The sequence below is a fragment of the Vidua chalybeata genome, chromosome 4, assembly GCF_026979565.1.
Source record: "Vidua chalybeata isolate OUT-0048 chromosome 4, bVidCha1 merged haplotype, whole genome shotgun sequence".
Lineage (NCBI taxonomy): Eukaryota > Metazoa > Chordata > Aves > Passeriformes > Viduidae > Vidua > Vidua chalybeata.
The window spans coordinates 49050003-49188270 of NC_071533.1; the positions used below are offsets into that span (position 1 = coordinate 49050003).

Here is a 138268-nt window from a genome sequence, read left to right on the forward strand (position 1 = left end):
TGACTTATGTGAAACAAATGCTGGCTGTAGCCCTTGGGGTCCGTATTCTTACCTCCGGCCAAATTACCTTTAAAACCACACAGGAAAACTCTGAAATTCAATTAATGAGTACTTACTACCAAAAAATAAATTGCTAGGTCCTGTTTGGGTACTGGAAAAAATATCAAATCTTCCAGAAGTGCAGCTTTTTATGAAAAGTTGAAATGGTTTGAGAGCTTGGGGCACCAGCTGAGCAGCTCTGCTCCATAAAAGCAGTGGAGGGAGCAGCAGCCCAGAATGTGCTGGTCTGGGTTGACTTTCCTGTGACACCATATATCCTGCAAGTAAAAACACAAAATATGTGTACCTAACTGAAAATGTGTCTGTTTTGTTTGCCTCTGATACAGAAGCAGAAATCACTTTGCACTTTACACAGTCCAAATGTCTTTCTTTTTCCTGTTTTCTCATTTACAGGAGTTGGTGTTCTTCTGCTTCTCAGAAAGTGGAAGGTTGGAGGGTGTTGTAGGATAAAGGTTAAGAAATAATAAACCATTACAGTTACAATTGAGTTATTTCCTTTATTCCACATTACCAACTCTCTGAGGTTCTGAGGGCTGGTCTCAGTAACAACAGAAAACACAAGGACATCAATCCCTGTTGTTATTTTTCACATTTCATATAAACTAAACCAAAATAAAGAGAATTAAGATAAAAAATGTTTGGAATGTCTGTATAATACAGGAAATGTTTATGCAATGTAAGAATAAAATGCATTTTCTGGCAGTATGAACACTGGTGCTCTTTTTTCTGGCCTGTCAGGAGAAGGACAAAGAGAAAGTGTATGGACAATGACATTTTTAGAGCTCCAGGCCCTGGAATCATTTTGAAAATAATATATTTTATTTTATTTTCAAGATAGTTGTCTATCCTTGTGGTATTAGACAACTCTTAACATACTTTGTTTAGGGGAAAAACAACAGTCTGAGTAATTATTTTAGAAGAGGTGACATAGATAAGATACTTCAGTGCCTATTTTCCCCACCTTTCTTTGACTCCTAAGCACCTCCCTAGAATTTATACTTTTCTTCACTAGTAGCAACAAGAACTCTGTTTTAAGCCACATGTCCAAGATCAGAGAGGTGTGCACTCATCTCTGTTCAAGTTGTTTAGCTTTACACAAATGTCAAGAATGTTTACTTTTGTTACTATAGTTACAAGAAAGAAACTCATAGTGCTGGTTGTTTATCTTGTTTATTCTCATTATCCTGGGCTTGATAGCATGACATCAAGATTATCTGGGTATATTTGCAGATCAGAGGACTCTTACCAGTACCTGTGTAGAATTAGATGTCAGGCTGCACTTTCTCATAATGAAAATGCCCAGTTGTATCTTCTGGGACTCTTTTGACTGCCATCCTTTTTTTGGGCCAACTATTTATCAACTGCAGTCACATGGATTTACTCAAATATGGGAGGCAGACTAGAGTGTACAGCAGGAGTAGTTTAGAGTGTGCAGCAGGAGTAATTCAGGAATTACTCTGATGAAAAGTGCTTGGACTGTGACTTTGGATGTCCTCCAGAAATTTTCCTAGATTCCTAGAAATTTTAGAGGGACACTGTGAACTTCAGCTGCATCAGTCTTACAGAATAAAGAATAGATTTCTCATATATGCCTGTATTCTCCAGAAATATGGTGTGGCATTTACCAAACACACACCTCTAAGCACAAAGTATAAGTTTATAGTTCCCATTTCTAAGTGTAAACATGCTTGAGATTTTGCTTTTGACAAGTACCATTGATGGATTTACACTTGTGAAGATTGGAACTGGATTCCTGCAAGGTGCAAGTCTGATTTTATTGCATATAAGAATACAAATGTATTTCCAAAAATCATATAATCAAAGCCCTAACTCTGAAAAAATTGCAGACTATATTTTCACCCTTTAAGCTGAAGTTATATTTTTGAAAAATTCCTTGTTGTTTTATTTCATCACTCTTCTAAATATGGCAGCCCAGGTTCAGACTCAAAAGGGAACCTGGGATCCCAGCTGATTTCTTTCTATTCACATATTCATCCCAGCTGTAAAGGTCTGTTGGTTAAATCAGGCCTTCAAAATTACTCCTCTATAATTCTTTGTCTTACAATTCGGCCTTTCCCAATCATCTTTGTAACTCAACTGCCCTCCAAGGATTCACAGAGGAGTGACTGACTGGCATTGAGACTAGATAAATTATTCTGTTGATGGTGCCTAGGAAGTAATAAAATTCACTTGAGTCCCTCAGATCTGGAAAGCCAATGAAGTCAAAAGAAGGAAATAGCAATAAAATCTGTGTTTTGTCAAAAAGTCAGTGAGTGTGTGACTGTGAATACCTACAAGGGGTAGTCTCTAGAAAAAGAGGTTACCATTTCTGCAGACACCTTTGACACAGACAAAACCTAGAAATAATGGATGATATCTCCATTACCTAGGACTGTACCTCATTCATTTTATTTGTGACCAGAAGAATATTTATATAGCAGTTTCCAGCCAGGGAGCAGTTTGCAGGCAGGGAGCTCAAGAAGCTTCAAAATCTACAATTAGTCTCACCTCTGAGTTTGGGCAGTGCTATCTCTATTGCACAGATGGAGCAACATTAACACGGGGAAGCTGTTTATCAAATGAGCAAAACCAGCCTGTAGAGAAGGTAAAGCATAAGCCCCCAAATGCCTGCCCCCTGTTCCTGCACTTTGTCCATTTTTCTGTCAAAGAGCCTTAATGAGCTTTATATATGTATAGAAATATCAATGCATAATAATCTGCCTTAGCATTCCGAGGGAGGGCTAAAAAATGTAAGAATAAGACATAAATCATTGATTAAAATGTCAGAAGTGATAAGAATAAAAGATTGCTTCTGCCTTTGCTGAATTACATATGCAAATTTGCATACACTACAAAATGAACATCTCTAAATGAATGAATTAGAATCTCATGTAGAAATGACTGAACCACATTTGCATACAACATTTATTAGGAGGAGATGTTCTTATTTTTGGAATAAACAGTGAGAACAAATCCCTGGAATCTGCTGAAGCAGTCTGTGCCTGCAGCTTGTCAGAGCACAACGTCTGCCCTGGCAGTGTCTGAAAACAAATATGAACTGTGCACTGAAAAACCATAACTAGAAGAATCAGGAAAACATTAATGCATCCCAAACATTTACAGGAGTTTTTCACATTGTTTGTAGTCCAAAAAAATGAAAAACACTGAGCTTTTCTTGATATTATTTTATTTTCAGTCAACCAGATTAGTACTTTGGCAGATTTGACTTCACCATTAGGACCGGAGCATCCGTATTTATTTGAAACAAACTTTATGTTCTACTAGCTAAAAGACAGGCAACTTTTCAGTAAGATCAACCCAAAGGTATTGATGCAATTAAAAAGTATTGGAATTGGAAAGTATGGCATACCCTAGCTATATCTCCAAGACCCCAAATTATCTGGCATAGAGAATAATGAAATAAAAATCTTTTCTGAAGTCTATGTTCTTATTCGATGTATGAATTCAAAACATTGTAGTTTTCACAAAATTTCATGAAGTGCTGAATCTTCTTTGAGGCCTTATTTCACCCAGAGCTTCTTTTATTTGAAGTAAAGGTGAGCACACTCAGCATCTGCATTTTCAGCCACCATAAAAACTATTCCAAGTATAGGAAATGCCTTTCAGTTAGTTATGATTAAAGCACCAGGGGAGAGAGGAGAACAGGAGGAAATCCATCCCGACTCCCACCCACAGGCATCCCACAAGAGGCTCAGACCACCTCTTCTTCCTTTGTTGCTAGTTACTTCTTAAAATGAAGAACTTATGGAAAAACACGTGAGCTCCTTTTCCCTGGGCACCACATTTGCATCAGTGACCCTACAACTATTTCAAATGTATTCATGTCGTGGTTTCACCCCGGCCGGCAGCTCAGCCCCACGCAGCCTCTCACTCACTCTGTTTGGTGGGATAAGGGAAGTCGGAAGGGTAAAACCTCCGCACTAACCACTGTGAAGAAAATTCACCGTACCCCAGCCAAAACCAGCACAATTTATCAAAGCAATGGAATGTAATGAAGGGGGGGGAAGGCAAACCGCCTTTTGTATACGCGCTGCTGCTTTTTTCTGGAAGGTCTGTAGCGTGAGTTAATGCCTTTCATCGGCACCGGGAGTTGTGTAACTCGCCCGCGGAAGCTCCGCCGGGCCCCGCGGGTCGCAGCCGGCGCCGGGCGGGAGCGGCGGCGCCGCCGGAGCGCCCCGAAAGGCGGCCGGGAGCGCCCTCTGGAGGCGCTGCCGGAGCGTGCGGGCCCCCCCGGCTCGGGCAGCCCGGCCTGGCGGCGCTGCGGCCGGTGCCGCGTCCGAAACCGCGTCCTGCTCGTCGTCACACCTCGGCTTGTGCCGGCGTGTCCCCCGGGGCAGCATCCCCTGGCAGATGCGCACCTGCTCACTCGCTGCCTGCGCAGTCGGGTGCGCTGTCTCAGGACACCCCCAGCAATCCACAGGTTGAGGTTGACGTGCCCGAGGCACAGGATGCCATCCAGAGGGACCTGGACAAGCTCAACAAGTGAGCGTATGGGAACCTCAGGAGGTTCCACAAAGCCAAATGCAAGGCCCCTCACTTGGGTCGGGACAACCCCCACTATCGACACGGACTGGGGGATGGATGGCTGGAGAGCAGCCCTGCCCAGAGCGACTTGGGAATGCTGGTGGGTGAGAGGCTGGACGTGACCTGGCAATGAGCTGTTTGGCATGGAGAAAAGAAGGCTTCAGGAAGATCTTACTGCAGCCTTTCAAGGGACTTAAAGGGGGCTTACAAGAAAGGTGGGGACAAACTTTTTTGCAGGGTCTACTGCAATAGGACAAGGGGCAATTGCTATGGAAGCTATAGAAGGAGGATTTAAAAGAAACCTGGGTTCTGCTGGCCAAAGACATTTTCCTGTGACATTCCCAGTTCTCAGAGACATAAAACAACACAGTACCTTGGTACAAATAAATCTTGGACAGCTGGCTACATTATCAGTAACACTATGTACCAGATACCTCTTGAGGAAAACTGTGTGAAAAGGAAGGTGATGGTATTGTGGCCCTTTGTAACATTCCTATTTCTCTGTCACTCTGAAGTGTAGGTCACAGGACATCATTCTGTGTAAAGTAGGGTCTCAAAACATGCCCAAAAATCAGAACAACTGTCTGTCTACACATCCTGACAGATTCGTCAGTGTTTCTTCCAAAGGTGTGAAAACATATCCTCCTCCCACACATAGCAACCTTTCCCTTCTTGGCAATTCTAGCTCACTTTTAGCATGTCAGTCCCTCTAAGCCCATAACTGTAATTTGGAAGGACTAATTTTTTTTTTTTTTTTATTAGACCAAAGCACAAGTTTGAGCAACGAACATGGCATTTCTTTTCATCTCTTTAGCACTTCAGTGCTTTCAGTGGCGTGGTCATTACCTGGACCCCTCTGAACAAGGCACAGAGCAAGCAGAGAGCAATAGGGTGGCTCCTACTCTGGCTCATTGACCTTCCAGGGAGACAATTTTAAAATAATTAAAGTTCAGACACCTTGGGGGATTCACTTGTAAACAAGTGCATTTGATTTTATTTAAGAGGATATCTTCTAGGTTTGATCTTAGCCGTGTCACAAACACATCTACTGGAATTTCTAAATTGTTTCTTTAAGGCAAGGAGAAGCCTGAGGAAATTGTCTTGATTCTTTGTAGTGACCATATTTTACATTTTACTTTATGCTAATTGAACACCTAAAGAGTCCATCCTTCTCATCATAAAAAGAAAGGCTTCCTAGAAGAGACAAATAAAATAAAAATTTCTCCACTGAGGGGAGTCTCCCTCAACTTACAAATCCAAAAACAAGAAGAATAAAAAAACATATCCAAGAAAATTATCTTTTAAAGATAATCATATTCTTGAAAACACAATATGCATTGCTCTGCATATATTTTGGGGGAAAAACAATATGTGCTAAATGTATTTTCTCCATCTTTGGATACAATCTTTTATTGTTGGAGACGTGCCAATCATTTGACATTCCCTGCTCCATAATGGACTGAACATGTCCCCAGAGTCATTCCTCTCAAGTTATATCCTGGATGGATTTATCCCTTAGTGTCCTTTCATCAGGTTTCACCAGACAGCTGCTAACAGGAGGCCAGAAGGAAATATTGGCAAATGTGTCAAAAAGTGGTCATAGCTGTTTGACCATTCTGAGTCTGAATATAATAAGTATTGATTTTTTTCCTCTTTCTTTTGTATTTGGTACCATTAGTTTAGCATTTTGTTACCATATAATTATTAGGGAAAAAAACAGAATCAATATAAATACAGCCTTTCAGTTCTTAATTTTCTGAGTTATCTACACTCATTTTCACTTGGATTTGGATGCATTTTTTTTTAAAAAAATGCTCTATTATAATTTAAAAAATTAAAAATTAAAAAAATCCAATCCTATTATTCCAGAAATTTCTTTTAAGTTCAGTAGGGGGGGTACTAAGCATTTACAGTGAAAATCAGACTTGTGTTTCAGGAGCTTCCTTCCCAGTCTGGAATAACAAACTGCTGCTTATTCTATGGATTTGTACAAGATAGATCCAAACTGATGGGATTCTAACCCAGCAGTCATCCAGGAAGTGCTTAAAAAACAATTATCTCACAGCAGAAAGATCTTTCTTTAGAAATCTATGTAGAAATAAGTGAAAATTTTATGCAGTTTCTGTTGTCATGCTTGTCTCTGTCCAAATCACAAATTAAATAAATCCCAGTACCAGGTACTGTGTTACCAATGTCAGGTAGAAGCACAGAAAAGTACTTGGAACAAGAAAAGATCACTCTCTCTCAGAGAGAGATTATGGAAGACCCTATGAACTCAAGTCACAAACTTTTTCACATTGCTTTATTTAATTTTACACTTGCCTTGGAACACTGATGATCAAAAAGAAGCTTTGAGGTCTTGGTTTTCCCAAACCGATCCAAATCTGTCATTTTTACAATATATGGCCTTAAACACCACAAGTCTCCTAAAATCCAAAGACACCCAGCCAGTATCCAGCTGGCCTAGTGCAATGTCATTCTTGGGGGAGCTCTGATGAACCTCCAGTTAGGCACAGATTAGCCCTCTCTGTAAGAACAATGAACCACCAAAGCGTGGTCACTCTTCTCCCTGCAACCCAAAGATCTCTGAACCTGCCTGAAGCACACCACCAGAATGAGCAGGTCAGTTCAGGCAGTAGTGGGTGTCCTGTAGCACAGTCAGAAGCAGAGTAGCTCATACCCAGCTCATACCCTCACTCTTGCTGGGCTGCTGCTGCGGGTTTAAGCTGAATGGGGCTCTTGGCCCAGACCTCCCATTCTCATGTTGCCCTCTGGAGAGTATTGCCACAGAGTATTGCTCAATAGCAAGCCCTCTGACTGCATTTCATGCTCTGGGGGGCATGAAACTCACAATGAGAAACAATGGTCTCTGCTTTATCTTTTCAAGGAACTGGTGTAAATTCTTAGCAGAAGGAAAGACTCTGATATGGAAGTAATAACCAACAGCCCTGAATGGATGAGCTGGTGATCTGGCAGGAGGGGGCATCACTTTTTGAGTGACCATTAAATGTCATTTGGAATCATCCTGTTGGTCAATACATCTCCCCTGAATATTCAGGGTGGTTTTAATATTCATTTTAGTGTCTGCATTTTCAACATCTGCAACAAACCTACCCAGCCTAACAAGTAATTACAAGAGTTTCCCAAAGCCCTGAAAACCTTGCCCCTCTGTCAGCAACAGCTGTTCCATTAGTTTAATAGTCTGCATAGTGCCCTCAAGATCCTCAAATTGCTGCTTTATATTTCTGCCTTGGCAACATTGAAGTATTTTGAGGGCCTTTTTTTCACCAAAGCACTCTACTCCTTCTAAAGAGAAATATATGAAAACAGGAAACTCTCTTGTATGGTTGCAAGCAAATGGTACCAATGGTCCATGAGATGTGAAACTTTCCCAGGAAATTTCCCCCTCCTGTGTACTTCTGGAGGCGTGTATTACAATGTTGTCAGCATAAATTAATGAAAGCACTGTAACATCTGAGCATTATATAAAAGAAGGGCGGTAGTTTTCAAAAGCAATTGCTTTTCAGAGTGAAACAGTAGGAGTGTACAGGCCATTTTAAAAATACTTTCTGGGTTTGTGTTACCCATTATTGTTAAATATTCCCAGTCCCAGAAAGAGTTTGTTTTATCTTTATTATTCTTTTTCCATTTCCTTTGAAATTATAAAAGTGCATTAAAACCCCTTAAAGAGAGAATTCAAAACAAATACAGAGTGTGCTTAAAGCATTCGGTCAGAATATGTTTCAACTAGAAAAATTCCCCAACTCAATACTTAAATGTCTTCCAGGAAGATTTTCTATAACATTTTGCTTCAGTTAGTAAAACATTTTCAAAAATTATAACATCTGTTGCAACATATTTTATCTAGATTAACTTGATTTCATTCTCAAGTTATTTAGTTCAGAAATTTTAAATCAAAAATAAAATTGTAAATGTAATTCTTGTCAATCAGAATATTCAGTTATCTTTCTCCAAAGGATTTTTTTTTCTGTGCCTTCCACAGAATGGAACTGCCACTAGAATTTCCCACAGAAACAGGACTCTGCACAGCTCTAATTAAAACGGCAGTCCTACTGTCAGCTCTATGGGAATTTGCTGCCCCAAGCTCCTTAGTATCACCTCTCTGCTCCCTTCAGTAGCAATATTAATGAAGATGTGGTGTCTCCAAGATTGATAGATTTGAATTTAGGGCAGCAGTTTATCAGAAAATTTCCAGGTTTCAGAGCTTCAGGACACAGTTTGCTCCAAGGTTGGCCCAGCCCTCCACACAGAGACACGTGAAAGTAGATACCTTTGGATGCCAGCTCAGCTGAGTCCATCAGCTCAGCCAGGCAGAGCCCGTGAGCAAATGCAGGAGGGCTCTGGAGTCCATTCCAGCTGAGTCAATGTGGATGGAGATGAGGAAGCATTTAGACCAGACCTCAGGAAGCCTGTGAGAAGGGTGCCCTGCATCTTCTTTGGATTGAGATCCACAAGCTCTTTCCTAAAACAGAATACTGAAAATAAGGCTTTCCATGTAATCAAATTTGCTGTGGGTCCATTCACCTCTCTCCAGTTTCTCTCCACATGAGTGCTGTGAAGTGGAATCTGCCTTTCTAAAGTGCTCCAAGTACAAGTGCTCGGAGAGCTGGGATCAGTGGCATGGCCAAAGGCAGAGCAAGGTAGCCAGCCCTTGGGTCCTCTCCAGCCTCTGTCACCAAGTGGAGGTCCTCCCTCTGTGAGATTGATATCACCCCTGCAAGACACTAAGCCAGGAGGAAGGGAGTCAAGGAAACGAACAATTTTTAGATACTAACAGGTCGTTCTAACAAAACAATGTTAACAATCGAGCAAGCTGACAAGAGAAGTGCCAGGCCTAAGCAGGAGCCCCCCTCGGCACTTGCTCAGGGGAGGTTAGCAGCATTGCTGCTCTCCTGCAAGGAAGTGCCAACATGTTTTGCTCACCAGGTTACGACAAGGATCACCAGTTCTGCCCACTGGTGATCCCCTTGATGAGCTGCCTTGACATACTTACAGCTTCACAGCTCACCTATGCATAAAAACCACTCTGTTTTAAGTCATTGTGGTTAAATCCGTGGATTTCTCTATTAATACGTTAATTAAAAGCTGGCCTAGGTTTATATTGTCACTCTTCAAAAATAAGGCTCTGTAGTTGCCTTAGGAATATACTGTATAGAAAGAAACAATGACAAAGGGCTGAGAATAAACAGAAACATATTCTACCACAGTACAATGGTACCAACCCATGATATAAACAAATTTGGAAGACTATTCAGTTCAAGTCTTAGTAAGGACATGAGTGGAAAGGTAATATGATAAAACCATCTTCATTTACAGGCAATCATCATAAGAGTTACCTGCATGATGACCCAAAACTTCATTGATGTATATTGATAATATACATCATGCAATAAATCATTGTTCTGACATTCTCATATTGTCACATAATTAATCTCTCTATTTCTTGTAAGTGCAAATCCTGCAAGAACTGGGGAATTACTGCTATTCCATTTTGGCAGTCATAACCTTCAGTTGCTCAGGCCTTTGGCATTGCACACTTCAGTGTTCACCCTCACATATCCAATCTGTGTGAGCAGCTTCATGACTTCCCTTCTCCATTTTAAAAGCCTTCTTAATTGCCATCTAAGCTCATTTACAACCAAGAGGTCCATATCTACGAAAGAAAGTCTAATTAAATTGTGCTATTTAATACCAGAGGATGTTACAAAGGCCAAGTAAAAATGAGCTCAGAAGAGATCAGATACATTCATGGACAGTGGTGCTACTGCTGCCTACTAAACATGGGTTCAGAGGCAGCCACTAGCTTAGAAAATCCTTCAGTATCTAAAAGGAAGGCTCGTGCTATATGTGCACTGTGTTCCTTGGGCTTCCACTTCTGGTACTTTCAGAGAACAAATACTGGACCAAATGCAGGTGCTTTCTTCCCAGCCTGGTGTCTCTGATATCATTCATTTCCAGAGCAGGATGGACACACTTGTTCATGAGCCACCAGAGAAGAAGGGTTCCTACTCCTTCAGCTGAAGGGAGACATGGTTCAAGTTTGGAATAGAGTTGCCTTAGCAGTGCCCACTCTCAAAGCCCACAAGGCTGCACAGAACTAGTCCTCAACATATTTCTCTGCTTTGCTTCTCTACTCAGGGAAGGCAGAGTGTGTGGCAGAAGCAGGAATTGCAAAACACAGATCAGTGGAAGAAAATCCAACCAAGATACACATACAGACATCCACAGTCTTCAGCTGCTAATCACTGTATGACCAATGCAGACTAGATCCCTAATTTACAGACTCCTGTGTAGATGATTGCAGATAACTGGTTTCAAGAAAGGAATACAGATCCAGAAACATGCAGGATCAGGGCCTAGAGGGGTTCCTGCCTCAGGACCAAGATCCTCATCTTGGTGACATCTTGTCCCACTTCACCTGCTTGGAAAAAGTCCTACAGTGCAACCCAGTCCCCAGCACACAGGAGAGCCAGCCCAGACTTTTTTTAATAGCCACCTATTTGCATTTTGACATCATTAATTACCTTGACATCATCAATCTACAAAAATATCCTATCTTCTCAGGAATGTGTCAATCTGTGACCATTTCACCTTCAACATTTTCTACACTGGCAAAAGCTATATATTTTAGGCTTAAAATCTTGGTATATCATAAGCTCAGCCTTCCTATACAGAAAGTATGTCACCCTATTTTGATCTCAAGTATCTCTAGCTGCAGCCCTAAACCCTACTTATAATAATGAATAATAATAATCAATATATACTGTATACTTTCTTTCATATTTTCATGTATAAATTGCCCATATCCCTTAAGAATTGGTGTGGGAAAATACATTCTGTAGCATTCTTCATAACAAAATAGTTACAGCCTATGCTACATACTAGAAATTCAGCGAGACACAGCAAGAAATCAATAAAAACACAAATTGCTCCATCAATACGTACATTCATTTATACTCTTCAAGGTTATCTTTGCTATGCCAGCACAGAGACACATTTTCTCCATATATAGCCTTGCATATTAAACCAGGCAAGAGAGAAGGGAACGGAAACAAAAGCTATCAGCACAAATCTAATCTAGCTAGCATGCACATTCACAGACTTTAGAGTTGGTTTTCCTCTCTGCTTGGGAAACAGTCTGTAATCTGGGCACACCAGCTGACACTGACTGTCCATTCCCTGTAAAATTATCTTCTCCCAAGGCAGATATGTTTAGTCATAGAAAATAACCTCAAATTCATCTTATGTACATATCACTCTATCCACTGGTGTAACATTTATGAACAGGACTTTTTTTGCATCAGTGAAAGATGAATGTGTTATGACCCATGAACTGATGGGTTAAATTCTGGTTGGTGGTCATCCATGTCAGAGGAGCACAAAGAGAACCCACATAAATGTCTCTCGGGCACTTCACGTACAGGGACTTGAGCTGGAACCCACTGCTCCAGGAAGACCACTCAATGCTTACATTTTTACTCACATTCCCATTTATGGATTATGATGGTGCTATTTTCAAGGAAGAACTAGGTCTGTTATGCAGAAAAACACATCCTGCAAACATTGGAGTTTAGGGACAGAAGAGACTGTGTTCCTAGCAAGAAAATGGAAAAATAGTAGGAAAGATGTGAGGTAAGATCTGTCAGAGGTCTCTATTTAATAGAGTCAAAACAAGCATAGCAGTGACAGGTAAAGGTTTCTTTGCATGAGGTCTCTGATGCAGACTAGCTGCACTGGGAGATGTCTTTCTTCCTGTAGCAGTCAGTCATTGTGGAAAACAGCAGTTCAAGAGACCACCCTGGTGAATACATGCACTGCTATTTTGGCACGTTATTAATATTGCGCACCATAACACATTGCTTAGTTGCAGAATTCTAATTGCACCATTTATTATTTGTACTAATCAATCAAAGCCTGACTCGCTATGCCTGTGTCATTGGTATTTTCCCATTCTGTCCAGTTCTGATGCAGTCTCTTGCCTCTTATTTCTATTCTGTTTACTATTAAAAACAAAAGTTCTGCAAGGTTAAGCTGAACATGCACTTCCCACTAGGAACTGATCATTACATTGCTTATGGTTGAGAGCCATTATTTTTATAGGCAAATCTTCATGGTGTTCCCAAGAAGAGAAAGTGAGCCTTGAAAAAGCACAGAAAGAGTTGCTTCCTTCATGCCACCTTCCTGATGCTGAGTGTGTGGGCAACAGTTACACTCTTTACTCTTATCCACCGCTAGTGAGAACATCAGGGTATAGATGTGAATTAATTTGATGTGTTCTGGGCATCTCAAATCTTAATGTAGGATCAGCCATGTGTTTCTGCAGAGTGTGTCATGGATTAGTTCTTTTGTTTCTGATCAGATTTCCATGCCTAGAACTTAAATGTCTGATCCAACTAGTTTTCTGAAAACCTGTTCGATTTTTAACTAATATGGATTTTTCTTTTTTCATCAGATAGTATTCTCAGATGAAACCTTTTTAAAAGGCCATAACAGCACCAATTCAAGAAAGTAAGATGGAAGTCTGTATTTTTGGAAAGCATTTTGCTGCTCTGGAGACAACTGTGAATGCATCTCTTTGCTCATGCAACACTTAACATGACTCCATTCCTCTGCATGTGAGGTGTGTTTTTATTACCTCTTACTTCAAACACAGGCACAGGAAAATCTTTCTCTGGTCTTTCCCTGATGAAACCTCAGTGAATCTTACAGGTAGTAGCAGAAGTCCATGCCAAAGAACCCAAACATCCAGACACTATGGGAGTTGCATAGCAGCACAACCTTAAAACTGCAGAAACTTTGTGTGTTGGAGAAGTTAAACAGAAGAGTTAGCAAGCTTATTTGTTTCCCTCTCTGGAGGCAGCTGCAAGCAAGCTTCCTAAGTTTTCCCCTACGTGTGGTGTGCCAGCAATACACATGTTATGATTTTTGCCCAGTCCATGTTCAATATGGAAATGACAGTCTTGCAATTTTTGTAATCATCTCACCATCTATCTCTGGATTTCAGCATTTAGGCAAACAGGGGCACTGCAATGCCCCATGATTAGCTCTCATTGTGAAACTTCTTCCACAACCAAAATGATAAAAGTGATCAATCACCTTAACAATAGTTAATAGCTCTTTTCCAAGGCCATAATAATCCCATGCTACAGTCTGTCTATAGCAAGCTATTACCCTATGAGCCCAGCCTTGTGCCTGAAACAGCACTGTTCTCTCTCATCTAACCCCCTGAAAGGACACCATATATCATGGTTCTACAGGCTTCTTTCCACCTTCCTCCATCCCTGCAAGGTAACTCCTGCTTGTCTTTGACTCTCAGTCAGCATCATAAAATCTCAGTTAGCTCCCTGGGAGGCTCTCATAGGAAGTCTCCAGTCCCTGAAGCCACTTCTTGCTGTCCGGCTGTTTTTTACCTCACTATAACTCATGTCAGTACCAGACCATTTCTTTTCACACACATCCTTTTCCTTAGAAAACCAGAAAAATATTGTGAATTTTTAAGCACATTAGCACTTGGCATTTGAATGCTAAAAAAAAGAGCAGGAAAATGACCTAGTATCATAAAAATTGTGATCCCTCTGGCCCCCATGCCTGACCTGAAGGCCTGCAGTGGGGGTTACACTGTAGCATCTCTCTGAAAGGTGGTGCAAGGATGCAGTGACTCTACCTTTTCCAGTTCAGCTACTGCCTCTCTCCAGAAGTAATCAATTACCAAAGATGTCACAACTTTGGGGTCATTCTACTGAAATGTCTCTGCCTCTCTAGTTTGTCTCAAAGCCATTTTTTCTAATTTCTAATTAAACTAAGTTGAGTATATTGAATGTTAAAGGACTTTTCATTTTTATAGGTTATGAGATAAAATTTTCTGAGAAAGTCAAGACAAAATTTGTGAGACTGATGGAATATGAACACATGACAAGTTTTCATGCCAAAGCAAAGTCAGCTGGGCATCACACAGGAGGGATCATAGAATCATAGAAAAGTTTGGGTTGGAAAGAACCTCTAAAGGTCATCTAGTTCAATGCCTTCTCCAATGGATGCTCATCACCATTTGTGTTTCAGGAAAAAATCATCTTCCTTATGCTGGACTCAAAAAGCAGCAGGATCTTCAGCATCCTGTAACTGAGAGCTCGTTATTGCTATCTGCATATGCACTGCCTGATACTCGCTGCTGGTTTTCACACCAGTCTGTCATTTCATTCATAAAGCCAGGCAGGACACTTGTGATGCTGATTTAGGGGCAGGGTGAGTTTTCAGTTAATATTACTCAATCATTTTCTGCACATTTATCAGTAAGAGCTAGTGCAGCCCATCACCAATGCTGAAAGGGTAAACACACAAATGGAAGAATGAATTCCTACTGAGATAAGACTTCTCTATAATCTTTTTTGTCCTGAGACAAGCCAAGAGCACCATGGAGTTGGGCGAGGTCTGTAACCCAGACTGCAGCATGACTCCAGTCCTCTTAACAATTTTGTGGTTGCCTCTGGACTTGCTCCAACTTTTCCATGTCCTTCTTATGTTGATGACACCAGAACTGTAGCCAGTACTCCAGGTGGGGTCTCATAGAGCAGAGCAGAGGGGTAGAATCACCTCCTTTAACCTGCTGGCCACACTGCTTTTGGTGCAGCTCAGGATCCATAGGTTTTCTGACACTGCTGGCTCATGTTGAATTTTTCAACAACCATCACCCCCAAACCCTTCCCCACAGGGCTGCTCTCATTCTTACACTTTTTTATAAAACCACTATTTTATCCCTCAATAAGAAATGCCACGTGAGACAATGGGCCTTGAATGATTGCCCTGGGACTAATTCTTTTTTTTCCCCATGATGATTTTAAACATATCTGAGGTAATATGGGATTTAGCCTGAGCAGATCTTATTTAATCAGACTTCTCAACAATGTCATTCATAATGATGACAGTCCAGTGGGAACTTGCAGCATCCTGAATTAAATCAAGTAGAATATAAATATAACCAAGGTATTCTCAAAGTAAATACAACTAACCAGTTTAAAAATGGCAACTGGCTTTTGCTTTTTTAATTGGGGTGACATTTTGCAAGGCCATTTCTGGGTGAGTTTCATATCCTTTCATTCTCTTTGGCTTTTCTTATTTGTATAATGTTACCAAGGCGTATATGAAATACATTTCAAAGTACAGATATCAGCTCATTTACAGCTAATTATAATAGGCAAGTGGTGCAGTAAATGGAACACCCGATTTTCTCCCCTCTTTTTTTTCCTTTTGGTTGAAGCTTTTGTGATGTTCTCCAGGTGACTCCCATGCATAATGTAACACTAGCAATGCTGTTTGCATAATAAGCTATTTTCTACCACAGAAGCAGAAACATTTTATCACTACAGAGAAGGCTTGGATTATGAATACATTTTCATATAAGTTGATTTATGTGAAAATTACCAATAAATGCATTCTAGCCATAAGTAAAATGTTTGTTCCTACCTTAAGGAGTAGTATTATTTGAAACTTACAGGGAGGGGGAATGCACATCCCACCAAGGGAAACTACTTTATTAGTGTGATTCAAATGTCAAAGCTTGCAGTCACCTTCTGAGGTATGGTGCCCCCTGAGCTTCCTCCAGCGAAGTCAAATGAGAGTGGAAAATGCTCAGCACTAGATAGAAGTGCTGCATCTCACTACACTGAGTTCCCAGCTCTATGGCCTTTAATGCAGTATAAACACTAAACCAAACCTGGCTTTAACCCATTGGCACCTTCTGCAGTTTTCACAGCAGTTTTTTGTTGCCCTCTTGTTTCAAAGGCAGCCACATTTTCATATTTATTAGCCTTTTTTCAAACATTTTTATTTAAATTGGAGCAACACTGTCATTAAGACCAGCTCTGGAGCCTTGCCTCCCTTCCAGTGCTCTGGGAACAGAACTGTGAAGGCTCAGCCCGGCCCAGCAAAGGCACCAGCACCTCCATGTGCTCACATAGACCCTCAGCACTCTCACACCCACGCTGCAGCAAGTGGAGCAGTGGCCTTACAAAAGCCCCCATATGGCCCTACACCCATTTCAAGATCAGCCCAGGACCACTGTTCACGTGTTTGGTCACAGATGAAATCTGACCTAGATGCATATAAAGTACCAGTCTCAAAACTGACACCCTTGAGACTGAGCTGGTGCCCTTTGAAGGCAGCAGAATAGAGGGCTTTGGATGTGGCCATTTGCATTGGAGGGTATCCCAGAACCAATTAATTGCCATTGCAAGTGCGTTTTTGATGAGCTGGGGTAAAGAGGCATTCCACAGGGAGTGCTGGACTTGCTCCTACTCAGTGAGGAGCTGTTCCTGCAAAGTACAGTCTGGGAGCAAACCCTGGTCCTCCTGACCTTGTGGAGACCTCAGCATAGCTGTCTGGCACAGCAAGGTTATGTGTCAGCAGAGCAGATCAAGCCTCTACCTTTGAAATAATGAGTAAACCTACACCTCAATTTTTCAAAGCTATACACTGCTCAGATCTTCTGCTACTGTAAATCAAGGTGGTTTTATTGACACCAGAGGAGTTCTGCTGGGTTACATGAGCTGAATGCCTGACCCAAGGCTGGCAATCAAGATTATATCTGCTTAATGGATAACTCACATAAGAAAACTTTTCATACAGTATGTCAATTGTTTTCAACTCTACAAAATTAAAAGGCTAACCCTGTAGTTGGAGGGGGGTTGACTACTGCAAATGAACAACATATAACATTTTTTTGCCTGAAACACTACTCTGTAGTTATAAACATTGCTTAATGTCATAATTTCCCTGTAGATTTTGTAAACTTCTGCAAAGCCTCTCTTTGTAGAAATCCATTGATTTCACCTGCATTATATCAAATAGGTTGGTGTGAATTTTCTTCCAAATACATACTTATTTTTCTAAATGCCTTCCAGTTTTACTAATTAACTTCTCTCCCTTTCCCCTGCAGATTTGCCTGTGAGAAAAAGCGCTGTTCAGCAAACAGCCTTGAGCACTACACACCATTCTTCAGTTCAGCAGCTGAGAAAATGCTGTGACTCTTTAGCAGCTACCACTGAACCTCGGTGGGAAACTGGGCCCTCCACAGCAGGCTCAGCTGTGCTCAGGCTCACATTGCTTGTGGTCCAGCCCTTGTTGATGACAGGATACACAGTGCATTGTCTTTGTTCGAGATCTGACAACGCTTCTGCCCTGAGTTGCCTCCAGGCAATATCTTGCATCATTCGTTCCCACACTCTGCTGCTGAGAAGTGTCTGTACCTACCTCTGCTTCTCATTTACATTTGCTATTAGGGTCACCTTATAGAGCATAGCTCACTGTATTTCTCACCAGAGAGAAGAATATTTTGTATAAAAAGGCAAATTAAACCCTTCTAAAAGGGATATTCCCTGGGCACACACAGATTTCCTATATGACCCAGGCAGCATTCCTGTGCCCTGAAGTCTGCTCCACACCATTAGCCCAGAGGCACGAGTCAGCCAGCTCCTGAAACTTGTGACCTGTGTTGTTTACAACCCCTCTCAGATGAGCATTGCAAGCTGCGCATTTTGGCTCAGGATACCTTTTTATAGGTACCAGAAATCCTTGCAAGCCTCTTCTGCATGATGTCCTCTTTGTGCTGTGCCTGCCCTGTAGCCTGCTTGGTAGCCCTCCCCTCACATCAAGGAGACTGGCTAATAGCTGTCGAGATGCCTTCACAAAGTTTCTTTCCCTGTGAGGTTCCTGTCTGTTCTCTGTGCCCTGACCCTTGCTGGTGCTGTGGCACTGGTGCTGGCACTGGTGCTGTGGCAGCTCCACTGGCCCCAGCTTGGGTCACTGAGCCAAAATCTCTGACATAATGAAGGAGAGGCCCAGGTTACTCTGCTGTGGACATGCCAGGCTCTCCTAAGCAGAAGGTATCACAAAGAAATCCTTATCACTGAATCTGGGGATCCCAGCATGAGGAGTCTGGTTCAGCTTCCCTTGTCCTGCTCCTGTGCATAACAAAACTGATGCTAATTCACAAAGTAGCACTGATGCCTTTTTCATATTTTCAATTTTAAAACATTATAAACTGTATCTATTTTACTACCATTAAGTACATTGGTTTCTCTTAAGATAGTAACTAGTGTAACTGCTAGAGCATGGATTCAAGATATTAAACTAATTCATGCTCAGATGAGATGGTGTGGAGAGTAAAGGTGGAAAGCAAGCTACAGAATAGGGGTATTAGATCACGCATTCTTAGTTACACATTTAGTATATCTATAACAGCTCACTTTTCCATTTGAAGCCCTACTAAGTGAAGACTATTTAAATGTACTGCTGTAGTAATAAAGAAAAGGTCAACTCAATGTCTGTCTTGGCCATGAATCAATCATTCCCATACTTTCTAATTATCATGATTGCTTGATTGAATGAAGCATGGGACACTGATCATCTATATATTCCTTGGTTATATCTGCTCTCGGCTTTTTTTTTTTTTTTCTTGAGACAAGAGAGAATTTTTTCATGTAGTGACTACTTTTCAAAAAAGATTGCCAACTTCTTGCTCTGATAACCATCTCCTTTGCTGCCTTATCTCCCACCATTTTCTGTAGCTGTTTTGCAGGCTGTTCCCTATAAAATGTTGAAGTGTCTTTAATCATCTCAGGTAGCAATTTTGTGTTGGTTTTTTTCTCTCCTTTTCAGCAATCTGGGATTCCCAGCATTAGTCTTTGTCTCTCTCTCTTTTTCTCTGTCTCTGTCCCTTTTCTGGTTATGAACTGCAGTTTTTTGTTTTTAGAGAGAACTTAATGCAATGCAGTAAAACACAAACACAGGAACAAATTATACACATGAAAAGATCCATTTTTTTTATAGTGATAATTCTCTTTTACTCCTGGGTGTCACATATCCATGAGGGACCCCAGAACTTCACCAAGAGCAGCCAGATATCTTGTTACCAAGACACTCAGGACTGCAGAGCACATCTCCATCCCCAGGTGACAGGGAGGGCCTTATGGAAAGAGTGTGGCAGGGGACAGGCAGCAAGTCACATGCAGCCTGCAGAGATCTACCCCAGGGATTGAAAATACATGTGACTAATGGCATATAGAAAGGGACAATTGTGCTGCTCCCATGTGAGCTCTGGGAGATAGTTTGGTCTCAGTTCAGCTGCACAGGGTAACAGGAGACCTGCAAGGATGTAAGCCTCATCTTAATTTTTCTGTACTGAATGCACTGGGAGTTTGAGAGAATGTTTGAAGAATGCAAAAGGGGATCCTTTGGAAGCATTTTTCACCCCTTTGATTATCTCTACAGCTTGACTGAATGAGTCATACAACCCAGCTCCTTCAGATATCCATTAATGCCAGGCAAACAAAGCGTATTCAACACATCACTGTCTTACTGCGAGGTTTGTTTTCTTCCTGTTCATAAATAGTTTGAGAACAAATGTGTTCATTGTTTGAAATCTTTGGCCAGTAATTTGTGCAACTTACACAGAGCCTATGATTTTCCCAAGTAGCTTATGGTGAGCCCTGTCTTCCTTCAAAGCTGCATCAGCAGGCAGGCAGCCTCCACAAGCTTTCATTGACAGGCACCAGCAACCTCTCCAAACCTCTGCACAACTTGGCCCTTGCTAGAACCAGTGTGCACTGGTGGTGTGATGCTTAGGTGCTCCAGCCACATCCCAAAAGCCTGGATCAGACTGAACCTCTCCATTATGATACAAAAATGGAACGGGAATATGGCTGGGCAAGTGTTCTCCTATTTTCCCTGATGTGAATGCTGCTACCAAGAGACAACTCGAACCCTTAACATCCCCATTCTTTACACACTGACACCCCCAAATCAGGGCAATTTCCCCAGCAGCTCTGGGGCAGTAGGCTGAAGCTGGTGGAACCTAAGCCACTGCATTCCCCAGTGCAGCACCAGGATCCCCAAAGCTGGGTTGGGCCAGCTGGCACCTTTCCAAAACAGATACCCCCATTGGTTCCTGAAAGAGGTCAGCTGAGGTTGCTGGGGGGTCAAACTCATTTCTCCTCCACTTGTCCATACTTCAATGGCAGAAACCACTCACAACTGATGCCCGAGCAGCTCCTGCTGCCCAGCATATCCTAAGTCTTGGTGCTTGCCTGCTCTGCACATTAACCACACAGCAGATCTACATATCTTTGCCCTGAAGATCTGGAGAGCCTGGTAGTATGATTTTCTTTCTTTTCTTCCTTTTCTTGGGAGCATTTTGTAGAAGCCAGCTGATTTTATACATTGGAAAGCCACACTTGCAGTACCTTGGTGGATGCCACCCCTGGCAAATGGTGCACTCTACTAGAAATAAACAGTACAGTCAGGCTAGCACAGGTTAAGGGAGATTACTGTTGTATGACTGTCTTATTTCCTAGTCTTCCAAAGACAACCCAGCAGTGATAAATGAAACACTACCCCTAATGGAAAATTACTAGCTGTACAATTACAAACTTTAGATTCAGTAATTGTACATTCAGGCAATATTTGCATGACAAATAAGAAAAACCCCTGACAGAAGAATCTTTCATGTACTTGTCTGGTTTTATCACTCAGCTCACAGTTTTATCTTGCATTTAATCATATTGCCCTTCATGTGCCATCCAGTAGCCAAAGTACTAAAATATCCTTAATCTCTCTGTATCTCATTACAATGTGAGACAATGGTTTTGGAAAACTTTCTGTTAAGTATGATATATCTCAGCTGCATAAAGTATATGCTCAAAATTCATACAGTACATGGAATAGCACTAAAAATTCTAGGGCTATCTTAAAAGCAGAAGAACTGGATAAAATGATGCAGAAAATACAGAGTGATGGGTAGGTAAAGTGTTATTAATAGATCATAAAGACAAATGAAAAATATCAACTGTAATTTCATTTAATAAAGAACACGGAGAAATACATATCAGTAGGTCTGATGCATAAGACTTGCATTGAAGGTTGTATCCTTCCATCCTCAGAGGAGGGCTCCATGACATCTGTTTAGGACAAGTCAATTGAAGAGAAATCACTTTGTTTGGTTTTTGATACCTAAGTCTGTAGTCAGTATGACATAACATATTTTCAGGCCAGAAGAACATGATACAATATGCCAACAATATTTATAAATATTGTTATTTACTCCATTAAATCCTTATCAGCTTTAGATCATAGATATTCAGCACTGCATAACACTGGGTCCTTAATTGCACATGATTGTTGTCACACCTTGGTGTTAAAATTACTCATCATCCACCTGCATTTATAAGTGGAAATCCCTTTAAAGAAAAGTAAGTGTGAATAACATTGTTATTGTTGTTGTTGCTGTTGTTATTATGCTTATTATTACTGCTATTATTTTAGCCTCATCTTGATGGGGTTTTACATTCTGAAGAGTATCAAGTGGCATTGTGGAAGTCGAAGTCTCTAGAATGACTGAATTTGGGATGCTGTATTATACAGCAAATAGCTGGCAATTTATTAGTTACACATTCCATTTAATACACCAGTTTCTGTGTATTTTAAGATCTCTGTTTTTAAGTCTCTCTAAGACCCCTGTTGTTTCAATTACTTATCACTGTGGCCTGAGGTATCATTACTGTGCTGAGGATAATAAACAACAACTCCTATTTCTGCTGCTGGAGCTGTGACTAACTTAGCATGATCAAGAAGCAGCAAAGGATGGAGAAGAAAGTGCCATATGGCAGGTGGTTGATCCTAAATCATATTCTGCTCTGCCAGCTTTATTATGTGGTCTGGGGCAAGCATCTAAACCTTACTTTTTGGAAGAGCTGAGCACCATATGAGCCCTCAACATTTATTGACTACATGAGATCAGATAGTGGTTTTGAAATCATATATCTTCTGCTGTTTCTTCGCTGTAGTAGAACTGAGGTCTTTTGTTAGGAATGGCAGCAGTCTATTTAACACAGCAAATTTAGAAATGCAACATTGAAGGACTAAGCATCAGAGCCATTGCATTGCATTGCAGCATGGAGCTGGATGTCAGTGCATGTTCTGATGGGGATCTCAGACTTAGGGTCTGAGATGTTTGTCTTCTCACATGAAGCCACAATGCTTTACTCAGTGTCAGTTTTGACAACTCTCCCACAACCCTAATGCTCCCTTTAAAGTTTGGGTACAGTTTCTTCTGGTTCTTCCTGTGAATGTCTTATTAATATTCTCTCCATAGCATATTTTTATACTCTCTTACCCATTAGCAACATTTGACCAATTTAGGTCGTGTAACCTCTGCTAACTTGTTGTAACCAGATTCATGTTGTTGCTTTAAAAAGTCTTAGTTTACAAGAATTTTGTCAGCCCTGAAGAATGTTGTAGTTCAGAGTTATCTGTGTCTGTGCATCATCTAACTTATGTCAGTTTTAATGGCAAAGAATTATGTCACCTTTTATTTGCTTATAATGCCTCAGAAGTTACATATTAAGAGCTTTTTCCTTCATGGAAGAGTAGAAAAAAGACTGCCTAAACTTAAAGTTCATACTTCAGAATCCTGCTGTTACCATTCTTGCAATCATGTCTTTCAGCTGATTTATTCCCATTAAATCTAATGTTACAGAAAAAAAACTGCTTTGCAAACAATTAATGGCTTCTATGAGTCTGACAAAAATGAATCCATAAGGTTTTGCCTCTATAAATGTCTTATTTTTCTCCCTCAGATCTTGCTTCTTTCAAAAGAAGCAGTGTCTGGTTGCTTTTTCCTCTAGATGGGAGACTGTGAGGTCTCAGGCATTTGAACTTCTTTTTCAGGGATTTTTTGGACAGGCTAACTTGCAGACTTGTTGACCTAAAAGTGGATTTACCATCCAAAAATAAAAACCTGACACTTCAATAAGAAGGTTCAAAACACATCTCCAATGCTCTTCTATCTGTTCCTAAGTATGGCCAAGGTTTCATCATATTGCCTGCACCCCATCTTCCACCAGCAACTCTGAAAAGAAGTTGCCTTGCCCCATCAGACTGCTGGCTCAGGTGTGTAGACTTTTCAGAGTCCTGGGAAAGATTCCCTCTGCAGGTGCCTTTAAACTTGCTCCACCCATGGATTTGCTATCATAGCAACTCTTCTAGCCCAAATGTGCTCTATTCCTTTGATATTGTCATCTGCAAGGCAGGTGCAAAATCCTGCCCATGGCAAGGCACAAGTGTAATGAGGACAGGCACTGGAGATGCATCTTGGAAAACAGATCTGCTTGCAACCATGTAACCCCTTCAGGAGAGCTGTCCTCCACAAATCTGGCCCTGGATGGAATATCAGCCAGCAGAGATGAATTTTTAATACCTCCAGGATTATTTTGGAAAGAAATTCTCTTTACAAGATGGGAAGAGTCCACAGAGAACTCACACAGGTCCCCATGGATGGACTGTGAGCAGAGCAAGGCTGCCACGCTCTCCAGAGACAGTAGCTGCTGGTAGCTGGGTCTCGGTTCACCGAGATAAAAAGATTGATGGCTTCTTCTCTATCCATTAGTGGAATGGTCAGTCCCCAGTTTGGAAGAAAAAAAGAGAAATATCATAGAAAATTAAACAGAGAGACAAGAGTCGTTTACAATCTCTGCATTAAAGATGTGCAATGGGATGAAGAGATATCTTCCCCAGTGCTGAGGGTGTTGTGCAGTGATTTGTTGCAGTGCAGAGTGTTTATACAATGCTTGTGTTTTATACCCCCACACATAAATGGCAAAACAACCCCCTCCCCAAATAAGTAATGACCTTTTTTCAGAATACAGGTAAGTAAGGGGACAGCTGTATATGGCCAGCACTTTAGTTTATGTCCTTACAATGAGATTGTAATTCCTCACACTTACTTTTCCCCTCTCTGCTTGAAAATCCTGTTGTATGAGTCACGGTCGCATGGCAGATGTAAACATTAAGCTTGGTTTTCCCCACATACAGAAAGCTCCTCCCACAATAAAAATTGAACAGCTTTTTTTATTTTGCCTCACCCAGATATAATCTTGAGGTGTTACATATAGATGTTCATTACAGAAAGTTACAGACATTTTACAAAATACAAAATGGAGAATTCAGGTCTTTTGAAGTGAAAATTGGCACTGTTTTTATGTCGCTTTATCTGCAAAGGCATGGAGAGCCTTAGACTTCAGAGGGTGTAAAAATCATCACTCACATATTTGGTAAAGTATAATTAATTTCCTAAAAATAACATTTGTATATGCTAAATCTTCTAATTGTAGATTGTTTGGTGTTAATTATACATAATACCTTGCTATCTGTCAAGATTTTGTTAAAATCTAATTCCCAGAACTAATATTTCATGATCTTCAATTACGCAAAATACTGACTTCCAGACCCAATGAAGAGTGAAATAACAGAACTTAAACCTTCAGTGGAGCAACACTCTCATTTCAGGCCTGTCAGGGAGTAAAGGAAGGACTGTTCTGCACTTTGGGGAAAGAAAGGACCATTTCTTTTGCAACACAGTGAGTTTTTAGCAACAATTGTTTAAAGAACCTCATTAGCATAAGAAAAAGGCTCTTGGTAAAAATGAATTAGCAGTCACAGTGCAGGTGAAGGAGGCAGAAAATATATGCAAGGCAAATGGAATAGATTGTGAATATGGTCAATCACATGGCTGTCATCTCCACCTGATTTCTGTCTGACACACACTTCCATGCCATAGGAAAACGGCCCCATTTCAGTTTTGTGCTTCAACACAGCCTGTACCTGGAGAGCGTGTTAGCTCCTGTGTCCCTTTGGGCATCTCTGCTCCACAGCTCCCAGGCTTGCTCACTATCACTGGCTGGCCAAGGGCACTCCATCCCAGCCAGCAGTGGACTGTAACAATTTCACAATCAGTACCTGTCGCTAGAGCCATGGAGAGAAGACTCTGAGGTGCAGATATGTATGCCTCAAACTGCTGACAAACATCGTGGAGGATTCAGCTGTCTGCTCAATTCTTAAAACAGCCAGCTCTAAGGCAAGATCCTGCTTGAGTTTGGAGCAGTGAATAAGTGTTCAAGGAGTGTTATAAGAACAATCCTGCAAAAATTTTAGGCTGGGTTATTGGTGTGCACGGAAGCATCTCCAGTAAAGAGTAGTTCTGAGGATGGGGTTCGCAGCTGGTAAACAGTCCAAGGAGGCACACTCACCTCTCCTTTCCTTGTGGCAGGGATCCCAAAGGTTGGGTAATACTGTCATCATTGTCCTCATTATTTTGTATGGAAACACTGGTAACTGCAATGCTTTGAAAGCATGGTTAGCAGTGGTTGTTTGGAGAAAGAGCAGAAGAAAAATTAAATGAGCCCTTCACAGGTAGATCCTCCCAGACCCCGGTCACCAGCAATTAATGACTTCTTGGCATGGGCAGTGTAACTCTAGCTCACATGTACACGGTCAGCAACAGCCCTATGGTTTGTACATTTCTCTGATGTCTTTTGGATGCATTATATTTTGGATCTTCTCAGAGTCTATGGTGCCGAGTCCATGTGTATGGCATGTAAAATAAGCATGTTTTAAAGTCGCTAGCTGAATGAATGTTCCCCAGCTTTTACAGTTGAAGGAGTACTGAATCATCATTCTTCATTCACCTTTCCTACACCACTCATTCTTTTATAACCTCTTGTTATAACTCTTTCCAGGTATCCCTTCTCCAGACTGACAAGTCCACATTTATTTGAAGTTTTTTTTATATGAAGGTGAAGCTGAAGCCTCCCTAATGCACCTCACACTTTGCAAAATGAAAAAAAAAGTAGATATTATACTGTATAATCTGAGAAATAATATTTGATCATGTAATTAGACTGTATCATAGGCAAATGCTCTAGGGAACAGAGTTAATGTTGCATGTACAACCTTAATTTTATTTCCTGACTTTTAAATGCCGAACTAGGCAACTTTAACATTTTCTTAATGCAATTTTTGTATGGAATATTATATAGGCTATTACATATGCATGCATCTTGAAATCTGGAATGCATTAGGCTGTAGCACACAGACTGTGGCACACATATCTGTGTACTAGATGTCAGCACTAGTCTTGACTGGCACCAGCTCAAAATTACAGAGATTGTTTCAAAGTGGGGGTCTCAATGTTTTTGAGTGTCACTGCCCTGTTGTTTATTTGGTATTTCTGTAATTCTTACACTGGAGTGTTACAGAGAATTAGCTTGAGAAGTCTTTTTTTTTAATGGATTGGTGATACTTTTTACAACCTCCTTTTTACAAAGCTAGCCTTATTTGAATATTTAGGTTTCAGCAGCTTAAGAGAAAAAGTATGTCCTCAGAAGCTTTAATAATTATGAAAATGTCAGAGAATACTATAAAAATATAAAATAATTTTCCAAACAGAATGACACCATGGCTTTACTTCCTGATCTCTGCAGACCTCCCTGGGTATGAAGACAGTACAATCGAAAGCTAAGAATTTCCTCTTTCAAGTGGTAAGTGTAAGAAGTCCTTTTCTAGCTACAAAGGGCTATAAGATGACTGACTTCAAGGCTGACTTGTAAAGGATTAGACACTGTCCTTTCTCCATCTTGTTCCACACTGTAATGTCAGGGTATCTCTGAAGCTATATGGCAATTTTAAAGGTTAGAAGAAATCCTTTACAAAGACAGAGTACTAAAAAAACTGCAGGGTAGACACTTGGATAAGCCAGAAATAGGCATGATTGATGTAGCTCATCTAAATAATTCAATATTTAATCATCAAATAAAAAATAAAACATACCATACATGTATTGTCATGAATCTGTGACATGAAAGTGTACCATTGTAAATATGCTTTTATTTCCCTGGTCAAAGACACCCAATACATGTCAGGATTACAAAAGTTTAATATCATATGACAAGAGCAAGATATCTACTGTCTTTGGAGGTTACTCTTGAAGAATGTCACCATGGACTGGATGGAATATACCACTAATAAATCACAGCAATGTTCTTCCAATAGACTAAGTGATTTTTGAAAAGGGCAAAAAAAAAAAATCAAATAACATATTCAGCTAACAGGATTTGATCAGCCGATCATCTAGTGAATATTAAAAGAGCTGATCTGATGAATAAATTATTCAGTGGAAGAAGACAAAATTAACAAATTATGTATTTGCTGAACAACAGCTAAAGCATTCGGCATATATATAATTAAATATTTATTCATACATATTTATAAATAGTTCTTACACTTTTTTTTTTTTGTTTCATCCAGGTGAATAAAAACTCTCAACTCTTTTTTCCTTTCTTCTGAAGAAAGTGGAAAGAGACTGTGTTCAGAAAGCTTGATCTCAGGTCAGCATCTCATTGAAGCCAGCTTCATTTGCATTTTTAATCTATGTAAGTGAACATGTGAAATCTTAAATGTGTGTCAGGTTTTAATATTTAGTTTCCCAGTTTTCTTGAGGCAAGTGTATATGTCTGCAAGTCTGCAATTGTAAAGAAAGAAAGGCTATGTCTGTGCTCATGCTTTGGTTAGAGGTACTGGGGCATTGGATTTTCTTTCAAACCTGGACAGGTGCCTTTTTGATACTTAGGTTTTCCAGGAGCCACATACGTGCTTTCATACATATATATGGTTAGAAAACAACAATTTCTTTGGAAATCATGGTCTACTCCATCATTAATAGAGTTGACAAGAGAGGATTTTTTCCCAGCAAAAGAAAATTACAGTAACCATAGTATTAAAAAAGTACATTGATTGCAGAAGCACAAAGACAAAAAAAGAGACAAAAACCCACCAGCTTTTTCTTTTTCTTAACAAGCTAAATTCTACATAAGTGAAATGGCTGTTTGTAGAGGGAAAAAAAAGAAATGCTTCCTTTTAGAGACATTCTTCTACCAGCTTGGAAGATTTTAATAAATTTTTAAACATTATTCCAAATTAAAATAATGTAAATTATCTAAATTCTGAAATCATCTAGTCTACCTAAGGATGGCAGAACCAGCATCAAACCCAGTAGATACTTTCAAGGAGAGTGGTCAATATAAGGCTTCCTCAATTTTAAATTAGGATTCAGAGAAAGAGCATTAGTTAAAGTTAACTCTCACCTCTCTGTTGGTATAAATGGGTAATTTCTTCTGTTGTAGGCCACAAACTTACTGTCACATAGCAAAGAAACAAGAATATAATAATGAGGATGCACAGGATATAAAGAGATTCTCATGACAGAGTAATCACAAAAGTAAAGCTGATGGATGCTCAGGGTATTCTCATTTTCTGTGACAACCACACACATCTCATCAATTTTTTTCCCCTAGATCCTTTACATTTAAACAAGTAAAAGCATACATTTTCATAGAATGTTACTTATTTGAAGTGCTGTTCTGAAATCACCTCTGGATGACTTTTGGTAGAGACTCATCTGTGTCTGGAAAGCCAGAGGTGGGTGATGATCAGAAGAACTCCAGCCTCTGCAAATACAGCATCTCTGCATTTACCCTTAAGCAAACGTGGTTTCACTTATTTTTTTTTCCTAAGCAAATGTAGCTTGCTGTGGACACATTCCCATGCATAAAGACTTGCATGGTTATGGAATTCCTTCTCGCATGAAACTGCAGCAGTCTCCTGACCCTACTTCCAGAAAATTTTGCCTGTATGTGCTGTTGCCTTTTTTTCCCCATTTCTGTTAATGTGGAATTCAATTCAGTTTATGTTTCAAAGTTTTTGGAAACTCACAACTGAGCCATTTTGTGGTGTACCAGTCAGTGTGCAATTGAGGTCTCAGGAAACTCCAGGTTTTGCCCATCACTTTCTTCTTTTCTGGACTTCGAAGAAATTATTTTGCCCCCAGCTTTTTAGGACCTCCCACAGGATTACTAGTGCTGCTTCTACATGATTACTAATGTAGAGGAAGTCCTTCCTGTTCCATGAAGTGGTTGAACTCTCCATTTAAGGATGCAGAGAAGATGTTGTCATCATTTCATGTAAGTTTTAGGAGTAGTGATGAAGGGAAATGCAGGGAAGAATTTGTACCCTTCTGTTCCTAGGCTCTCTTTAAAGCTGAAAAGACATCTAATATGGGCTGAAGCCTTATTTCAGCAAAGAATCATGTGTCATTCCCACGCCTCCATCACTGTTGGTATCTTCAGGCCCATGTTTTTTGTTGGATTAAGCTGAGTTGACTCTCTGCTTAGTAGACACCAGAAGGCTGATCATTTGTATCCTGTTACGCTTAAACTACAGTCAGGTGCCCCAACTTGATCAGTTTAAGGAAGATTTTGCTTCCAGCTGTTTTCCTCTGTCCATCCCATCTGTGTTTTCATTGTAACTGATGTGCACAGCTTGCTTGACAAAATTTGACCGCATTTTTGAACAGCCACCAAGCTGTGTGAGTGCTGGCCCCAAGTGTAACACTTGAGTGCAAAATATCAGTGAAGTCTCTGCTTGGGGAAATCAGTGTATTCTACTTTAATTGAGTTCTATCTCAGTGTGACTTCTGACCTGCAAGGACCACCTTTTTGCAAGCCTGGGCAACAGAGATTGGAAAGTACATGAAGGGCAGGAACCAACAGGACCGGTGAGGGCCGCCGGGTTTAATCAAGAAGCTGGGTCCCAGCCTGTGGAACACCTCTAGGTGCACATCCAGCAGACCTCTCAAGATGCTGGTCTCAAAATGCCAAGTGTGCAAAATGAGGACTAAGCATTGCAAAGAGCAGCTATGCAATATAGAGCAACTCTACATTATACAGTGATGGCCAAGACCAAGAGAAAGCACTGGCAAGCTTGAGCAAGGGAAAGAGCTAATGCTCCAGAGAGGTGAAGCTATTCTAAAATGCTCCAACACAGACAGTGAAGATTTTTTAGGGCAGATGGAAGTTTGGACTCTGTTATGTCATTCATTTTATTCATTATGTATTTCTAAAAAATGCTCAGCAACAAGTATCCTATACTGTTTCTCCCTGCTTGAAATTGCTTTATGTAAGCTATCTTTAATTAAAACAAGCTTTTTCATGTGCCCACAATTGATTCCTTAAAATATTAATAATTTTCCCTACATTGGGTATCAGAGCCATTACTTTTTCCTGTGTATCCTTTAACTATATTTAAATAATTCATTTATCCATTTTCCAGCCCTCGGGGAGATTTGGGGTTTCTTTTACACCATGTGATCCCATTTAAAACAGAGGCTATTTCCTCCTCCTAAAGTTATAGGATATTTTCTATCTTTCCGTGTTTACTAGGCATAAGAAACCAGTTAGCAACCATTTTATTAAGACACAAATGTAGCATGGAAATATGTGTCTGCCTGTGTATAAATGCCCTTTCCACTGCTCATCAATCTTTTACTAATTAGAAAGACAAAAATATTTTAAAACCAATTAATGTCACTGAGAAACATTCCAGTAATTCTGAAAATACAATGTAACCATGATAGATACATTTCAATTATTTCGAAGCATGTTCGCAGAGCACTGAGTAAGCATAAGGGAAAAGAAGGGGCTAAAAGCTGTACTGCTTGGCTGATGAATCTCTGACATGGGATGTGGATTAAGGTTTAAGTGAGACCAGCAGTTCACATTCTCCCTCAAAAAGCTCCTGAGTCACCTGATTAAAGTGCAACCTTGACAAATATGCACAGCGTTGTCTCTCACAGTTGGAATCACCAAAGAGGCTAAAAACAGCACCGTGCACTGCATAATCTCTAACCTCAGGGGACAACAAAAACAGAGAATTGCTGTGTCAATCTCATTTCCTTGTTAGGCTCATTATCATAAATGCGGGCCTTTGGTTTTGAATGCTACACTTCAATAAGATTTACCTATCAACAGCTGCCGAAATATTGAATTCCACAGTCATCTTTTCCTTTTGATGCTTTCCCTTTTGTTTCTTTATCCATAAACATGAGCACTGAGCTAAGCTTAAATTAACTAGCCAGGGTTAAATGTTTAGGGCAGCAAATTATGGCTAGCCTGCCTGCAGAGTGGTTTAGATTACAGAGGAGAGTTGCCAATCTCAGCTCTCATCATACACTCCAAATGTGCAGAGCAATATTGGCAGTTCATGGCCAAAACCTGCTTGCTTTAGCTATCACAGGCACACTGCTCCCATGAATAAGTGGAGCAAGATTTAGCCCCTGCTCGGAAGATAGGGATGAATCACACTTTTATTCTTTGAGCACCTCACAGTACCTTCAACACAGACATGTTCAGTGATTGATGGCCTGTGTCTAGATTGGGTATTTTTCTATATACTGACAAATATTCTCTTTGCTATGATTTCTAGGAGCGGAGGAGTGTATACTGCAGCAATGTTGGGTTTCTTATTTTTCATTGTGCCTGTTGTCTTTGTTTTGATTAGGTTTTTTACTGAGGGTCAGTTACTTCCCATCATTTTTCCACTTAGAATGCTCTGCAATAATCCTGTTACAGATCTCCAGCCCTTAGTGTGAGTGAAACAGTGAAAACTTGAATCAGTAAACAGGTAGGGAAAGACACAACCTTCTCTTCAGGGTCAAATCCCAAGTCATGGCACAGTCTAAGGGAAATGAAGGTGTTTGGCTTTCTGAAAATGAGCTGCTGGTATCAGCTAAGGCTTTTTTAAGTCGATCAAGGTAAATGTTATGTGTTAACTGTTTTCTGTGGCAAGCACATTTCTGTGGCACACACAGTTTTCATCCAGTGTGCAACCAATCTGGGTCTGTAATTCAGAGTTAAATGTTTGGTTAATAATAATTTCATGACTACATGCTGAGACCACAGGGGAGCAGTAGGCTGTGCCACCAGGAGCAGCCATGGAAAAGGGCAGCCCAAAACCGCTCACAGCAGATACAGCAGCATCTTCCCGTACTTGGAGACCATCATGTCACCAGCCTGTTTTCTTTGCCAGTCTAGGGCCACACTCCTCCACTCCAAAGACACATAGTCCTCCTGCAAGAGTGGCTGCATACCTGTACAGAGCTCAGGAGCAAAATGGGGTTTCCTTAAAAAAGGGCATTCCACAAAGGAAAAGATGGGACCACTAGGGTTAAACACTTTTATATCACAGGACTGACCTGCAGGAACTCATCAGATTAGGCACAAAACACAATCTTTTGGCCACAACACCAGAGTCCCTCATCTGAAACTCAGGGGAAAACAGAAAAGGAAAAGTGTGGAGACATCAACAGATCTTTTAGGTATATGTACCCAAAAGAATCGCTGAGAGCAAACTAGGGGAAAAGCCAAGCTTTCCTAAAAGCAACTGAAGTGATATTTTGGTGGTGATGGGCACCATCAAAAACCTCAGCAGAAAGAAATTCAGTGCATATTCTATTTTCCTCACAGATGAGGTCCCCACATTATTTCAGTGGCTTTGAGCCCCATTAACTCCAAAGCTGCTTCTCTCTTCCTGTCCATGGAGAGCCAGCATCTGCCCAATGATCTGCCCGGACCCAGTAGAGAGGACAGCTTGGAGGACATGACCTGTCACCTCTGGTTTTCTCTGTCTCTGTGAGGTTCATTTTAGGCAAGGATTGTTTCTTCCCCAAGGAGCTCACGGGTAGGCATCTACACCAAAGAGTAGTGAACTCTATGAATGTAGTTGACACCTGAGAAAGTAATTTTAGGCTGTTTATTTGAATCTATCTTTTAGGACCCTAATACTAACCTTATACAATTTTAGTACTGACCTCCAATAGCTGCTGTGGTCGAGGCTAGTCAGATGAGACAAGGTAGAGGACATATTTAATTTCTGAGTGGGAACAGTTTCTCTCACACATATTTCCAGCCTTTATTTTGCATTACAGTACCATTTTCTTTTTTTTTTTTTTTTTAAAGCACAAGTGATCAGACTCAGGCAGGAAACAAAGAGACTAATGATTGATTTTGCTTAGGTAAAGCAGCGATTTCTATCACACTAGCCTTTACTTGATGCTTTTGGCTGCTACAAGGAATCGATTTACTCTACTTGTCATAAAAATCAAAACCAAAACCAGCCCAGCTCCTGGTACACTCTGCATAAAAAGAATGCATGGCTTGCAGAACTTAAGTCCACTTTTCTGTAGTAGGTGGGCAGGAGTTAATTACCACCAGCAGAGAAGGGTTGCATTTCATTACCAGTGAGCCTGACTCTGACTAAATAAAAAAAGCTGAAATGGGAGAGTGATGACCACAATAAGTGGCCAAAGCTCCACGTGCTGAGAGGAATGATTTCCCACTGCCAACACTTAATACGGCTAAGGTGTTGTGCAATTTTACTTCCACAAGCCAGAGGGTTTATTGTAATCCTGATAAATAGTAAGAGAAGCAGGCAAGAAGTGGGACAGAAGAAGGGAAATGGTAATGCAAAATATAAAATTGCTTAGCAGAAAAGAATGGAGAGAACAAGCGAGCAGTTTGTTATAGTTTATTTTTCTTCAACATATAATTTGGTTTCAGCTGACTCCCATCTCACCCAGATCTCCACCATTTCTCAGAAACGTCATTCGATGGCATCTCATTCTCCTCCTGTCTTTCACCATCGCTTCATTCTTTCTTAACTGTCCCTGAAAGGGCCCGGGCAGGCGACAGGGGAAAAGTGAGCCGGGGACGCAGGACCAGCCTGCGCCCCACGCGTCCGCCGCATTTAAGCAGTTTGCAAAAAGCTGGCGAGGGGCGTTGCAAATAATGTTAAATGTGATTAATCTCCCGGATTCCTGGAAATCTGACATGCATGAGTTACAGCGAAACCTCTTTTATTTCGCCATGAAATGCTTTTGCATAATGAGAAAGAAAATGTCCTCTGTGCCCTAATCAACTCTGACAAGTCCTGGACTCCCAAATACTTTTATTTATGGCATTATTTATTTCACCCCTAATAACCGGGGAGGCGAGCCCGCGGCTCGCTCCGTGCGGAGAGAGGGGAGGGAGAGAGGGAGGGATGGCCAGCGGGGCTCCGCGCCCGGCCGAGGGGACACAAAGTTTTCGCGGCGGCCGTCGCTCGGCGGGGCGGGCCGGTCTCGTAAGCCCGCGGCCCGCCTCGGGCCGGGCGGAGGCGGGGGTGCCCCGGAGCCGCTCGTCCCCCGCCCGGCAGCTCACCTGCCCCCGCGGGGGGTGCCGGGGGCGGCGGCGGCCCCGCCAGCGCCCGCCTCCCCGCCCCGCTGCCATTAGCAGAGATTACCCTAAACACTTGCCGGTCGCCGCCCGTCTCCCTCCAGGCATTGGCGCGGCCGCCTGTCAATCAGGCCGGCGCCCCGCCGCGCCGGGGCTCCGCCGTGCCACAGAGACGAGCCGCGGCGGCGGCAGACACAGCCCCGGAGCGGGGCCGCGCCGCGCCGCGCCGGGGGAGGCGGCCGAGGATGGAGGAGGAGATGCAGCCGGCGGAGGAGGGGCCCAGCACCCCCAAAATCTACAAGCAGCGGGGTCCCTACAGCGTCCTGAAGACCTTCCCCGGCAAGCGGGCGACGCTGGCCAAGCGCTATGAGAGACCCACCATGGTGGAGGTGCCCCGCGGGCGCGGAGCGGGGCAGCCCTTCCCGCACGCCGCCGAGCCGCTGCCCTACGCGCCGCACGGCCCCTTCCCCAACGGGCCCGCCCGCCCCGGCGCTGCCCCCGGCGCTGCCCAGGGCCACCCCCGCCCGCCGCCGCCGGCCCCGAGCTCCTCGGGCCGCTACGGCCCCTGCCCGGCGGTGGCGGGGGGCGGCGGCGCGGAGCTGAGCGCAGGTACCCGCAACTCCTCTCTCTCCTCCGCGCAACTTCGCGGGGCACTTTGCAGCAGGCGGGAGCGGGATGGGGGCTGCGGGCTCCGCCGCCGATGCGCGCACCCCTCTCCCGGGCGGCTGGCGAAGGGCGCGACGCCCGCGGGGTGCCCCCGCTCGGGGCCGGCGGCGCCCCGGGGCTGGACGCGGGCGGGGACGGGGCGGGCGGCTGGGTCCGTCCAGAGGTCGGGCGTCACTGAAGTTCCCGCGGCGGGCGGGGCCGCTGTCCGGCCGGCGTCGCCCCGGGGCGGTGGGCAGGGGGTCGCGGCGGCGGGGGCTGTGCGGGCAGCCGCGCAAGACTTGGCGGAGCAGGCGCCGCCGGCCGGTGCGCACCTGCGGGAGGGAGGGAGCCGCTGCCGGCGGGGGCGGACGGGGGGAGCTCCGGGCCGGCCGCTCCGCTCCGCTCAGCGCCGCTCCGCTCCGCCGGGGAGGGCGGCAGGCTGGGGCCGGCTACCGGAGGAGCTGCTGGTGATGGAGAGGCTGCTGATAGAGAGGTGGTGATTTTAACAGAAAGAAAATAGATCGGCTGCTTGCCTGCACCGTTTTCATAAGATGCAGTGACAAACAGGAGATGAAATTATTTTTTATTTTTTTTTCTTTAAAGGTGTAAGATACCGAGATGCTGAACGCATATCTTTCCTCTAGTGATGGCTTGGAGTTAAAAAAACACGTAGATCTTGATATGCAACCTAAATTTGGCATCAGGAAATGGGAAATTGCATCTTTAAGCAGAGTACAATCAAAAATGAATTACAATAAATCCTATATAATTGCATAGGTCATTCTCTTTAATGAGATTTTATTAACCTGACTGTCAAGCTTTTGAGTCAGGCAGATATTTTATCTTCTTCAACTGATAAAAGTGTCAGCTATAAACCACCATATAAATATTCATAAATCTACACATCTGTGGCAGCCTATCAGCATCATTCTTTTGGACATTAAAAGCATTCTAATTACTTTCTGTCTAGCAGAGCTGAAATGCTGCCTGTTATAGTATGTGCTTGGCAGGCATGATTGCTTTTGTTTGCCATCACAAATAGCAGCATCCTATTTTATATACTGATGGTCCAGAATATATTCAGGGTTTGACTGAACAGGATGAATATTATGAAGCACCATCTGGTTTTGATAACATCGGGTATATTAACTCATCTGTTAATTTTTGACACATCATTGATTTATTTATTTAGAAAAATTGGATCCTGTTTTGGTATGTTGCTGTTTGCCTTTGTAACAAATGTGATGACATTTCCTTACTAAACAGGAGATACACTAGTTAATAGGATATATGGCTATGTTTTAATGCCTGTTTTTGCTTAGAGGTAGCCTTGTACTGGATGAATTCAGCATGTCTTGTTCCAAATAATTCAAGTACTTTACCAAAAAAGTTTAACACTTGAATAGATTAGCCAGAGAATTCACATCTCTGGGGCGTAGTTCTGTGATCCGTGGCAGAAGGTCGTCCTTCTTCATGAAATTTTTTCTTATATGAAATGCCCAAATGGTATTTAAGTATTCTTTGTGGCCCACAATCAAAACACTGATGATAAATGTGACACCTACATTTCTTTACAGAAGCAGATTATGCCCTGGAAAACATTTGGCTGTCTGGTAGATGATATATGAGGCCATATTCACAGCAAAGCCCTCTGGGCTTCGATGAGCAGAAGTTTGGACTTTCTTTTTTCCTGGGTACATTGTACTAACCAGGCACCAGAGCAGGCTTCAGAGCTTGTCTTTGATTTAGTTCTATGCTAAAGAGAGTGAAGGAATTGCCATTCATGTACCAAAGTTCTTTGAGGTCCCTGTCCCTTCAACTGCACATTCAGGCTTTACTTCAGTTTCCTGTATGGGTCGCAACTTACCCTTTGCTCAGGTTTAAGTGCCAAGAGAAACGCAACAGGAGAAATCAAACCAGAAACTTGCTACAGTGTGTACAAGTAGTATTTTGCACAAGTTGTTACCAGAGGTGGCCCACAAAGTTGGAAAGGGGACTGGAGCACCTCCCTATGAAGACCGGCTGAGAAAGTGGGGGCTGTTCAGCCTGAATAAGAGAAGGCTGCATGGAGACCTCATAGCAACCTTCCAATATCTTAGAGGGCCCACAAGGAAGCTGTGGAGTGACTCTTCAAAAGGAACTGAAGCAACAGGACAAGGAGTAATGGGTTCAAACTGAAAGATGGGAAATTTAGGTTAGATATGTGGAAAAAATTTTTACTGTGAGGCTGATGAGGCACTGGATCAGGTTGCCTAGAGAAGCTGTGGATGCCCCATTCCTGGCAGTGTTTAAAGCAAGGTTGGATGGCTCTTTGAGTAACCTGGTCTAGTGGAAGATCTCTCTGCCCAGCAAGGGGTGTGGAACTAGATTAACTTTAAGGTCCCTTCCAAGCCAAAACATTCTGTGATTCTATAAAGCAATAGGCAAGGTTTAGATCTCCTGGGTATTTTAATCCCAGAGGTAGGGATGCTTTGCTGAGCTATGTGCCCATCCTTCCTGCTTGGTGATGGAGTAACACATGCAGCTTGTTCCTGGGAGCTGTAGCACCGCTAAGATGAGCAGGAAGCTAGTTGGGACCCCAGTGCTGTATGTATGTGAAGAAGTCCCATTGTCCAGGGGTTTGAAATGCTCTTAACTAACATGTGAGCCAATTTAATAGCACAGGCTGCCTCTGGGGAAGCAGAGTTGGGGTTTTGCCCCTGGAAAGTGAGAGCATTTGCATGTTCCCCATGCACAGTTGCCCTATACTTTGGCCAGCACCTGTGGGGTCTCTGGGCTCCCCACAGCAGCAAGGGGAACAGGCTCAGAACACCTCTTAGCCAGAGGTTAATCTCAAGTGGTGGGTGTTGTGGGGAGGGACAGATCATCCCCTTAGTAGGTGTCCAGCTGCACGTGCATTCTCCACAAGGCAGTCACCATCCATGATGTGTACACTTTTCCCACTTAGTTTATCCTCAGGACTTGGCAGGTGCTTACTTGAATAAAGGGGTGGAGTGCTGTAGAGCAGTTTTGTAGGGATACCCACTTCCTAAGTTCAGTTTCAGAGATACCTCTCTTTTTGCTGATACCTTTTCATTTGTGCAGGCAACAGTGAGCAAATAGCTAGTAAAATACCACTCCTGGGATGCCTAACTCTGTGCCAGCAACTTAAACACTTCATGCAGTTGATTTTTAAACTTCAGGCATGACATTTCTGGCCCCTTGGGATTCACAGCTCCAAGTTTGCTTTTGAAAGTGGGCACCTCAAACACAGTCACGACTAAAGATGCTTCCATATTTTTGCAGCTTTTTCTAATGGTTAGAACTCTTCCCAAGAGTTCTTCCAGCATAATTGCAGGAAGAGGGGCTAGGGAAAGGAAGAAAAACAGGAATTCTCCACCCAGTGCCATGGTGAGGAAAAAAATTTAGCTCAAGATCCCATCACGCAGGGAAAGATCCTGCATGAGAAATGTCATCTTACATTGAGGAATGTGAAGCTGCACTGCAACACAATCCTTCTCTCTCCTCTAGAAGTTACTCTGACTGCTGTTGCTGCCGTGAGCCACATGGATGGATTCATTCAAAGCACCAGCAGATACACATTTTCTTCTGCAAAATATCAATTCTTTATTAATCTCTCCAGAATATTTTCCTGGCATGAAAACTATCTGTCTTTGGTAGTATGTGCATTGAACAGTACCATAATCCACTAAAGAAAGTCCTTTTCTGTAGAAAAGCATGATGTAGACTTTACAGTGAAGCTTAAAATTTAGGGTGGGCTTTCATGGAAAGCAGAGGAAGAAAAGCAGGACTGGTAACACCTGATAGCAGTGCCAAAAACATGGCATATTTAAAGTTACTAGTTAGTTAATAAAGCTCTGTTATGCCCAGACAGAAAAACAGTTTGTTCCCTGAACAGCAAAGATGAAGATCAGTGTTTTGACCTTACCTTAGAAATTGTGAGCCCTCATCTGGAAGCAGATCTCTCAGATAAGTACTGAAATGGCCAGACACTTGTAGTCTTAATCCACTGGACTGTCTCGATGATCTTCATTCAAAATGCCCAAGAAAACATTGCATAGTCATAGGAGGTGTCAAATGCTCTCAATTTTGTGACCTAAGCACAGATGGTCATATCTAAAAATATAATGACCAAGTCTCTATTCTTGGATACAGGCCAGTTTGAGGGGTACCAGGTTGCTGCCCCAGGATCTCAATTAATAAAAATATTGTAATAAACAGATCAAGAAATACAAATAATCAGGTGAGAGGGCTGAGTCACTGCAAGGTGAAGAGAGATGATTGAAATTGCTAAGGAACATGAACGTCACAATCTCGCTGAAAATTAAATACCAATGAATACATTCCCTGCAGGGGAGAATGTATGGTATTCAGACCCATTAAATACTTATAAAGATGACCTTTTAAACCAGCTGCCCAAGAATACAAAGGGCAATTTGGAAAAGCCACAACCTGAATCCAGAGCCACTGAGACCCAACACAATGTTTATTAATAAAGCTGTCTGATCTAAGTATTGCAAAGATCCGTAGGTGTGGGAAAAGCTGAAGTTATACCTGCCAAATTTTCCAGGCATCTTTTCTGATGCATTAGTTAGTGTAAGTTATCAGACTGAGTTTCAGACATTTGCTCTGACTAAATTCTGTTTTCAGACTGGCAGTTAAATAGCTAAGAACCTCCCCTAGTCCCAGTGTCAGTGAGAAAAAGATGTGAAGATGAATGCTGTATCTTAGCTGATTTGCCATGTGATAGTATCTTCTGGTTGCTTGCAGTCTCAAACAATCTAGTTAGGAATACTTATGCTTTTAGCAATTTAATCCTGTTCTCTTAGCACTTTATGGGTCTTATCCAGCAAGTCCACCTCCAGGCATATGTCTAGTTAAAGTCAATAGAAGTTCTGTACGACTAAAGACTCTGGGGTCTGAGACATTAGAATTACATGGTTGGTGAGCAAGGTAATAAGGAAAGGAATATCACAATAAGACTTTAATAAACTGCTTACACTGTTTTAGTCCAGTGCAGTGATTTCACTAGAATCCTACTTTCATAGAAAATACATACATTATATTAAATCAATTAAGAATCATAGATTGGTGTTTATTCAGTAGTAATCACATAAAAACAACTTTTTGTCATTTCTTAAGTGATTAGACATTGCACAGTGCTTGCATTTCTAATTATAGACAGTCTGCAAAAGCTGAAATCCCAATTTCTACAACATATGCTAAATGGGCAACATTTTTTTTAATCCATCATAAGAAATAACTGCAGTTATCATTCTCATTTAGGGTTGTTCAGACAGTGGGTGTGTGCACCACTACTGGTGTAGAAGTCTCTTCAAAGCAGAACCTACTTCAGCACAAAGACAGATATTTCCAGAATATGTGCTGAGAGCATCCCTCACTATTGCTGTCCAGCAGTACCCAGAAAAAAAGCATTTGTGCATCTCTGGGTTAGCCTTTCAAATGAGCCCTGCTTTGTCATGGCTCATTTTTATGTCTTTGAGTAGAGGTTGAAGTTAAAAAAAAACCAGTAATTGCTGTTATTGTGTCTTTGTAATAGATCTGATACTGAAGATTAAATCAATAATGTAATTCCTGTATAAAATTTCAGTTACATTTTAAACCATTATCACAGTGAACATACCTAATGCATTAAATTTTAAAACAAAACTAATAATTAATTAAATCTTTACTGATGTTAATGTGTATTTTGGTATTCTTCAAAACTAGTAATTTGAAGTCAGGTTACTTTTTGCTGTTCTTAGAATAAATATTGGAGTAACATCTCTTATAAGAGTCTAATCCCTTTTCAGTTGTTTCATTCATATCTTGTCCCCTTGCAACAAGAATATGCAAAGAATACATAACTCTTTTGTGAACAGAGACAATAATGATTAAAATACAAACAGTATAGATGATTTCAGGTCTGGAATCAGATTATAGGATTAAAATGAATGAAAAAACCATTCTCTAGTAAGATTGCAAAGTTACAGTCAATATCATCCTGTAATAATTTTAAAGGGGAAATGTGGAAAGAAGTAAGACAAAGAAAGCACATTTTGGGGTTGCTAGTGATGCTTGAATTTCCTAGTTTCCTTTTGGTTTATCAGGTCTCAGCTGGAAAGCTGCCATGTCACCATGATTCTGTCCTTTTAATTCATATTACATCTCCTGTGTTGTTTTGCAGTTGCATTAATTTTAAGGGTTAAAGACAGCTGGCCTTAGGTTAGTGTAGAAAAAGAGAAGTTGAGGCAGTGGGTAATGGACCTGGCACCTCACTGGCTCCCACTTGGTGCCTGTGCATTTCTGCCCTTTGGAGTTCGTAGTGTGGACAGAGGGTATTGCAGAATGCTTTGGATCAAAGACATGTTGTAGAAATCTGCCCTTGTTAGTCTGAACCTGTCTCCAGGAGTGTGACATGGCTCATAAACACAGGAGGCTGGTGGCAAGGATGCTTGCAGTGGTCTTAGGGCCACTCCAGTCCTTCCCATGGAGCCCCTGGGCAATCCCTGCATGGCCCCAGGCAGCCTCATAACCCAGCACTGTGCTTGGGCTTGCTCTGCCCACCTCAGGTTCCTGTTTTTTCAGTTAAGTCCTCAGCAGATCACATCAGGGTTTTGTGCTGGGGAGGTCTCCTCTGGCTGCATTCGAGACTGAAAGTATTTGTATGCTGCTTCAGCCCTGCCCTCTTTGCAGAGATCCGGAGGATGGTACAAATGCAAATTACTGTTGTTTCAAATAGTCTTCAGGTCAGCTGTACTGACCTCAGTGTAAAGTAGATTTTCCACTAGACAGTGGTGGATCTTAAAGAAGTGCTGTGAAAAGTGCCATCCCTTAAAGGCCTGAATTCTGAACATTTCTGTTCTTTATGTATTATGAGTGTGATGAGGCTACTGATGAAGTTACGGTAAATGAAGGTCTGGGGTGCTTAGTCTCATGTATCTGTAGCAGGTTGCCTTTTCAAAAGTAAATGCATTTGTCACTTTCTAAAAGTCAAGCCTGCCTGAGAAGTGCTCTCCAAAATTGGCAGTGCTTTAACCTACCAGTCTTTTTTTTTTCTTTTGCAGAATGTTAGTTACATCTGTTTAGATACCTAGAAGAACTTAGCTTAGGTAAAAAAAAATTTAAAAGGCACTGTTTTTACTGGGGAGCCTAACAGGTCATGTCATAAATATCTTGGTCATTTTCTGTCTAGGTCCAGGAAGTATTATAGCAGCTTCAGCTACACATGTAGACATTGCAGAAATGAGCTATCCTACTCTGTAGGTTTGCTTGTAGCTGCTATTGCTCCCTGAGACATGACACCTCCTGTCATGAGAGGCAAAGCTGACTAGGTGCAGCACGGCATCCCTACCCTACTTCCAGAGCTGAGCTACTGTCTCCAAAAACTGCTGCACAATCCTATGTAGAGTTTCCTGATTGTATGCAGAGCATCTTGAAGAACTCCACTCTCCACTGTGCCATACTGGCCTGCCCGCAAACCTGTAGGATGCCTTTGCTTGATTTAAGAAGAGGGGTTTGTGCTTATCACTCTGAGTAGTTCCTGGACATATCTGGAACCTAGAGCAAAAGGAACAGAAGCAAAGTCCATAGAATTGAGAGTCAGTTGTGTGGAGTGTCCTGTGCCCAATGTCAAACAAGTGCATCAAAGACAAAAAGGAGAAGTAACAAGGAGAAGCCTTGTTGGAGAGGAACTGGGCATAGGACAAAGGTATGGTGCAAAGTCCTACAAATATATACAGATAATGCCCTCCAGCAGCTTGAAATAGGCTTTCAGGGCACTACTTACGTGAACTTGTAGCAAATTGGATGCAATTTGTATTTTCTTGCCCATTTTCCTGACTTAATCCCTCTGAAAGAAGATGTCAGTAAGCAGTGTCTATCATCACAATGCATTTCTGATTAACAGCAAGGGCACAAGGGCACTCTCAAAATAGAAACAGAGTCAGGAATGTTTTAAATCACAGTGTTGCAGAAGTATTAAAGCAGAAGCCACAATTTTAATATGTTCAGGAATAAAATGCATGCTACTGTAAACAGTTGTGTACATTCATCGAGCTGCTACTGCCTGGCATAACCTCTTGCTTTAGGTTTCTGTGATTCATCTTTTCTTTTGTTGCAGAGAGTCGAATGATTCTGGATGCCTTTGCTCAACAATGCAGCCGGGTTCTAAGTCTCTTAAATTGTGGTGGAAAACTGCTGGACAACAATCACTCTCAGTCCATGATTTCTTGTATAAAGCAGGAAAACCCAAATTATAGTGAAAGACAAGAGCAATGTCAGCTCGGGAAAATGGTCCATAGTCAGACATCAGACATTTTAGACATAGAGATGCAGTATATGCAAAAGAAACAACAAACCTCAGCCTTTCTGAGAGTTTTTACTGATTCCCTTCAGAACTATTTGCTTTCTGGGAGCTTCCCTTCTCAGAACACCTCATCAATAAATGATTTTAGCCATTTGGCAGATGTGGATCCACTTTCAGCCTCTCCAGTACACACTTTAGGTGGATGGACATCTCCAGCAACATCGGAATCTCATGGTCATCCATCATCTTCTACACTTCCAGAGGAGGAAGAGGAGGAAGAGGAAGAAGGTTACTGCCCTCGCTGTCAAGAGCTAGAGCAGGAGGTAATTTCATTGCAACAAGAAAACGAAGAGCTTCGTAGAAAGTTGGAGAGCATTCCAGGTAAATAAGCTCCTGCCATGTAATGTTACCATTCACTGATAAAAATAATGTGGGTAATATTTCAAGTTCTAGTAATTTTTAAAGGTCGCAGTCATATTAATCAAACACTAGAATTTGTCTCCAGCCAAAATTCCTATAGCTGTACCCAGTGGAAAATTACCTGCTGATACTTATCTCTATAAATATTGAGTCCTACACTAATAAGGGGTGTTCATGTGGGGATGTACTTGTAATCCCAAATTCCAAATATCAGTACTGGTTTGTCAAAGTAATTTCAAACATTCATTACTTTCATAACTCTTTAATTGTCTTGTTCTTTAATTGACATTGTAACTTATAAGCCAAATTCCCTTTTGGGGTTCCTTTTTTTGGTTACTGTTCAAAGTTACATCCATAGTTTTACCTGAAATAATTTTCACTTTTACTTTGAACAGTTTCTCTTAAATTGCTGCTGGCTTAGTGAGAAACATTACTATGTCTCCTCCCATTCATCTTCAAATAAATCTGGAAAAAAAAAAAAAAAAAAAAAAAAACACACACACACAAAAAACCCCAAAAACCTAACAACTTTTCCGGTTCAGCAATACCTAGAAGCCACTGGGAGAAAGAAATCAAATAGAAACCCCTTCTCTGAAAAGGGGTTCTCTTGCTTCTCTTGCTCTTTAAACCTAGGACCTCTCACTATTCAGGTGAGCCAAGATACTTGAAGAGTGGTATGGGATAAGGACCAAGTGTCTTGGACCTGTATTTTCTAAACTTTCAACACAGGCAAAAATACACCTCAAATAATAATACTAAAAGCAAATTGGAGTTTAGCAAAGAAAGAAGCATACAACATGCTTTTGACATATATAAACACTAGGGAACTGTATCTTTTTTACCTGATTTGAGGTGCTTAGGGTAGATCCATGAAAAGTTCATTGAACTGATCTCTGAATGGCAGAAAAGCATGTCTAGTACAGCATGAGCTGCAAAGATGCTAACTATGCAGAAAGGAAGAAGGCAGTAACCAACTACTGCCCCAAAGTGTAGAGGCAATTACAAAATCTGAGCAAAATGCAAGCAGTAGTCTTCATAATTCTTCTCCCCAGGTATCAGTGATGTACTATGCATTATTTATATCACATCATGTTTTTCTTTTGTGCATTGGTCCATAGGGATACTGGCAAATCCCATAAGCAGCATTGTTCAGTGCAAAGAAAACCCAAAATTTAGAGTAACTCCCTCACCTCTCCCAAAAACATAGAATTACCATAACTCGTGCCCTCTCACTGGTTTCAGCAGTGATTAGTACATCATCTGGTACTGCATGACAAAGGCAATTGTGTGGACTTCAACTCCTGTGGAGTCCTACCTTCAGGTGTGTAAGACCAGAAGTGATCCTGTAGGGTCTGTAAGCTGACTGACAGCTTTCATTCAGTCCCCTGTACTGAACACCATCTTTTTTTTTTTTTGACTTCCACTAATGCATAACTTGTATTTGACTCAAGTAGTATCTCAGAAAGCCTCCAGTCTCTGGTAAGCACTGGCTGTATCTCTTACCTGACACTTGGTTCCAGTGCTTAACAGGTGAAAATATGTGCCTTGTTCCCTGCCTGACTACCTGAAATCAGCTTTTAGCCATTGACTTTTATGCTTTGCTGCACTAAATGAAGTGCTCTATGGGTCTTGGTACTTCTTCTGATTGAAGGTACTTACAGACTGAAAGCTGACTTAATTTCCATTTTAAATAAACAAAGCAAACAGTACTGCTTGAAACTCCTCAAATTACTTGAATTCTTCTTTGCAGTATTTTTCTCCCCTTCTGCTAATTTCTTTAAAATCTGGGCACTGGAAATGCTTGCAATATGTTCCTATGAGCCTGATCAAAGGTGAATAGACTCTTCACTTGCACCCATGGTTTCCCTGGTGGGTTGTGCAGCTGAGCTTCTCATTCTGTGCACATTTCTTCCTAAAAGTACACACTTAGTATTTGTCTGTGTTCATGTACTAAGTGTTCCAGATTGCTCTGACTGTCCCACTTGCCCACTATTTGCTGATTTGTCAATTTCCGTATCATTCAGAATTTTTCAAATTGTTTTTAAATTAACTTTGTGATACTGGCTAGGAATGTTGAATAGTTTTGAAGATATTGTTAGTCCTTGTTGGGCCTTTCTAGAAACATGTCTATTAATGATGATTCCTGCAATGGGAAATATTCGAGATGTCAATACCAGGTTCCTAATATATATATGGTTTGATCTGCTGGTGTTGAGTGTTGCTGCTTTTGCAATCAGCTAACTCATGGTAGTAGGTAACATGCCCTTCAGGAGTCTAGGTATCTTATATTGTTCAGCCCAGCTTTTCAGGCAAATCTATGTGCTTATCAAAGAATGACAATCAGGTTAGTCTGGCAAGATCTACTTTCCATAAGACCATTTTGGCTGGAATTAATTATATTCATATTCTTTAGTTCTTTGTCATTTGAATCTCGTTGTGATTGCCTATATTTTGCTGGGATTAATGCTGGGTTAAGCAGCAAGTATTTACCTGGGTCATCACACTTACCCTTCATCTCCATTTAAAAGTGATAAACGTGCATAATCATAGTCATTTTACACCCCCCAGGAGTCGTGAAACTCCTTGTTAACAGTGTATCAAAGGAAGCAGACAAACATAAAAGATGGAGGTAGGACTTCATCTGCCAACATAAAATCATCATCAGATACATCTGCTGCTTTCTGGTGACATATCCAAATAGATCTGAAGTGACCCATGTGTTTGCAGAAGTGTTGAGAGCCACAGAAGGTCCCTCAGATTTTGCCACATGGTAGAACAGAGATCCTCAGGCAGTCACACAGCCACCACTGAGCAAAGTTAATCAAAAATCAACTAAAGGCAATGTCTAATTATTTTTGTCTCTAGTGTTCATTTTGCTCCTGTGAGCTTCTACTACCAAAAAAGCTGGCAGAAATTTTTCTGTGACGTGAGATGCCCAGCTCTGTATGTAAACAGGAGCTTGCACTCCTGTGCCTTTGTTTTTTTTTTTTTTTTTTTTTTTTTGCCCATCAAGATGTTGCATGCCTCAGGAGGGAAACAGAAAGCTCTCTGCAGAGTGTCAGTGTTGTCTGCCACCATCTATCACATCAAAGTCATCTCAGAGCACAAACTTTCTTCCCTGCATGTTCATCTACCTCATGCAGGCCATTGGCTGGACCAGGGAAGGCAGTGAGCGTGGTGGAGAGGCAACCAAGGCAGCAGCTAGATGAGTGTGAAGGTTGCCATACTGTCTCCATCGAGCCACTGAAAGGGCAGGATTTTTTATACATACTGGTTTCTCTTCCCATCCTTGGGGGAGCTAGTCCAGAGCTGCTGGATGAGGCTGGCAGGGGACCCTGTGGGGCGATGGCAGTGTGCACCATGCCCTCCCCACAGTCGCTGAGGCTCCCACTAGCAACTCTGCCAGCAGAATATAAAAACACCAACCCCTCCCTTCTGCTGTATAATATGAATCATTTTATCCTTCCCCTGAAATACTTTGCATTTCTTTTTTTTTTACTTTCCATATGCAAAAGCCCTTTTAAAATCCATGAGAGTTTGTGATCTAAAAATAGTTGCCGCTATACATCTCTGCCTGAAGCTTTGCAAAGCAAGGCTCACAAAGAGGCTTCCACAAAAAAGAGTGTTTTCTCTGCAGATGTAAAGGCAATGACATTTTCTTCTTTTTTTAACAACTGTTACAGAAGACATATCCTCCTGTAGCTTTTGGACACAGAAAGTAAGATTTTTCAGTTTTCAGGACTCTGCCCTGTTGCTGTAGAGCCCTTCAGTTCTGTAGGATCTTTTTGCCTGTAGCCTAGCATCACTCTTTGGCAGATCAACACTGGAGAGAAATTATTACATGGATAAAATATCCCATATATTTTAGATGCTGAATGGGTAGATTTTTTTTTTCTCAGAAAAACCCCATTTGATTTGACTGAAACAATACTTAAATTTGTGTGAAAACTTAATTGTTCCAGCTGTAGAATAAATGAAGAAAAAATCGTATTTCAGTGCTTGGGGTTTAAAGCAGTGCAACTTCTTTCAACTTGTCCAGTTTTCCCAATATCTTTTTTTTTTAGGGCAAAATATTAACCAAGCATTTTCAGTTTTCAATTCAACTGAATGGAAGAGAAGTATTTTCATTCGGTGTGTTATCGTGTCTTCTTCTGAAAAATAATTGAAGTTTAGGTAATTCCTGGAAGGAGTTTGGCAAACTCATCATTGGCTCTTTAATGTTTTGAGATCATTAAGAACAAAACAAAGTAATCCATCCACATGAGAAGAAAAGTGTCTCCTAGTTTCTTTCCTCTGTATAGAAATTACTGTGGCTGTGATACTTTCCTAGTAGTGAATCTAAAGACATATTTGTGGATCTGCATACAAGACATGGATTTTAACCATGAGGATAATAAACAGTTCTTCATTATTATCAGCATGATTTTCTCACACTTATTTATCTGAAAGGGAGAAATTTCCAGGTGATTAAAGCAAAGGTCTATAATCATGAGTTAGGTGCTCTCAGCTTTGCCGCGTGGTTTTGGATAAACCAGTCTGAAAGTAGTGAACAGGTATAATTTAGTAAATATATGAAGCAGTATGTGACAAATACAATGATTATTCTTACTTTGTTAGGCCAGCAGCAAAAAATACTCCAGCAAATAGCAGAGGGATGGGGAAGGAAAGGAAAACCCCCTCAAATGTTGAGTCCTGGTCACCTATAGAGCCTGCATTCATGGTGGCTGGAAGTAGCCAAAGCAAAGTGGGATTTGCAGGTAGAGTTAATATCAATGTAGTTGAAAAAGTCAGACAAGTTTTCCAGGAGGTTTTGTATGCCCAAGGCTTGACTCTTCTTCCTGACTACAGGATAATATAATAAAAGATATTACTTTTCCCTACAAATCCTGTCTCCTTTATACTTTCAGAGCCTCATGTTTCCAAAGAGCCTACCACAGCCACACTACAGATAAAGCAGCCATCAAGGGTTATGATGAACAATTTTTCATGTCCTTTTTTTTTGGTACTTTTTCTTGATGTTCAGATTTAACCACTTCTTTGGTTTCCCTTGATGTTCTGGATGTTTTGGTCTGATCTGTGGCCTTGTTCTGCTCTTAAGCTTCAAAGTGTGAAGTTACTGTGAGAACAGAGAGCCTCGAACACGATCACCCAGTGTTTGGCACAAGAACCCCTTTGAATTTGTAGCACGGCTTTGCTTGCTGCTGGGGGTGACAGCTTACTTTGCTAAACCAACCTGAGTACAAAAACTTATTGAAACATGTAATTGCAGCAGACCAGGGCTTGCTTTATCTGTGTTCTCTGCGTTTCTGGATACAAGCCCACAAGAATTCGGGAGATCAGGTTTCTCAGCCAACTTGGGAAACCGGAGCTGATGGGAGTTTTGTGGGGAGCTGCAGTTCAGCCTGTCAAGGATGAACTCCCAGGTCTCAACTTTGGTTTGGCCTTTGCAAGCAAACCTTTGGTTTTTAGTGACATAAACTGCTGTGCCTTCTCACAGGGGACTTCATGGTTTCCCTGTTAGTTACCAGCAGTAGAAATGTGTAGTAGAGGGGTTTACAGAGGATGTCCCTTCCAAAGGGAAGACTTCACTGCTGAACGGGACCACAAGAAGAGGCTCCTTCTAATGGGTAGAAGGAAAGTGAGAGAGCACAGACAAAAATAAAAGCCACAGGAGCATGTGGCAGCATCACTTAAATGAGGTGCACAGCTGCCTTTTTTTATCTCTTTTAATCTGTTGTTTATGCAGAGGTGTACGTCCCAGGGGCATATGGGAGGGGAACATTATTTTTTCTGGAAGAAATCTATCGCAAAATAAAATTAAAAGTACAATGGCTTTTCAGATGCAGATTTATAGAAATTAAATTATTTGCCTGGAAAACACAGCTGAGAGGGATTTTTAAAGTAATGGGATATTTGCTTGAATTTTTCTCCCTTCCCTGTTTTCGGCTGGCATGTAGGTCAGTTTAGGAAATCTTTAACACCCTCCTCCTACACATTGTGTCAATTCTTTTGATTTCTGCTCTATGCTTTCACTACAAATGGGTGCTGGTTTTATTTTACCATCCAGTCACAAATATCCAAATTTGCAGGCTCTTGAGCACTGAAATCAGTTCCTCCCCCATCTCTCCTTGCCCCTTGCTGTTTTTCCAGCTCATCACACCCCAAACAACTTGCCTTCGTGGACCATCCACGCAGCTTTTGCTGGCTTTCAGCTGACTATTGAAATAAATGACCATATGAGCTAAAATAATCCAAGCCATGCACACTTGTCCAAATCTCAGGCAGCAAAGGCATCTCCATTAATGTTATAAGAAATTCACACAGCCCTGTGGTCCGTCAGCATGTTCCCTATAATTTGTTACATCTTTTTGACAGTCAAGCATCAATTTAGAAATGCCCTGCAATGAACTCGGAGAGAAGCATCGCTCAAGATCAAGTGAAGGAGGACACAGTGCAGTGCTGAGCCAGTCTTAGCTAACAGCTGCTGGCCTGAGCAGGGTGGATGTAGATGTATGTACACTCTTCCCAATGCTCCTCCCCTCTGGTGAGTCAGAGGTAAATGGTGTTGAGTACTAAGGGATTCATCTTCTGCAGAGCACCAAGAGGAATACTAGCCAGTGTCAAATACAAAATCTTATTAATGACAGAATAACCAGATTTCTTACTGTCTATTTATGGGGCTGAGACCACTGCAGAGACATACAGCCAAACTGGGAGTGAGCCATCCCTTCTCACTGGGACTGTCTGATGCTGCAGGAGAGGTTGGAGATGCACTTTATTTACCTTGGAGATGTGCTGTATTTACAGCAAGCCCAAGCATCTCTTCACAGTGCTGTGCTTTGGCAGTATAAACAGCCCTGGAATGTTTTACACTGGAGGCTGCATTTTTGGGAGGATAAATGAGAGTTCTCATTTTGACAGATACCAGTGTGACTGTGTCCTGGTAACATTTATAATGAGCAAAAACCCAGCTCAAACCAATAATAGGGATGTTCTTGGCTCTTCATAAAAGTTTGGAAACAATTATTAGAGGCAAAGGTTTAAAAAGAAAAAAAAATAGAGTGGGTAATAATTGGGAAACATTAAAAACATGTCACTTAAGGCCCCAAAAGACTTATCTCGGAGGAAAAGTATACTGTTGGTTACAAAACCAACCAGTTTGGAGGGAAAGTAAAGGAAGAGTTAGAAACATAACAAATAGATTAGAGGGGAAGTTTATGTGATGCGTAAAAAGCAGTTGTATCAGTGGTAAATTAATGATTAAAATCAAATGTGGAGCATTGTCTAGAGAAGGCTTTCTTTCCCTGGCAAAATAAAGGAAAAATATGACATCCTAACAACAGTGTTGGACCATTATCAGACAGAAATAGATTTTATCAATAATATGGAACTGTTCATTGAGTATTTCTGTTCTGGTACTTGTGAAGGGTAGCATGATGCAGTCACACCAATATAATGATGATGGTAAGCAGGTAGAAATATTTTCCATTTCCATTGTAACTCTGGGTGTTATCATTCATTCATCAGCAGCTTCATGTGGGACTGCAGCCTCAGCTGCCTGTCCCAGCTGCCTCTCAGTGCTGGGACACTGAAGAGCAGTAGCTTTTTGGGCACCACAGCTTTTCCTCCCTAAGTGCACATCGACTTATTACCAAAGGCACAAGGCAGCTGCTACCAAAGCGTCATGTTTTCAAAACCATGAGGTTTGGACGACTTATTTCAGGAGCTAAACCTAACATGAAAAAGACAATTCTGACCATAATTTTTCTTTATGCTTTGTAATATTTTGGATGCTTGAGAAGACTGAAAGATGGAAATAGTATCTGATTTTTTTTTTTTAAAGGATGTGAGATGTCCTGGATGATGGTGGTTGCGTTGGCCTGATATTGAGCCGAGACAAACTAATTGCACAGCTGAAGCCAGCTTCAATTAATAGAGTGCTAAACCAGAATAATGGCATTAGTACCAGGCTGCATCTTGCCAAATTATGGTTTCGATGAGACGAAAAGTTTGGTTGATGAGTATTGCAGGATATTCAGGGTGTTACGTAACATTAAATTACAAAACAGGATTTAAAAATACAAATAGATTTGTGTTCAGGAAATTTGGGAAAACTGCCATGATGCAGTTGAATTTCTGGAGAGATGTTTTTTGTGAAACTGTTCACGGCCCATGTTTTTAATACTTTAATCCATGAGGGAAAGCATACAGTCATTGCCTACAGCTTGCAAGAGACGCAGAGGTAGCTGTGAGAGAGGAAGATTCAAGGTGACAGACCTGGCCAATCTCTGTGTATTGGGGCACAGAGAACATGGCTCTGCTTGGTTTCAGCCCCTGGGAAATGCACTGAGAAAGACGCTGAGTGCTTTCAGGGCACTGAGAAAGGCTTTTTGAAGTCACAGTGACTTTCTGCCTGGGTATCGATCCACAGCATGGCCAAAAGACCGGCGGCCATCAGGTGTACAGACATGTAAGTAGGTGTAGGGACTCCACTTTTAGCGGGAGCCCAGCACCTCTGGAAGGTCAGTGTTGGGCTTAGGAAAGAGAAGAGGGAGAAATTATTTTACCACTAAGTATGTAACAAGTAACAGGCATTTTCCATTTCTTTTCCAAAAAATTTTGTGAACCCCAGTTTGAAGGAAAACAAAATGTGGACGTGAAATAAGGTTTATGTTCCTGTGGGTAGAAGCTGCATCACTGGGAGATGACTGAGTTCTGTGGTGTTTTACCCACTGATGCTGTCTGTGGCAAGGAGAATTTAGTCCAGGGAGTCGCTGTGCTGTGTGGCAGCTCAGGCTGAGAGATCATAGCCTGAATTTTGTCATTGGCACAGTGCATGACCACCACAGTCACTGTTCAACTGTTCATTAGAAATTAGGATTCTCTGCAGAGAAAGCTGTGACAAGCTGTGCTGAATAAGCACTTGTTACAACATACAGATACCTGGAATAACAACAAAGTCTTAAACTTGGATAATAACAGCAAACACCTGCCACCTCCTACACGTGTCCTGGGTAACATCTTAGCCAGACCAGCGTTCCCTGACACACCAGGTTCCCTGTAGGCTCTCCTGCTACTTTGCCATCTCCAGTGTCCATTCTGAGATGCACTTTCAGAAAGTAAAGGCTGTGCAAACTTCTTCCCTAATGGGCAGGAAAATTACTGCCTCCCCACAGGCTTTCTACTAAATCATAACAAGTGTTATCTCAATGTTGGTATCTCTCCCACTATTTACAGTAAGAACAAATCCCTGTTGGTGATGTCCTGATAGTGGATACCTGCATAAACATGCAGAGTATCAGCCCATGGGGCTATGATCTTGTTAACCCTGTAGAGACCCCATCACAATAAACAAAATAAATAAACTGGTAGACTTAAATGATCATTCATCTTCCCAGCTGGGACCCCCAGGCCCTTACAAAGTTACATTTCCTGAAGGGTTTGGAGGAAACAGTTCTCAGCAAAGAGAATATCTGCAGAGCCATAAGAGGGACACAGCAGCAAAACCAAGCTTTGACTCTCCACCTTGTGCTGCCCTCTTTGTGGTTTCTTCTAGGCTTCAGTTAATAGGGCAGCCCAAGAAGTCTGGATTTGCAAGTAGCACCTGGTGTTTGAAAGGCTGAGGTTATTTGTATCAACAGCAAACTGTGCTGTGTCATGGCTTTAAAGTCAGAAGTGATCAGCATCCTCCAATCACTACAATGATTAAAAAAAAAACATACAATGCTCAAAACATTGTTGCTTTTATGAGGGTAGAAGTTTTTATAAGCTTTGGCCAGCTTTTAATACTTTCATGTTTCTTAGTGGTAATGAGAAGGCATTTTATCAACAGCATAGAGTTCAAGTAGAGCTGCACTTCATCTGCTGGGGACACAACAGGTTAAGTAATTTCCTGTTGTCTTCTCGATTAAGCCCCATCCCCTTGGAAGAACATAGGTAAACACATCCTTGGATAGCCTGCAGTGAGATTACTTACTGTGTGAAAAAACAGAAGCAGGAGTAAATACACTGATGGGTTGTCTTTACAGAGAAGTCAGTGTGGGGTGCAGTAACGTAGAAATTTATTCATCATATCAGGCACTTCACATGACTTCTGTATGCAGACTGCTGGATGTAACTCCTCTTATCCCATAGTAAAGGGTCTGTCTTGCACAGAGTAATTTTGTTCTGCACGCTGTCTGCCTAGACAGGGGCATAGTAAGCTGTGTGGTGTGAATGCCAAGGAAATAGGGCAAAATACCCATAAATCCTACCTTCAGACATTCTGAGATATTTCAGTGCTTGCTTTCAGATTGCCAGCTTAAGATAAAGCCCAAAACACCACATTTTTTTCAGGGGTAAAGAAATAATAAAATGCCAAGAAATAGTAATTGAAAAAAAGGAATGTAAATATTTCTTCTAGGTTCTTAGCTGAAGCTACGATTAAATCTGAATACTTTACAAAAACAACCCTTTCAAAATGTGAAAGTCATAAGGTACCTTAAAAACTGTGCTTATTTAGTCTTGCACAAGTCAGTTGTAATGTTGGATTAATATCTGTTTAATTCTCCTATGGTGTTTCAGGCTCAGGAGAAAAGAGCTGTATTTCAAAAATACTCCAGAGTTAATCAGGGATGTGGCAGCATCTGCTTAAGAGAGACCCATAATTGAATCATCCCTAATTAACCTATCACCTCAACAGAAGGGAATAGGATGTTGGTACCACTACTGAAATGGATAAGAGTGATGGGAATGGAAAGGGGGGAGGATGAGGGCAAAGAGAGATAAAGCAATTTGCCTAACACCTAGTTTTATAATAAATTTGGGAGGAGGGAGGGAGTAGAAATTGGCGTATACGAGTCATTGAATCTCTTTAGTATATTTAATCAGACTGTAGTTTCAAAAACATTTAAGCATATTTACATGTTAATCAATGCATTATTTAGGTCCAATAAATGTTTCCTCCTTTGTATGATTTGGGATTTTTACAGTATTTACAGATTTTTTTTTTCTTACTATCATTACTGCTGATCTAATTTGTCTTTGTAGTAATTATAATTTCAAACTTGGGAAAAAAAAACCCTTTGAAAACTAGAGGGCAGAAAAATAACAGTAATTTTATCTATAGTAAGAGATCTCAGTATAGGCAATACAATACTTGTACATTTATTAAATGAAATATCTTCACAAATCAAAATGAGAAGTATTTCCTATTTGAAATAAATCTCGCAGACATAGAAAAGAGATACTAAGGAACACTGCTTGATTTAATATTGTTGCTCTGTTTTATGCTTTATAGCTAATATACAGTAATTGCAATTTGTTTCATGCAGTGCCCTGCCAGACGGTTTTAGATTATTTGAAGACCGTACTTCAGCATCACAACCAGCTTATGGTACCACAGCCAGCAGACCATCCAACCGAGGTAGTGTACAGTGAAAACAAGCTACATCTCTTTCTGCTTCATTACAAACATATAGGCAAATAAATCAGTAGGCATTTAGTAGTAAAAACAGGTTAAAAACTGTCATTCTTAAATACAGTAATCCCCTAAATGGAGGAAACATTGCATTAGTATAATCTAGAGTTACTTTACTGAGCAGTACCTAACTCCTTCCATCAGCACCAGGTGTGCTTGCCTTGCCTTGGGTAGTTTTTTTCTCCTCTTTCTTCAGAAACACCATATTTGTGGGTAGAATTTAGGCTAGGACTATCTGGTGACAGCTTTAGCTGCGTGACTGAGAGTGGCTGCACGTGGCATGCAGCAGTTCAGGGTGTATACCACTTTGCTCCTCCATTCAGTTGTATCCTGTGCAAATTGATATATACACATTTATATTTATCACTAGCTGTTATCATTCAAGTATATTCCAAGGATTCCTTTTCCTTTTTTTAATGCTCTTTTGCTTAACTAAAATTTTCAAGTACTGTAAAAACGGAGGCTGTTCTGTAATGTCTCGCAAGGAATAGCTTGTCACAGTGCGACAGAACTTTTTATTCAATTGAACACACAGATATTAATCTTTTATTCATAAATTTCATCATATACAAATACAAGCAGAAATACATTTGTATTTTTGATTCTTCCTTCAGAGTCTGCTTATTTCATTTCTGGGAAGTTTTATGTTAGTTTTAGTTTAATGACTGCTGGACACACCAAACCACATCATATATTTACCGAGAATGTTCTGCCCAGAAGTGCTTTACTCTCTGAGGAAGCAATGAAAGTGTATCTGCAGCAGGAATCCAGTAATTGTTTAAGAGAGTAGCATAACATTATATCATGCCTTGGAGAAGAATGAGGAAAAATATCCTACATTTCAGGGTAAACAAGAGAGAAGTGTTATAAAATTGAGGCTGAGGAGTTACGCAAAATTTATTACCCTCTCCTCAGTTAATAGCAATGTGAGCTCTCATGAAATCTAGATGTTGGGCCTTTCTGCACCCTATTTTCATCTATGCTATATATACAGACACAGAATAGCTTCTAGGATAGCTTGCTGCTTAGCAAAGCCACCCATGAGCATCTGTCCTTAATGCACATGAGCAAGCCTGGAGCCTAACCCTGTGCCATTATGGGCTTGCATTGCATAAGCCAGGTCTGTCAGGGCTTAAAAGCAAGGCAGTAGCTACAGTTACCTGCAGCTTATACTTTGCAGTGGTAACAGTAAGAATGGTCATTGCTTCGGTAAAGGGTTTTTTTAATAGGAAAAAAATAGGTTTCAGAAATCAAAGGTAGGAAAATAACTTACTTTATATAAAAGGGATGTGAAGCTAGCTGCTGAAAAAAAATTAAGTACCAGCATGAGGATCACATGGTCCTTTGTACTGATGTATGGAACAAACCAAGGGAGTGCTCATGCCAGCTTCCCCTGGGACAGAGTGGTTGCAACTACTTCAACATAAGAGTATATTACCTCCAAAGAGCTTTCCATGCTGCCCCTCTGCTCTTCTTCCTTCCCCAGCTCCTTCACAGTGTTGGAAGAGGACAAGGAGCTGGACTGGATGGATTGTAATGTTCTTCCATGGCAGAGCTCTTCAGACTTATTACTGGCTTCCCAGGGGATCATGTACTGGGCAAAACCTAAAGCAGCTGCCTGTGTCATGAATGGAGGGCAGGAATTCACCCTGACCTGCTTGCATTGACCTGAGGAGATAATGAAGTGCAAAGAGAAAGCCCCAAATTTAACAGGAGTATACTATAGGTGAAGGGTGTTTCTCTTAGGGGTTACAAGCTTGAATTTATAACTACAGGGGAGTGAGTGAAGTGTTGAGGTGTTTGGGGGGAGAGGCCCTTCAGACAGACAAAGCCCATCTCTTCCCTCACGTATTGGCTTCCTTTGCAGCGTTTTGGGTTTGTCTGTAGCTGCTTTTGCCAGCAGCTTCTAGCAAGGCAAACAAGTAGACAGCCACACAGGCTGAGCTCCCAGTGATGCTAACCCCACTGGGAGGTGGTGTTATCTAGATCATACAGATTATCTAATTATAATCTCAGCACACTCTTCACTAATTTCATATATTTATCAATCTTGCATATATTTATCAAACTTGCAAAAAAATTAAAAGCAAATACCTGAGGAAAAACTTCAAAGGTGCTCTCAAGCTGTCTCCCAAGATGCTATAATAAATATGTGAAAGAAGGCAAGGGTAGTCCTTAAAATAGTTTTCAGATATCAAAGGCCTGGAAGTGAGAACTTTGCAGCAGCTGCCCACAAGTGTGGCATGTGGCTGAGCACCTCACTGAGCATCAGACTTGGGTTTCTCTAGGTCACTGCAAGCTCCTGGCGAACCTGAGGGCTACACAAAGAGTTCACTAATTGCACTTCCAGATTTATGTGGTTTGGTAAAGAGTTGCAGCTGTAAAAGTGAATGAGTCTCTAGCAGGGTGTGGTTTGGGTTTTTATTGTGTACTTCAATTACTTCAAGCATATTAACAGTACCATCTTACATTAATTGGGTAATCCTGAACTATAGTGTTTTATGGGCAACAAGAATTAAATACAATTTAGGTACAATTGACTTAAGAGGGCTTATAAATGTGTGTGGATTTCAGGAATCCCCGTAATTAGTCCCACAGCATTCATTTAATGTTGGAATATTGAAGCACACAAATTAAGAAAGGTTAAAAGCAAAATTTCTTTCCAGCTGACACAGTGGCATTTCTTTAAAGCTATAATTTGATTTAATACAGCATTCATTAATAATAATGAAGCTTTTAGTTTTCATCATTGCTTTACTTATTTTCTTTACATTTTTCACAGTAACATAATTGCTGTCAAGTTTCAGGTGTGTTCTACAGAAGTAATAAATTTATTATAAAAATAGACCAAAAGAGTCACCTCTGAAGTAAACTATTAGCTGTGATGAAGTGATCCATTTGATCACGGTCTTCAAAGACCCTTTTTATGCATTCTATCAAAATGAGAAAAAACATTACACTTAAATAGTATGCCCAGTTGCTGATTCTTAACTCTTCTTAACCTGCTTGTGAACGTGGAAATTATCAATAGCTACATCTCTCAAAATGTATTCATTGTACCTCACCCAATCTGAGTTCTAGAAAATGGAAATGTAATTTTAGAAGTACTCATTCTCTGTAAGAGTAATTACATGTTCACTTTGGGTTGTGTTTCACTGTCAGTGTCGTGGATAGTTAAAAACTTATCTTTTATTGCAACTGACATCTTCACTTATTTGCCTTGTAAAATAAGCAACAGAAATATTTCATTTTTCAGGGGAGTAAGCAGTTGCTGAACAACTACCCTGTCTACATCACTAGTAAACAGTGGGATGAGGCTGTAAATTCCTCCAAGAAAGATGGACGACGGCTCCTTCGCTATCTCATCAGATTTGTTTTCACAACCGATGAGCTTAAGTACTCATGCGGCCTTGGAAAAAGGAAAAGGTCAGTGCAGTCAGGAGAGACAGGTCCTGAAAGACGTCCTCTGGATCCAGTTAAAGTAACATGTCTCAGAGGTACTGCATCTTTTCGCTCAGTGTCCACCATATGTGATCTCATTTCACCACATTGGCTCTGGCTCAGTAGAAGCATTTTTGGCTGACAGTTGCAGAACTAGAAGGGGTTTCACAGGCAGGTGACAAGCACCCAGAAACCCTCCACTTTCTTTTCATACATACATACATATATGTATGTATGTATAATATGTGTGTTTTGGGTGTTTTTGATGGGAAAAAACAAGGCCTCTTATTTAAGAGAGGACCCAAATGCAAGGGCACATGACACTAATACACTTTAAAAAGCAATGAAGCAAAACCAGGCATTCCTGATTACACTACTTTATAATAACACAGGTAATTTGTTACCACCAATACACAGCAAAACCAACCAAATAATAATTACAGTCCAATGTCTAGTAAGGATATGATACACAAGAACACAGGGCATCATTTGAGTTAGAAGCTGAGTTTCAGAGTAGGTTTGAAAACATCTTCTAGGGTCAAGAATATCGTCAGGTTAATTACAAAGTGTACATAAGTGTGTTGTCAAGAATATACCTTATTTTTTGGCATACTGATGCAACATTGCCTGAAAATGTTAGGGAACAACTTTCCCCCATATTTAGCCTGAAAAGGGCGGAAAGTTTTGCAAGTATTTCACAATGTTAGAGAGTGATGATATTGCACAGAAAGGGTACAGATTGAAAAGCATGTTGTGTACTTTGGTTTCCTAAAATTGTTTGAAAAGGCTGGTAGCAAGCTTTATAATAAAACATACAAAACAGGAGTTTTTAAAGCCAAAGTAAAAATATGTTTTTAGTTTTGACTTCTGCATTGTATACATGCATATGCTTATTTTTTCTTTCATTAATTCATAGTTAACTTTATAATAATTTTTGAGCACATACGTGAAAGTTTGGTTGAACTAACCTCAAGAATGTTTTACTAATCAGTGCAATGTAAAAAGCTATATTATGGTCAGTCAGTGATAAAAATATCTTCACTCATTCAACTGGAGTCCAAAGTGGTTATACCCACTTAGGGTAGAAGAATCCAACAAGGCTAAGTAGATAAAACTTGTGATTAGGGTACAATATTGATGTAACCAGGTAATGAACTCAGATTTTACTTACAGACAAATTAGGCAAACAAGCTCTTTTTGTACTACAAAATAATCTTTTAAGCTGCTGTATGAGACTCTACCAGAACTCTATCAGAGCTAAACTGAAGGGCAAATCCATCATACACCATGCTGCAGAGGTCTAGACTGAGATTCAGAGGCCCAGAAGTTCTCCTGGAAAATGAAGGCTGGATACAAGTACTTTAGCATTTACTAAGTTACTTTAAGTATCACCTAATAATTTACCCACAAGCACATTTACTCTTTTCTTCCCCTTTCTCTGACCTGCCTCCCAAGACTAATAGTAAATTCGCCCGCACAGGGAATTTTGCTTGTGGCCAGTCTCTTTTCTGGGGTCTTGGACACACAGAACGTGGGGAGCACTCCTTGGGACAAAGAGAAATGGTAGTTTCTTTAATTATCAGAAGCTTGTAGAGGAAGCCAAAACATGCAGTATGTAATGACCAGCTAAGAAAGCAGAGTAGACAGTTCTCCCTTTGGGCCTTCATGTGTAGGTGGGAACATGACAACTTTCTCCAGTGCTGAGAGTTGGCCACTAGCTCCTACTCATTTACAAGCCAAGGTAACAAGTGTCTGACTAATTCTCAACCCAGCTAATTATGCCTTTCCACCATAGCAGAGAGCGCAAATTGGTTCTCTGTCTGCACTCAGAGTTTAAATATATATAAACATTTTTAATATACTCCTACAACTGACTGGTGTCTGGAACCAGTTTTAAAACATCCTGGCATGCTTAAATTATAGCATTACTTCTTTACGTGGTAACCGTTTCTCTGAGAAAAAGATGAGTGTGGGGGCACATGTGAACATAACTAGGTAGGAATTACTGTTGCCTGTGTGGATTTCCAGGGAAATGAATTTAAAACAGAGATCACTATCACTTTTGCAGACACACTGCTGGAGGAGCTATGCAAAAATCACATTCTAATTGTCCAACAGATGAGATACCTTGCAGGCACAGGAACTCATGTAAAAGCACAGCATTCCCTGTCTGGAGATGTGGTGACAGTAATGAAGTTACCTTACACCACTTACTGTGCTGTTGGCTTGTCAACAGTAGAAAATAGAATTTTAAAATATCCTGGGACACACAATGCTGCATGAGGGAATAACTAATGTTACAGAATAAATAAGCAGCTCCGTTTGTATATGAGGTACAGAGTATCCAGTATCTCTAATAAGATGCCCTCACATTTAAAATCATATTTGGATGTTTCAAAGTCCAAATACACCTATTTGAGCTATGTCTAGCAGTTACAACTCCAGACTTGGCAGGGCACCTCCTGCAAGTCTGACATATAGCACGTCAAAGAATCTGAAAAATAAATTATAAAAAATGTAATCATCACATACAAATAGCTGCATGTGGCAGCAGCAGCTATTTAAATGGCTAAAATGCATGTAGTACAATTCATTTTCTCCTGCATTGAAAACTATTGCAAGGCTCCCCAAATCAGCTCTCTGATCTCATTTAGCTATTTCTAAGGACAAATTATTGTCTGAAAAAATAAGTGTAAAATACAGGGAGATGAAAATAGCAGAGCTGAAAAGAAAGATATCCCAAACAGACAGGAGCACCAAACTGAAATAAAGGCAGTGACATATTCCAGCAGGCTGGTGGCTCCTGCAGGTTGTAGGTGCTGGAGGAGCCAGCAGAGGGAGGTCAGAAAGATCCAACAGCAATCACCTTGGGGTATAAATACCAACAGTTTCTAATTAAATATGTCCTGGCTTGTGTTAGCTTCTACACATATTGCACGTACTGAATCACAGCCTTCACTTCAAATTAGTTCTTTGTATTTCCACAAAAAGGATTTTATATCCAGGTCCCATGAGTCACCTAGGTAGCTCAGGTGTAACAACATACACTGCATGTGGAGAAACACACTTATGCAGAAATAAAATAGGTCCAAGTGGCATTATCATGGCATCCCCCATAAGGCTTTACTTCTGCTTAAGCAGAGCAGCAATACCTCCTTTCTTATTTCCCATGAGCTTTTGACACCTGGGCAATACCAGATGCTGCAAAGACAAGTTGCTTTTAATCCTCGCATGTTTTCCTGCAGAGTTCATTAGGATGCACTGTACCTCCAACCCAGACTGGTGGATGCCATCTGAAGAGCAGATAAACAAGGTGTTCAGTGACGCGGTGGGACACGCGCGCCAGGGCCGCGCCGTGGGGACTTTCCTTCACAATGGCAGCTCCTATTACGAAGGGACTGACCACCCAGGATCACAGGACGAAGTCTTCAACAGAGGTATGCAAGATGGATCTGGAGATTGATGGCAGTGAGAGCCACATCGTACAGCAGCAGCAACCACTTAATTTAGGAGAGACTGTTTGTTAAACATCCTTAACCCTGCTGTCATTTAGGAGTCCAAAGCATGTTTGAACACATACTGCATACATTTCAGCTTCTCCATCTTACCATAGCCCAGTTAACAGAAAGAAATCCACTTCAAGACCTGCTTTATGGGACTTCTCAGTGCCTATTATTTCCAAACCCTTCATAGCTCACTCAAAGGGAGCGTGCAGTCCATTTCATCCAGTTGTAGAGGAAAGGTCATTTAAAAACTATAAAAGTGTCAAAAGAAACAGCAGCTACTATCTCTTCAGCCTATTAATAACAATCCCAGGCCCGGACTCAGAACAGCTGGGTGCTATTTGCTTTCCCTGACTAGGAGATTTGTACAAATCTGCATGCTTACAACAAAAAAAAAAAAAAAGGAGTGGTTTCCCATTTGCTAACAGAAAACATAATTATAAATGCTACCTTAAAGTATCCCACAAGACAGAAAATCCAGGGACTTTCTTAGCCAACTCTGTCAGGAAATTAAGCTTCCCGAGTAAAACAGCAGCACTCATCAACAGCAGAATCCTTCAAAGACCCAGAACAATAACAGGCATTTCTAACAGATAAAAATTGCATTGTATATCAGATAGACAGCATATTTCTCTAGATTTCTAGAGGATTAGAGTTGATCATGACAGTTTTCATTAAAACAAGATTGCTAAAAACAAATTGCCATTTCAGAAGACAGATTTTCCTTTGTTCCTATTCTGCAGCCATATTATGTAGCTTTAGAGGCTTTAAATTGCCTTTTCTTGTTTTCACTTTATGTTTTATATCCATTCCTTGAAAGGGGTGAGGCAATGTGCTGGTTTTGGTCAATGTTGCATTCAGGGAGGGGTTGGGCAAGAAGAACCTGGTTTAGTGTTTTGTAGTAAGTAGACATGGGATCCAGACTGAGAGCTGTAAGAAAAGAGCTGAGCAGAATTCAGCTGGAGCAGAATTTACAATGGTGTGCAACACTGGAAGTAGATACTAGCTTTAAAAGCAAAAGTCAATCCACAAAAAGAGTTTCATTTTAAATGTTTAGGAGTCCACTGTCCCTCTAAATTGATCCACGCCAGAAACATGCAATGCCAAAGAAATTATGCCCTTTCCTTTCTACATCAGGGTGTTTCCATCTCCTTACCTTTGTGTGCTCGCTCAGGCCAGTGTTGGCATCCTCCACAGCCTGAACCAGCACTTCCTGAGGCAACATTTCCCCACTGGCAGGTACAGGGAGCTGTTTTTTGGGAAGAAAGCTCACTTCACTTTTGGCCACCCTTAGTGCTACCTCATCAGCGTTGACTCTCCTGAACGCGTCTCTCCTACTGCCCCAGTTTTCCTCACCGCCTTGTGCAAGCCACAAGCGTAGCTGCTAATGGCTCCCTTTACCCTTCTCCTCCTCTTCCCAACCTTCTCCCCACGTACCAGGCAAGGCAGGAGGCACTGGGCCCTTCCTCAGAGACCAGGAAGGGCTCTCTAGGGTGCAGTATTCCTCGAGTCGCAGCCCGGCTGCAGGGCTGGGGCAGTCTCTCCAAGTTCAGCGCACCCACACAGGAGCTCCTTCCTGCCCTCTGCCTCCCTTTGCCTGTGCTTGTGACAGGTCTCTCCTGGCCCTGGGGCACCTCGGGACACAGGCTCACCATGCACTGCCATAGAGAGGACCTTGCTCAGTCCCCATATGCTTTAGGCCCTCAAATGTCCGATACCTCTCGGTTCACTTTCATTTTGGTGATTTTTTTTTTGAAAGGGGGTTGAAAGGTACTCTCACTGGCCCCAAAATAATTAATTTTTTTCTTAAAGTCAACTAGCAGTTTAGTCACACAGGACCTCACTAGACCAAGGGGTTTAGTACAGCATTCCTTCATTACAGGCAGGAGGTGACTTTCTTGGAGTGGTCACAGCACGTGGTGGCCTCTGGAGGAGAAATTCAGTGTATAGAAATGTCACGGTACAGATATCCTATAGTAGCTTTTCAGTGTTGAACTTACACTTTTTTAAAAAGAACTATAATAGAAGATGTTACATTACTCAGATGGTGTAAGTCTTGCTGGTCTATGTTTAATGTGGTGACACATGCCAGAACTATTTGGTAAAACATGTCAGAATGTGTGAGTCAACATTATACTGTAAATTTGTCCACAGCGATGTGTATCATGCTGTATTTTTGTAAACATCGTGATGGTTTCCTTTCTGATGCTTAATTGTATGATGTTTGAGATATAAACACTTTTTAACAGTCACAGAACAGAATTACTGAACTGGACAGACCTCTCATTTAATAACTGAAAGATTTGCTGAAATAAATAGTAAGCCTAGCTTTATTTTTAGTGTAAAAAGCATAGCCAGCATCCTGGAACCACTCACAATCCTCTTCTACTCTCATTGTGCAAAATAACCAAAAGTATAATTTCATCCTGAAAGCCACTTTGGCAGTAGAAATGACTTTGCAGGTTTGGACCTTTCTTTATGAACAAAATTTTGTCCTCAATTGCTTATGTGCACAGGCCAGTGACATGAATCATGGTCACAGACAGGCATTAACAAACACCAGCTCATGTTTTTGTTCATGTTTTGTTTTAAAATAACAGAGCATAAAAACTTCTGTCAGTTGTCTGTTTTTAATTGCCATCATGGCCACTTGACCCACACATTTCATTTTAAAAATCCCAAACCTTGCACAACAACTTATTCCAGTTAATTTGTTCATTAGGTGTTATAAATTCATACACATTGAAGCATCTAAATATCTGCAATATGTTAGATATGGGACCTGAAATAATAGATAGCACATAAGCCCTTGCAGAGGGAGATATCCATATTTAGGCAGTGTGCTTTATAAGCCAGCACATCCCCTCCCAGCAACAGAAGGAAACTGCTATCTATCATGTCACTCCAGGAAGTCCCAGGAGGATAGAGATTCTTGTCTTATCCTTCCATATGCTTTAATCTTACTGTCATTTATGTATCTGCCTTCTCTCAAACTTTGTGTAGCAGCACCGCACGCCCATCTGTGCCAACATGCCTTCGCTATATTTTCTATGACAAATATTTGTGGAGAAACTGTGATTAAAAAAAGCATTAATCCTGATATTTTTATTGTTATGGTGTAGTTAATTCTATGAATACTTTCTTATGATGATTGTACTGTGTAGAGTAAGTACAGGTTAGGGATAGACCTATATCAGATATTGTACAAAAGAAAAGTGCATAGTGTAATATAGACTAGTAAGGTTTTTGTGCCGATTTCTATAGGATGTGTGAATTGTTTTCTATGTGGAAACACACATTTCTTTTAAAGAATATAAAATCTTAGAGAATTTTTTAAACAGTCAATATTTTTTAATTATAAAGACATTTGTTACCTACAGTTTACTATTTCAGGTGTTAATTCTAATTTGAATATTGGTTTTATTACTACATACCTCCAGTTCCATTTGTTCTGTTGCATAAAAAATGCACAATAAAAGTTAGTCTCTGGTTAAGCTGTCTCTTTCTTTCTCTAGAGGCAATCTTGTGTCAGTGTGACAGCCATGATACCTGGGTCTCACTATAAATACATATGAAAAGTTTTAGATTTATATAAAGGGCTAGAGCATTTTCTTTTGCATTAAATGCTTGTTTGGTATGAAGCACCAGAAAGCACAGGAAAAGATTATGAAGAATTCAAGTATGAAGATAATATAAACCATTTTCACCTCAATGTACAGCCACATAGATTTATGTGCTGGTTAAATAGAAAGACTATTCAAAGGAAGTACCCATCTGCAATCTTAAAACCTGGATTTTCAAGCAGTGACGTTTAAATCCCATTTTAATTCAGAATCCAGTGATGGCTGAATGTATCCTGTTCTCTTAAATGCTTTAGAAAATCCTGGCTCCAGATAATTTGTAGAGGAATTACAGTGACAAACATCCACCACAGCAAATCACTGCTGCTGGATTGTGAAGCCAGGGCCAGTCCACAGGCTGGTGTCAGCTACTTGTAATGGTTACCAAATAGTACCAATATAAAACAGTGCTTTTGGGTGCCTGCAATGCTGCAAAATTAACTGGGGTTAGGCAAGTATTTTCTAGGTCAGGGGCTTCAGTCTATTGCTTTTTTTTTTTTTTTTTTTGTGAAGATCACAAGTAGTGAGAGCCGTTTACTAATCTCCCTGCCAAAATAATTTCAGGTAACTCTGAGAAATGGAGGTAGAAAATCTGTATTAATCCATCTGCAAAAAAATATAATTAGGTCCTCTTTGAAAAACTTTGACTTCCCAGACTTTTGGGCAATGGCTGGAAATGTCTGAGGACAGATCTGGAGGCAAGAGGGAACAGGGATGGGCTGTGTGTAAACCAAACAGGGTGAAGGAGAAGTACAGGTGGGAACTCAGCAGGGAAAGCTGGCAGGGAGGAAGAGTACCCAAGTAGGGAACCAAAGGCAGCATTTGGGTTTATGTAGCTCAAAAAGAGAGATTAGGTCTAACAGCAGGGCTTTTGGAAGGGGATAAGCATGAGAGGTAGTGCCTGGGCAGGCAGAGAGAAGGGGTGCAGAACAGGTACCCCTGGGTTGGGGAAGAAACAGGCTTGGGAAGTAACTGCAGTGGAACAAGCAGCACAGATGGGGAGTGTAATTCAAGAATGTTGCATTTTATCACTTCCACTAAATAGCTGTTAAACATACCGGTAAGGCAATGGCTAAACTGTGCTCCTGCTGTGCAGCAGTGCTGGTGCCCTCAGAAGCATGGCCCATGCTGGCAGTTACATCTCTCCTGAGGCACAAGATGTCCCTGAAGAGAACTTTAAGGTCCAAGTCAGACATTGAACCTCATGCATATGAAGGTATTTAGTTTTTACCTCATTTGCTTTGAACAAGCTCACGTGCAAGCTCATATTATTAAAGTGTTTGTAATGTTACTTTAATAAGATTACTCACGCTGCAAAATCTTGTCCTCAAGAGTTCAGCTAGGCAGGGTTTACTCTGCCTCCTTCCCTCTGCTGAGGCACTGACTGAAGCCAGTGGACTGCCACTAGCTCAGGCAGCGTGGCCAAATATACAATGTCTACTGGCTTGCAAAGTGAGTTTCTGTTTGGAAACATGCACATAATCCCCAAAAGAATGCCATATCTCAAAAAGAACTCACCTTTCCCTACCCGACTCCTGCTTGTGCTCATCGGTAACTATAAATGGTACCCCAGGGCTTCAGCACAAGGTGAGTGTGAATACTGCTCCAGGAAATCATCACATAAATCTCAGTTATTGACAGAGCAAGCCAACACCACTGATGTGACCTGACCACTCCTTCAGGCCTATTTAAATCAGAAGCTCTGTCTTGGTTATTTCCCAGCGAGTTCATACATAAACAGCTCTCCAGGGATAAACCTTCCCTGCTGAACCAGGGAGCCCTATGGAATACTTGGCAGATCTCAGTATGTGACCTTGCCCTATGAATGCAAAAACCCTCCTCCACAGACCCTTCTGAAGTATAAAAGCAGCTTCTACTGCAAATGTATCACACTAAGGAAAAAAAAAAAAAAGCCACACCAGCAGATTAATTAGCTAAATTGAGAGAAAAAAAATCTGACATGAACTTAAACAACAATGTTGGGAAAAAGCTAAAAAACCCTTTTGTCCTTAAAAATGCTTTAAACTTTCCCACTCATCTGACAGATATAATTGCCTCAACCTAGGTTGTCTTTGTAGGAAAATGGAAAGAAACAGGTTTGCTAATGACTCAAAGTAGTTTCCCATTAGAAAAGTTAATATTAAATTTAGTTCCCATTTAGGAATAGGGTCAATAGTAGAGCAGAAAAAGTCTAATTAAACCTTTCAAAAATGCTTGGTAGCAATGTGATTGAAAAGCTGCAAATTTTCTTCCAAAATTATGTGAGAACCTCAAAGAGCCAAAACCTACTTATTGAAGGAAAGAGGGAATTTTTATTTGCCAAAGGATAATAGAGAGAAGCAGAGAAGCAAGTTCCAACACAGTCTCTTGACAAACAGAATGTCAAGGAAACACCTAGGGCATCTTTCCCACCTACAGCATCAGGAAGATTGTTCCAGGCTGAGACATTTCCATGAAGAAAGTTGACCTTGGCACATTTGTAAACCCACCAAATGCTAGCCAGAGTACCACTGCACATCTCCCTCAATGATCCAGAAGTGTCCAACTACCTACTCATCAGATGGAGCACCTGGAACACAGATTTTGGAATTATTCTACTACACCTAAAACCCTTGTTTTGAACCACCTGGAAACTGAGATTCTACAATGAAGGTCAAAATCAATTAAATCAGTGCAAAGCATAAGGGGAAAGGAGCAGAATAGGTTCAAGCCATGGCCTTACTGGAAAGTCTTTCTTGCCTCAAGTTTTCCAAGTTGTTGAAATTCATTAGCATCTTTTTTTCACAGTATTTAATTTTTAATTTTTGCTGAGATGCTGAGAAAGTTGTCTTTCATGAGAAACATCAGTGAGTACAAATCCGCAGCCAAAGATACTTACATACAATTACAACATGCAGAGACAGAGGTTCATATACAAATGCATTTTTATGTGCATCAAATTCAAGATGGATTTTTTTTTAATTACTGCCTTGGAGAAAAAGAAAACCCCCACATTTAACCCTAACCTTAATGCTTTGTGTATCCAGAGTAGCCTGATTTAATGGTAAACTGCTGTTCAATCAGTATTTGAGGTAAAAAAATACTTCTCTAAAACACTGAATATCAGTTTACACTAGAGCAGTGTATAACATTTCAGTCACCTCAGGTGTCAGAAAGAGAACCTATAAAAGATTTTACTAAGCCCCAGTTCAGCATCAGAACTGAAGTCTAAATTAAAAAAAAAAAAAAAATCATGAAGAGCTTAGGTAAATCAATTATGTGTAATTTACTGGGAGCTGAGCTGGCACAACTTCTCTGAAAGCAAAAATTATGTCCCTTTTCCTAGGGTTTTCAAAAAAAGTTTAACTCAAACACTAAAGGTTGGTGTACTTTTCATGATCTTTTAATAAGTCCCTCATAAAATATTTGCAAAGACAGACAGATCTCCTTCTTGAACAGGACTTTTATGATCACCTTCAACCAGCTGACTGCAAGGTCCCACTTCAAGCCATTACCCCCAATTTAACACAATTATTTTGCAATGGCACAGACAGCAAATAAAGCATTTTGAAGATTCCAGGTTACATTATGTGAAATGATAGAGCTCTCTCCTTCTTTTCAAGTGGCTGAGACCACTTGCTTGGTTATTCCAACAGCCCAAAGACAGCCCAGTATTTGAACTTGACCTCAAACAGACAAGAGATGAGGCCCTCAAGTCTGTCACTTCTCAGCTCAGGTGGATCTTGTGCTATTTGGTTCATTAGAGAGGAAAAAAAAAAAAAAAAAAGCACAACAAAACCATAGGAATCCAACAAATTTCCCTTGAGAAAGGGAGTCTCTTAACTGTGACATGAAACATTGTTAGCAATAAAGACATACAGTGCATAGCCTCCTGCAATATGTTGCTTGACCCTTTTATTTCTAGTGTGTGATACCACACAGACATAAAACAGTTTTTCAAGTTTCTCCACTTCATCAGCCAAATTTCTGACATTGTTGACTCTTCTTTCCAATCACATAATTTTTTTTAGCCCAATTAGAAGCAGTTCTTCCCATAACTGGACAAATAAGCAGTTTTATTGGTATTAGTGATAAGAAGCAGCACTTGAGTGTACCGGACAGTACATTAAATCTTTTCTAAGCTGACTAATTTCAAGCCTTTTCTTAAGAGGCTTGGACAGCTTTGCTGGGATTGTGAAACTACGGTTACTATGCAAGCCTAACACATAAATCCAACCTCTTCAAGGAATTCTTTGTACCCTTGACTACACACAGACATGCAGCCCATCTGTAGTACTACCTTTCTTCATGTCATCCTTCCATCTGGATCAGGACAGGTAGTCCAAACTGGAGACAGTGCCAGTGGGGCCTCTGAGCCAGGCAGAGCGAGCTTTCCCAGTACTGGGGAAGGAACCACCTTTTTTGAGGGCAAGGAGTGAATAGGATGAAAGGCAGAGTTGCCAGTTAGGTTCAGAGAACAAATACAGAGCTTGGCCAGCCTGGGCATGCTGCTCCTTCACCCAGCACATGCTATTGAACAGTGTGTGCCAGTGTCGCAAAGGCAGATTGAATAACTAGCACAAAGAGATGGACAGAACCTTTGTTTGGCATCCATAATATAGTTATATGCAATTGGAATTCAGAAACATAGTGAATCATCAGCTGCCTAAAGCCAGTGTTATTGCTTACTTTTCCAATACATATAAAATTGCTTAAATTAACAGAACACGACCCTTACTGGCTATGTAACATTTTACTGAGTAATTACAACTTCCAGCCACAATACAGAATGTACTGAATTCAAGTATAATTACAGAACAAAGAACATATGCAGGTAAGTATTCCAAGGTCTACACCTCACAAATCAAAATGACTGCCCCATACTAATATGGAGTAACCAAGACAGAATGAAAAAGCCAATACACCAAAATGCAAGGCGTGGGATGGGGAGGGGACTGGTGAATCTGATTAAAAGATTGCATGGAAAAATGGATTTTGACTTTGACATTGCCCTTTGAAATTTCTACCATGAGTGAAAAATCCTCACTGTTGACTTTCAAATTTAATGCCATCTTGGCAATAGCCAAAATGCTTTCCAAACACTTTAGGCATTTTTCGAACACTTTTCACACAATCCTTCAGCATATTTAATTTGAAGAGAAACTTACAAAATCCCCTTTATATTACATCATTTATACAGCATTGTTTCTTTTTGTTTTCTGACTTCATATTTGAAGCAGCTGATCATAACCTCAGAAGTTTTAAACAGTCTAGTTTTGTAATTTAGATTACAAAAACCAAATTTATGCTAGATTATGGACCTGTATTCCACTATTTTAACAGGCACCTCAGAACAGAACTATGAATGCTAGCTATACAAAAATTTGACTGGGCTTGCTGTTAGTGTAACACTTACAAAAAGCAACCACAACCTTTTATTTTAATTGGTAGCTTTGATTTACACAGGAAAAAAATGTCCACAAGTGCCCTACATAATACAGAATATTTTCTGCTTATCTATTATACTGTGCTATAGTGTCTGTGGTATTTTAAAAACATACATCCTTTTCACATTACATTTTGAATGTTTTATCTCCTTTTCAGGATGTGATTTAATTAGAAATCTTGCTTATCCACAGACATCTCAGTAAATTGAAAAATAAAGACTAATGTATTCATCAATCACTACAGTCCACTGCAAGAATTCTGTAGACTTTACAACAGAGCACTTCTTTTCCCACATCACATTCAGTATGGTGCTTCAGTCATCTTCTTTCTAAAAGAATCAATTAATTTTCTCTTTAATTCACTCCAGCTCCCACTTCCACAAATAACATTACTCACCCTCTACTTACCAAGCACACCTCACCAACAAAAACTGAGATTACAACATTACCCTTAGCAGTTTTCAGTGGACAAATAGGTTTGTACCTGCAAGGCTGAACACCATATCAGGACATAATTAGACAGAGGCTCTGATTTTCAGTATAGGAAAAAAAAAAAGCTTTTGCTGGAAGAATTACCCAACTATCAGAATATTGGTAAAAGAAAGAAAACATCATCCTACCTAATTTTGTACATTCTAATCAAATATAATTTCTTACTGTTCTTTACTTCTCCAATCATTATTTCTTATTTCTGGACAAGTTTTTTAGATGATTTTCATCCTTTCCTATTTCCAGGTGCTCAATGTCTTGGGTCTTTTCCTTCCTTGGATTCTTTTCGTTTAATCATATACTTTTAGTTTAATTTCTTTTGCTTCAGCAAAGCCTGACTGATTGCAGTTTCTATAGACCATACATCCACTTACAGCTTCCATTTTATTTTCCTCAAAGGACATACTTTTCAAAAAATGAACTATTGTGCTTTAGAGCCTGGATTCCTATTTCATTTTTTATGCAATACAGTCTACTTTTGATCTTAATGATTTGTGTCTCACTAACAAGAAAGGAAAAATTACTTAAGCTATGCAAACCCCCTATTAAAAAAAATCTTTTTGGTACATCTCAACTTCTCATTTACATTATGCAGGTATGATATGCAAGAGAGATGTTAGTGGTACTCTCTATTCAGAGCCAACAATAAGAATAGAAGCAGCACAACACTTAAGCTAGAAGGAAAAAAGCACACTGTCATTTTATATTCACTTCTGTAAGCCTTTAGGTATGCACAGAAGGGCAGGTTTTGTACAGGAGTCAATATTCATCAATTATTCTACCATGCCAAAATGCCTCAAGAACATATGACCATAAAAGGAAACACTTTTTTTTTTTTCCAAATCTTAAACAATATGGTGCTCTGGTTTTCTCTGTAAGGAAAACATCTAAGTCAAGTTTATAAAAAGGATTACTTCATGGACAATTTTCAAAGATTGCCACACTTTGAATAGACAAGGGCATAAAAAGTCTTTGCATGAAGACTGTATTTGATGTACTCATCACTATTAGAGATACTTCTATAAAGTATATTTTTCCTTTGTTACAGAAAAAATAAAAAACAGCTAAATTTATTACAAATAAAGAGGACACAGGACTGCAATCAATGTATAACCTAGACAAAACATACCTAAAAACATTCCTGCACTCTCCTTTTATCAAAGAGGGGGCACTAGAAATCTCTCAAAAACTGAGTCTCCAGATACAGCTGAAAAAGAACCTGACAGAATCAGAAAACTTGGTTTTGGCTAACATGGTTTGTAGCTTTCAAAACAGTAATCATTATTCTCAACTATTAATGAACAAGAAGTACAGTACAAAATTCACAGACCAAGAGTAGAATTCAGCCCTGCTTTTAAAAATGTAAGATGTTCATAATAGCTTCTTTCTCTAAAAGTAAGAGTCATTTTAAAAAAGCAATAAAATCTATGTGGAAATTCAAGGAAGGCATCTAGAAAGCCTTCAGTTCAAGGATGAGTCACAGGGAATAAAGGATGCAAACTTGTCCTTAAAAAATGTGTTTCCCCCACTACTTCTGGACCAGAACACAAACCACCAAAGAGTCCCTGTAATACAGTAATCCACCAGGGTGTTTACTACTACAACTGTATCCTTAAAAAATGCTGTAAAAGTGGAGGGGGAAAGGGACACCACATCAAATGCTGAATTCCAGTGTATAATGGAAACAATTTAGACTTGAAGTTCATTGCTGGGGGAAAGACAATCACTTCAAAATTTTATCTTTTATGGAAAAAAAATATTCTATAGAAAAACATATTATTAGTATCTAGCAAATTTGGACTTCAAATATATTAAGATCATTCAGTATATTGGAACACTAAGACAAGATTTTCAAACATTTTAAGTTTTACAGAATTATGAGTCACTGCACATCATGTACGAAATCTTCCACAAAGCAGAGAGGGCACCCACACTTTGAACAAAATTTGAAAAAATAGAACCTGCAAGGCCAGTCTACAGAAATAAATTATTTTAAAACACCACACCTTAATCGAAAAAAATCCTAGAATATAACTTTATTGTTAGGTAAATCCTCACTTATTTTCCTTAAAGTATGTAAAAAAACCCATTTTGAAATTGCATTTGTGATAAAGAAAAATTCACTCCTCCACACATGTACAGTTCTTTAATCTGGGGACTCTATCATGTAAATGTAAATTTATTAGCTATTATTTTCCTCAGTAACATTAAAACAAAAGTAAACTAAGTTGTGGACCCACATTACCTCAAAATTTTGACTATAAAGACAGTTAAAGAAAAAAAAGCAGTAAAAACGTCATATCTGTTAAAAACAATTTGCAAATTATAACATATAAACTAAAATGTAACAGTTTGGAATTACTCTTCTTTTCCAACCTGGCAGGCTCAATGAATCAGTACTTCCATCCAACTGCATGACATGGAAACTCACAAGGTACTGCCAAAACCAGTCTGCCTGCCTTTTTGTAGTACATCACCATCCAGGTCACTTTAAAAAATGGAACTGGGTCCTCAGACTGGTCAACAGTAATGTACCTAAAACCACTCAAGTCCTGGCATGTTGAATTTAACATACTGTGATGCTATAATCAGTAAAGTAACTGGGAGACAAGGAACTCAATTCTATCTTGGTATATAAACAGAAGGTGTGAATGGGCATTCTTCTGACTCAAATAAGGAAACTAAGATCAGAATTCAGATGAATTACATCTGCAATGAATGAAAAAACATTTTTATAGGCTTTTGGAGCAGATGCCTTGTAACAATATAAGCTCGTACCGCCTCTTGAAAATTATACAGGAACACTTTGCTATTGAGATAATATTTACTAACCTTGCAGGGAAAGTTCTACCCTGCAAAGTGCACACTGACACTATTCATTCATCAGTAATTCCAGCATGCAAACCACTTGGATCACATTGCCTGTCTTCACTAACCTCTGCAGGAAGAACATTTTCCCAGTTTCACTTCTCTTCAGGTTTTTGATTTCTGAAATAACTGGTTTATTAATGTGTTTATTCAAATTCAAAATCCATATAGATATTCCAGGGAGAAGAAAACATGTTACGCGTTACCAGGTTCCAGTGCTCTTCATGAATAAGACTAATACCAGGAGAGTGCATACTGAGATGAGATGAATTTTACATAGAAGGGCGCGGAGAAAGATAAATTATTTATCATGTGCTAAAAATATGCCTTATTTATTTAATATGGGAGACTTCCAAATTACCTTTAAACTGCATTTTAAATCATCAGGCTTAAATATACTAACTAGTTTTGCAATAGGAGAAAACCAGATAAAGTAAGCCTTCTTTTGAATTAGCCATAATAAGGTAATATGCTATAAAGCGGCCACCAGTGAATAGGGATTATGGAAAAGGGTACCAAGAAGATCCTTTCACCCACAATTACTGTATGTGAAGCCCCATCTGTAACTTAACTCTGGAATGTTTCTTTACTTAAAATGACCAGCATGCAAAGTGCTTTGCAGTTGTCAAAAAGGCATGTTATTTTAAATTCTCATTGTTCACTGGTAAAGTGACACCTAGTATGAAAAAAATATCTAAAATGCGTTTAGTCAAATCTGTACATATTGGTCTCCACAATTATTTGCTGCAATGGTTATAATAGAATCTTAAATTGATTTTTGAAGACTTGTGTTTCATGTCAACATTTCTTCTTTCAGCAATTCAGCTATTACTCAGCAACTGAGTTACTAGGATGGTCTTATTACCACCTGTCACCCACAAGCAAATCTTATTTTACATTAAAGTGCATAAAGACTTTTCCTCAGTGCTACTTAAATATGGTTATTTCACTTATATTTCAACTTGCATGTTCAGTACTCATGGCCTTATTAATAAAGACTGGGTCTCAAGGAATCTGGTACAATTTGAGTATCTACTGCAGAAAGCCTTGAGACAATTGTACACAGCTCTAGAATTTCACATTTCCAAGTTACAAACTAATCACTTATCTCTGGATTGTTGAGGACCACTCATAGAATTACTCTACTTTCCCAAACAAGCAAGGTCAAGTTATACAAAAATTCAGAGTAAGTGGTTTTGAATTCAGGTACTATCTGAAGTCAAATAAATTAAAAATGCAATGTATTCATTTGTTTAATGATAAATAGACATTTTTTACTATTATATATTCCAGCTATACCTCTCATATCTTCTAGCAAGGACCATATCTGGCAATAGAGTGTATTAAAATATAAAAAGCCAAAAATGCCAGGTAACTTTTAATAAGCACTACCATAAATATCTCCCAGATCACATCTGAAGATACTTACAAATAAGAAAACAAGTGTTAAAGTAGGGAAGAAAACCAAAATTTAAAGAGAGGAAGTGCACTGAAATTTGTACACAGTAATTTTTCACAGTAACTCAGTGTACTCTGGCTGAACCATACAGGTGGCTCCTCTAAGGTGAAAAGCCTTGTTTTCCTGAAGTGCAGTTGTAATGGTGGCAAAAAGCAGGTTTCCAGGTCATGGGACTTGAGATAAGGCCAGCGCCCATATGAAACAATTTATCTCATAGAAAAGAAAAACTGTGAAACAATCACACAGTTGAAATATTACAATTTAAGGTTGGCAGGTTCCACTGGAACAAACTCTTCCTATCTAATCTTAATATCTCCCAAGAACCTTTAATGATATCTTGAAAGAAACTAAAGAAGTGCAAACAGACTGCAAAGGGACACAAATGGAAAAACTACATGTGTTGTATAGTTTCAGGCAGCTGTATTTGCCTAACCAAACCTCAAGTTGTAAGTTCTGGATCGCAGTGAATACACTTGGGCAGACTCTCCTGTGGAATTTAACTCAAGTAGCTTTTTGAAACTGATTTTTCCATGGGAATTTTTGTCTGCAAGTCTAGCGCTCTTCCAGAAACAGAAGCAGTGCTAACAGTCCAGGAAGCCTACAGCAAAGGAAGCGAGGTATGGTGCTGAGGTCACTGCAATCTCAGAAGCTTTTCAGCCCTTTACATGACTTCTTTCCACAAGGGTAGCAACCTGAAGATTTCTCCTGTTCAGGTCTACAGTATCTCCAAATCCACATGACGAACATCAGGATTTCGTTGCTGAAATAAAATTTAAAAACAATGTATTGAAAATATTCAAATACATTTTTGCATATGGGTACAAGTAACGTGTTTCTGGTATGATGTTGTCAACTGGATAACAAATCCCCTTTTTGGGTAACATAGGGACTATTTTAAAATGAGGAAGAGTTTCAACAAACATTGTCCATATTATAAGGCATTTTTGGAAGGCTAAGTCATCTTTTTACTTGATAAATACTTTTCAACATCATGGATAAATTAGTTCTTATGCTTTATAAAGTATGGAGGAGCTCTCAATTTTAACAAGTAGAGTTTTATATAAAACTGTTCAGATACAAATATATATACACATCTCACTTTCTTTAAGTTTTAACAGATACTTTTCTGAATAATGGGTAAGATTGCTGAAATAATTTGTTCTATGCCACTGAAGCTATTTATAAAGATTCAGAACACTGTTTCTATTAAGAAATATGCATTTTCTGATATTACAGAAATGTTATCATCATTACATAAATTGTACAATCCATGAGAAAGTCATGACTTCAAAGACATCCAGCATGTAAACCTGACTAGTATATTTAGTAAAGCATATTCAATACCAACACAATCACTATATATATGCCTATACCAAAAAGTAGTATCCATGTTTATCAAAAAATTAGGCATGTTCCTCCTCCTCAAAAACCATGCATGAAAAACTGATTCAGATGGTGCAATTAAAATCAAAAATAATATTTTGATTCTTAAACAGGACAACCCTATGGATAGACACTTTAACTAGAATATTTTTGAAATACAACAAGCAAGGACAGACATGCTCTTGAGTAGTGTCTCATGGCCAGAAGGAACAGTCATGGCAGGACTGCATTTATCTGAGGGTCAGTACACTTGTAGTTTTGAATTCATACCAGGAAGGTAAGACTGACAGCCACAACATACTTACAAAATTAAAAATGGGAACAACCCTTTCTTGCATCAGCCAGAAGATATTTAAATTGCAGAATGAAAAAAAATGATAAGACAGCTGAGAGGCTTTTGTAAAGTAAAATAAACACCGTACAGATTCAACAGGAGTGAAAGATGTTGAACAGCACTCTCATACATATTTGATACAATTCTGAGAATTATTTGATACAATTCTAAGAACCAGTTTAAAACAAAAAAAATTACTTTTTTACAACCAAAACAGCATTCAATAGCCTATAAATAGTCTGGCATTGTGAGAATACAGTAAAAAAGACACATTCAGATCTATTGAATGAAAATCTGTTCTATGTTGGTATAAAATGGAACAAAAAATTTAACAAATGGAGCAGTGGCAAAGTAAGGATTTTCTGGTGGTCAGAACTCAGATAATAATACTACAGCAAGAAAATCTGCATTTGTAATATCAACTTCCTTCCCTCTCTCATATTTACAAATGAAATCCCAGAAACCAGATGCAGAGATATTGTTTAAAATATATCACAGAATAAGCACTCACTAATAAGCAGTTAAATTTACCTTCAGGTCCTTCTCAAGTCTGTCTACTTCAGCTCCTAGTGTATCAACGATATTCTCACCATGCTTTAGCATAAAGGCTTCTAATTCTTCAAGGGTTTTCACTTGCTGAATTTCCTAGGAAGAAATTAAATTTAAGAGATTGAGATGAGAAAAAGAAAATAAAGGAATAACACTCCAGAGGGTCTTGACATATTTCAAGGGGGAGGAAAAAAAAAAACATAAACAAAACACTTCAGCTTCTGCCATTTACTCTCAAAACATCATCTGTTCTTGTGTCTCAAAGACACAGAAGAGTGGCATCTATTTGACGAAAACAGCTGGCTCTATCATTACACCTGCATTTAATACAAAACCTTCTTCTATCTTCAATTGATTTCCTCCTTAACTTTCCAAATAAGTTTAGAGAATCTAATTTCTGAGGTATTTCTCACAGCAAGGCAGAGCAGGGTACCCCCATCTATTCTTTCTCCATTTTCTACATTCTTGCTATTCCATTACACTGTCTACTCTGGCATCACATAACCAACCCATCTGAAAGTCCACAAGGATTATGACAAATGCTGCTGTAAATATGATTCCTCCATAACATCAGAAACTTGAAGATAGTTGACAGGAACTCAGACTAAGAAACCAACAGCATAAGAAATGGAAGGAATGAGATTAAGGAAGACAGGATGTTGAACTCCACCCTCCAAAAAACCACAGACATCAGGAGCACCAAAGCAGGTACTACAGAATCATACAATGGTTTGGGTCAGAAAGGGCCTTAAAGATCATCTAGTTGCTCCCCCACTGCCATGGGCAGGGACACTTTCTGCCACACCAGCTTACTCAGGGCCCTATCCAACCCGGCCCTAAACACTTCAAGGGATGGGGCATCCACAACTTCTCTAGGCAACCTGTTCCAGTGTCTCACCATTCTGGCCACCACAGTAAAGAATTTTTTCTTATATCTACTTTATGTCTATCACCTTTCAGTTTAAAGCCATCAGCTTTCCTTAGAGGTCTCACACCAATCTGTCTGGAAGCCATTTGTCCTGTAGTTTATCTCAGCTGCAGTATGTTTAGGATAAATAGGTTATTGCAAAAAGTCACAAATTATGAAACAACTAATTCTTCTTGCATACAAGTACATACAACTTCTTTTCCCTTCTCACTACTTTGAAGCTGAAGAATAATGCAATTGAGTAAGCTTAAAACATATCTGAACCATAATAATCCATGACTACAATAACAGCAAGTCTAACAAGTAAAAAAACCAAGGTAATCTAAATGACAGCATTTCAACAAATATTTCACAACTATAGAAAGAAGCAGTGCTAGTTGAATGAGCTGCTTATTTGAAAAAGTACAGGTCAAAAGGCAAGCACACTGTCTGCCTTTGACTTCAGATGGCTGAAGCCTACTGAAACCTAGAATCAATCAGGAAGATCTTTCCCAACAATACTCCAAGTATTGTAAGAACTAGTGGAGGTTGTATGCAATTGCCAAAGGGAATAGCAGGTAAAGAATAAAAGCTAACAAAGCCTTAGAAAGAAGACTAATACTAAAAACTGCAACAGCAAAGCAATTGGCAATCAAAAACCAGGCAAAGTTGCAGTGTCTCAGTGGTACACAGCTGACAGCACTCTACCTCTCAAAAAATGTATTAAATTGAAATCCAGTATATGAACAGACCAGATATTGCTCTATACATACACATACCTAGTTCTTATTTTGACATTAACATGTTTTTAAAACTGGGATAGTGACTAACGATTTTTAAAATTGCAATGTAAAATTTTAAAGTAAACATAACTTCCAAGTCCTTGCTTAATGGACAGACAAAATGCAGACATCTGTATTTCATTTTGAAAAGGTAGAAAAGAAAGAAATTTTGTAAACAAATAGATGTACATAAGAAAGGTACCAATGAAAACAAAAGCACTGCCTTGTCAAAACATTTTTCGCACTTAAAGCTCTCCTTTTAATTTAGATAAATAATTATTTTCTTCATACTTCATAGTTCTGCCATATAGAATACAGCAGAGAAAAGTTCAGTCTTGAAAAGAGGGCTTAAGAAAAGCTACTCTGAACTACACTGAAATCAGAGACTGAGACTAAAGGATGGTTAATTCTTAAACATCATCGACATGCTAAATCATGTGATGCAGGCAATCCATATTCACACTGAGTCTGAACGACTGGACCTGTGAACCCCAGCATCACCAACACCCAGGGCACATGGCTCTGCCAAAACAGATGCCTATTTGCAGGTGACAAGCTTCTAGTTTTAACTGCAGATCTTGTAATTCAATAAATGTATTGGAAGAATTATGTTCTCATCATTTCTTAATTTTTACAAATCTGTATTTTCTAGCAAAAAAAAAAAAAAAATCACAGAATCATAGAATATTGAGAGTGGAAGTGACACACAAGGGTTATTTACTCCAACATTTATATGAATGGCCAGTGCAGGGAGCAAATACACAACCTTGGCATTATTAGCACTTGGCTTTGACCACCTGAGCCAATCTCAAAGGTAATGAATTAAAATAAAAAAATCTACCTTCCTCCTTCTCAGGCCAAATGTAGGTCTTTTTCAGCAGCACATAATCCAGTTCCCTCTAAGTGCATTTAAAACACTTACTAAAGTAACAACATCTGCAACTTTTCAAAAGAAGAAGTTAAATGTATCTCATCCATTGGCAAGTCTTGGGTTTAGAGGCACTTGAAATTGGAAAGTAAGTATCAAATATTGGGGGTTACAAAAGCAATTTTTTCTACATACTTGTAGCAGCTGTTCAATATCTTGTTTTTCCAGGTAAGACCGAGTAACAACACGTCCATCAAAGTCTACTTCTGCCTTGAATCTCACTTTGCTCATTCCCATGTCTGTGGCTTTAACATCATGAATTGCTCTGAAACACATACATTTTTAAAGGCAATGTAAAACAACATAAAATAAACCACTAGCTAGCTTGACTTCTCATGTTAACAACACTGTCACCACAAAATTATCCTGTAATTTTAAAAGGTCAATCTTTGACAAAATAACCTCATTTTGCCCACCCACACTTCCATTAAATACTGATTTATGTTTAACTCGTTATATCACTTCCACAGGTTTCTGCAATACCAACATATCTATAAATCACTGCAATAGAAGACAGACAACAAGAAGCATTATAGATTTAGGACTAGACTAACAGTATATTAAAAACAATATTAAAAAAAAATTCTACAATTAAAATGTGAGAATTTCCCCATTCTGTGTTAAAAGTTTAAGTCCAACTTATTTTCCACTGCAGAGAATTTTTTGTGCATATACATAAAACTAATTAACAGTCTTTAAGCAACCTCAATTTTGAGGAAAGGAACCTGTTGTATATTAATGAAAGGACACATTTCAATTATAGACATGTCCTTTCCTAAAGTTGGTAAAGGCATGATCTTTTGGAGAGTTTTCAAAAATACATTTAACTGAAGAAAAGGTTATGGATATTGTGTTTGGAACTCATTTTTGATCCTTCAGAACTATTAATCACAGCTTATCAAGATACACCTGTTTGTAAATGCTGAAAATCTATATTTATTTAAAGGCTCCTAATGAATACTAGAACATGAAAGCTCTAATGTTTTTATTTTGGTCCTTTGAAAAATTCTGGGTTTCTGTAGCAGAGTTTTGTTCCAGCTTGTTGGACAAATTCTAATATGTGAATATAGGTAGTAAACAACAAGTTCTTAATTTTTCTGGGACCAGAAGCAAGAAGATCTTCTTGATTTAAAAAAGCAAGATTATATTAGTACAACAAAGCATTTCCCTACTTAAAGCAAAGAAGCATATTGGATATTTAAATGAAAGAAAATGCTTCTAATCCAACAGGTTCCATAACTTATATTCAAGAGTTAAAAGAACTAAGAATAACTGTGAAGGCAAATTAATTTTTCATCTTGGAATAGTGATGAGAATTAAAACAAAAACCAGATGAACAACACTGTGCCAAAATTTAAGAGTAAACAAGTCCATCCTTTTAAGTGAGGACAGTTTCACTTCACAGCTGAAGGAAAAATAGTTAGAAAAGTGGAGAGAACTCTATATTAAGAACACTAATTCCAGTCATTAAGATTTTAGGGAATGTAGGTCTTGTCAAACAATCCTGTTATAAAAAAAAATTAAAGTATCAAGATTTAGTTGAAAAAATATCACCACCAGAGAGACTTATTTTAGTAGGACAGCAGTTAGTATTGTCTGATAATCAAATACTTCATAATTAGCAGTGGATCACAATATTCAGGCAAGCTACTGCTGGAATAGCAACTTAAGTGTGGTGTTAACAGGGGCTGAGGGAGTAGATATCAGTGCTCCTGGATCCTTTTGTCAATTTGGATCTAAAATACTTTCTGATTAATATTGATTGATTCCCTAATAGAGCTCCTTCTGATTTGGCAAAACACATCTGAAAATAAACATTGCAAACCACACCTGAAAGAATAAGGGAGGAATATTCTGGGAGCAGCAATTGCAAAAAGCATTGCATTGAGAACTGAAAAGCCTGAAAGGTTGAAATAAAAAAGCATATATTAGTCACTATTAGAAGCAGGCCAGCAATCAGGAGCTTTTTCTTTTATATTTGGTTTCAGAAGGATATGTATGACTACAACACACTACTACACAACTCCATTTAAGAAAATGTGAGAGTTTGAATGTTCACAAAATTGCTGACACTCCTAGAAGTCCAAAGCTTATATTGAAGAAAATATACAGGTAGCCCTTTGAAGAAATACTTAATGTTAAAAGGCTTCCTCATTTCAGCTGCTGTAATTTTTTTTTCCTTATTTCAGCCTTTGGTTTTTTTTCCAGCTTTTTCTCCAAATTATACCTACCTATACCTAGTAACAAGCAAGGGTAATATAAGTTCACATTGCAGAGAACTGAGATTAAGACCAGGTGTCATCTTAGAAGATGTACGTTATCCAAGCTAGAGATAGCAGGCTTGTCAAAGACAAACTGGGCACTGAAAGGAATCAAAGCTGGTAACATAATGGATCTAAGAAAGAGATAACTGAAGACAAAGTGCTTATAGAGAGTATGATAAGAACCTAAACATGTTTCAGCCTCTAACCTCAAAAAAAAAAAAGTAGTTTCTCACAAGTCTTTATTTCTTTTATTATTCATGTTTTTTTTTAAATTAAGGTACTTCTTGTTTTAAAAAAAATGTTTACAGCAAGAAGAACATGAACTAAGTCTGCTCTTTTGAGAAGTTAGAGCCACCTACAAAATGGAATACAATATAAAACTGGTACTTGGCCTAGGAGAAATTTTATTATTTCAGCCTGAGACAAGCAAAAGCCACCTGTGCACTTTGGAAAAAAGAACTACAGAAGTCATGTGAACTCACCTATTCTAACACAGCACTGTTGACACATCCTTCACCATTCAGACTAATCCAGGGCCACCACAAATACTTAATTTACTGACATGTGAAAATTCTAACAATTCTATTCCAAATAGAATTCTTGTTTAACTTCTGGAATGAAGGGCATGTCATCCAGACTTCTTGCTTGGAACTGTAACGGTGCCAGCACTTAGCTTCTTTCAAGTACTCTGGTGTTATTAACTAATGGGCTTGGAGTTTTTCCCTCCATAGCTCAAAAATGACTACAAATAAAAAAAGCACTACAATACTTCAGCTGATTTACACAGAAATACATCCCTAAATAAAGATCTAAAAGAAAACAAAAATACGTTTGCTTCTAAATCAAGGTTACTAGGGTAAAGCTAAAATAGCTCATTGAAAAGCATTTAAGCAAGATTTAGAATTACAATGAGCTATAAGCTTACTACAAATCGCAGACTTGCTAAAAATGAGAAATTAGCAATGAGTTAATTTATAAGCAAGTAACATGAAGAATCCATTGCATCATAATACTACTGCAGCACATCCTGCCAATTGCTACAGAATTCCACACACTGAATATTAACAGCAAGAGAATTTAAATATTTAAGTGCTAATAAACTATTCAAGTATCATTTAAGTGCTTGCATTTCATGAATTTGAAAATAGTTTTAAGTTTGTGATGGCTTTCTCATCAGGTCATTGTCAATTCCTGTAATTAATGTGACAGTTAGAATGTATCTGCAATGCTGCTTTAGCTGTTGAACACCCTAGAGGTACAAGTATTCTTATATTTTTAGCACAGAAGTCAGCAAATAATAGACTCTAGAATCCCAATACAGAAGATTCCACACTAAAAGCAATCTTACCAGATTTCTCTCATTAAATGTTGTTGTCTTGCTTTTTGTGGTTTATAGTAGAGACTGAGCTGTAAAGGTTCTTACCTTACTACGGGATCACTTTCCAGTAACTCAGTAAGCCGCTGCAGCTGTTCAGGTTCAATGGATCGTCCCAGCAGGGCTTCAGTGTTAGTGTAGATTAGAAATGCTGACACAGTTCCTAATAAAGTTCCAACACCTAGAGAGCCCACACTGTCATAATATGGGTTTCCTAAACAAGACATATCAAATTAGTTCCACAGTGTATTTCTAAAACATCGCAGAGAATTCCAATTTCACGCTGAAAAGAGAACATAGTTTTGAGGGGTTTTCTGGGTTTTGCTTTTTAGTGAGATTTTTTTGGTTTTTTTTTTTTTTTTTTTTTAAGTTTATCATTTATTTTACTTTTTTTTTCTTAATTCAGTGGAATTTTTTTCCTACTGAGGAACATGATGAAGCTGGAACAAAACAATTTATCATAAAACAAAGCCTTAAGTCCCTCCTGTCCCTTGACCCCTCCTGTCTCCTGCAGGACTAATAAATGAGTAAACTCTTGTCTGTATGTGTTCCTATATTAGTAAACATAAATTTATACACAAAGTTATATACACTGAAACATAGGTAGCAGCACAAAATCCAGTCTTCTTTTATCAGTAACTCAAAAATTTGCAAGTATTAACCATTTCTGGAATACAGTACTTCCTAAGTTTCAAACACTTATTCATGTTCAGAGCTATAGAAATAGTACTGTGTTTTTAAGCTGATGAAGGAAACTAGAAATGAAATTTAAAAATTCCTTCTATATAAAAAGGGAAAATTGCAATTAAGTCATTAGAAGCCAGAAGAAACAAACATTTATTCTCTTAAAAAATCAATACTTAAAAAGGGATGAATAAGTAATCATCCCTCTTTAGAAAACTTAATTCTGCAGCAAAGATATACTTTGAACCACTTGGCATACAGATCATCTTATCTTTGGTAAAAAATAACTTAGTTTGTATGACAAAATAGCTCAAAAATCTGCTTACAGAGTACAAGTATCAGAAATGAAGAGCAGAGACGTATTTAAGTCAACCAATATAAACTAAATGCTCTGTGTTCATATCATGCATGGGGAAAAAATCCACATTCTGCTTTCCTCTGTGCAGAATTTTACCTGTCAAAGAAGTCAGCCCCATACAGGTAGCAGCTACAGCCACACTCAAGACTGCTGCAGCATCCTCCAGTAACACCACATTGGTACTAGGATCACGACTCTGCACAACTGCACACACAACAGAAAAAAGTTATGTTGCTCTGAAAATTTAGCTTTACTACATTATGCATAGTACTTAAACTATACTAACAACAGCAATTTAAAAGAACAATTTATGCAGTTATATAGGTGCAAACTGAATTTTTGCATATGCTCACACTTCGGAAAGCATTTATACATATACAGAACAAGCCCAATTATGGAAGCTTCTCAAAAATGTTAGAAAAATTAAAAGGGGTATTTATGCTGAAAAATACGTGCACTTAGCCAAGTATTTAATTAGCACTCTTAAATCAACAGTTCTCACCTAATTTGTAAAATGTTATTTGTTAGTAGAATAGAAAATAGATCAATAAAGGGAAAAGTAAAAAGGAAAACAGAAAATTGCTTCTATCATTGTGGAAATCCTAGCAAACTGATTGTGTTTTAAATAATACTACATACTTACTGCTATAATGATACATACCATATTGATAAAATGAAAGACCCTTGGCTCGAGCACTCCTCCGAATTTCATTTATAGCAACAAGTAGGGTGGCTGAAACGACAAAGTTGTTGCTCAAAATTGCTAGAGGCAAAAGGACTTGTTTCCATTTTGAAAAGAGGAACAGATCACCAAGAAAGGTCTGATTATTGGTACTTTATTTAAAGTACAGTTACTTTTTTTCCACAAGTGTGTCTCCCATACAAATCAGAACAGTTATATTCATTGATAGTTTAATACCAAAAAGGCAATCCATGTCTACTTTCCAAATTTTGTGTTCTTCAACTTCTTATTATATAGACTTATACAAAAAAGAAAAGTTTTCACGTTTCTTTTTGTTTGTTTACAAGTATTTGCAACAGAGCTCAAAACCTCACTGTGTAAGCAAAGATCAGTTATTACTGTAATTACTGATATCGCAATTTTAAGAGATTACAAATACTTAAATTGAAACTGCATACCTCCTTCTGATACCAATGATCCTGCTAAAATGCAGTATGCCTGTATGGAAAAAAACAAGAATATGATATGATATGATATATGATATGCTATGCATATTTCTACAGATCTCTTCAACACAGGCTATCCAAAGGTAGCATTCCAGAACCACATTACCCACAGTGTCATGTAACTGTCTCTAAACAGAAGGAAACCAATAATAATTGGATCATGCAATATATTCCAAAACAGGAAAGGAGGACCTCTTGGAGGGGGGGATATGAAAGGAAGATGCAGGGTTTAGAGAACAGCTCATTTTGAGGCAGGATCAACTATAGTTTAAAGATTTTTTTTTTTTTCTTAAAACCCATTTTCATTAAGAATGGTTTGATTTAATTGTGTTGGGACTCAAACTGAATCAGACCGGGAAGTGAATTTCAGACTATGCCACTGTTTTTATTAAAATACTGGTCAATATCAATACATTATCCACAAGAGTACCTTACCCAGAGTAGAGATTCTACAGGATGAGGGTGGAGTAAACCCATGATCCCATGATACCAAGAAAGTCCTGCGCCCATCATGAAAATGCCTACTCCACTAATCAGGGAGGCAATATAGCGCATATTTGTGAAACCATACCTAGAAGAAAGGAAAGAAAATTATTTTAGGAATATAAGATTCTACATCTCTACAAACATATTTCAAAGTTGCCATTAATATTTACATGTCTCAAATTATCATCGTATGACTTGGCATCTATTTAAGTCAAAGCTGCTAAATCTAATCTAATCCAAGGGGGGAAAAAACCCTACTTGAAAAAAGGTATCTAATACACATAAGGACATCAAACATGAATGTTTTTCTAACTTGTTTTTAAACATCTGCATTAGCTCTTGTACAATGACTGAGGATTTTATTTTACAATTGAAAAAAACCCAAAATGAACAACATTCACTTTAAGGTTTTAGTGAACTGCTAGTCTAAATATGGACTCTAGTTTTATGAGCAGCCAGTCTACATAATTCATAAAGCTAATTTAATGGGAATAAAATTTACACATCTCTCAGTAGTTCAGCTAACTACAGACATCCAACACTTGCAGTTTTTAAGTGCAGTGGAGGAATTAAAGCAATATTAAAAGTTTGTGTTTATTTCTTTTTTTGATTTTAACTCCATCTACAAACAATACACTTCTTTTGTCTATATTGAGGAAGAAGAGAGTGAGAGGGAAAAACGAGCTATGATGAATATTTGCACAAATTTAAGATATAAATTTTTCAAATTTTAATGATGCTGTTAATGAAAAAAAGCATAACTAATCCCATAAATTAGACACATTTTTGAACTAGTACTTAAAGAATGAATGACTTGTCCAAACATATGAGGAGTAAAACAGCTCAACACCGAGAAAATATCACGGAGAGTACAGCTTATAACTTTCATGACCTTGTAAGAACTTATCAAGTAATATCCCTGTTACTAGATACAAACAAAGAGCAGTTTATGGCAAACACAACTCCTTATGGGACAAGTAACTAGCTTGCAATAAAAGCACTTTGCTGAAAAAAGGAAGAGGACAGTAATTTTTATTTTTTAAAAAATCGTGTGATTCACATGAACAGTGTTTAAAAAGTAGATCTATTAGTTGGAAGAAGCAGAAGAGCCCAGAACAACTTAGAGAAATAATGACAATTAAAATAAAACATAGCAAAAGTGTACCACAAAAATTAAAAAAAAAAAAAAAAAAAAAAACAACACATGCACAAAGCCACTGAAGCCCCAACTCCTGGAACTCAAAAGAAAACACTTTTCTTATTTTATCTGTTGTAAAATCAGAAACAATATGTTTCAGAAATGACACAAAACAGCAAATGAAAAAGAACAAGGTGATGCACAAACAAGAACTAATCTTACTGCTATATATAGTTACCAGAATCTTTATTTACTCAAAAAGCTTACGGATGACTAGGGTCAGGCGTCCTTGCAGACTGACTGATGCCCAAAGCTAGCAACGCCTATTTAAGACAAAAGGTTAAAATAAAATATAGAATCATTCTGTATCAACTGAACTTGAAAGGTTAAAGGCAGATGTAATTTGTTGAACTGCATATATGCTTTGCTACTGATATCTTATTAGAGCTGGAATATAATCCTCAAAATTTGTCATCTAAATTTACCACTCCCAAAAAATTGTTAGTTATACCTACATATATAATATATATGCAATTATATGGTGTGTGTATATATAATTATTGTTAATTACAATTTTAGAATCACAACTGAAAATGAACATTACGTGCAGTCACAACTGTTATTGCTGTGCTTCAGTGTGAAGGAATGAAGTTGTTCAGGGAAAAAAGCTATTTAAATAAATCCCTCTTGAAGAGAAACTATACTGAGACTGTGGTGTAGTAGGGTGATGACAACATTTAAACAGTAACTTTACACTGCAACTTATCAGCATATTTTAAAGGAAGAAATAACCTCTTGCTATCTAAATTGCCTACCTGGGATATATTTAATTAGGCATGTATTAAGTTGTTGATGCAGGAAGTTATAAATCTAGACTTGAACTTTGCAAAGCACATGTTTTGTTTAAGACTACGGATAATGAAACATAGTAACAAGTATTAAAATGCAGATACTTTAGTCTTTGCAGCAGCAAGCTGCTTTGAGGAAGCAAGGCTTTTCCTGCGTTTTTCCTAAAACCACATACTCAATTATTTGGAAAAACAAAACAAACTCTCCTCATTTCAGCGGAATGTTCAACTTTGATATTTACAAAACAGAATAGCTCTTCAATGTATATAATACCACTATCAAACTTGGTTCACCTATACATTGACACACTTGGCCAAGTGAAAAATCACACACTTTAAGGTTGGCTTCGCCATAAATTTAAGTACTATCAATTGAATTAGGAGCACCCTTGTCTCCACTTTACATCTGGATCAGCTAAAAGGTTGTGTGAAACCCTCAAACAAAATGTGAGTTGTCAACTCAGTCTTTCTGGACAGAGAAACATACAGGGTCCAACTCAAGCAAAACGTTTGCCAAAACTATGTTAATAGCCTTTTCAAGATATTCAGTCTGCTCTGAAGTTCCACCGATTGCTCAAATTTGGAGGAGCATAAGACGATTCCATTTTATGAGTTACAAGCTACCCAAGAACTCCTCTTGCTTGAGCTGCAGGAGCCTTTCCTTCAACCCTTTCTTTAAGGGTTGATTTTTTTCCCCTCAAAGCCTTTCAATATCATTTCAAGGTCTCATAACATATGCTTCAAGTATACTATAGAAAACAGTAGAAAAAACAACATTAATTTTAACCCTGCACATTAATATTATTGTCCAATATTAATGTCCAATTCTGAGCCTGCCACTCCACTTCTCAAAGTAAATGTGCCATATATGTGCTGTGACAGGCTGATAGGTAATCTAGGAACAGAAAAAGAAAACAAGATGCCCAAATTCTCATCATAATTCTACCTAGAGATGAATAAGTAACAAAGTCTGTCATTGTATTACAATAATTGACAGGAAAAGCATTTCAAGTTAACATTTAACCAAAATAGTAACCAAAATCATTTTAGCTTCAAGTACCACTCATGATCCATGAAGCAGCCAAGTACAGTTCTTACTGTGACTCCCCTCTTCCAATTTATTTCTAAAAAACTTCAAAATCTATATTCTGACTTCTCATTTTTATGTTAATAAAAATTAAGAAACATCCTATTTTTTTTATTCAATGCACTACAACTACTGTAAATATCTGTCTTTTTTCCCAGTTTTATTACAAGTACTAACTTTAGCAGAATGGGAAAAAATACTCACCTGGTTACATGTGTCTGCTAAAGAATGTATGGCTTCTGAAAACATACTTGCAGAACCCGTGTAAACCCAAGCAAGTAGCTTAAAAAAAAAGTTCAACCCATTTCTGAAAACAAAGAGAAGAAATAACAGAATATTTGATGTTTAATATTTTCAGCAAGGCCAGAAGTGCTGTACAATCATGCATTATCTGCCAGAAATGGGTCAACTCAAATAGCAGTTTAATAATTAGAGAGCTCTGCAGACAGATAATTCATAGAGATTTTCTGCATGGTCACTGTGAAAAAAGTCCTTTTGGCTAAACTTGATAAAGATACACAATTTATTTTTCAGAAATCATTGACTTCTAAGCAGTTCCAAATAAGTTACACTTCCTGAAAACTATCATCACACTCACTACTCACAGCAAGTAATTTTCTACCAGTGGGAGAATACAAGTCTTTACAACTTCCTTTGCTATTTTTTCAATCCTTTGAAAATCCTACATATCCTCTGCCAATACTGTAGTGCAAGGTTCCCTACTTCACCCTCAGTCTGAGCCATTCTCAGTAGGATACAAATGTGAGACAACAGACAGAGAGACAAGGCTGTCACTAGATTACATTGTAAAAATTATCTATAGAACTTCTCCATTAAGGTGTTCATTGTGAAGACATTTTTACAGCTACAGGTTTACTGGAGTAAACATTGTCTTATGTTGCATATTGGTAACTATTAACACCAAAATCCAAGTCTACACTTCAAACATTATCAGAATCAGTGGGTTAATTGCTACAAACATATTGCACAGAAAATCAGACTGGAGAATTATAAAATTCTCTTCTATCTTTTTCAACATGAGTTTCATTTATTGCCAATTTTTTAAGTATCTAACTAAAGTGTTATAAGAACCTATTAACATCTTCTAGTGTCATATTTTAACATGTGCCAGAAATTATATTCAAGTTAGAGGAAGCAAACCCAGCAGCTTCTGAGAAGGCACTTTGCAATTAGAAAAGAAATAACAGTATACAGACAAAAGTGAATTATTTTCTGTTGGTTATATTGAAGATTCTTTCAAATGTATTAAAAGCTTCCTCTCAAGAAGGAGCAAGAAAAAAGGACAACTTTAAATACCTTCTTCTTCAGGTCCTTCAAAATTTTAGTTTTTACTTTAAAAAACTGTATAGTGTGATCAACTCCAAAAAAATTGCTCTTCTCTCATCAGAGATACATTCAATACCTGATCTCTATGTATTGATCAATGTATTCACATAAACTCTCTCCTATCAACAATAAACAAATAAACCTATTAACTTTAGTTACAGACACAGGTATCTTTATCTTAAATACACACACTGTTCCTATTCCCAGGATAATATAAATAAAGTATTTTTTATTGCATAAACAAATTTTTTTTTTTTTTTTTTTTTTTTACTTACATGCAAATAGCTACCATTACCACCTTCCCTGGTCCCTTGAAAAACATAGCTGCTGTACTGGAGCGTGGCTACATAAAGAAATAACAGATTATTTAATAACTAAATCTTGATCTCATGAGACACCTACCATATAAATTCAATAAAAAACTTTGCACTGCCCTGTATTGCAAAAGTTCTTAAAGGTAACTAATTTACTACAGAATGTTAAGCCAAACTGCAGTTGGGTCTTATGTATTTCTACAAATGGTTGGCTATTAAAAAGATAAACACCCAATGAAGTCTCCAGCAGAGGCCACTGCAGCCATAAGGCCCAGAGCCCACTAAGGAATCATTCTATACACCCAATATACAGCCAAGCACCTGGATCTAGGGTGTATGTCTACTTAAGCAAAGAGGAAGGGCCAGCAGCATATAGACAAAAGCATTCATCTTCTGGGGTCTTTTGTTCTTAAAGAAACTTACTTAGGGTTTTTTAATTAACAATATATTCACTATACATAGTAGTGGCTGTTCTTGAAATCATGAGTACAGCTGAAATTTTTATAAGAAGGCAACTGAAAAAAAACCCTCTTACTGGTGGATTACACTGTCACAGCAGGAACCCATTCAAGCTGTCATCACAACATTGACTACTGCATAACAATTAGATATAGATCTGGTATATTTCAGTGCAAAAAAATCTCCCACTAATATTCAGTTACACAAATTGTCCTTCAAAAGGTATCATAACACATTTCACTACACTTTTCTAGCCAAACACTTGAAAATGTCCTTACCTTAGTATTTCCAAAGAACTCCTTGTATTCCCACAACAGCCTTTGGTTTCTAAACAGATCTGCAGTACAAAATTCACATCATGAATATGTACTATTAACCAGTAGTTTCAGGAATTGAAGTGTACTTGTTTTATGCAGCAGCCAAATTCTAATAAGAGCTAGATGATCTACCTGTGAAAGAACTCCTCCCTTGATGTTGTTAATCAGAAACACATGTTATACACTTATGCAAAATGCCAAATACAATCTGTTATGATCCTATACATTGTTACTATTTCTACCAATAAATGATAAGGCACAGAGGGAAAAACTCAAAATATACTTCTGCAAATTCAGGCATTTTATTTATGTCCAAAAATTATTCTTCAGGTCAATAAAATTTTTGAGGCTCCTGACTGCACTTTCAGTACACTTACAGATTGCTTAACAGGTGTCTGCAGTTCTAAACTTTTTTGACAGAAGGGTGTTCTAGTGGCATATCTGTTCAAACAAAAAAATTGAGCTCTCATTTTAAGGTACACAACTGGACGAAGTATCTTGAAGCAGTATTGCCTCTTGTGTGATTTTAACTGACTAGACAGATCCAAATACGTCACAAGCTACTGATTTGGCTGTACATGTTACTGATAATACCAGCAAGGATAACAAAAATAATATTACACCAAAAAAAAAAAAGATTTCTGAAACACAAAGGCAAGCTGAATTATTTTCAGAGGAATAAATTAACAAGTCGCAGCATGGTATAAATATTTGGATCAGTTTTAACTCTTTTCAAAATTCTCAATTAGATAAAATGCAAAAGCATTGAAAATGTAAATTATCATCTAAAATTTGAAAGCCCCTTCCAAAAGTATGTCTACAGATCTCCACTGAATGTATGCTCTTCCCACATCACAAAGGTGATAAATTGCAAGATAGTAACAGACTGTATCTGCATAGATAGTAACATTTTACTCTAAGATTAAACCACAAGACCTAGTCAGCAATTGATAGTTACAAATTTACGTGTTTTCAACATAGTAACACTATCTTGTGGATTTCTAGCAATCATACTTCCTTGCGACATTTCAAGGTATTTGAAAACCCTATACTCACTTTCTCTGTACTTGATCTCTGCCTCTTTACGTCGCTTTCTTTCTCTGGCAAGAGCCTCTGGACTACCCCAGACTTCAAGAGACCTGCATGAAGTAAAAGTAATGTCATAATGTTCCTAATCATGCAACTTTTTTTTCAAGCATAAAACCATACTGTTGAATTTTTTATGCACAATGTAATTATAATAATCAGGATATAAAATGTGTTCAGATAGAAAACTGAAAACATTATTGCCCTTCCACATTGCAAACCTGACTTTTAAAACTCTTTTCTCTCTCTCTTATATCATCCTTTTTAAATGTTCTTACTTTGCCTCTACATCCGATCTCAGGTACACCGTGAAAGTCTCAGTGTCATCATGGGGACTTCGTCGTTTAATTTTTCTCAGCTGGTCTAAATCACTAAGGAAAGTGGACAAAGAGTTTAGTGTAAGAAAAAGATCATATTGTTCTAACTTGACTTTTATGTCTGGGTGATGAGCCACCATTTTGATACTACTAATTTGTTGTACCAAAAAAGTAAAGTTGTCTACTTCAAATACTATGAAATACTACACACTGAAGCCAAAGTATTAAAACACTAAATAGTAAAATATTCAATTAATGATCTGTATGCAACTGATAACGTGCACATATGCTAAACAAGAGGCTTTATGAATTAGCTTCTCTAAATGGAAATCAGAAGTCACGTGACAAGAAAATTTAATCCCAAAATTTACACTCCCAGCACAAATTGCAAAAGGCTGAAGATAACAAAGCTGCTTGGGGAAACAAATAAAATTTCCTGTGCTGAGCTACACATTAGGGCATCTACACCAATTATGTAAAAACAGGAGGAACAGAGGTGTCTCCCCCAAACTAGATTCATGCTCTCATAAGTACAAATAAACTACTTTAAGAAGCAAGTACTGAAACATGAATATTAAGTGGAAGCTCCTAGTCCACTGTAAAATTAAGCCAGAACTAATTTACAATTATGTACACCACAAAAACATTTAGAAATGTTGTTGTGCAAAATCACTCTACAATCACAATTACTTCTCATGCAGAAATGAACAAATATTCAGAATTTGAATTTCAACTAAAACTCATCATACCTGGATTTAAGACAAAACTCATTTATTGCTCTGACTCCAGTGATGAAGTTATTCTGTGTGTATTTTGGTCCATACTCTCTTTTTTTAAGGACTGGTTTCACTTTAAAAAAATAAATACACATGTCACTCATAGAGACTACAGCAGAAACTTCAACAACTAATTCAATCTAGTGTCATACTGCGATATGTCTTAGTGGAAATCTGAAAAACAGCATCGGTGATACAGAAAATTGACAGTGAAGAGAAAGGCATCTTCCTCATTGTGGAAATGAGTAAGGTAGAATGATTTACCCCAAAAAATGCTACTTTCTCAGCTGTAGTTCAGGGTTCTCAAACCTAACTGCCACTGTCAGCTACCTCGCCAACTCTGATGTCAGAGATGGTGCTTGGCTACATAAATAGCATTCAAATACAGCCATTTGGAAACCTTTGGTCTAACAACTGAAATAGCAACAGGCTGCTCCATTGCTATTTTTTCCAATAATCAAGTCCACTTTCTGCAGATAAGAATTTTCACCTTTGCAGAGCATACAGAGAAATGAGCCAGACTGTATACATCATTTTTCTCAACTATTATGTTCAAAATTAGTACTTTTAACATTGGGCATTTATAACAGTTAAAAACATACATTCTTTATTTATAATATTTTTATGTCTGGAAGATGTACTCATCACATAGGATTCTCACGCACAAGGAAAAGAATACCACACATTCAGAAAAATTATAAATGGAGTTTTCAATTTATGTTATTATTTTCTACTTGTCTGTATGTACATAACTTCATCTTATTCTCAAATGTAAATCACTGTACATTAACATGCATTAAAAACATGTTTATTGGAAGACTAGTTATAGTCAGAAGAATAACACAACTAACACTGTAACGTAACTAACATTACCAAATACAACTTAAAACAGAAAGCTCAGATTCTACTGGTGAGAAGACTTTAGAGCACACATGAGCTTCTTGTAAATCACAGGATTGATATAATTTCTATAGCTGGTCCAGAGGTACTCCTTAAGTCACAGGATACTTACAGAGAGATAATGCTTTTAAAGACTCTGAGAAAAATTTTCCCAGAGTTCTACATTGTCTTATTTCTAGGTTTTGATGCTTAATAGCAAAATACATTGCTTGACTCTCCGTGACACGCTAACAGCACAGGTATCAATATTTATCATAATAATCTGATTTCTTTCATCCACTTTGAACTTGAAGAATTTTTTAAGTCCCTGAATAATCACATTCATCACACAAAGCTCCTGAGTGAAGGTGATGAAAAAAATTTTAGATATTTCCTAAAAACAGTACACCATTTACTAAGGTTAGAACAGACTGATAATTTTTAATCAAGAACAATTCCCATCTTTTATTTAAAACAAATATATACCCAAATCATATTAACCTTACTAAAAAACAACTTATGGATTTATCAAAAACTTATTAATTCACCTTTCATAAATACAGGTAAATGTCACTGAAATTAAAAAAAATTATGATACTATAATTATTTATGATACTGTAATTACAGTACATTGTATATATTGTACTGTAATTGTATATTGCACAGTATCCTAACAATCCTACTCCTAGTTCAAATAACTGTATAAAATTAGTAGTAAATGTAGAGAAAAAAAAACCCTATTTGGTGTTTCCAAAATAAAGACAAGCTCAACAAAAGATGATGTAAATAAAACACTTCAAAAATCATGTTTAAGATTAGTGAGCCTTTAAAAATGTTACTTTCTAATACTTAGTAATACTTGGATAGGTAAGTTTCTAAATCAGAGCAGCATTTTAAGAGTAGAATTCCACTTTCTAGACACTAACAAAATCCTTGACATAAACATTTCTCCTTGCACATCTTTAATTAAGAGATGGAAATCTCTTACGGAAACATATATCTATCTTCACAATTATTTAACAGAAATTTCACCTATCTACCTTGCATTTTTTCCCTGCATGCATACACTAAAGACAATAAATCTAAAGAAACTGACATCCCTCTGAACCACTGGGGATGAGAAGCTAGAGAAAAGCAGAAGATTAAGCCTGGGAAGAAGTGAAGGGTTAGAGGAAGGTATTTTTATCAGTTTTTATTTCTTAGTACTGTAGTCTGACTTGACTGGCAATAAAATAACTGATTTTCCCCAAGTCCAATCTGTTTTGCCCATGACAGTAAATGGTGAGTGATCTTTCTCTACCCTATCCAACTAAGGAGGGGAGTGAGAGACCAGCTTGGGTGGGAACCTGGTGTCCAGCCAGTGCCAAGCCCACCACATTACTACACACAAATGGGAATTTTACAGAACTCAGATTAGGCAGTTCATGTGGTCAAAATATATTTAGAAGCAACACTGATTAGATTAACTCAGTAATAAGAAAGAACAGAGGAAGACTTAGAACAAGGAATGGGGAAGATCAAGTATCCAGCTGAGCCACATTAAGTCTGAGAGGGGGAATGGACATGCCTAAAAACATGCAAGGAGGACAGACTGCAACAACACGTGAAAAAAACCAAATCAGTCTTTTCCTGCTGAACTCTGCAGCTTAACTGAAAATTACAAACAAACACAGAAGAGTGAGTAATTAGAAGGAATACTGCTATGTTTGATTTTTTTATGAGTCATTTTCAAACAAACAGTACCAAACAAAGCTGGCACACAAGTGTGTTTTAAAATGCTATTCACTTAACTTGCTTACACAATTGAAGAGGAGGAGCAGTTTCCTTGCACTTTTTTTTTTTTTTTTTTTTTTGACTACTAGCAAACAGCAGTAAAATTCCAATACACTTTCTTTACCTTTTACTTGGATTGGCTGTTTAGGTGAAGACTGCTTTTGGCCTGCATTATTTGTATCTTGTCCTGTAAAATAAAATTAATCTCCCTGTAAATATGGGAGTACCTACTTTTCTTTTTAGTTAAGAGTTTGACTGACATAACATTAGAACATATCGTAATATTGCACTGCACCCTGGCAATTAGAAAATTTAAAACTCTCAATAGACAAAAACAAAAACACCAAAAACAAAAAAAAAAAAAAAAACCAAAAGCAAATATTTAATATAGCATTGATCAACAAACTTCTAGCAGCTTGCAGAAGGACACCAATTTGTAACATATTTCAAAAAGCACCCCAAATTAAAAAAAAAAAAAAGTATTTTAACAGTGCATTTGTGCTTTGGGACAAATTTTATGCAAAACTTTAGATTAGCAAATATAATTAATTCTATATGGCTTATGGCTGCTATGTATCACAGCATTTCAGAGCTTCCAACATGGGATTCAATTTTAAGGGATGGAAGCATCTTCATTTACAAAAAGTTAGCTCCTTAAAACACAGAATATTTAAACTAAAATCCACAACTCATATGTAATAAGGTTGAGCTGGAACAAAAACAAAGTCTTTTAGCTGATTTTGAAACCTGAGAATATGATTCAATTAAAAAAAAACCTAACAAAATATAACTTTCAATAGTGAAATGAATTTTAATATTTGGAAAACAAGAAATTCCAGTAATTTCAGTGAGATTTCTACTTAGAAACCAGAGGTATTACTTGAAAATTCAAGCAAATATTGCATCCTTGTCCCATACATCTCAACATAGCTTTCAGAACAAAAACCTTATGGTTCTAACATGCCAAACCAACATACCAACTCTTTTGTGCCCTACCACTCTATAACACTGGAGGTTTGCCACACATTCATAACCATTCACAAAATTAATTACCTTATTCAAAGTGATGTATTTTTTAACAATGAAGATTTTTTTTTAGCAGGTTACTGTTAAGTAATGAAGTACTCCTAGCCTAACATGGTACTTAAATTATTTCAAGATCAGATTCTCTTGAAGCTTGCACTACATAACTATGTTTCAATCAGGCAATTAGTTAACACCCTAAAAGCAACTGAGAACTACAGCTAATAAAAATTCAAGCATACCTTTTTGAAAAATAACACTTATAAATTTATGAAATTGATCTTACTACCTAGCAAATAAGGTTGCACCATAACTAACTAGCATTCCTTAAACATTCACCCCTTTCACTTGAAAACAAAAGAAACAAAATCCCTTTGTTGTTCCTTTCTTTTCTTACCTGGGAAGGCACAAAAATACTAAGACTATATCCATGCAAAGAGATCTATGTACATCAAGCACCCTTTCAAAGTTTACTACCTCGGCTTAGAGTCAGAGCAAAATCACAGTGCATCATTGAGGAAAAAGGATACAGAATACTTCCATTCACAATCACTGTTTTTCAGACAAGTAGAGGTAGAACTTTCAAGAGTGAACAATGTTTAAGAGTCACTTTTGTACTCCCAAACATCAGAATGTAATCCTCTTAGCTGGCTACAGTTACTAGCTTTTAAAGACTGTTGCCAGCCCCAGGAATTTACAAGTTACTAAAGAAGGAACAAATATCTGCCATCCTGACAAGGAAAAAGAAATTTTCTTTAGCAGACCACTCCATTGTAGACAAAAGCACAAAGAAAGAGAGCTTTCATTTTGAAAAGCGTCTGTTATCTCCTAAGCACAGTCTTCCGAGCCTGTATCTGTGCAGTCCCACAGTTAATAAGCATCAAAAATAGAGGATGTTACAATGAAGCAAGGACAAGACAGTTCTGAATTTCACAAGCACAAGATCAACAATCGAACAGCAGGGAGGGTCAGGTTATGCACACTGCATCAAATGTTTAATGTGAATGCTGCAGTTGTAACAACTGTCAGATTAAAAAGCTACAGCAGATGAAACAGCTCAACCTTCTTTACCAGTCATTTATAGCCTGGCCTTGAGATGCCACAATGCTCAACAGTGGCGCTCATTCAATTCCTTTGACACAACACACCAGAAATAATACAAAAAAAAATTCAAACAAACAAGCAAAGTTGTGAAAGATGAGTAATACATTACATTTCTTATCCCTTAAATTACCTAAGTCCTTTCAACATCCACATTTTTTCCACCACCACTTTAAATTTGATTACTCTAAACTTAAACCCTTAAAATATCAGAATGACAAAGAAATAAATTTCAGTGTTCCTCCCTGCTTACGCATTTGAATTTCCTATATAGATACCCACAACCAAAAATACTAAGAAATCTGCAATCATAATATCATACAATTTAAAAAAACTTGTTATCAGCAAATATATTAAGCTTTGGCATTTTTATAAATACTCTTTATTGTAGCTTAGTACTACCTGTTTCAACTTTATGCAGGGTTTCTCCACGGGCTGATCCATTTGTATCTTCTGATCCAAGATCTTTCTTCTGACCATTGGAGGTATAAACTCTCACTTGACTCATCAACTGCACAGGCAGGCGATTAGATGGTAGAATATAAGACAGGCTTCCACTTTTCATTGACACTTTCCATCCTAACACAGAGAAGAAAAAAAAAAAAAAACTGTTTCAGGCAGCCATTTTGGAAGGAAAAAGAAGGGAAAGCAGTCCTGCTCTGGCAGCATAAGTTATGGAAAGTTGGCTTGTAAGTACTGACCCACACTTATTTTACTCACATTTATGAACTACAAAATGAGAGTACCTAGCATGCTTTCACTGCCTCCCTTCAAACATCCACTTCTAAATTTCATTCTAACACTAGAGGGTTTTTCCCACACTCCAGTGTACATTTTTCCCAGAGACCTCTGAATGATCTTAAGGGTTAAAAAAAAAACCAAAACCAAAGCTATTTGACAAGATTGGCTTTCTGATACGTTGTCTCATTCTAGTCATACTGCCTCAAAGTCTTTAAAAAACATATATTGATAAAAGAACAAATACAGATCACTACAAAACCATTAGCCAGTGTTGCCATTTCATTTCACTCTCTGCACACCCTGTACAAATCATGGCTTACTAATGAAGAAAAACTGAACTGTGTATTCTGCAAATAACTGCAAATCATACAGTTGCTACAGAAATCACATAGAAAAGCAGACAACATTGTACAAAAGATTTTACAGGGAAGTGTCTTAAATTTTGCAGCATTCACAACAGACAAATTACAAGATAAATATGCAAAAAGTCCATTGAGAAACCACCCTGGGTAGGCAATCTTCCATTTCAAAAGATCAGCCAAAAGCAGAGTTGCAGTACAGACCAACCTGTATTAGCAATCAGTTTCTTTTAGGGAGCACAATACTTCTGTAGAGAGGGCAAATAATACCTCCAACCAGAAATGCAGCAGGGAAACTGCTTTGAAAAGCACTCACTAAAAAATAAATACATTTTAATAATAATTAAGAGGTGCCAGTAAATAAAGTCATACAAAGCATGAACACTTAACCATTAATAACACATCCCTCACAAAAAAAAAAAAAAATTACAGAACTGTCCTTTCTGTAAAAGTCTGAACAGCTTTCCTTTCTTTTTCAGTATTCTGCACACCTGCATGTCTACACGCACTAACCTGAACCTTACTGAAGGAAAAATTTCCCCAAAAAAGGACAGCTCTTACTGTCACAATGTGACAAAAGCCCTTAATACTGAACTCAACGCAGTTCACTAAACTTACTGATTACGAATTTATAAAACCCTACAATAAATACGTGGCACAAGATGAGCAGTGCTCTTTGCTAAGGTTTGGTCATACTGGAGCAGTTAAAAAGGGGAAACTTAATCAACACATTCAGAGGGCATTTTTCCTACTAATTCATGCGCACGCAAGAAACCGCTAAAGAAAAAGAGCATTTACTGCAATTTAACCGCGACTACACGAAAAGGGGCAAAACTGCTCAGAAGTCAAATTCCACGAGATCTGTAGCCTAAAGGAAAAGCCAGGACTCGCTCCTCGGACCAACACAAATCCTGGAAGACCATGCTATGCTTTATGTAATTACTGCAAACTTCGGCCCAGCACGGGCATGACGCGCCTGCTCTACGTCAGACGGGGCTGGTACAGCCCGGCCGAGGACACCCCGGCCCCGCGCCGCGCTCACAAAACACTTGCACGTTTTCCTTCTTTTTACAGCCGACCCTCAGAAAGCAGCCGGCGCTCCCCGGACCGCGGGTGCTCGCAGCCGGGAGCGGTGCTACCGCCTCGGGAGGGACCCCGGCTGCCACCACCGCCTGCGAGCGCCAGCACTAGCTGTGCCCCAGGCAAACGCAGAGCTCCGTCACAGCTCCCTAGGAGCCGCGGCCGGCGCGGTGCAGCGGCCCGGGCCCCGCAGGACTCACCGTGGCAGGCGCGGGGCCGCGGCGCCGCCTGGCACCGCAGGTACAGGCGGTAGAGGCCGCGGCAGCCCCGCCGCTGCGCGGCCAGGGCCGGCATCATGGCGGCGGCCGCTCGGCACGGCCGGCAGGCGGGCGGCGATTCGCATCGGCGGAGGCCGGCGCGGCTGCGGCGGAGCCCCGCTGGCCCCGGGCGGCGGCGGCGGTGGCCGGAGGCCGGCGGTGGGCGGCGCCGCGGCACCCGGATGTGCGGGGGCACCGCGGGGCCGCCGCTGACTCACCCGCCCCGCCCGCCGCGCCTGCGCCGGGCCCGGGGAGCCGCGCCGGGTCGCGCCGGGCTCGCCCTGGCCGGCGGCTCGGCCCCAGCTGCGGCACCTCGGGAGCAGCCCCTGCTCTGTTGCTGTGCCTGGTGGAGGGGTAATACATACGTGTAACAAACGCACGCGGGTTGAATTTCTTAGGTGAAAACACTTTAGAGAATTTTTAATAGGGTCACAGAAATAAAAATGTTGGAAAGACCTCCGAGATCATCGAGTTCAATCTATGATCGAAGGGCACCTTGTCGACTAGACCATGTCACTAAGAGCCACAGCCAGTCTTGAAGACCTCCAGGGATGGTGGCTGCACCACCTGTCTGTGGACAGCCCATTCCAATGTCTAATGACCCTGAAGTAAATTCTTCCTGGTGTCCAATCTAAGTTTCCCCTGGCCCAACTTCAGACTGTCTTCTCATCCTGTCACTTGCTACCTGAAAGAGCCCGACTCCCACCTGGTTACACCCTCCTCTCAGACAGTTGTGGAGAATGGTAAGGTTTCCCCTGAGCCTCCTTTTCTCCAGGATAAATACCCCCAGCTCCCTCAAAAACTCCCCACAAGACTTGTAGTCCAGACCCTTCACCAGCTTCATTGCCTTTCCCTGCACACAGACAACACTAAAATATGTACACTAAATCTGTTTGTGTGATTTCTGGATGAAAATGTGGTCCCCTAGCCTAAGCCATCCCCTAAAATGCACTTCCTAGATCAGTGCTGATAAAATGAGATTTAAAATTATGTCTTCCTCCAGGGAGAGTGCCATGTATCTGATCCTATACTCCAGGGTTGTAAGGGCTGCTGTGCCCAGCTGTGACACCTCCTGCCCTGCTCACCTACAGCCTGGCTCAGGACCATGCCTGTAATCAGTCCCACTGGCACTGTATTACATTATTTTTTTTTCCCAGTATAGCTTTGATATTGGTTTATATGACTGAGAAAATGTCTCGGGCTTCCTTGTCTTCATTTGCACATTGGGAGGAACATGGGAGCTCACCAGAAGTTAGGTTGATAAGGAATTTGGATAATTAATGTACCTGATAATCCACAAAGCATTTGATCTCTGAGGAGAGTTATTACAGTGCCTGTCTTTAACATACACAATTAGATTTTAAAACAAAGTTTGTTGGCACATCTTTACCAGCTACCTAGTGAGCTGCATTGCCAAAACAAGTTTTCCTAGAAGCCCAGGGGAGGCAGATTGAGGTAGAATACTTTCACAGAATAATTAACACTCATCTTCCCAGTAGTACAATTGCAGCCATACCAAATGATTCAGAAGTATTGCAACAGATGCTCTATCATTAAGTACCAGATGTACAGCACTGGAATTAAATACTAAATTGACTGCAAGTTGTAAAGTAGCACAGCTGAGGTCAATGTTGCAGTCTAATATGCAGCTGATATATTTGCTGGCTGCTTATTTTGGCAAGAGCCTAACAGTAAAAAAAGAAAAAGAAAGAGGAGGTTAAGTGTTCCCTAATTTTTTCCCCTATGTAAAGATATTTGAAAGCATATAGAAATTCTTGAAACATTTGTACCTGAAGAACCACTGCTATACTCTAGAAGAGATGCGAAGTTTAGGTTTATTGTTTCCTCTCTAAAACCAAATGGAACCACTAACTATTTGATATTCTTTTATCCATCTGAATAACTGAATTTGTTTTGTCTAGTTTTGGCACTGTATATATGAAACAGGAAGGAAAAGAATAAAACTGGAATATCATAGACAGATTAATAGATACTAAGTGTGGTGGTCAACCAGGATTTACACAATCAGCTGTGCATGACCCTTTATATTGACAAACACTGAAAACAAATGGAGACAAAAAGCAAATAAAAGAGCATCAATAACAGCCTATTCTGCAAGGGACAGCCAAGTACTTAAAGCAATTGATAATGAAGTACCAAGACTCCTGACATGCAGCTGCAGCATCCTAAGAAAAAATATCAACCTTATTTATGAACATCTCAGCCATTAGTTATCAATCACTAGCAATGAACAGAGAAACATCCTAAATTGTATGGTATTTCAGGACATCCAAACTGGCTACTTTAAGTCTGTATTTCATAAAATCAAGTTAGTAAAAAAAATAAATGTAAAGTCTCATTCAAGTTGCTACATGCTAAACTGATAAAAAAATATTATTTCTATATACTATGCTTGTACTTGGGCTTTCGTGCCACCTGAACCTCTGTCTAGGGAACCAATTGTGTGAAGATCCTGGTACGTTGCTCATAAGAGGTGGGGAGACGTGCTACCATATCAGTCATTTCCTCAGGCCTCCTTTTGCAAAAACTCTAAAACTCTTTTTTATACAGCATATTACCTTGCCTACAAAAAAATTATAGGGTTAAGTTGCCTTACCAGGTCTTCGGGAAGAACAGGGACTATGGTTACAACCTTTTAAGATTTAGAACCTGTTTTATGGAGACACTTGAAAAGCTTACATAGAACTGGTTGCAGACCAGGAAAGACAGGTGACTGGATTGAAATATAGGTCTTTGAAAACTTTTTTCCTCATCCCTGTTTATTTAAAATAACTCAGTAACTGACTGTATTACTCAAGCTACAACAATCCATCATGATGAAATTCTCCAGTATTACTGTCTAGCAATAAATATATGATATGTAAAGGCTAATAAGAAATGAAGGATTTTTAGTGTTTCTTGTATGAAAAATGAAGTAACATAAAGCAAATGTGAGTATCTTTTTAATCTGAAATTCATTAAATATTTCAAGTTCATACAGTGGAGAGAGACTTACAATGTCCCCAGATCCACTTGAAGAGCTGATGGTATTGACTTAATATAGTTTAAATTACTCTTCAGGATTCCCATCATATCCTGCCTTGTGGGTCTCTCATATAGCACAGCAAGGGGGGAAAAAGGGAAAAGGGAAAGACTTTTGATTTTTGTACCTTTTATGATCCTACACATATACAGTTAACACAGCTACATATCAATAGTACAAAAAAGTGTGAACACATAACGTCCAGTGATCCCAAACAGCCTTTAAGTTTTTCAGGCAAACCATTTAAATTCACAGAAAATGAGACAATATTTTGTGACAGGCAAGTGCATGAGGGGAATGACTCTTCTGAAGCAGAATGGTGCATCTTGAGAAGCTTGCATAACTACTCTGAGTCATGCAGCTCTGTAAAGCTATTTCATGGTCACTGGGTGAAAGATCTACATAAACAGAAAGTAAATATTTTCATTTCCAGCACATGGATAAGTGTTTTCAGTTATTCACATGCAGTTCATTCACCTTAACATCAGCAGTCATCTGCAGTTTCTTAAACTGGGGGCAGCAGTCCTCAACCCCAGCAGCAGCTAGTGACTGCTAAAGGACAGTAAATCATGAAGAGGCATTATTCTCGTGAGAAATTTAAATGGAAACTTACTTTCCTTTAGCCAATAGACTCAGGAGGAGCACATTACATTGCTAAATTTTTTATCTTCATAGTTGCAAATGAGCCACTAGAGGTCAGTGGTTTGGAATAAAATTAGCACATGGAGGAATAATTCTATTTCATTTCAAATGGACAAATCATACAATCAAATAAATTGTCCAGCCTCTGAGTAAGGAAGAAGAACTCTTAAGGTTAGCAGCACTTACCTTCATCCAAAAGCAAGAAAGCTAGCTTTAAATTTTTAAAAACAATACTAGGTACATAATACATAAAATACTGAAACAACTACTCATTCTCTTCAGTAATATACAGACATGCATAAGAACACAGGACTGGAGGAAGCTTCTTGTACCAGCATCCAGCTCTTGCTGCTCCACTCCTCGTATCATTTCTTGCATGAACCAAGCAAGGACCCGCTTAAAAGCAGCTTGATTCTTTTGCTCATAAGGGAAAAAAAAAAAATAAATACAAGAATGTGGGTGGAATAAGCGCAATTAGTGCATAAAGGCAGTATATTAGAAACGCCCGTGAAGTGCAAGAATCTTCTTTAACAACTAATTCCCTTAAAAATGTGTAATACTCTGCAAAGAGAGAAGGATGCCAGAGGACAGGAAGAGGCTGTTTCATCATGAAGTGCAAAATGTATTACCACTTCCAAATAGGGGAAAAAAACCCCAAAGTACTAAATTTCATTTAGTCATTTATCTACTGCTGTAAGTAATATATACACATCATCCATTCACAGTATATACATATTAATGCAACTGAATGGCTTACTTCTGCCCCAGAGTGATGTTAAAAAATTTGAGATAATTAGAAATGTGAATAAAGCCATTGGATGCTCAGACACATGCTGAACTTGATGCTTGTTGCTGTACCTGTAGTTTTCTAAGGCTTCAATATTTCTCTGTATTATGCAGTTACACAACTGAAAATGCCACTAGACATGAAAATTCAGAAAGTGAACCTCAGATTTCCATCTACCATTACAAAAAACTTTTTAGCCATAGCTTTGATTTAAACTTTATCACTGAAAGGATTCACAGTTATTTTTGTTGTGCTTTAGTCAGAACATAACTGAAGTTGTTACAGCAGAAAGTATGTTGAAAGGGATCATAGTATGGAGACATCTGTTTGGTCAGATTTTCTAGATTAAAAAAAATATCCAAAAATATTAAAATACCAAGTTACATCATGTTATAACTTAATACTAAGTTATATCGGGTTCTATGCAAACATAAATCAGGACAAAACCTCATAAATTGCACGTACAAAGTCTTCCTCCAGATGGCCAAGAAAAAAACATAGCAAAGCAACATGGAAAGATAAAAGCCAAAAAAAAAAAAAAAAAAAAAAAGGCCAAGAAGCCCAGATTATTTCTTTCTTTACTTTTTCACTGCATAATTTTCAAACATAAGAGAAGAACATGTAATTCCACTGCAGCTGTTTTCCGTTTTAAATAAATCAAGATTAGACTGTCATCTCCTGTATAGTGTGGCTATTTCAACAGTATTTTAACAGAGAATAAATGATACATAATTTACTTGAAAATTTAGCTTGAAAATTAAAGTACTATCCAGAGGATACTGATGACATGAAACCATGAATGGTGAAATGGGGTTTGTGAAAGCCACAGAGCATCCAGCAGGATTTCCAGACACCTTTATATCAGAGAACTGGTGTGACACTTGGAGTGTCCTGTGTAGGGCCAGGAGCTGGACTTGCTGATCCTGACTGCTCCCTTCCAATTCAGCATATTCTATGATTCTGTGATTTTCTGTGTTCTCATTATTTTTCTCTCCAGTCTTCTACCGTCTTTTTCTATTGCACTTCTACCTTCATGAAAACTATAGCTGATACTGCTTTAAATCCTACAGATAATCCAGTCCTGTTTCGTTTACAATTTCTGATTTTCAGCTTCATTTTCCTGTGAAATATCTGAACTGATGCATCATCTTCATCTAACATACTTTTATCACTGCTTTTAACACTGGCAAAGTAACACGAGCGAATATTCACAGGAACACATATAGCAAATGAAAACATCATGATCTGCACTTGTTCCAGGACAGCAGTTTCCTCATGCCAAAACACAGGTATACAACTTTCTCTGCTAACACCTGCACTGAAAATATGGCAGTAGACTGGGACATACGTAGATTTTTTTTCTACAGGACTTGGTGTAATCTATGCTAGATATAAAGCAGAATAGTTCCAATGAATTAATGGAAGGGATCAGCTCTTTTTTTTTTTTTTTTTTTTTTTGTGGTTTTTTTTTGTTTGTTTTGTTTTTGTTTTTTTTTGTTTTTATATACACCTTAATCTTCCTGTTTCTCTGTAAAAAGTAAATGAGTGGCTGCAGTAGCTCACTGCATTCTGCACTATTCTAAACACATACCCAAAAAACAAACACCCAACATGCACCTGGAACACTCAACACAAAGCTGTTAAGTAACAGCTTTGGTCAGTAACTCAAATTCACTCAGAGATTTGAACTTAAATAAGTGCTGTTTTGCAACACACAGGTAATATTTAAAATCCAGAAGAAATACACAATTTGATTTCAAGAACATCAACAAAACAATAGGTATCAATACAGAAAACTATTTAATATGTTTCAAAATAAATATTTGACATACAAAGCACATACAGTGAAAAAGGGTCACAATAAATTACAAATGGAACTACTTGCTCATTCACTGAGAGAAGCCCTTGGTATTTCCAATTTCATACCATCAAATTTATCATTCTTGCTGATTTAAGCACAGCACTGAACAAATATGGATCCCAGTGCTTTCTTTCACAGGTACTGGTATGGATAATTTACTGCAGTGATCCAATTTGAAAATCAGTAGGGACCAGTAAATCGCTGCATAAAAGAAAGAGCGAATGAGGTGCTTTTCCCTTAGTGTCAGCAGCCTGCGATTATTATGTTTATTAGATTTTCTTGAGAGGGCTTCACATTTTCTCAAATATGCAGGAGAACTATATTTCCCCTCTGAGCCCTTACATTAGCATTTTGTGCCTCAGTCCTTGAATACAAGTAAAAGATGAATTTTTCAATTAATTTTAAAAGTTTATACCATCTGGATGGCACAGAACTAAGCAATGAAACTCCCTTACCTGCACAATATCTGCCATTATCACAGAGCTAGCTTCTGCACAGAAGTTAAAAAGTAATGCTGAGATTTTATGAAAAAGATTTTTGAATCCACATTAAAGATTAAATTCTATTACACTATTGATACTGATATCTTTCCATCTTTGGAATAAAGAATTGCTTAAGGTTCTGTCTTTAAAAGGGGATTTAAAACAGCAAGGCCTGACTATTCCTGTGACTTCAAGAAAATTATAGCGCTACAGAAGTTACAATACAAAGATACACTAACCAATTTCCATGTATATATAGTTTAACCACAAATAGGTATACCAGAGCAATTAAAAATTATAGACAAAACAGATTAGCATACCCTACTACCATTTAGCACGTTAAGGGCTTGGGATCTTACTCTGCTGCATTATTTTTTGTCAGAGATGATGATACAAGGGCCACACCTAGCATTGCACGTGAAAATCAATTTTGACTTTAAAAGAACGTGTTGCTCTAGCTAGCACACTATCTTCTTTACCCTTAATCTGAGCACTGTAAGGTACAGCACTTTTCATCTGAGCAATGTAAGGTACAGTACTTTTTGAAGTATTTAAGACCACAGTTACAATAATTTTAGGAGCCGGACTAACAAGTCATATGTAGAGCAGAAATGAAACAGTTTCATCTGGGCAGTTGTCCAACTCTTTTATTTCCTGTTCTCCCAGAACTCTTACATAAGGCAAGTGCTCTTTCCTTCCATGTCTCCATTCCTGTCTTTAACATGAGTAAGAACTTCGTAATAAACACGGCATCTGTACAGCAAGTGTTGCAATACAGGTGCCTAACGATAAAAGGGTCTAACACAGACTGTACAAAATAATTTGCTACATTACTTGTTTGGACAGTACAATCACATACATAGTTAGCAGCTCCAAAACTGTTGGAAGAAATAGTGGCTCATAATTATAATAATTTTTATTTAAATCCTTACAACATTAACAGATATTACTCCACTTAAAACACCCATCAAAGAAAGGAGCAAAACATAAAACTGACAGCACAGAAATGACAATATATGCATAAAATCAAATAAAAGGCAATAAAGGAGAGGATGGATGTATTGGTGAGTTACTTTGTGTAAGAAATCCTAACTGGCATTAGCTACTGCAACAGACCCAATGGCTCCTGATACTTTTAATCTACAGATGAAAACAGAGAAGTGTTAAGCTGGAGCACCACTTTTACAGAAAGCTCGTACAGAGCAAGGGGTTGGTCTACCTGCAGAATCTGTACAACAGCACTTAACTTACAAAAGCTAAGATGACAAAAAGCAATGAGCAGTATGATTTATACCAGTGGAAACAGTTATCACATTAGGTAGGAAACCTTTCAGTAATACAAAAACTCTTCTGCTTCATTTTGGGATTTGCAGGCACTTTATGGTCAGTTGCAAAATTTCTCTACAATCACAGACTTGTGTCACAGCCTCTGCATCACAGCTAGCTGTTGACAGCATAGCAGCATGAACATACAGCTCTCTTCACCAAAAAAAACCCCTCAAGCTATCAGGATACTACCACCATTTTATATTTAATTTAATCATTAGAAGAGAAACAGTCACAAACTGTGGTGAGGAAGCAGGCTCAAGGACAGAATGTTTTTGCCAGCATTGAGGAAAATCAATGTTATCACTTAGGCAGCTGAAAGGCTATGGTAAAAATCAAAGTTGATACAGAGCACAGGTCAGTTTCCCCATTTATTTGGCTTGAACATTATTCTTACAATATTGTCCCATGTTTTCTCAGCATGTTAGAGAAATAAGTTTTACCAGCCCACAAGCTGCTCATTTGTCAAGCAAAGCCAAAAATATGCTACTACCAAAACCAAATCAAATCCCTTTTATGAAATTTCCTCCTCTTTTTTTTCCTTCCTCATTTTCAAGACTTAATAGAAAGAGATTAATTCAGTATTCACATCTAAGTTCTACTTCACAGCACTGTCTTCCAACTCTTTACTCACAGCATTGTCATTCACTTACTCCTTTTAATCCTTCTCCTGCATTCATTGAGTTGGATCTCTACTTAGCATCCTTCAGTTACAGCTGCATTACACTGGATCCAGTTTAGCCTCCTCTCTAATTTAGTAACATCATACAATTAGGGAACAGTAGAATGCACTCATAACAAATGTCAGACCACAAAAATTTGCTCGGAAGTAACATGTTATTTTGCATACTGTAATTACAGATTTATTTGCCTTCCACTCCCAGTATGGGGGATCAACTTAGATGACCAAATTCATTTTTACATCGCAGTGGTGCCAACAGCTGAAGAGAATCTGATGTCACCATTCAAAAAACACATCATGCAACATGACAGAGAGTCTAGAATCGTGCTGAGGAACTGAAACAGTAATAAGTAGGTCTGAATTTTTCTCTGATTAGATACAATTGTTGCAGTGCTTATTCTTGGGTTAGATTTTGAAGGAAAGGTCATAAATTTTTGCACTTTAGAAGGCAAAAATTCCCTATAAAATGATTTAGAAATGCACAAGACATTATATCCCAATTCAGAGGCAGCAGTGGGAATATAGGAACATGCACACATACACACAGGACAGCATTCTGCTCAACTTCCAGGTTCAAGCATCAGTAAGTTGTGTTAAAGAGAGAAAATGAGCCTGAAGAGCCTAGTGAGTTACATTTAACACTCCTTTTTATTGCAGTAGAAATTTTAGTTTTTATCAAATCCTCAAATTACAGGATATACACATAATCAATCTCATTGCAAGTCTTTAGCAGCTGTAGAGCATTAACTGCATGCAGTTGCTTCTGCAGTGTGCAAGTATTCCATAAATAGCTAATCACGTTCAGAGAGCGAGAAAAGTAGTCAAAGAATATCATATTCAATTACCAACTGATTCATCAGTACCAAGAGGTTGAGCAAAAAAAATGAAATAAGTTTATAAATACATGGCTCTGATCTAAAAATTAATACAACTGGAAAGTCGGAATGATATCCATATCACGAACAAGATAACTCAATAGTTACAGGAAAATACTTTGCTTCAAGACTGTTTTTGAAACTGTTTTCTCATAAGGTTTCTCTGACCATGGAAGAATAGTTAACTGCTACAGAATTTTACAATAGGACAATGAAAGCCCTTTAACTTTATGCAATCAGAATACTAACACTAACTACAGAAAATTCAGCAAATATTTTGCCTTGAATTTCTGGAAATAAATTGTGTTCAGATAATATTATTTTTGCATGACTTACCCTTCAGTTGCTGGTTGAATGCATAACCAGTGTAATTAATTTATGCACTTAATTTAATATTCACTTCTGTAGTCATGACACTGGCTTCAGATCAGTCATCAGATGGATTTATGCCAAGAAATCCTACACCCATTTGTTTCAGAAGCTGCCTAAACAGGTGCAATTCTTTATGCAAATCTCTTATCACAATGAGGGTCTCAGAAACTGGAATAACAATTTATACAGACTACCTACAGATTAATTTTCTAAAAAGCTAACATGCTTGAATTACTGCAGTCTCACATTTGTGTGGACACGACAACAAATCTGCAATGACTCCGCAAAAGTTACTTCATTAACATTGATTAGTTCATTTGAGACATGGTTAAAAGTTTAAGCATTGCATCTTAGTCTTAAAATCCTACAGGTCAGCAGTTTGGCTTGGTAAAACAACTTGTTATGACAAGAAAACTGCACAGAGTTTTCTGTGATCGGTCTCAGTATTTCTTCCAACAGTGTAATGTAAGATTATGTCACAAGGTAGAAACATGGGAGAGTTCTTTTAAAGTATTATTAATAAAAATAGCCTCTCATTCAGAAAGCAGTGTTATCTCTGTCAGCTTGATAGATTTTAATCCCTTGTGTTAACTTCAAAGTGGGCTGTATTTCTACACTGAGTATTGTAAATTGGACAAAATAGTTCTACAGATACATTTAGTAAGCAGAAGAATACTGTCCAAAGTGTACTGCATAGGTATATGTATCAACTGCTTTCCACTGGAGACATCCTAAAGTAGCTATAGTTCCAACTAACATAAAACTAATAATAACCTTGTAATAACTTTAAATCAATCTCAAACAATCCTTGATTTAAAAAAAAACAAAAAAAAACCCCAAACTTGTATGATAGGGCATGTTTTAGGTATGATGCAGCTACTTTTTTCATCAATTAACAATACAGCACGGTTAATTTAAGTTTCTATTATTTGTTTTTATGAAATTTATGCTAAATTTCATATTATCTCCAAGAAAAGCATTTATGTATTTTTATACAGCCTGGAGTGAAATCAGTGTAAAACCAGGAATTTCCAATCATCAGCAGAAGTGCCAGCTGCTCATAATGTTCACAAAACACGAGTGCCTGAATTTGGCTATGCAACAGTTGGTGCCAATCTGCTTATAAAGGAAATGCCACTGAGGCATAGTCTTCTTACAAAAACAGGGCACGAGGGCTTCGTTATTAAGTGTTCAACAACAATCCTGAGCTCGGTGAAGAGAGTCCTGAAAAATCAGATTTAAAGACAGTTTTAAAATCCTATGGCATTTACCAGAAGTATTATCCACATGTATCTTTTTCATTAACTTCTTTTCTCAGTATCACACTCACATACACATTTTAAGTTAAATTCTTTAGACCAACTCAGTACTGCTTCCAAAAGCTTCAGAATTCTTGACTTTTAAACATTAACATTTTCAGTTTTTAAGTTTTAAGTTTTTAACATTAAGATTTTAAGTAACTCTATCCTCAGCTGGAAGTTACTGAGCTAGACACAGCAGAACTCCACCTTCAAGCAAAAAAAACAAAAGAAAAAAAAAAAAAAGAAAGACTATAAAGGCTACACAAGCACTATAAAAAAGAGAAAAAGGAATAATGCTTTATCACAAATAGTGTAAGGAGCTGGGAGGCTATTGTGTTTGTGCTACTTCTTGGCAATATGCAAGAAACCTGCACTGCAGAAGCAACTATTAGAAGACAGACATGAGAAATAAAACCGTCGTCACCAATTTCCCTTAAAATTACAAAAATGCCAGCAGAACATTTTGGATAAACTAGTTCTACTGAACGTCACTTTTAGTATTGTACAGCTTAAATTATTTTTAGATACCAAAGTAGTAAAGCAACTTCATAGATGTAGTTGGTGTTGTTGAAAGTAAATATATGTAGTAGGATGGAACAATTCATTTCTTACAAAAATAGGGAATAGAAGACAATTAAGCTTATGACTCTCATACGTCTTTGCATATTGTGGCAGCCAAAGCCACTTTCTTGGCACTCTAGCAAGTCATTTTCTGATCTAGTAGACTGCAAAGTCTGTTCACAAAATCTTATGCTATGCAATGCTTGTAAGAAAACTTCTAAAAAGCATTCACCTGAGAAAACACTCATAGGAATATTTATGATTTCAAAGTCTAAAGCAATAATATTGGCCTGACCAACTTTCAAAATCAGTAAGGTTCTATTTCAAATACAATTAGCTTTATTTATAAATTTAACTAAAGAAGGTAATGAACATGTTTAAGATCATCCAGAATTTTTTTTTCTCTCATTATTACACAATGTTTTAAGTGCCTATTCATATTTGGGCTTAGCCTCAGATGCACCTAGAATCTAAAAATAAGGATATCTCTCTGATAAGAAAGACTTTCTATTCCCAAAGTGTAGTTTTAATTACACAAGCATGTTCTGAAAGCTCCCATTCAAGAATGGTGGTATGTTTCTGATCACTTACATGAAATAAATTTAATCTTTAACCAGCCAGGGTTTTATTTAGCATCCCAGGTGTATTTCACATTCTACAACTGCCATTTGCAGATGTAGTATTATGAGTTCATTTTAGAATGAGAAGTTTCTGAATGCCTAAGCATTCAGTTGAACACTAACTTCCAAAATCAATTTAGTACTTACCGACAGTATGGATTTCGCCGAGAAGAGTAGCGTAATGTAAGAAACCTATAGTAAATGAATGGCTGGAGCAGACTCCCTTGTCCACTGAAAGAGAATTGTTCAGTAGAGCTTACTAGTGACAAACAAAAAACCAAAACAAAACACCAAACCCAGGAATTTTTAAGAACATTTTTTTAAGAAAAGTAAGCAAACTACTTGTACTTTAATACATAACTACACACTTAAAAATGCAGAAACATTATATAATAAAACTGCTCAATGAAGCAGTTAAAGTGCTGTTCTTGTATTGAATTTATATTTATGAAGCCTCTTTCTGGGGGTGTGCAAAGAATCACAGGAATGATGGTGGACACGTGTTCCATAGCAGGAAAACACCTGCTGATAAGCCCAGAAACTGGCTGACATAAGCAGTCCAGTTACAGTGACCCTGTTCAATCTAATTGCAGCACTTTGAATATCTGGACCTTATTTCTAGCATCATATTTCTTTTGCAAAACTTCTCAGAACACACACTGCACAAAATTAGAGATAAATAATAAAACTTTAATGCCAAGCTAATACCCAGTTATTTCAGTTACACTGAAATTAGGCTTTAGTATTTCACAAAACTGCTGATTGACATGGCTGTGCTGTGAAATAGTGGAAACATAGCACACAAACCATACACAGCGAAGCACAGAAATGTCCTAAGTTTTAATGACTGAAGCCGCTTTAAATAACACATTACTGAAAAATTCTGTTTGAATTTAAACATGATGATAAGTTCCAGTATGTAAGTATTAGCAGCATCTTTAGCCAGAAGAAAAATATAAAGTGAAAGTGGGCTACAGGAGGGAAGAAAGAGGAAATCTTGAAACATGTTCAGTATTGACAAACAATTTAATATGCTACAACATTTAAAGAACAAAATCTCACAATAGCTGCATTTAGCAAGTAAATTATTCTAAAGTTTGACATATGACCTTTTACAATCTTCAGTATCTACCAGATGACACATCAAGCAGCAATATTTCACATATTACATTCTCCGCAGTGAGGCAAAAGAAAAAAAAAACTGTACTAAGTTCAAAGCACTTATAAGTTTCAGACACTGGATAGAGTGTATCTGTCAGCTGGTAAGTGGTCTCAGATGGAATGCAAATCCTTGAGGGCTGAAGCATTAAAACGTTCAGCTGATATATCAAAAGATAAAGACAAATTATGCGTCCTATCCAAGAAGGTAAAGCCTCCCTTCTTCTGCTTATGAGACCACTCAAGATAAATGTTCCCACTGTGCTAGAACTTGTATAGACAAAGGCTGCATTCCCCCTCCAAATATTAAAAGGCAATGACCCAAACTTCTGTGACGGGCAGGTCATTATGCCTGTACAACTTCAGTAGGATTCCAACATGTTCAAGATCCCTAAAATGACTTCAACAGGCAACACAGCAAGCAAAATCAAATGGAATAAAAAAACCCAGAAGGGTCACTGCTCAGAAGCAGCACAGGAGAATGCAACCTACTCCTGCTTGCACATTTTTTGCATAATGAAACTTTGCCATTTAAATTTCAGGAATCTAATTGTCAAGAATAAGAGTTCAATTTCAGTGAAACTGAAGATCTTAATATTCTACTAAACAAACCAAAATTAAACTTACTGAACAATGTACTGATAGAAATGTAGGCGAATTCAAGTGTCAAGCCTGAAAAACTCCCATGTGACTCATCACCCACGCTATGAAAGGGAAGGTTTTTTGGTGCTCAGTTACATCATAGTGAATGCCTTTTGATGTCAGGATGCACCAACTTAAGAAACCTAAGAATCACTTAAATTTTATTTGAAGTTCAAGCCTCTGTCAGCCAGAACCATACAAATGGAGTACTATGAGCCACAGAGAACTCATTTGCAAAAAGCGGTCTTGTGTAGCAAGTTTCTAATTATTTAAATATTTATCATTATTCTTACCTGAAGAGCATAAAAACTGTAGCTGGCATCAGGAAAATTTCATTACAAGCAATGAATTTTAGAATATTCTGTTGATTAGCATTCAGTTTCTCTAAGAGGTTTCTCAAAAAGGGCAAACTATTTGAACTTCGTGCCTTTAAAGAAGAAAAAAATATTTACAGAAAACATAAAAGTTACATCTATCTCCATTAATACAGAGAAAACAAAATGCAAACAATTGCTATTTAACACCCATTTCAACATTTTAAGACTTCATCAGAGAGATGACTTCATTCATTGAGATTAATATCCTAAGGAAAACTAGTACAGGCTTGAACTCCATAATTTACAGAGTTCAATTAAAAGCATCAGATATTTCAATTCCCTCATCCACCAATTTTAGGTTCAGCTGCAGAGACAGCCACAAGCCTTGTTCAGTCCACTAGGAGGAAGTGCCCATGGTAGCATGACAGCCCAGTTAGGAACACCAAAGCCTGGAGTTACATTAAGTTGCACAGGACAGTGCATTGAGCAGCAAGTCCAACTGGCAAGTATTTTGCTTGCTCTCATCCTGTAGTTTGTTACTTTATTACTGAAATAGAACAATAAAATTCAGAGGCTATGGTTTAGCTTAAAGAAGACATGTCTTAAGTTTCAACTTAACCGTTCCACAGATTCTGTTTTCTTCAAAGAAATTTGAAGAACAATAATGAGTGAGAAAAATAATTAGCTGAGATTCTATATTACAGTTTCACTCTAATTCCTCTAATGCAGCCAAAGAAAACCAAACCACAGCTGCAACTCAAACCTGTTTATAAACCCTAAGAATACTAACTGTATTAATCATAACATATACATATCATACTTACATCAAGAACCTTCTTTGTGTATGTGGCAGCATGAAGCAAAGAGAACAGCAAAACTGGAAAAATACTCACTGAAGCAAGCCATAAGGAAAATAACAGGCTGTGCAAGTGCTTCATTTCTCCATGATGTTATACTACACCAGTGATAGCTTGATGGATCTTTGCAAAAGTTTGGCGGGAATGACCTATACTGAATGAAGATATGTGTAAGTCTAATACCTATATTTACAGCTCTTCCTTCTGCTTCTTACACCTCTTTGCTATGCACTTAATTATTAACTTCAGAATATGGGTGTCTGCAAGTATGCAAAAGTATAACACACACCATTAGACACCAGTGTGCTTCTACTGAAATGCGTTCTCTCTGCACAGAAGGCACAGCTGAGCTTACTACTCCAAACTTCTGAAATATGTAGTCGTAGTTTTTGTTGCAAGACGCTACAAAATTATTTTCTTTACCAAAGAACATGCAGTTGCCAGCCATTCCGATTTTACAGAGCAAGAATGTAGACATTTCTCTGTCAGAAGGATTTTAAGAGTAGGACATTAAGCGTACATCACGTGGCATAAAGAAATGTCAGCTCTGACATGTCACCTTTGACAATCCACAGGTGCAAATTTTGCTGCTTTATCGGTTAAATAACTTATGTGAGAAAATTATTACTGAATAATTATCTCTCCACATGATGAATGTCTACTACAGTGAGAAGACACACGTATAAACGCTGCACTGGCAATAAATGAAATACCATCTTCTCCAAATATCACTGGAGGCTGGTCATAAAATCCACCAAACTTAAGCCTCAAAAAAAGAAAATCTAAGTAGACAGAGAATGCAGTGCTCTAATTATAGAGCTGATCAAACTGAATATGGATCAATCAACATAAGCCTCTCATATTTTATATAGAGTATGTTCTATAAATAGCAAACATATCAAACTAGTTCAACTAGTTTTTCAAATCATGGCAAATGTGATGAAAAGAATAATGTTTTTAATATATTCTAAAACATTAGCAGGATGACATAAGAAAAGGATACTTGTAACAGGGTAGGAATTCACAAAGATAAGGGAGTACAACAGGTAATGGCAGCTGTCCTCCAGCAAAGCCTGAGCCAGAAATGCCCTGCTAAGCTGGAAGTGCGGTAGCCTTTGGTGTAGTCGGAGGGCACTGGTAAGAGCATTTGCCAGCAAGGCACGCTGATAAAAGCTTGCTGCTTCATGCAACCTGCAAATCATCAGAGGAGATGTTACCATGTGAACCAAGCTCAGAAGTCTTCTACCTTTGAGAATTGCATCACAACTGAACAATACCTGAAGTACTGATTTATAATATTGTACATAAGCATTATTCCCAAAAAATAACTCAAAAGCTGTTTCACACTGACTTTACTGCATGTGCCTAAGACAACTCAATATAATACTCCATTTACACAAAAAAAACATGCATTTACTACTACTTCACATTTTTTCAATATGTTTTCCAAACACATCTACAAGTGTTTCAAACCAATCTAAAATATGCTGTTCTGACAAAAAGCATACAAGTAAGCTGAATAACAGCAATTTACCTTACAATTAAGGTAAAAAGGAAAAAAACAATTCTATGCAAAGGGAATCTAGTTTGTTTCTAAATTTTTTATGCTATTTTACAATATTATAGTACATACCCTAGAAGAGGCAGGACAAATAAAGCTGAGCAGTAAACTGTGAACAAGCGGGAAATCCACATTGCTGTATCCAACTTGTTAGCCATCAGAAATTGCTACATTGGAAAAGAAAAAAAAAAGAAAAAAAAAGAAAAAAAAAGACCAACCCCAACAGAAGTTGGTATCTTAATACTTGCATACAATGAACATTCTTCCCAACTCTATTAAATTTCAAGTCTTTCTCCAACTTCAAATATAAGCAAATTATAGCTTGAAGCAGAAAGCTTTTTTTGGTTCTGTGGTACTTGGCTCATATGATGTTACTATATGTTAATAACTCAGCTTCCTCAGAACCAAGAGGCTCCTTTGTACATTACAATCAAATACAGTGGTAAGAACTTATAGAAAAATAATTTTTCTATCCAAATACACCTCCCTAAACAGTCAGCTTCGCAAATATTATCATGTAGGGTCTCTAGACATGACTGACTTTTGCTTCAAGCTTTCTTTTAGAATTCAATGCACAACTCTGGGGCTAAATCTCCACAATTCTTAGTGATGGGGGGAAAAATATAGGATCAGGTAAAGTTAGTGTAACCACATTACAAGGAAAGTGGCATCGTTTTGGCTTACATATTCCTGGCCTTGAAAAAGCAAAAAACTTTTCACAGTACTTTGCACCTCTCTTCCTTAACCACTGTCCTGCTCAGTCCTGATATACCCAAAGTGCCAGAAAGACTCTAATGAAACACAGAATGCTTTTGACTATATGTGCATCAGAGTCAAAGCAACAGCCTCCTTCCTTAGGATAGAATTCATCTTTTTTTCCAAATTTGGACCAGCTTTTGAAGATTCGTCTTTTTTTCTGCATTTCCAGGGCACCTCTATGGAAATGACCAGAAACCTACAAGCATCTTCATAATATGATTTCGTATCTTACTTGCACAATTTAACTACAGAAACGGCATGAACCTGTGTCAAGACTAGGACAGATTATCAGGAAAAGGTTTTTCACCCAGAGAGTGTTTGGGCACTGGACTTGGCTCCCCAGGGAAGTGGTCACAGCACCAAGCCTGATATAGTACAAGCCTCTGGACAATGCTCTCAGGCACACAGTGAGACTTCTGGGGTGTCCTGTGCAGGGCCACGAGTTGAACTCGACGATTCGTGTGGGTCCCATTCAACTCAGCATATTCTATGAGTCTTGTGAAATACAGACGCTAGCACACTGACTTACTTTCTTCAATTCAGCCATTTTCAAGAGCGGCGGCACACTAACAGCGAGCTTTCAAGCGGAAAGCGAAAGCTGCTCACCCCTGCCCGCACCCGGGCGAGCAGTGCCTCGCTGCCATCCCAGCAGGACGCCCCGCCGCCGGAGCAGCACCGCGGCCGGCCCGCGCCCCCCAGGCCCCGGAGCTCCTTACCACGGCCCCGCCGCCGGCCCCGCCTGGCATGGGCCCGTTCTGCGTGGAGTCCGCCATGGCCGCACCTGCGGGGAGAGAAGCGCCTCAGTTTGTGGGACACGGGAGACCGCAGCCGCCGCCCCCCGAGCTCCCGCTCCCGGCCCGGCCGCGACCCACCGCAAGCGCCGCACCGGGCACGGAACACGCTCCGGCAGATCCGCACTCCCGGATGCGGCCGGACGCCACTTCCCGCGGGCCGCGGGCTGCCGGGCAATGTAGGCGGTGACTGGGATGCTCCCGACGGCGCCTGGCGGCGTCACGGGCCGGCGCTGGGAGGCAGCGCGGGGATGGCGCCGCGCCATGGCTGCCGACGCCGGGCTGCGGTTGCGGGGCCAGCCCGCTGGGCAGGACGCTGGTCCTTTCTCCGCTGTCCACAGTAGCCCGGACATCAGCTCGGCTTCGTCTGTATATATTTCAAAATTTGCTCCGTCTGTAGGCTCTGTTCAGGGGCACTTGTGTGTGGTGACAGCAACAGCAACAATATTAATGCTTGCTTCGGCCCCAGTTTGAGGAGTGTTTGCTCACTGAGGGCCGACTGGATTTCCAGGGCTTTGGGCTCTCGCCATAGCGGCCTGGCGAGGCTCAGTGCTGAGCATCACCAATATAAATGGGAATCGTAGCGTCACGGGACCCGTGTAGGGCGCTCTGCAGTTCCCGCTGCTGCGGTGGCCCGGCGGTGTCAAACAAAAACGGTGCAAGGTTGTACCCTTGTGTTTCAGTGCCATTGGTTCCCTATAATGTAAAAAAGCGGGGGGGAAAGCCCAAACACGCACCTCTTCAAAGCCGCGTGGGCGTAAAGAATGTCAGCGGTATTATGTTAAAAAGCGAGATTTTTTAAACAAATTCCTGAAATCTCTGGTCAATAATGATCAAACCATAAATTAGGGAGCTTTACTCAGGTACAGGTGTATCAGCAGCCTCTGACGGAAGGATGGCAAAAAGCAGAAACAGCCTTCTGTTCACTCTCCAGCATGTAGCTTAGGTAATTTGCAAGGTCTTGGAAAGGTTTAATCCTCCCTTCATTAATCTTCCCCTTGCCTTTAATATTGATTTTTTTTTTTAATGATTTGTGCCAGATAGCTGTGTGAACATGTTTCAGTTCTCAGTTGGAAGCCTGCAGCTCGTCTGAAGTGGTATCAAAGCAAAAGAAAACAAAATGCAGGCCTGATGATTGACACCTTTGACTTTTGTCTGCTATGGCTTCATGTAGCTGTGCTTCTGGCTTTCTCTCAAGGATGTGCAGCAGGTTCCCCCTCCTGGCAGCACGGGTTACAGGACAGCTAGCCGTCTGCTCCAGGTTCTAATCGTTCCCAGAGACTTTCAATTCAATTACTCTTCAACAGCAAGAAAGACATACTCCTGTGACCAAGGATGTTGGAATCAACATCTGCAATCAGCCTCATTTCTGGTTTATGGTGATTAAACCTGAAGACTGATTGGAAGACACTCAGGAAGAATGTGTAATAAAGTAGGTTGACAAGAAGGGAGCAAAAGAGTCAGCTGATAGGGATTCTAATACTATAACAATTACAAATAATCTAAGCAATTTTAGGCTAATTAACACTTTTAAATTGAAGATGCAGAACCTGATTTCCCACTTCTCTCTCAACCATCTCTCATTTAGATGACTGAGAAGTAGACACAAGAACTACCTCCTACTTTGAGGTGATTTTTCTGCAGGTGGAGGAGACGAGACTAAACAGCAGTAGAGAATTAGGACTCTCAGTGTGTTTGCTGGGCATTCTCAGGTGTGTAATAAAAAGACTGACAAACATTTTTGCTAAACCAAAATAAAGACTTCAAATATAGCCCAGTAAATTCAACTTGAACCATTACCAGATTAGTGTATTTCAAAATGAAATATTGATATATCCAGGAGATTTGTTTAGACTCAACCGAAACATGAAAACCGCTGAATCTTTAACTGAAATGTCACAAGGGGGAAAAAAAACTGGCCAGTTTTCAAGATTACTTGTATTTCTTAAATGAACCTAGGATGACAACTCTATGTCTTTAGCAGGAGTACTTTTTCATTTCTTAGGACTTGTAATTTAGGAAGTGCTCAGTGCACTTTTATGCAAAGCATTAATTTTTAGATTCTGGTTTGGTCTCTTGGTCGTAACAGCAAAAGTTGTCTTTCATAATTTTGCCTTAATTTAATTTAAATAGAATGTTAAGCCATTATTTATTTCTGAAAGTTAATGGATTTTAAAATGTCATACTTTGGAAGATTTAATATGAAACATCCCTCTTTGCCCTTTGCAACTAGTCCTCTTTTCCTTTATACCAGTCTTTGTTCTTCTGACTTTCCCCTTTTGTTCTGTACCTGATGTTGCTTCTTGTTTGATGTAGTTTCTTCTGTTGAGCACTTCAGACCATGCTACTGTTTAGTTTAACTTGCAAGAAGACATTAAATTATATTTTTAGAAATCAAATGTCAGCTATTGGCTCCTCCTTTACCCAATTCTCCTCTGCTATGACATTACTGATTGAGCCAAGAGGAAGAGCAGAAATTGATCTGTGTGTTATTAATGATTTTGTTTCCAACAGTTGTAAGAGGATTCTTCCATACCATCAAGGCACCCATTTGCTTTCATTGGTAATTGATAGTTCAGATATTTAGAAGAGTATCACTCTAATTGCTGAGGACTTATCTATCTCATTAGCAGTATAGTCCCATTTCTCCACTGTGGCAGTCCAACACAATCAGCACAGACACGGCTGAAATTGTAACTAGCACTTCCATGTTTTCCCCCCAAAAATGTATACACCTATCAGAGAATTACTGACAGTAATGATACCTGAGGTCAGCTTGCTCTTAATTTAAAAAGTTATGGATGCAAAGGGGTATATTTTGACCTTTTATGCCAAGATGTATACACCTACTTCCACTAATCCATTTAATATCTCCTGGGAAAAAAAAAATAAAGCACCTTAGTATGTCTGCAAAATAAGTCACACGTTTTAGAATTATGTTGAAGAAAATATGAATGCAGTGCTTTACGTTTGTTTCGCAAGGCTGAGACTGAAAGGCTGAGACTCTCCAGGGCAGTGCAAGTTTACTAATGCTCACATCACCATTAATTAGATGAAGTTCAGTGGAGACTTTAGGTCAAAAATGTTAGTAATTTATTTGTAGGCACACAAGCAGTAGCATATGGGTAGAAATGGAATATATAACTCCAGAGCAGCATTGCCAGTTTTCTTCTTAGTAAATATGTGTTTTCAGATGAAATCATATGCAAAACTCCATAGGCAATTTGAAGCCAGTTTGAATATCCAAACCAGGCTCTGATGGCATTTCAGATTAATTACTAAGAACCTCATTACAGACACTATGGAAATACTTTATTTTATTTTAATAATTCTTTGCCAATGCATTTGACAGCCATAATAAATACTTTATAGAAGCAGTATTTTGCATTAAAGGTTGTTTTAAATTTGAATTTTTTGTCTTTTTAATAGCATCACCATCATAAGCATGCAATCTCCAGTGGCATCAGTTCTCAGTCATTTGAACAGACGATGGCGTAGTATTGTTTAGGTGGTGTTCATCACCTTGCAGCAAGGGGCACTTGAGGTTCAAATAATGATTTATCTCTTTTGTCCTTGTTTTGAAAGAAGGTACTGTTGCTAACATCTGTATGCAGTTTTCATTTATTTCATATAAAAGAGAGAACATTCCTCCTAGATTGATAGGATTACAGCTCCTCATAGCCAAACTAGCTCCATTATTTGTGTCAGTAGTGTATAATGCAAAGATAAAATAAGTTTTTATGCAATGTTCTAATGAACAATTTGGTTCTTGTTTGAGGTTATCTCAATCTGGCTATGCAAATCTCAAGAAACAATAAAGGACATTGGGTAAATGGCTGTTACATTTTTCAGAAAAAGAAACAGAAGTCTTCTGTCTTTACCAGATTGCATTGTGATTTTTGCTGGATGGTCTGTAGCAATATCAAATATGTTCTTTTTCTCTTTCCTTCGCAGCTGGAGTTTCCATTTACTCACCCTTCCTGGAAGCATTACCCTTTTAATTACTGAGTGTGTGCCAAAGCAGTGAAAAAGAGAAACCACAGTTTTTGAAGATGTGTGAAATAGATGTACAAAATTCCTTTCAGTTGCTTTCCATGTAAGCATTTTCATAATTTCATAATTCTCGGCATTTTGTTATATCCCTATGTTATTAAAATAAATGACACAGGAGCTTCAAGTGTAAGCTTAAGACTGTACAAAGAAATATGATAATTTTATATATGTCTTTTATAGGATTCAAGGCATGGCACAAGGATTGTCATGTGATTGAATCAGAGAGCAGCCTTGCCAGTGTATTTTATTTGCAATGTCCTACCCATTAAGGACATGAAAAATATTGAAAATTTAAGAATGGAAAGGAAGATGGGCAAGTGTTCCTTTAAAAACTAATTAAAGGAAGATTAGGAAGAATTTAGAAATCTGTAGCGAGAGACAAATGGAGGAACATAGTGAATTATAGATGTAAACTTTCGACTACCTGTAGTGCTTGATTATAAATACCACAGCAGGAGAGATTGATAAGCATTGTCTTGCAGGCTCAGAGAAGTATCTGAAAGTGTATTGATCAATGCTGAATTCAGTACTGGGTTGCTGGTAAATGGCTTCCTTATCTCATACTGATCACAGGCTACAATGAGAGAATCAAAAGAGGATAAAGGACAAAACCCCAAACCTGCGGGCTTTCCCAAGAAAAAGTTCTATTACAATGCAAAGAATGTTAGCTCTATCTATGCAGAGAAATGTGAAATCTGAAATGAAGTAATTAACCTTTTAAAATACTGTCTGTTATATGATCTGAGCAAAACACCATAAAAATTGATGACAGTAACAGTTAACATGGTTCTGCACTAATAACTAAAAACTAATAACACTATAATCTGTGGTCCTGTTTTCTTCAGCAGAGATATTATTATTACATTCTGCCACTCATTCAGTGCAAGCAGAAGTTTGCAGATAAATAATTAGGGTTGCAAGCTGTATAAACTGAATAAAAATAAACCACTGAGAAATTGTTTTGCTTTTATCTGAAGGTGACACAAGCCAAAGACTTCTTTTGACACAAGTGTATGAGCCAGTATGTTGGGAATCCTATCCCATTTACATACAAAAGTTTTCTCACACAACTATAACAAATGAGCTGCAATTTTTTGTTCTCTGCACCCACAAAGCTGCCTCTGGTTTCAGTTACAAGCATTTTTAGACGTTTGCTCATGTCTGTCTGCATCATCTGTACTCTTACATTTATCTTACAGACATTTATCATTATAAATGTCCTAGGCAGTAAAGATATACAGGTATATATAGAAGACCTTATTAAAATTAGTGGAGGCTTCAGAGAAAAGCTTTAGATTTTGGACAGGTTTTTTACACAATCCAGCATGTTTTCCTAACCAGGGCAAGTTTGAGTGATCTCATTTATTATATTGCATAAATTGTTCTTGGTCTTTTAATATATACTCCAAGGGCTGAATTTTCAAAAGCATTTTGCAGTACAGATAAACTCTGAAATCAGTAACTTTCTGCATTCTTCGTGAGATTCCATTCAGAAATTCAGTCACAGAAAACTGGATGGGTGATTACATGATAGAAATATATAGAAGTATTTTTAACCTTTGATATTGGATATTAAATTTAAAGCACAGTCAACTGACATGTCCACTGACATGTTCCACAGATATTTTATTGCTTATTTTGGAGGTGGGAATATTTTTATTCATTGGTGTTTATTCATTCACAGCATATCTAATTCCAGACATAGCAGGCAAGTGTCCCAATTTATAAAATGATTCCCTGTATTTTTAATTTTATTCTATATAATTTAATTAGATTAATTTAGGTTTATTATTCTTGCCAAAAGAAGGTATATGCATATTTTATCCAACTAGTTTTTGTAGCCACTGATAATCAGTAACAGGTTAAAACTTAGAAAAGATAAAGAATACATGGAAAGACAATCAGGTTAATTTGATTTGTCCTTCCAAACACTCATAGGTAAAGCCCATCCATTTAAATCTGATTTAATCATGTGCTGAAGTGGCATGAAATTGAATGAAATCAAGCTGTCCATAGCCCAGAAAATGTTTTTACTGAGATATAAAAATCCTCAAGGATACCAATTAGTCAGATAGTCTACTTGATAAGTCAAGGATAAGTTCCTTGCTCAGTCACAAAGCTTCTGATATATGTATTGACCAGAGGGACTGGTAATGGAAGGATACTCTTTGTGGCTGATAACTTTTTATTGAATTCTGTGCCGTGACTTTTGCAGAAATGTCCTGTCTAACACTTCTTCTTTAGCAATCTTTGCTAGTTTATATAGAGCCAGTAGTAATTACTTCATTAGGAAGGCAAAATGCAGGGAGGTTCTAGTTCAAGGGAGATATTTGGCATTTACACAAGGGAAATTGTAAGCAATCTAGAGAGAGTAAAATGAAGAGTTAAACACAGAGCAAGATTATTGACATGTGTAACAGCTTCTGAAATGTCATAGTTAATGCATCATCAGTCAGTGGCTTGGGAAGAGAAACACAAGGAATTCAGGGTATGGCTATAGAAAATTGAGTACACTCACTCTTAGCTTCTTCACTGAGGTTTAATGGGACTTTTGGTGAGTTATGCTATTTATTCTTCCTGATAGGAATTTCAATCTGTTACACAGTTATGAAAAGTAAGCAAATTCTGCTAATTGAAAGATAAAACAAAGATTTTTTTAAAATATTCTTGAAGTTTGCTTTACATTACAGTTGGTCCAAGACCACTACAAATAGTTCTCACATGGCAACTTTGTTTTAATCTTCATGGACGACATTAGGAAGAGGGTCTTTATTAAAAACTCTGGCAAGCTCATCACATGATTCCTTCAGTCTTTTATCTGCAGCAAGAAACAATGTGCAGATGTAACATATAAAATAATTCTGACAGAAGCTGGAAAAAAGTTCTGGAAGTTCACCCGATGCAACAAAATTCAATGACTGCATGGATAATAGTCCAGGAAAGATGCTTAAAGGAAAAGAAACCCAAATAGTTCTCAGTATAATTCTCTGTCAGCCCATTGAGGAGTCAGAAGCTATGAGAAAATATCCTCAGCAGGTAAATTCATGATGAGGGAGGTAGGAAACAGGGGAAAATGTTTGGCCAGTAGGAGTTATTAATGATAAGGATTTTGAGCAGCATTCTAGGATTAAGACTGACCATGTGGGGAAAAAAAGAAAATGGGAGAAGGAGATGAAAAGGGAAAAGTTTAATTTGTATACTAATTTTAGCACAGTTTTTAAAAATCACCCCAAAACTGAGAAATAGAGGTATTCATTACATATTTTAATAGGTATTAAAATGGCTAAAGAAATGTCAGTCTGGAGAAGGCTGAGTTGTAAGAAGAAAGCTGTAGCAGGCTTAGTGACAGGAATATGCTTGATAAATGAGAGATGAACAATAAGAAATGAGAGAATAATTTACATGCAGCAGGATATGAATCTGTGTCCTTGAAGATTTTCAAGATTCAGCTGTAGTCGTGGTGGTCCGAAAAGCCAGTTGGGAAAGATAAGACACCATTGGGCCAGTCACGCTGAAAAGGCCAATCCCAAAACTCTCATATGAGCTTAGTGCCAAAGGCTGAAGCCCTTTAAGCACTCGCCCATGCTTTAAATTCATTTAAAAATCTGCAATATGGACCCACTTAAGCCATTTATTACAATTAAATACTCATTTTATCTTTGTTCTGTGTTAACACCCTTTCAGAACTGAACAATACCTACCACCAAAGGCAAACAGCACGTCAAATGGACTGTTTATAGTGTATTCAATTTATCCTCACTGCAATTGTACTTATTTTATGCTGTGAAACTGTGTAATTTCTGCTTCATTTTTAAATTGTTAATGGTCATAATTCTCTTCATCTTTTTTCTAACAAAAAAGGGTGAATTGTGGTGTTACATTTTTGTTAAATAGTATGCTCTGTCTCACCCCTCGAAAATGTACGGTTTATTCCAAGCCTGTAATTCTCCCCTGCAGTATCATGTGTCTGTATCATTGGCCCGAATCTCATTCCGCGCCCACTTTGAATCTCACTGTTAAGTGTGCCGGGGGGACGAGGCTCTCTCTCTTGGCCCTGCTCTCCCTAGCTTCTCCCTCCTTCCCCCTTCCCCTCACCCCCCCAAAACCACGCTGCCCCCCGGGGGCAGGACCCCCAATAAACCCTCATCTCATGAGCACCCTCAGAAGCCGTGTGCAGTCTCCTTGCCTGCCTGCTGCTACCAGCCAACTCACAACTTAGGGGGCCCCCCGGGACACCCCCGAGGGTCCCCCCAAAGGCGCAGCAACATAGTCCTACTTCAAGGGAGGACTTGGACCACCTAGTCCCTGGGATCCCTTCCAATGAATATTTGTTTGGTTTTGTGCAAAGTGAGAATCTTAAGCAGCAAAAATGAAGAAACTGGAACAACTAGTGATGGGTGTGACACTCACTGTTGCCAGGATAGCAAATACCTCATGGAGTAGCAGACATTCTTAAGAGATACTGAAGGATAAGAAGTCTTAAAGATTCATAGGAATTAAAGTGATGAGTAACAGTGAAGGTTAATAACAGAATAAGTGTTTTAATGAATCCCATCATTATCAGAAGTGTTGATTTCTAAGATACAGGCACAAGAATACAGGTTATTTTTATCCATACAGTGCAGCTATTCTGAAATGCTACAGCTCAAAACTTCCTCATCAATACTGCATCAAAAAGGTGAGCTGCTCACCAATCTTGGTTTTGGGAATAAAAGTGTTCTATTATAACTATTTGTTGAAAATAACACTGGACTAAACAATTGCAAGCTGACATGGTCCAAAGTAAATTGAATAAACAAAAGGTATTTCTCTAAGCTTTTTATATTTTACAATAATATCCATCAATAAATTAAGTGAATTACCAGTGAGGTCATCCATTAAGAGAAATTCAATTAAAAGTAAAATAAGAAAAGAAAAAATTATATATGCTGCAGCAGAATGTCAGTAATCTCTTCCCCACTCTCTTAAAATGGCCAGGAGGGAAAAAAATCTCAATATTAGAGAGTGTAGGCCGGTGACATAAGTTAAAAAATAAGGAACTGAAACAGATTGTAAAGATTCATATTCTTCAGAGGCATAGCAGATTTTATGAAAGGACAGTAGAAGAGAATTGCTCTGTATTAGGCAACAGCAGGACAGGCATGCAATTAGTTCAGTTGAAGTTGATATAAAAATAAAGGAGTATGAATTGCTAATCATGTATTTAGAGTAGAAACAAGAAGAATCTGTGAGATCCTTACAGTGAAAACAGTGGAATTAAAACATCTAAATACTCTTAAAATGCAGTTTAGTAAATTTATACAGCTTGAAAACCCAGATGATTCCTTCTAGGATGCTAAGAAGAAAGTCTCTGAATCATCCATAGAGGGTTTGAATTAATTTTACCCATTAACTGGGAGGCATGAAACAGCGTCAGACATGATTGTTTTTACTGTTTTGTTTTAAAGGGCACTAAGACCAAACCCACAAAATGAAGAGGATTTCAGTGGTTAGTGCATCCTTTGAGAACTGCTGCTGCTAGTGCTGCCACACTAAAACTCTAAATAATTATTAATTTTTCATAGCAAAAGTGTTTTGTCATGCATATTTATTCTTTTGTGATTTTATTTTAATAATCTCAGAAATGTTGCAATTCTGCAATTTCTGAGAGAAAACAATTTTGCAAGATGTCTGTAAAAAAACATCTCTGAGGTTCTGTGACTAAACTGAGATGGCATAGTGGATTCCATAGTCAAACAATTAAAATATCCCTAAAAATTTGCCCCTTGCTTTCAAGCTGGAGACAGAATTCTCTTAGAAGTGTCTAAAAAGCAAGTCACAAGGCATGAGAACAGTCTGTCAATGCTGTCTCCAAGCACGAGGTAAAATCTTGAGTTTTGTCTGAATTTCCAAACATCAGTCTCTCAAATTTCACTGAGTTTCCAGTCATTGGCTTCCTTTTGGATCTCTTTTGGGCACCAAGAAAGTCAGCACCTCATTCATCAGCTATAATCTCGAGATCAGCTTCTCCTCAGTAGCACATGGGTGCTTTGGACCTGGGGCACTGATGAGCTAGCAGCCTGAAATATGGACAGAGAGCAGGTCACAGAGCTTGTCCTCTTGAAATTCACAACGAAGATGTGTCATTTTTGGCCAGGACACCAAACATTCCTTCACTTAACATGGTGGACTTGCCCATGACTCAGATAAGGATGCTGTCAAAATTCTAGAGTTCAAAACATGGTAACCATAAAAGGTCTGACTGCTCACAGAACCTGCTTCCTCAAGAATGTTTTCTAGTGTGTCTGTTTTTATTAAGACCTCGGCTCAAAAGAAACAACTAAAGATGTTTTTCCAGAAAAAATATGAATATCGATAACATTTGCTAGTCTAATGACCTTGCTATGCCATAGTGGCAGTGTACACTTCTAACTTTTAAATATGATCTGTATTTTACAACAGTATTATACCCAGATGTGCCTCAGGCATAAACCATAAAATTTAATTATTTTCACCTGTGAGCATCAGCTCATGCAACAAAATAAAACTTGTGTCAATCAAATATTTATTTGGTTTGGCTTTACATATGCTTATCAGAGGATTTATCATGTAGCAATAGAACTGGAAAATAATAATTCAGATGTAAAACATGGATGAGTAAAAAAAGAATATCATTAAGAATTTGGAGATTTAACTGTGACTTTTGATTAATGTTAAAATTATGAGTGAATCATCAGGTTAGTACATTTCTATTCCTAAAATGTTGTTACCTTTAATTAGAATATAATTTAAAATTGCCTTGTGACACGTGAAAAAAGCGTAAGAAAATAAATAGATTGTTGTCCTCTTTACTTGGTCAAATACATGGCTCTCATGAAGACACAAATATCTTTTATGTCCTCCTGTCAGGGTAATGTCCTGTGTACTAGTGCATGGTCTAGAGAAGAGATGAGATGCTATAAAAGTAATAAAAATAAGAATAGAGGATCAAATAGCAGGTAAAGGGAAAGGCATGCTTATAGTGGTCAAATATATTATTTTATGTCAAAAGAATAAGCTGGGTTTTCACATCTCTTCTGAAGATGCCACATCTTGCTCAAAAAGAGATAGCAGGGTCAGAAGACAGATCTGTTTTCATTATGTCCCTGTCAGTGCAGGAAAAGCTCACAATTCTGTTTAGGTAATGACATCATATCAGACAATTCACTAAGCTCCAGTGAATGAACCTCAGTAACGCAGCAAATCAGTGGTAACCTTGGTTTTGAAATACATTTTGTTATTCTGGAGTTAATAAGAACTCCTACACTGTAAATGGGTGATGAATATGGGTGAATTTCTTCTTTCTGCAGTTTTCTCAGAGTTCGGTTTAATGGAGATTTAAAACATTATGATCTGACAGTTTGTATTCTATGTGTACTGAAAAATTAAACTCCTAAACTCCTACCATGCCTTTCAAGTAAGGTCATTTATGATAATCCAGATGTCTAATTATCCAGAAACTGGATTATGTCTACTCATTGTTTTTGAAAACTAAGTAGACCAGTACATTTGTACTTTTTCAGTAAGCACTAAGAGGTGCACTTACCTTGCTTGATATGACCCCACCTACTTCATTAAGGGCCTCAAACTGCAAAAGCCCAGGAACAAAAGAGAAAACACCAAGATTTCCTTTAATCTGAGCAAGTGCAGCATTCAACAAAGTCTCAATAGCCTCATTTGAGGCCTTTAGAGGTAGTGATTACAAAAGCAATAAAATACAGAACAGTGATGACTGCAAATAGTACGTTCATCATTTATTGTATGATTATCTCATAAAATTTCACTGGAGATCCTCACACTAAGATTCTTCTTGTTTAAAGTATAAAACAAGCTAACACTGCTAGAAAGGTCACTAGAAATGAATGGTGAATAATATTTATTACAAGAAGGATAGTTAGGAGACGAATTTTATATATTGAAGGACTTTTTCAGTGGTGTTGGCATCCCAGTATTTCTGGCATCTGCAGATGTAGAATTGCATGATATCTTGTAGGAATGGTATTTCTCAAAGAACAGCAGTTTACTAGGAACCAGAAATAGTGTGGGGGGAATTTCTTCTTGAAGTCATAAGAGAACTTTCATGCAATTTATCTATTCTTTTGAAAATGGAACACTCATGCCATCTAATCACGACTTCCTCAGATTCTGCAAGACCAATAAAAGGGGCACATTGATATCCAGTGAATAGAAATACAGTATTGCATTCTGGATTTGATCTGTTCTGTGCATTCTTTATATTCGACCCATAATATTAAAAGATTGTTTTCATGAACCTAGCTTGCTCAGTCACTAGTCATCTGATTTTGCTCTGCTGTGGAGATCAGTGTGAATAGTTTTTCTTTCCTATTTGAATACTGAATATCAAGCCAACTAGTTTGAGAAATACTTTAAATTATGTCTACCATATGTATTAGTTATACATGAATAGAGACAGTGTTTCAGTTTCTATCACTTGCTGAAAGCTTTTTCAGTAATGCTATCAGCTGAGATCAATTTTAGTAAAGGCATTAACACCTGGTATCAAAGTAGAGCTTTATTTTATGAAGAATAAAATTCCTAAGGCTAATACCAAACAGTTTATATGGGTTTAATCCTTGATTAGACTATCTACTGGTTTTGAAACCAGGAGTGAAAATCAACTTAGTGGTTTCCTACTTGTTCCTTGTAGATATTTGTCCAGGTAACAAGTCTCCACACAATTCAGTGTGTTTATCGATCTAAAAGTAAAAGCAACCAGAAAAGACAAATATTTTTCTAGATGAAACAGAATTTGGGTTATGGTTTAAACTACCACAAGAACCCATGTATGAGGAGGTTCAATTGTAAATCATTAGGTGAGAAAGACAGAAACCCTGTGCCCTAGTCTACTAACTCTTATAAGGCTGCTGAAGGATATCCTTACTAAATGTGATGGCAGTCTTAATTCAAAGGCCTATCTGCAAACATACTTTTCCTATCTATTTCAGGAAGTTTGGACTCCTGGCCTCTCTCTGCAATCCATCCCACAGAGCCATCCAGCAGTCCCTAGATGAGGTCATGCTGAAGATACTGTGTGCACCTTGGACCAGCACAGAAAGTATAAATGCAAATTTTAAAAGATTCATCCACAGCATCATTTCTCATTGCACCAGAAATCCAGGGTAGTCAGGATGATGCAGTGAGCATTTAAGCTGTTTAATAAAAAAGATTCATAAAGTGAATTTGAGCAGTTGTGATAGACTGACCAAACTACCAGTTCCTCTTTCAGTCCTTGTTCTGCTTTAGATTACTTCCATAAATTTTCTTCAAAGAGAATCTGTAAAGGAGACAAAAACCAATGTGGACAAATGTTGTTTGGTCATTTGGAGTCAGTCATACTGCCTACCCCTTTTAAATCTAGCAGTACAGATTACTTATCCTGTGAGAGTTGTCAGAGACACTGGTACACAGGCACCTTCTGACTTATCCTGAGCAAACAGGACTCTAACACTAAGAAGCTGTAGAGATAAGAGAAATGCTTTATTCTGATTATTTTTTTCCATGTCCATACCATGCATGAGGCTCAGAGTGCCTTTATTGATGGACCATTTTAACTGGAAAAATCAGCACTATGAATTCTATGCAGTTCCTGTAGGTTTCAAAAGAAATTTCCCAGCACAAAGGAAATTCTTGTTCAAGATCAAAATTGCTCTTAATGAGCTAATAATTGTACTAATTAAAGACATTTCTGCTGCCAGATATTTTTTACAAAAGCTATAAGCAAATGAAAACTTATTTATACTCTAAACTCTGATTCTGTCAGAATGGAATTAGTTCCTCCTGAATGTTTAACTGCATGGCAGGAAATTACTTGGTCCAATGCCTTTACCTAAAGATCCTCTCAAAATTAAACAATCAGATAAAAGAAATTACTTCATTTTTTAGCTGTTTATAAAAGATACTATGACAAAATAGCTGTCAACATAAGTAACTAAAATTGGCCTGGGTCTTTTTTCGGGGCATATGGATAAAATATACAAGCCCTGCCTATATACCCTGCCAGGACTACTTATTAGGAGCAGTCCCAGGTACATATTTTCCCCCAAAATAACATCCATCCCTTGGAATGGGTCAAAAAACTGCCAATGAGCACTGTAAAAATTGAATAGGTCTGGGCAAATATACAGCCCCCCTTACATATAAAACGTACTCCAAATGTTACTCAAAACCAAATAAAATCACAGGCAATTGCAGTGTTTTGTTTTTAATTCTTGCAATCAGTCTGGCTATCGCCACACACAAAGACCAGCCATATTCTGCCATCAAGCTGTCCACAAGCTCTTTTTACCAGGGAAAAACAGGCTTATGATCAGATATATTTTCCTGAGATGCCACAGGATACACAGCCACATAATTGCATTATACCTCTGCTCCTGACTGTAAGCAATGAATCTGGCAAGGCAGGGTTCTGGGCTAACAGTCCTAATGGGCCATTTCAGTTGCTTGTTTTCAATAAAAAACTTTCTGCATTGTATACCAAGATTTAGGGTCCAAAGAGAATGTTATTAAGCTTGATAGATTTGTAGTCTGTTCCAGCAGTAACAGACTTAATGTAATATGGCAAATTTGGAAAGAAATATAGGATATTTCAGTTGTATATTCCAAATATTTGCATAGTTACAGCCAAAATATCTGTCTATAACATATTGCTGAAAGTGGCTGAGACAAATGCTATGGATAGGGAAGGTAGGAGAGACACATATTTTAATAAAAAATATGCATAGTTCACCTTTTCCATTTATTTTTGGTATATTGTTAATGATTGAATACAAAAGAGTTTGTTTGTTTCCTGGATGTTTAAGTGAGTATTAGTCTGGAAATAAGGGAGTATGCAGTCTATTAAGTGCCATCTGTCTCTGCACAGAATGCTGCTACAGAAGACCAATGACTAGATTATCAGCTTTAACTGCTTCTGGTGGAGCCCCTGTAAAAAGCCTGAGGTGAAATTAGAGGAATGTGTTGGTGCTGCTGGACCAGCATTCTCTGTGCTCCACCATCAGACCCTGCTTCTTGGGAAATTAGGGTGGGGACATACCTAGTTTGTAATTGTCAGTAGTGGTTACCCAGGAGGTGCACATAAACAGAGGGGAAGTCCTGAAATGCTGGTAAATAGATTTGTATACCAGAGCAAAAAATGCAGTTATCTGTATACTTTAGGTACTTTGGCAGATTTTGTGGAGGGGAACACATGGTAGGGTCACAGAGGGGAAGCTGCTAGTGTTTCTCTCTCTGTTCCTCTGAAACATGGTGCCTATGGATCAGGGCCTTGAAGATTGCTTTCCTGACTAAGGGTGTGTCTGTCTACACAGTACAGTGTCATTAAAGATGCCTCTAAAAACAGTAATTCAAATGAGAAGTTTTAAAGCTCTCTGAGAAGACTAAATTAGCAGGAGTGAAATGTGATCATTTACAGACAACCGGGGTGTCTCCTTACAGTATCTGTAACCAGCAGTCACTGAGCACAGCCTGCAGCATCAGAACAGCAAAACTGGGGGGGCTTCCCTCCTAAGAAATTAGGCTGTAGGAACAGCACAAAGCATAGTTCCAGAGACACTGAACACTACAGACTAATGGAGTGCCTGGAGGGTGACACCAGGGAGTTACACGAAGCTCAGCAAAGCCTTCATAGAGGAAAAGCAACCGGTAAAAATGAACACACACTCTTGTGCCTCTAGAGTAGGCTTAACTAATGAGTATTTAATATGATGATAGAATGCTTTTAAATGTGTTTTAAATGCTAAATTGAATAATGGTTTTTTTTTTTGTTCTAAATACCACACCTTCACACAGTACTAGCAGGCCTTATTATCTGTTGTGATAGAACAAGATTTTTTGTAAGACAGATACTCTCTTACTATTCTCATTTCTGAAAACCTCATCCAAGTCCCTTCTGACAGAATGTGCTTCCTGCAGCTCTTGCACAGGGGAGATGCCTCCATTTTCCTGATTTCCCCTAGAAAAGCCCTGCAGAGCATTGCACCATAGAGATGAGAAGGACACACTCAGACTAGCAATGAACGCTGCCGTGTTGGATAAACTGCATCCATTTCTCGTTTGGTTTCATCTGAAAGCTTTTTCCTCCTCTGATGGCCCTTTTAGGTTCTCTACGTGTTGCTCATTAAACCAGATTGAAAAACAAGCTAAGCTCTCTCCGGTAAATATCTAGGGAAGGGAATAGACCAGGCAGGAAAATGGGCTTCTTTCCCCTAAATTTTGTGCAGATTCTTCAGAGATTATGTCTGCGGTCTGTGTTTTGAAAAGAAGGATAAAATGAAGATGGTGGGAGAAAAGGACGTGGTGAGAGCTCGGGGCCGGGTGACTGCGCTGCCGACCTGCCTTCCTTGCCCGCTGAGCCCTTTGGCAGCTCGGGGGCAGCTCTCCGACGTTCGGCTCCCAAAACACACACGTTCCCCGAGCCGCCACGTCCAGGACGGGAGCTCCGCGGGGCTGAGCTCCGTCCCCCAGCAGCGTGTCGCGCCCGGCGGTGGGCGCTGGAAGGTCCCCGCAGGACTCGGTGCCAAGAGCCTCTCGCGCAGCCCCGCACTTGCGGGAAATCCCTGCGCACTGTAGGGCCGTGGAGTTCTAGGGGATACACCGAGGTACACGCATTGGGAAAGGGTCTGAGATGACTTTGGATGAGGTTCTACAAGGAAGGAAAGGAAGGGAAGGAAGGGAAGGAAGGGAAGGAAGGGAAGGAAGGGAAGGAAGGGAAGGAAGGGAAGGAAGGGAAGGAAGGGAAGGAAGGGAAGGAAGGGAAGGAAGGGAAGGAAGGGAAGGGAAGGAAGGAAGGAAGGAAGGAAGGAAGGAAGGAAGGAAGGAAGGAAGGAAGGAAGGAAGGAAGGAAGGAAGGAAGGAAGGAAGGAAGGAAGGAAGGAAGGAAGGAAGGAAGGAAGGAAGGAAGGAAGGAAGGAAGGAAGGAAGGAAGGAAGGAAGGAAGGAAGGAAGGAAGGAAGGAAGGAAGGAAGGAAGGAAGGAAGACCTCTTTGTCTACAATGTATAACTTTGACAAGTACTGTCTACCATCTGTGGTAACTATCTCTGTATAACAACACAGATCAAATAAAAATCATCCTCCCTATTTTATGTTACAAATCAATCTATCTGTAGATCAATTAAAAAGACCTTTTTTTCCGTCAAAAAAATTGTCAAGGGGCAGGGGAGGGAAGGAGCGAGCAGCGTCTTCGAGAGGCGCGTTCCGGCTGCGAGCCACCA

General features: G+C 38.8%; 3 protein-coding genes across 7 annotated transcripts; 1 reads left to right on the forward strand and 2 right to left on the reverse strand.

Moving 5' to 3' along the window:
- The first annotated feature begins 34798 nt into the window (after positions 1–34798).
- On the forward strand, positions 34799–62411 carry BEND4 (BEN domain containing 4). The gene is made up of 5 exons (XM_053940207.1): positions 34799–35162; positions 43321–43887; positions 55239–55330; positions 58641–58881; positions 62071–62411. Exons 1-5 carry the CDS (start codon positions 34799–34801, stop codon positions 62286–62288), a joined length of 1482 nt encoding a protein of 493 aa, XP_053796182.1. The 3' UTR covers positions 62289–62411.
- Positions 62412–69678: 7267 nt separating this feature from the next.
- Positions 69679–102402, reverse strand: SLC30A9 (solute carrier family 30 member 9). 4 transcript variants are annotated; one of them, XM_053940135.1, is made up of 18 exons: positions 102274–102401; positions 100296–100472; positions 97894–97956; positions 95091–95190; positions 94303–94395; positions 93995–94077; positions 92900–92958; positions 92124–92191; positions 90706–90808; positions 88834–88889; positions 87378–87513; positions 86895–86934; positions 86416–86487; positions 85851–85958; positions 84761–84926; positions 81209–81338; positions 78439–78552; positions 69679–76950 (listed from the first exon to the last, which is right to left on the reverse strand). In XM_053940135.1, exons 1-18 carry the CDS (start codon positions 102368–102370, stop codon positions 76906–76908), a joined length of 1710 nt encoding a protein of 569 aa, XP_053796110.1. In that variant the 5' UTR covers positions 102371–102401; the 3' UTR covers positions 69679–76905. The 4 variants fall into 4 exon arrangements, with proteins under 4 accessions (XP_053796110.1, XP_053796113.1, XP_053796112.1 ...); XM_053940138.1 differs by lacking the exon at positions 102274–102401 and adding an exon at positions 101612–101642; XM_053940137.1 differs by lacking the exon at positions 102274–102401 and adding an exon at positions 101202–101308.
- Positions 102403–108583: 6181 nt separating this feature from the next.
- On the reverse strand, positions 108584–121127 carry TMEM33 (transmembrane protein 33). Of its 2 annotated transcripts, none has more exons than XM_053940694.1 (8): positions 121049–121127; positions 120893–120957; positions 119490–119584; positions 118860–119047; positions 117824–117891; positions 116976–117109; positions 115030–115113; positions 108584–113624 (listed from the first exon to the last, which is right to left on the reverse strand). In XM_053940694.1, the coding sequence occupies exons 2-8, from the start codon at positions 120947–120949 to the stop codon at positions 113495–113497; spliced, it is 756 nt and encodes a 251-aa protein (XP_053796669.1). In that variant the 5' UTR covers positions 120950–120957; positions 121049–121127; the 3' UTR covers positions 108584–113494. The 2 variants fall into 2 exon arrangements, with proteins under 2 accessions (XP_053796669.1, XP_053796670.1); XM_053940695.1 differs by having other exon boundaries at positions 121063–121094.
- Positions 121128–138268: the final 17141 nt, after the last annotated feature.

Excerpts from the sequence above, each read along its gene's own strand:
- BEND4 (XM_053940207.1), top strand. The coding sequence starts at position 34,799 with ATGGAGGAGGAGATGCAGCCGGCGGAGGAGGGGCCCAGCACCCCCAAA. Across the intron at positions 43,888-55,238 it reads AAAGTTGGAGAGCATTCCAG|TGCCCTGCCAGACGGTTTTA; the intron begins GTAAATAAGCTC and ends TGTTTCATGCAG. Across the intron at positions 58,882-62,070 it reads TAAAGTAACATGTCTCAGAG|AGTTCATTAGGATGCACTGT; the intron begins GTACTGCATCTT and ends GTTTTCCTGCAG.
- SLC30A9 (XM_053940135.1), bottom strand. The coding sequence starts at position 102,370 with ATGATGCCGGCCCTGGCCGCGCAGCGGCGGGGCTGCCGCGGCCTCTAC. Across the intron at positions 86,935-87,377 it reads CTGTAGAATCTCTACTCTGG|GCATACTGCATTTTAGCAGG; the intron begins GTAAGGTACTCT and ends TTTTCCATACAG. Across the intron at positions 84,927-85,850 it reads GGGGCTGACTTCTTTGACAG|GAAACCCATATTATGACAGT; the intron begins GTAAAATTCTGC and ends TGTCTTGTTTAG.
- TMEM33 (XM_053940694.1), bottom strand. The coding sequence starts at position 120,949 with ATGGCGGACTCCACGCAGAACGGGCCCATGCCAGGCGGGGCCGGCGGC. Across the intron at positions 117,110-117,823 it reads ACACAAAGAAGGTTCTTGAT|GCACGAAGTTCAAATAGTTT; the intron begins GTAAGTATGATA and ends TCTTCTTTAAAG. Across the intron at positions 115,114-116,975 it reads ACAGTTTTTATGCTCTTCAG|TGGACAAGGGAGTCTGCTCC; the intron begins GTAAGAATAATG and ends ATTCTCTTTCAG.